General features: G+C 45.8%; 9 protein-coding genes across 19 annotated transcripts; 3 read left to right on the top strand and 6 right to left on the bottom strand.

Moving 5' to 3' along the window:
- Positions 1-1,841: 1,841 nt before the first annotated feature.
- AURKAIP1 (aurora kinase A interacting protein 1) lies at positions 1,842-3,422 on the bottom strand. 3 transcript variants are annotated; one of them, XM_080921834.1, is made up of 5 exons: positions 3,162-3,422; positions 2,738-2,934; positions 2,448-2,552; positions 2,116-2,287; positions 1,842-2,019 (listed from the first exon to the last, which is right to left on the bottom strand). In XM_080921834.1, the coding sequence occupies exons 2-5, from the start codon at positions 2,902-2,904 to the stop codon at positions 1,918-1,920; spliced, it is 546 nt and encodes a 181-aa protein (XP_080777960.1). In that variant the 5' UTR covers positions 2,905-2,934; positions 3,162-3,422; the 3' UTR covers positions 1,842-1,917. The 3 variants fall into 3 exon arrangements, with proteins under 3 accessions (XP_080777960.1, XP_080777959.1, XP_080777958.1); XM_080921833.1 differs by having other exon boundaries at positions 2,116-2,552; positions 2,738-2,825; positions 3,162-3,418; XM_080921832.1 differs by having other exon boundaries at positions 2,116-2,552; positions 2,738-2,825; positions 3,091-3,415.
- Positions 3,423-9,151: 5,729 nt separating this feature from the next.
- Positions 9,152-21,036, bottom strand: CCNL2 (cyclin L2). Of its 6 annotated transcripts, none has more exons than XM_080921482.1 (11): positions 20,740-21,036; positions 20,264-20,338; positions 19,942-20,051; positions 17,478-17,598; positions 15,217-15,281; positions 12,775-12,874; positions 12,324-12,428; positions 12,097-12,238; positions 11,510-11,621; positions 11,336-11,428; positions 9,152-10,160 (listed from the first exon to the last, which is right to left on the bottom strand). In XM_080921482.1, the coding sequence occupies exons 1-11, from the start codon at positions 21,019-21,021 to the stop codon at positions 9,806-9,808; spliced, it is 1,560 nt and encodes a 519-aa protein (XP_080777608.1). In that variant the 5' UTR covers positions 21,022-21,036; the 3' UTR covers positions 9,152-9,805. The 6 variants fall into 6 exon arrangements, 5 of the variants coding, with proteins under 5 accessions (XP_080777608.1, XP_080777609.1, XP_080777610.1 ...); XM_080921483.1 differs by having other exon boundaries at positions 11,510-11,618; XM_080921485.1 differs by lacking the exons at positions 9,152-10,160; positions 11,336-11,428; positions 11,510-11,621 and having other exon boundaries at positions 12,103-12,238; positions 12,316-12,428.
- A 3,393-nt stretch (positions 21,037-24,429) lies between these two features.
- On the bottom strand, positions 24,430-29,489 carry MRPL20 (mitochondrial ribosomal protein L20). Its single transcript, XM_080920760.1, has 4 exons — positions 29,360-29,489; positions 29,164-29,274; positions 26,318-26,395; positions 24,430-24,783 (listed from the first exon to the last, which is right to left on the bottom strand). Exons 1-4 carry the CDS (start codon positions 29,444-29,446, stop codon positions 24,610-24,612), a joined length of 450 nt encoding a protein of 149 aa, XP_080776886.1. The 5' UTR covers positions 29,447-29,489; the 3' UTR covers positions 24,430-24,609.
- Positions 29,490-38,727: 9,238 nt separating this feature from the next.
- Positions 38,728-40,549, bottom strand: ANKRD65 (ankyrin repeat domain 65; the record flags this gene model as incomplete). The annotated part of the gene is made up of 3 exons (XM_080922192.1): positions 38,728-39,102; positions 39,741-40,275; positions 40,365-40,549. 3 exons carry the CDS (start codon positions 40,547-40,549, stop codon positions 38,728-38,730), a joined length of 1,095 nt encoding a protein of 364 aa, XP_080778318.1.
- A 4,846-nt stretch (positions 40,550-45,395) lies between these two features.
- Positions 45,396-46,725, top strand: TMEM278 (transmembrane protein 278; the record flags this gene model as incomplete). Its single annotated transcript, XM_080921847.1, has 2 exons — positions 45,396-45,656; positions 46,468-46,725. The coding sequence occupies 2 exons, from the start codon at positions 45,396-45,398 to the stop codon at positions 46,723-46,725; spliced, it is 519 nt and encodes a 172-aa protein (XP_080777973.1).
- Positions 46,726-56,170: 9,445 nt separating this feature from the next.
- Positions 56,171-68,823, top strand: VWA1 (von Willebrand factor A domain containing 1). Of its 3 annotated transcripts, XM_080921897.1 has the most exons (6): positions 56,202-56,309; positions 56,886-56,969; positions 57,451-58,008; positions 59,650-59,928; positions 60,009-60,167; positions 68,694-68,823. In XM_080921897.1, the coding sequence occupies exons 1-6, from the start codon at positions 56,237-56,239 to the stop codon at positions 68,762-68,764; spliced, it is 1,224 nt and encodes a 407-aa protein (XP_080778023.1). In that variant the 5' UTR covers positions 56,202-56,236; the 3' UTR covers positions 68,765-68,823. The 3 variants fall into 3 exon arrangements, with proteins under 3 accessions (XP_080778022.1, XP_080778023.1, XP_080778021.1); XM_080921895.1 differs by lacking the exon at positions 68,694-68,823 and having other exon boundaries at positions 60,009-61,923; XM_080921896.1 differs by lacking the exons at positions 56,886-56,969; positions 68,694-68,823 and having other exon boundaries at positions 56,171-56,309; positions 60,009-61,923.
- A 1,804-nt stretch (positions 68,824-70,627) lies between these two features.
- Positions 70,628-90,729, top strand: LOC308424052 (ATPase family AAA domain-containing protein 3A). Of its 2 annotated transcripts, none has more exons than XR_013975120.1 (16): positions 70,628-70,907; positions 75,248-75,324; positions 76,312-76,413; positions 76,733-76,792; positions 77,665-77,734; positions 78,414-78,579; positions 78,829-78,898; positions 80,438-80,593; positions 81,110-81,166; positions 81,443-81,568; positions 81,786-81,910; positions 82,543-82,594; positions 83,007-83,077; positions 84,468-84,582; positions 85,801-85,909; positions 90,031-90,167. XR_013975120.1 is itself a non-coding variant. In XM_080920920.1 (16 exons), the coding sequence occupies exons 1-16, from the start codon at positions 70,706-70,708 to the stop codon at positions 90,193-90,195; spliced, it is 1,776 nt and encodes a 591-aa protein (XP_080777046.1). In that variant the 5' UTR covers positions 70,628-70,705; the 3' UTR covers positions 90,196-90,729. The 2 variants fall into 2 exon arrangements, 1 of the variants encoding a protein (XP_080777046.1); XM_080920920.1 differs by having other exon boundaries at positions 84,468-84,635; positions 90,031-90,729.
- Positions 90,730-91,393: 664 nt separating this feature from the next.
- On the bottom strand, positions 91,394-96,580 carry TMEM240 (transmembrane protein 240; the record flags this gene model as incomplete). The annotated part of the gene is made up of 4 exons (XM_080921840.1): positions 96,300-96,580; positions 95,922-96,028; positions 91,616-91,824; positions 91,394-91,542 (listed from the first exon to the last, which is right to left on the bottom strand). Exons 1-4 carry the CDS (start codon positions 96,354-96,356, stop codon positions 91,394-91,396), a joined length of 522 nt encoding a protein of 173 aa, XP_080777966.1. The 5' UTR covers positions 96,357-96,580.
- Positions 96,581-97,627: 1,047 nt separating this feature from the next.
- Positions 97,628-124,608, bottom strand: SSU72 (SSU72 homolog, RNA polymerase II CTD phosphatase). Its single transcript, XM_080921805.1, has 5 exons — positions 124,133-124,608; positions 111,836-111,979; positions 98,621-98,760; positions 98,075-98,193; positions 97,628-97,921 (listed from the first exon to the last, which is right to left on the bottom strand). Exons 1-5 carry the CDS (start codon positions 124,210-124,212, stop codon positions 97,820-97,822), a joined length of 585 nt encoding a protein of 194 aa, XP_080777931.1. The 5' UTR covers positions 124,213-124,608; the 3' UTR covers positions 97,628-97,819.
- Positions 124,609-125,133: the final 525 nt, after the last annotated feature.

Here is a 125,133-nt window from a genome sequence, read left to right as displayed (position 1 = left end):
TCAGGACTGATTCTATGCATAGGATTGTGTGGTAGTTGTGTGTTCCTGTCTTGAGGGAATCCAGCAACATCTGTTGTCTCTGATCCCCATTCTAACAACTAAAAATGTCTCTAGAAGATCCAGGCCATGTTAAGAACCACTGCCCACAGGCAGACAGGATGGTGCATGGCTTTAATCCTAAAACTTGGGAGGCAGAAGTATGATGACCTGAGTTTGAAGACAGCCTAGTCTACATAGTTCCAGGACAGCCAGACTACATAGAGACCGTTTCAAAAAACAAAATGACAAAACCAAAAATCGCCCATTATTCTTTAGGAACTATGTAGTGAAGTAGCCCAGAGCCTCTTATTTTCCAGCTGGCACCCTGGGTGGAAGCCAAGCATCGTAGCTGAACCACATGGGCCTGGCCTTTCAGACCACTTTATCATCAGTATTCACGCTGAAGCCCACCTCCTGGAACTGTTCACAGTGAGCCCAGAGCACTCTCTTCTAAGATCTGGAAGCTTAGCTCCAGACAGGAAAATCAAAACCCCATTTTTCCTCTGAAAGGAAGTGTGGGGTGAGCCATAGGGCAGCTCCTGGGCAGGGCTAGAAGGAAATACCAGGAGCAGCTGTGGACAGCCAAAAGTGCCAGCAGAATGCAGGGAGCTGTACTGTTAGACTTGGCCAGAACTGAATCAGAGAAAGCATGCTCCACTTTAACAAGGCTCAATCTTTGAGGCCCTGGCCCTAGGACCCCTGTTCCACTCACTACAGGAGGCCCAGGCTCAGAGAGAGAGCCACAGCTGGGGAGCCCTGAACGGAGCTTTCAGGCAGCTGCTCTGGTCTTCTGCCAGGGCTGCTGCCCCCTTATGGCCACTAGTAAAAACACAACTACATCAGAGGGTTTTAGTGCTCCATCCAATCAGCTTCCATTTTTCAGCAGAGCAAGGAAGAGGGGGTGGGAGGGAACGAAAGAGTGAGCGCCAGAGTACTGATTTACATTCATTGGTCAGCGGCCCAGTTGGATCCCAGGAGACATCTGGTTATCAATATCATCTAGTCTAGCCTAGAGCTGTTAATTCAGGTGCCTTCGGAGAAAAGGGTACATGAGGGCCCATATGGCCTAACAGATGCACTGTTCAGTTTCCCAAACTTATACCTATCTCCCTCATAGCTTGGTGTACAAGGCCAGGGTCCTTCCAGGCCCTCAACTATTCAGAGTGTACCTTCATGAGGGTCTCTACCTCAAGCTAAGACTCTAAAACAGCATCTTCCTTGGTAAGCCGTCAATGCTGAACTTACCAAAACATATCATCCAGGTAATCTTCCAGAGTAGTGCTCCCCACCCACACTGAGGACCCCAGAACACACAGCTGGCTGAGAAGCTAAGAGGAGGCTGGAATGTCTGGGAAAACTGATGCACCTGTGCTGATGATACTGTCTCTGTGGCAAGGTGAGACCATTCCAGACAACAGGGCAACTTAAAGGGCTCATTAACTACAGAGGACCAAGTGCTGTCTTTTGAGACATCTGAGCTTCCCTTTTCTGCTTCCCTCCTGAGTCCTCACAAATCACCTCTCACCTCACCACCCCCCCAGCCCAGGTACCCCTCAGTTCCAGGGCTCCCATGCCTCTCTACTGTCAGGATTCACACTGAAGCACACCTCCTTGGAGCTGTTCACAGGAGACCAGAGCACACACATCTCTAAAGGAGGCTATCATTTCAGAAGGCAGATTAATCAGGATGCAGGTCAAAGACCATTAGGCACCTTTGGGCCCTGGGTTACGATGACAGAAGGTCTGTTTTTACTTGAAAGAGATCTCACACCAAGCCAAAGAAATTCTAGGCCAGCCTAAAATAACTGAGTCCTTCCAATGTTTATTATAATGGGTCAGCAGCAGCAGTGAGAGGGTCAGAGAGACGGGAACCCCGACTTATTTGTTCTTCATGTAGATCTTTGGGGTCTGCCAGCTCTCAGGAGCTTCCTTCAGGCCTGCCTTCAGCCAGATGCGTTTCAAGTCTTTCTCAAACTTGATCTGCAAGGGCAGAGAAGACAACCAATTTGTTATTCTGAGCAAAGCCAAACACTCTTAATCATTGTCAATCTAGGTCAAAAGAGAGCCCATATTCACCTGCTTTCTTTTCAGACGTCCTTCCCGGACTTTACGACGTAAAAACCGTGTCCTCTTGATCAGTTTACGGTACTTGTGGTGGTTCATCTTCCGCCTTCGGATCTTCAGCACATTTTTGCACTGCATTGGAGTAGCATCCCTGACTCCCTGCTTGGCTTCCTCCTCCCCCTGGCTAGGTGGACATTTGTAGAATTGGGAGGGAGCCAAAGTCCTTGGGACCTCATCATTCAGTCTGGGCAATAGGTACTGAACAGTCAGCCAGCTCTCTAGAGGACTGATGGCCATCTTCCTGGGGACCAGGAACTCCTCAAGCTCTAACTGGGCCCTCTTACCAGGGAGGGAGGCAGCTTGACTTGGGCTTGCAGGCTGCAAACTGCAAAGGGGTCGAAAAGCAAGGCTGCCAATCATCCCGGAGCCAGGCCAGGAACGACTGAAACCTGGGGAAACAACACAGTTGCTACTAGTGAGATCACACCAGATCAGAACACCACAATACCCAGGCGAGGGCAACACCTAACCCAAACGGGAAGACCTGAATGTTATTCTTCGGTCTGAAGTTGCTGGGCTGCTATGATTCCCATACCCAACCTAGGTGTGGATTCCGCGTCCAAGGGTCTCTTACCTGCCCAGGGAACGACAGTCCTGACCAGCTGTGAAGTCAAGCGCGCCAGGAACATGGTGAGCTGTTGGTCGGGCCGCAGTGCTCAAAGCTAGAATACAGGTACCGGTTGAGGTCACGCAGCGGTGGTGGGCAGTGTTCTCAGCCGTCGCCGACTGGCCAGGCCGCATACTTCACATATCCCATCACCCTGGGTCCCCCTGACCAGCAATGAGGAGAAATCTTCAAAAGCCGTTCTTACTTAAACCCTGTCCCTACTTATCTCCACCACCGTGATCCCTGTAAGCCACCCACCCACCGTTTCTGCTCAGGCACCAAAACCCACAGCGTAGGACAATGTCGACGCTCGCACGCACCAAACAGACGCAGGTTAACTGAGCCCCGCCGCCTCTCATTTTTTAAGCCCTCAATCTTCCGAGCGGCCTACCGAATCCCGGATGTTAGGACTGATCATTTCTCCTCTGCCCTTGACCACTTCCGGTCGCTGATCCTACCCAGCGCCCTCTGGCGCCCGATTCTGTGCTAACAGGTTCCTTGAGTGCCTGCAAGCGATCGCCTTCGGTTAGAGGGAACGCTCCCTCAGCCGCTGTTCCCGGATAAAAAAACAACCAAACCCTACATGCATCCACAATCCCGGATAGTTCTCTCTGCGTACACGTGGCCTTTAACAGTATTTTTTTCTTCGTTGTTTCGTCTCTCCCAAGCCTATTAGCTTCCGGGTACCTCCGGAAGTGACGTATGGAGCTCCTCCTGTTAGGACAGCAGGTCGTTTAAAAAGTAGCCTCGTGTTGGTGGTAGAGCGGGGCGCTCAGCTTCTGGAGGCCTTAAAACTCCGTCCTGTTCCTGCTCCGCCCCTTTCACCTCACAACCACTTCTCCCCGCTAATCTCAAGTGAAAGAGGTCCTAAATTCTTTAGTGAAACATGGGGAAAGATTTAAAATCCTCATGAATTAAGTTTTATACAAAAACTTAAAAGCAGCTTCTTCAGAATAAGGGTGCTGCTTCCCTTGGCAAGAGCCTAGCAATCCACACTGCACCTCTGTGTGAACCAGAAAGTCCTGCTGGATCTGATGGACAAGGGTGTCAGCTTTAGGTTAAGTGCAAGACTATACAGTTCTCCTTCATTTGAGGAACAACGTATGCCTTGCATCAGGGATTTCTGGGGATTCTTAGCAGAAAGTGGCCAAGTGTCTCATTCCCAGGCATTAGCCTAGCTAAAAGTTACATAAGCCAGAAAGAGGGCAGAAATTGCAGGCTCAAGTCCCAGTTCTGTAACAGGTCACAGAGTGATGTTGCATGTACCCTACCTTCCAGAGGTGATGCCGGAGTTATTTATGTCTTTTCTAATGGTGTTTCGAGAGGGAAGGCACAATGTGCACATGCATATGCCACAGCACACATGTAGAGGTCGGAGAACAACTCTGTGGAGTGGGTTCTCTTCTTAATTCACCTTTAAGTGAATTCCAGGAATCTGATTCAAGTTGTCAGGTTTATGTGGAAAGCATTTAACCCACTGAGCCATCCATTGCACTGGCCTATAAAGGAAGGTTCATGAACATTAGTCTCTTCAGTTCATGGATTCTCACTCTGGGTTTAGCCTCAAAAGGCAAATGGTGCCCTCTAGATTCCAGCCCTCACCTTGGTGCTCACAGTACTCAACACCGCCAGCTTTTATTTAATGTTTCTCTTTATGGACTTTTATCTAGTTAAATAAAAAATGGAAGAGCTAACTAAAAGTCCAAGGAGATGAATAAATCCATCAGAGGTGGTCATGTTCATAACAAACCAGTTAAGGACAGTGCTTTGTAGAGTCAGGAACCAATAAGAGAAAGGGTAAGTGGAAACTCTGTTTTGCAAACATCAACCAGTGCATCTTCCTTAAACAATCCCAAGATCTAGTTTCTGTTCTTCCAGGAGGTGAGTAAAACCAACCTTGTTAAGGTCCCCATACTTTGCTGAGAGGTGGTAGCTCACTTTAATCTCAGCACTTGGGAGGCAGATGGATCTCTTTTGAGTTTGAGGCCAGACCTACACAGAGAAACCTTCTCAAAATGAAACAAAAGATCCCTGTTTATCTCAACAGGCTCCATCCAGCCCAAATCAGAAGATGCCCAGCCAGGGCAGAGTAGCTGCTTGGCCAAGGTGGCAATAAAACATGGGTGACACTGGGACGTTGTACTGCTATTGTAAGTGAACCTTGCCAAGGCAGATCTGGAACTGCAAAGATCAACCCTTCATAAAAACCAGAGGTTAAAAAGCACCGAAGGAGCTGAAGAGAGGCTCAGTGGTTTAAGAGTGCTTCTTATTCTTAGGATTTTAATTTGTTCCCAATCAGAAAGCACAAGGTGATCTCTAAGTCCTAGATTAGCCTGGTCTACATAGTAAAACTCTGTCTAAAAGAAAAAAGATGACTGGTAGGTTTGGGGGAGAGGGTGTGTATGTGTTTTCTCCTTTATAAAGGTAAATTTAAAAGTGTGACTGGCCAAAGGCAGCCCCACACTGGGGCCTGCCTGTTGCAGCCTAAGCTGAGGAGCCCTAGTATTGGGCCACAGAAGTCAAATACTGACTGGTTTATACTTACCTGCCTTATTAATAAGCCTGAGCATGGAGGGCTCCAGCCAGCACGTCTTATCTTAACACAACAGTTTGCTGTGTAGCTTGTTGAACATTATCCATTTTATTTTTAATTTTTTGTTTTTAAATTTACTAGATCTAGTCATTGTATTTGTTTTGCCTCTGTATGTATGTACACCAAGTTCATGACTGGTGTCAACGGAGGCCTGAAAAGGGCACTGGATGCCCTGGAACAAGAGTTGTGAGCCTTATAGTATGGGTCGGTCCTAGGAACTAAAGGCTTGGATCCTCTGGAAGAGACACTAAGCCTTCTCTCCAGCCTTTATCATTTTGCATTATAGTAAGGTTATTTTTTTAGGTAACCCAGTCTCAAATTTACTATATAGCTCAGGATAATCCTACACTAGCCTGTGCCTCCAGTGCTAGAATTATAGCCATGCACCACCATACCTGGCTTATGCAGTGTGGCGGGTCAAGCTCAGGGCTTTGTACAAGTTAAGGAAGCATGCAACTACAGTTGAAAATGTAATAAAGCCATTGTACCTGACATAAACTGAGTGATGACATACCTAGACTCTGAAGTAATCTTTTATAAATAATTAGTGATTGTTATATGAGATTTATGCATTTGCTTTTCCTATAAGAGATTCATTCATGACTTTTTGCATGACTTCAGTAGCAAGATATTTCTGGCAAACCAGGAAGTCTTGTAATGGTTGATAATTGCTTAGGTAATGTTGCTCCTTCAGACAACTCCCAGATCTGATCAAAGGATCTGGCATTCACTGACTTGCTAAAGATACCTTTTGTGTAACAATCAATAAAAAACACTTCTGCAGAGGCTGTGGGCCTAGCTGCTTCAAGACTTCATTACATCTTTCTCTTTTCTCTTTAATTATCCCATGTGAAACAGTTTACCAGCATTTGGTGTTCAATGTGTGTGGTTTGAAGAAAAGAGGGATCAGAATACTCCAGAACTGGGGGTAAATAAAACACATTCATAGGTAAGTGAGACTCCAGAATTTGGTAAAAACATGAAGGACTTCCCATCTCAGGAGTGGCATTATGTGCCGTTGCTAAAAAGCTTGTTAAAAGGAAGTGGAGTAAAGTGAAAAACAGCTTGTGGAGCTTATAGTATTAATCAAGTGGCATTGCTATTGGTTTCAATCAACTCATATTCAATTAAAATTGACAGCGTGGAAACAAGTATTGTGAGCTTTGAGGTGAGATCATCAAAGAGAAGCTACCTGAATATTTGCTCTTCCTATAAATTAATTTCCAATGCTTTGGACCAACTACAGAGTCAGGAGTCCGAGAAGGTTCTATTAGTGTGGAACAGGGAAATAAGGAGAACATTCTGGGCAGGAATTGTCAGTCAGCAGAGAATGTCTAGATAAGCCCATCACCAAGCTGGGCTGGCCCACCTGGTTAAGGACATGAAGGTCAAGTCTTGGAGGAGATCTACCTGTTCTCCCTGCCCATTAAGGAGTCCGAGGCTATTGACTTTTTCCTTGGTGGGTCTCTAAAGGTTGAGGTTCTGAAAATAATGCCAGTGCAGAAGCAGATTCGGGATGGGCAGCAGACCAGGTTCAACGCTTTCATATATCGGGGACTACAATGGTCACGCTGGTCTTGGTGTTAAGTGCTCCAAGGAGATTGCCACTGCCATCCGAGGGGCCATCATCCTGGCCAAGCTTTCCATCGTCCCTGTGAGGAGAGGCTACTCAGGGAACAAGATTGGCAAGCCCCACACTGTCCCATGCAAGGTGACAGGCCTCTGTGGCTCTGTGCTGGTGTGTTTCCTTCCTGCCTCCAGAGGCACTGGCATTGTCTCTGCCCCTCGATCAGAAGTGCCCAAGAAGCTCCTGATGATGGTTGGTATAGATGACTGCTACACTTTAGCCAGAGGCTGCACTGCCACCCTGGGCAACTTTGCCAAGGCCACCTCTGATGCCATCTCCAAGACCTACAGCTACCCGACTCCTGACCTCTGGAAAGAAACTGTGTTCACCAAGTCTCCTTATCAGGAATTCACTGATCATCTTGTAAAAACCCACACCAGAGTCTCTGTGCAGGTTCCAGCTGTGGCTACCACATAAGGGTTTTTTTATAAAAGACAACAAAATAAATGAACTAAGTCTGTTAAAATAATAATAATAATAATAATAATAATAATAATAATGTGGCTGATAAGGTGATAGCTCATAGAAATGAACTCTCAAAGCCTAGGTGCACCGTCACTCAGGGTTAGGGAGTTTATGCCAGGTACAGTGGAAAATTCCTAGTACTTTCAACTAAGATACATTCCTCAACCACACTTTTTATATATTTGAGACAGGGTCTCTCTATGTACTAGCCTGGAACTCACTATAGAGACCAAGTTGGCCTCAAACTGCCTTAGTCTCCTGAGTGCTGGGATTAAAGGCTTGTCTCCACCACAGTTAGCATTCTTCTTTTGAAATTAAATTTAATAGTTAAGGGAAATATTCTAACACAGAAAATATTGTTCATGTGGTCTGTTGGTTTTTTTTTTCTTTTTTACTATTTTCTATGTTGTAAAAATTACTGGAGCACTACTCATGAAGAAAAGGCTTTATAGTGCCTCCAGCATCAAATACAAGTGACCAGTGAACAACACTGTCACTGTGCCTCAACTACAGTGTTTTCAATGCAGACAAGACCCTCTATATGGACAAGGCAAAACATCCAGTGGCTTCTGTACCCTATGCTACATAGATCCCTGTAGAGCAGTGGTTTGTAACCTTCTTAAAGTTGTAACCTTTAATATAGTTCCTCAAATAGTGGTGACCAACCATAAAATTATGTTCATTGCTATTTCATAATTTTAATTTTGCAGTTTTTTCAAAAAAATGTATTTAATGTATGTAAGTACACTGTTACTGTCTTCAGACACACAAGAGGGCATCTGATCACATTCCAGATGGTGTGAGCCATCATGTGGTTGCTGGGTATTGAACTCAGGACCTCTGGAAAAGCTCAACAGTGCTCTTAACTGTTGAGCCATCTCTCCAGTCCAGGAATATCTTTGTTGTATGTAGAATACCTCTTCATGTGCTGGTTATAGGTCTCTTAAGTCCAGCCTTTGGTATGATTATGTGCTAGGAAGGACTTGCTTGAGATTTAAATTAAATCAATTTTTTTTATTGCACTTATTGTGTTTATGGGGTGGGCACATGTGTGCCAACACATGCGGGGAGGTCAGAGAACCATTTGGGGAGTCAGTTCTCTCCCTCTACCTTATAGGATCCGGGAATTAAACTTAGGTCATCAGATTGACAGTATTACTTTACCTACTAATCCATCTTAGCAACTCTCACTTAAGGCCCATACTTGTCTTTACATGTTGGTCTGAGGAAGTAACCCCTGGCAAAAGAACCAGTCACTTTTGACAGGAAATATCCATTCAAAGAATAGGCTTACCCAATTCACTCATTCTACTGTCCACAGGGGTTCAGATCCTAGTTCTGAACCCAGAAGTCCTATTCTTGGCCATCTCTGTGCCTAAACAAAACTGAATTGTTATAATAATAAAGCCACGACCCTTAGGTTGGAGCCCTTCAGCTGCGCTTTGATAACATATCTTCCCTCCTTTCATCTCTAAGGAGGACAGATGGTTTCAGGATGGCAGAACTCAATACAAAATCCAACACTTTAATGAGAGAGGGAGCAAGGACCAGGGAATACACACAGTTCACACAGCCCTAGAGTAGCTTAGCTGGCAGTGCACAGTGGCACATAAACACTCCCACCAGGCCTGAGTCTCACAGCCAAGTCCCAGGCATTCACACAAGAAAACAATGAGAAATGACAGCCCACAAAGTCTTACATAACAAATGTCCTGAGAATTGTTTATTCAACCACGTAAAATTTCTCTCGAGCTGGTGGCCTGCACTCAGCATTGCACAGATAAAAATATATGACTTTCAACACAGACCTAAATACCTTCACATTTTAAAAAATCTCAATTTTCTATACAAGTGTTAAGCTAACAGAATCAAAATTCTGAGTTCTCATATATAGCTTTCACTTGTATTAAACATGTTTATTTACAACGTGACTAGAGAACAAGGGGGCTATTAAGGCCATTTTCTCATTGTGAACCACTGCAAAATATGTACACAAGTACAACCTAATATAGGCAAAGATTTGAAAAATCATCTTTCTTGGCTTAACGTAATTGAGTATCAGTGTAGGAGTGAAGAGACAGCTTGTCAATAGCACCAAACCACGCCAGTGCAGACGTGTGCCTTTGCTGTTCCATCCAGCTACCTGAAGGTCTGCAGTTGAGGTGGACCATTAACTGGGACAGATGTGCAGCACTCCCCAGGCCAGCCTGAAGGGAACCTTCCCCACTGTCAAATTCACCTCAAGGTCCAATCAAAAACACTTAAAAAAAAACACATCATGCTAGAAGGCCACTGAAGCCAAGGTGTGCCCAACAGGGAGGGACCAAGGGCAGCCACCAGGGAACCTATCTCACCTCCGATGCCTGCTGTGTCCGGGGTGGTCCCTCTCATATCGATGGCCTGTGCGCTCATATGACCTTGAGCGCTCCCGTCTTTGATCTCTATAGTAATGACTTTTCTTCTTGTATTTTCCAGAATTGTCTGTCCGCTCTCGTGACCGGCTCCGGGAACGAGAGGAGCTCCGGCTACGAGACTTGTGTGGCTTCTGAGTGAGGTACTTGCAGTCCTTGGATTTCCGGGAGCCCCTCGCTTCTGAGCCTTTGTAGGGAGCGCCACGGTGTACCTGCCTTGGAGGAGAGTCACTGCGGCTCCGAGAACGACTCTGTGACTTGGACCCACCTGAGGTAGAGCCACTATCACTTTTCCTGTGCAGAGGAAAACATCCTTGTGACCAAAACAATGGCCACCTGTCCTAGCCAAGCCCTAACAAAGCAGAGGAGCTGGCAAAGAGCCCCCTTTTCAAAAGATATGCATGTACACACACACACACACACACACACACACACACACACACTCACTCACTCACTCACTCACTCACTCACTCACTCACTCACTCACTCACTCACTCACTCAGTCCTGGAATCCATTCTGCAGACCAGGCTGGCCTCTAACTCAAGAGACCTGACTGCCTCTGCTTCCTAAGTACTGGGAGTAAATGTGTGTGCCACTACCACGGGACAGCAAAGAGACTTGTAAGTTCAAAGAATGAAGAACCATATCAGGTTAAGACCCACCATCCCCTCCTCCGTATGGTAGTGCACACCTTTAATCCAAGTATATGGGAGACAGAGGGAGGAGGATCTCTGAGTTTGAAGCCAGTCTGCTCTTCAGAATGAGTTCAAGGAAAGCCAGGACTAAAATACAAAAGAGAAACCCCATCGAGAGAGAGAGAGAGAGAGAGAGAGAGAGAGAGAGAGGGAGGGAGGGAGGGAGGGAGGGAGGGAGGGAGGGAGGGAGGGAGAGAGAGAGAGAAAAGAGAAGACTAGAGAAGAGAAGAGAAGAGAAGAGAAGAGAAAGAGAAGAGAAGGCGCAATGGTTAGGAGCACTGACTGCTCTTCTAGAGGTCCTGAGTTTAATTCCCAGCAACCACATGGTGGCTCACAACGATCTGTAATATGATCAGATTCCCTCTTCTGGTGTGTCTGAAGACAGCTACAGCATACTCATAATAAATAAATAAATATTTTTTAAAAAGGAAAAAAAAAAGCATAAAATTCAAAACCTAGGTCTATAGAGATAGCTCAGTGGTTAAGAGCACTGACTTTTAAGTCCTGTTCCAGGGAATCTGACACCTTTCCAAACATACATACAGGTAAAACACCAATGCACATAAAATAAAAATAAATTATTAAAACAGAGAAATAAAGGATTCTAGGCCAGGCTGGACTACAGAGGGAGTTCCAGGAAAGTCAGGGCTACAGAGAAACCCTGTCTCTCAAAACAAACAAACAGGAGCCAATGTTTCCACTATCTCAAGAAATATCTATACCCCACAGAAAACATCAGGTTAGGGTCTTATGGGTAAGTGGCAGACACACACCTTCTCTTTGGAGAAGCAGACCGTGACGGGGACCTTGAGCAGCTCTGCTCACGACTCCTGCTTTGACTTCGATTCTCCTGCTCCTTTAGCAAGCTGCAAACAGGAGTAGGGTAGTTACAAACCTGAGCATCTTCAGCTTACAATGTTCTATCCAGGCAACAATGATAATCTTACCCATTTACAGGGCTGTCACCCTTGGCTTTCTTTGGGCCTTCCATTTTCCTTTTGACATTCTTTACAGCGAGTGGGGAAGACTTGCTTCCTTTACCTTCTTTGGGTGACTCTACTGAATCAAGTAAGAAATTAGAAACCATAATCAGAAACTTCTTCAATACAAAATACACTAGTAGCCTAAGACAAGACCCTAGGACAAGAATGAAAAGTCACGAGACTCAGACAGGTCTTTTGTTCAGACCAATATTTCTCAAAGCCCAAGAATCATATTATGTGTTCTAAAAATATAATCATAGTGTCTGAGTTTAAAAACTTAAATCAATTGACAAATCAACTTGGTAAATATGATTTTTTAAAAAATCAGCATTTTAGAATGGCTTTTCATGTTAATATAAAAACAAAACCTTTAAGGCTTCCCTGATTTATTTTAAGAATTACCAACTGATTGCTAGAGATTCTAGTACCAATATACTACTGAAGTAAGCTTCAGGCTCAAATCCAAGAAAGTTGAGGCACACACTCCCAAACCAAAGTCAGGAGGCCACAAACTGCTATCCCTTTGTGGGGAATAAACTCTGGATACTCACCCAGCTTGGGAGCAGGTGAGAACCCTGCAGCACTGTCTGGACCTGGCGCATTCCCTGGGAGCAGACCCTTTGCTCGTGCCTTTGCTTCTTCGATGGCATGCTTCCTCTTTTCCACTTCACTTTCCAGATGTGTCAAATCAACCTGAAAAGCCAGAATCATCCATTCAGAACCAGATGCTTGTGGCCAAACACAAGTACATAACAAACATAAAAACATACAGAGGAACCTTTTTCCGTGTATAAAGCTGCAAGATTTTAAAGCAAATTTCTTGAATTTCTTCTTCAGTTGCTCCAAACAAAAGAAACCAATGTGGACGATTGGGTAGAGGGATCTGTGAACACAAAATATTATCATGTTACTTTCCTTAAAATCTTCAGGTGTAGTGGTGCACACCTTTTATTCTCAGCACTCAGAAAGCAGAAGCAGGTGGATCTTTCTGAGTCTGAGGATAGCCAGAGCTACTGTCCTCATAATAGAGACCTCCTCTCAAAAAACCACCACCACCTAAACACTTCAAGGCCAATAAGATTCTTAGGGCAACATCTGAAAATGGCCTGCCAGTTACAAAGAAACTCTGTTGCAAATGAACCTAGTTTGAAAAATATATATTAACATTTCCTACAGGATGGAAAAATGTCTAGAATCTAGACTAAAAACCTAGGCAGCCACATACTTACCTCCAGTGTCCGGGCAGCAAGGTAGATACAAGCACAAGCAATGCTTTCAGGCTGAAACCGCACAAAGACATCTGTTCGAAGGCTGTCATTCATGTAGTTCCTGAAACCAAAACCAGGAAGCCTATAATGCCACGGGCAACTATGCCACCACCTGTCATCAAAGGTTATTGCTAAGGGATCTACACTAGGACTGTGCTGGGTACTCTGGGAATCCCCACAGGTAACGGGACATTCTGAATACAGGAAAGAAATAAATCACTGGGGGGAAAAAAGCTGGCTGAATGTCAGACAATATTGCTATGAACGAGAACCAACTTTAACTTTACTTTTCCTTCTCTATGACCTGCTATCATGCAAAGCACAATGCTTAGAAAGAAAATGCTACTTAGTAGTTAGAATGTAGTTGATTAAAGAAATCTAAATGTTCAAAATCCATAGTGCAGAGAAACATGCAAACTCAAATGAGAAGGCTGAGCATGAAGCCTCCCAACTGTAAGACAAGCTGTCCTCCTGTGTTCCTTTTCTTCAGGCAGCATTTGTGGCCCGGTCCTTCTCCAGGTGACTGAGCCGCAGCTCCAGGGATGGAGTCCACTTGGAAAAGGGAAAGGCCCTTGGGTGCAGTTCAGAAGCATGGGCACATCATGCAGAGTAGGTCAACACCCAAGGGAATCCTCTTCTCAGGCTTATCAAAGAACGAAACTGTCCCATTTCAATAAGGAGTCTTAAAATGAACATTCATAAAAATCAGACAAAAGCAACAAAACACTAAAAGTGGCATCAAACTAAGTACACTTAAAAATGCTATAATACTTTAGATGATATATAAGTACAAAACTTGACATTTTTAGAAAAGTTAAAGGTCATTTAAAATCGACTATATCTTTAATATTTTCTTCATATATTTAAATTTTATAGGCTAAAACCAAAGGGTATACTAGCTTTATCAACAATGCAAAAACAGTTCATTAGACAACATGTCATGAGGTTATATATACTGCCCAACAATATCCAACGTTACAGCATACCCTAATTATAAGCAATGCCACATATGAGAGATTTAACTGCTCCCACCCAGTATCTCTACCTTAAAACCTTAGATAAGGTAACATACAAACCCACTCTGATATTATTAACAATAAATTCTACAGATGCCTATAAGAGGCAGCTGGCCCAGGAAGCAACACCTCTACATTTAGAAGGGAAGCCAGAATAGAAGAGGCACTACCCATCTCCCAGGAGCCATTCTGTAGCTAAACAGCTTTAACATTCACAGATAGAACCATCAATAACTGTACAACTAGTAAGGAAATTTTTGTATTCAAATATATTAATTAACTTTGTTCTAAAAACAAGTGAAAGCCTTCAAAGGTATATTTAAACTTAATGCTACATTTGAAATAAATTACAATATTTTAACTTAAAGATGCACACCTTTACTGGAAAGAGTCCCACTTAAGTTGCTGAAAAGAGCAACTTTAGGGCTTGGGAGAAATGATGATAAGATCCAGGAAAGGCCTGAATTTCCACCATGCCAATTTTGTCACCTTCCTTCTTATAGCTTTCTATATAATGTTTCTTAAAGAAAGGTATTGCATCTTTATTGCACAGGTACAGCAGTTTTAAAAGAACAGAAGTCAAGTCAAGACAGTTATCAATTCTAATTGATACAATTACCAAGCATGACAGGATTAACAAGAAGCACAATCGTCAGAGAACCACAAGCAGCAGTCGGCCATGACTATACTATTGGGTACGCATACCACCAGTCTAGAGCCAGCCTTCGGTGGAGAGCCTGCACTGGATTGGCTGAAGACGGCCGCTGTCCCTGCACCAAAGCGCTTGGACAGCAGAGGAGAAGTCTTAGTCACTTACCCTCAGAGGCTACCCTTTGATTGAAAGAGTACAGAAAAGAAAAGTCAAAACAGGTTCTCTATAAAGCATGTCATAGCACCAGACAGTTCAGTCAGCAATATGTCCCCACAGACTTAACTCTGTGGGGAAAATATACCCCAATACCAAATTGTTACTTCAGGCTTCATTCTAGCATATGCCTGCTAAAACCAACCCAGGACTGCAGCAAATCCCCATCTTCCCTTCCCTCAGAGGATACATTCTCTGGAAAATAATATCACTGATTCTGTGGTTTGAACTATCTATAACATTTACATGCCCAGCTGACAAATCCCAGAGGGAAGCCCACTGACTACTTTCTCAGGGTGGGACAGTTGGAAATATAGGGGCAGGGGTAGGCCACCTACCGTTAAGCCTGTCCCTGTCAATTTGGGGGAGGATGATAAGTAATTATAGGGCAGATCACTAGGCACTGGGACAATTCCAGCCCATAACCACGTCATGGGATGACAACCCACTGCACAAGTGCCTTAAATAATACATTCCTCAACTGCCCTTGCTGGTCTCATGAAACAAGGAAAATCAACTCACCATGCAGTCTGGACCAGGTGTTGATTACGCTCACATTCTAACACCTGAAGGTACATAACGATTATCTGGAAGATATGGGTCAGGCAGTTATTACCAAAAACTTCAGGAGCAAGGAACTCAGATTTTGGTGTCCATGCAGTTCAAAAGAACCTCAAGCTATATACCCCAGAGAGTTCCTGGTGACATCCGGCAGACGGTTCAACTTTTCTGATGTACTTGCTACATGCTTTTACAGTTGGGCAGAGTGCAAATATGAAAACCATGCCGTACCCCATAGTATTGAAGGCCTTGTTTCCCATGTGGCTCATTTTCATTCTCGTTGACAACACCTTTTCCACCAATGAGATTAGCCTGCCCTATACATCCCTGTACCCCAATAGTCAAATTGTACAAAATATGAAAATAACATTAAACAAATTAAGAAAAGCACATAAAATATTTAGCAGACAATTTAGAAGAATTTAATGCCAGAAACTCAAATATGCAAGAAAAGATGGCAAGGCTACATAAGTAAACATGAGCATTTGTTGGTGTTCGTCTGTTGATGTAGGTAGGATCTTACTGGCTGGCCTAGATCTCAAAATGGAGACCAGGTTGGTTTCAAACTCCGATCTGCTTTCCTTTTATCTCCAAAGTGCTAGGATTAAAGGTGTGTACCACCTCACCTACTTTCAAAGTTTTTAGTTTAGCTAACTAAACTAGGTGAGATACCCATGAAATGGCACAATAAACTCATTTCTACTCAGCATGTGCTTGGACCTTTTTGGTTTATTTTAAAATAAAGGATTCAGAATTCCTTTATTAAACATATTAAAGTAATAGTTAAGAGTTGGGATAAGTTCTTATGGGCTCAGTTAATAAAGTGCTTGCCTCATAATCCCCATAATTCACATTAAAATGCTGGGTGTGGTAAGTTACACTGTTTTTATTTGGTTTCCGAGACATGGTTTGTCTATGTACCAAAGCCCTGGCTGTCCTAGACTTGCTTTGTAGACAAGGTTGGCCTCAAACTCACAGAGATCCACCCGCTTCTGCTTTCCAAGTGTTGGGATTAAAGCTGAGTGTATTAACACCCAGCCGCAGCTGTTTTTTTAAAAAGAATATATTTATTCTTATATGCCAGTGCAAAGATGTCAGATTCCCTGGCACCGGAGCTGTGAACAGTTGTGAGCTGATATATGGGTGTTGGGAATTGAATTCTGATCCTCTGAAAGAGCTGAGCCATCCCTCCAGCCCCCAGTACTTGGGAAGTAGGGGGACTCACAGCTAGTCTCACCTAATTGTTGAGGTCCAGGAAGAGAACATCTGTCTCAGGAGGAAATATTCCTAGCAATTTTCCTATGGACTCCAAAATGTACTTGCACACACATGCACCTAAGATTTTTACTGTTAAGAAAAATGTGCATGGAGCTATAGATGAGTGACAGCTCTTCCAGAGGTACTGAGTTTAATTCCCAGCAACACCACATGATGGCTCAAAACCATGGGATCTGATTCCCTCTTTTGATGTGCATAAAGAGTATTCATATACATAAAATAAATAAACAAATATATCTTTAAAAAAAGATATAATGTAGGCTTAAAAACAATTATTTTTTTCAATCATTATCTTATGTACATGATGTTATTCTGTTAAGCCAGAGTGTAAACGTGAAGTTCAGACAACTTTATGGAACTGGGTGTTTCTTTCCTTACACCTTTACACATGTTCCAAAGACAGAATTCTGATCAACAGGCTTGCATACTGCTCTGTTTTTATCTATACTTGTTTGGTTTTGTTGTTGTTGTTTTGAGACAAAGTTCTACTACCTATCCTTTTGGCCCTGGAGCTCACTATGTAGTTCAAGCTGGCCTTAACTCAAAGATCTACCTGCCTCAGCTTCCCAAGTGCTATGATTAAAGCTGTATGCCATACATGTATGCTGAACCCTGTTTAGTTTTGAGATAAGGCCTCATGTAGGGAAGGCTGGCCTCCTACTTGAAACATACCTGAAAACTTCCAAGTCAGGCAAGAAAAATAATGAGTTAAACTTCAAACTTTACCACTGCTTTTGAAAGCTGAAATCTAAAAGACAGTTTTATATTACTGAAAGTAACAGATTATAAAAGGTTGATAAAGAGGACTAATTTCAAGTTCTAGACATAAATAAGAAAACCAAATGAGGGGACCATTCAATACTTTTCAAGGCCTTCACTCCTGCACACAGTAAAAGTCAGCTTAAGTGTGATTTAGGTGGCTGCAGGTGCCATGCCAAACCCACCTTGTGAGGATGCTTCACATGGACACAAAAGCCCAATTCCTTGAGAACCCTTCTCTCTGCCTTTATAATCTGGTTCTTTAGATTAACATACTCTTGATCCAGCACCAGAGGCACAGGTTTCCTGCAGAAAAGAAAAAGCATGTTCTGTACCAAGACTGATCAAAGAAAATCTTTTACATTCCACAACTATTTTCAAATGATAAACACCACAGTAACAGAAAGCTACAAATAACACTTCCTTTAACAAACTTTCAGAGAAGTCCTCAAACCTCATACAGTTTTAACCATTATACACCAATCTGCCCCCCCTCCCCCCATTGACTTTACATATAAACAATACTCTAGCATATCAACACACCTCTTGAATATGGTGGATGGTCTGAGGATCTCTGCACAGCGCTATCTAACATCATGTCAGAACTCAGGACAGAAAAAATCAACCGTGTCATGAATTTCTGAGTAAACTACAGAACTAACACAGCACAATAAAGTCCTTCCTTAGTGTACACTGGTGCTGGTTCCATGACAACATTCACCTAATACACTAACACAAGTTCCTTATACAAAGGTGGTGGAATATCTCCATACCCTCTTCACACTTAATATCATACTTGGATACTTTATAATACCTAGTACTGAAAATATTGTTTAAGGAACAGTGACAAGAAAGTCTAAACATGTTCAATACAAAAATTATTCCAGCCCTCATTCCCCCATCTCCACACCACCTCACCTTAGTATTTTCAAGAGAAAGCTGCAGATATGGAGGATAGACTACACAGAGAGAGATTTGGCCAGGTTTAAAGGGCCTCTGTGAGCTGGGCATGGTAGTACATTCCCCTAATCCCACCATTCTGGGGCCAGAGACAAGACCATATGTATGAATGAGAGCAACCTGGTCTACATTAAAGCTCAAGGTCAGCTAAGGCTTCATAGTTAAGACTGTTGCAAAACAAAACAAAAACCAAAAGGCTGGGGGCTGGAGAGATGACTCAGTGGTTAAGACTGACTGCTCTTCTAGAGGTCCTGAGTTCAAATCACAGCAACCACATGGTGGCTCACAACCACCTGTAATGAGATCTGATGCCCTCTTCTGGTGTGTCTGAAGACAGCTACAGTGCACTTACATTAAATAAACAAACAAATAAATCTTAAAAAAACAAACAAACAAACCAAAGGGCTTCTGTGAAAGAGAAGAAAGTCTGGGGTAAGGACTAGGAGCACTGGTCTACTATTAGGAATATTCATTTTGTGTGGATGCTTTCCTTTTAAATGTTATATGGGGGACTGCTGTAGTCGGTTGCCTCCTTCTACTTCTACAATGTGGGACTTTAGTATCAAATTCAGGTGCTCAGGCTTGGCAACAGGCACCTTTACCCAGTAGTTCATCAACCCAGTGTGTTTTGTTCTTTAAAATTTGTGTAACACTTGCTTGGTATGTGGGTTGTACCTGCGGAGGTCAGAGGACAACTTGTGGGAGGCAATTCTCCTCCTACTATGTTGATCCCAGAACTAACTTCAGGTTGTCAGGCTTGGTGACAAGTCCATGTATATGTGTGTGTGGTGTGTGTGTTAATTTTTTTTAGGTGAAGAGGTCATATGTACTCCAAGCTGGCTTCAAGTGCATTATGTGACTAAGGATGAGCACCTGACCCTTCTATCTCTACCTCTCATCACCAGGGTTATAAGCTCACATCTCCATCTCCACTTCTGGCTTGCTCTAAGGGTGGGTTGTTTTTGTTTAGTTTGTTGTTGGCTTGCTAGACAGGATTTCTCCATGTAACCCAGGCTATTTTGCAACTAGCTCTGTAGATCAGGCTGACCTCAAACCCAGAGATCCTCATATCTCTGCCTCCTAAGTGCTGACATTAAAGGCCTGTGCCCCCATGCCTAACTCTCCATGGATGTTTTAAAAAGCAATGTTTGGAGATAAGCATAGTAAAAAGCAATCAATGTTTGGAGACAAACATGTTAGTTCACACATGTAAGGAAGTTTGAGATGGGATTGAAAAGAGGTTAAGACAAGCCTCACCTATATTTCAGGCTAGTTACCACTACACAGCAAGACCAGATATCAAAAAAGACAGTTGTCTAGGAATACTTCTGTTACAAATGGTTTCTGGCAAGGAAAGGCTAGGAATATTGGTCAATATATTACAATGCTAGCACAATTCCCTTAACTAATAATGGCTAGTTCAGACACTAGCATCACTGAGGGTAAGAACCAGGGGTCTGGTGCTCAGAGATTCTCAGTAGAACCATGGAACAAACAGAACAATAGGGTAGTGAGCTGATGTGGTCATACAGGAATTGTTCCAGCAGGGAACAGCCAGCTATCCTGCTTACTGTACTCCCCTGCCAACTGCCCTCAGTCAGCATCTGGGGCACTTGCCAACAAGCTACTGTAAATTCACAGTTTGGTATAACAATGACAGACATTATGACAGCTCTGGAAAGTACTCACTTCTTCTCTCGAAGATGTCGAAGGCGATGGAATACATTGATGACATCTCTGATTCGTCTCGGAGCCTCTTCTATTTTGGAAGCCAGGTGAACACAAGCCATGGACACATGCTGAAATGTATATAGGGACACGAGTGTTTTTCCCCAACCTGAGAACCTTCCAAGACATTAAAACTATTAGAAACAACCAGAATGTACAGAGACAGGCCTCTAGGGAAAGAGCTGTCTAGACTTGGCAGGACAATTCATTTGACTCAGTACTGGGCAGAACAAGCCATGTTTCCTCCCAATTCATTTCTCTGATAAAACAGAAAGAAGCCTACCTCCATGGAATGTTTCACGAAGGACTTAGTGTAAAAGAACCGCTGGAACAACACCTGTCCTGTAGCCATGGCCACCTAGGAACAGAGAAGGTTCCATCACGTTTGAACACAGGACTCAAGCTTGTCCCAGCTGAAATGTCTTGTGTGATTTCCCCCAGGACAAATACCCATGACAACTTCCATTTCCCCAAAGGATTTGTGTCTCGCGAGGCTTTCTTGGGGGTATATGGGCCTTTCTCTCGAGTGGGGTGGGGGAGGGGATGGCGAGCGCGGGCACTGCTCCAAGACGATCAGCGGTCAGGTTTGAAGCACAGGTTCAGGCGGGTTATTTCAAGGCTGCAGAGAGGTACAGGCTTCGACCTCAGTCAGAGTCTAGGTCTGGTTAGTTCCGGGACGTGGGCCAAGACGACAACAAAGGGCCACTACTCGGCCGGCCGGCGAACGGCTACTTACAAAGCTCGCGACCGAGCACTTACCTGCGGCAGGCGGAGCAGGATGCCGGCTGCCTGGATGAGCTCGCAGCCCACTACGCGGAGTCCAGTCTCTGTATCGATGTCGAGACCGCTCGACATGGATGGCGTGAAGCGGAGCTTGTCGTCGGGCAGCAAGCAGTTTTCCAAGGTGATGAGCACGCCCGAGTATAGCCTGTCACCGATCAGCACCCCCTGAGACCCTGGGGCTGCTCCCCCCGAGCCGGAAGAGCAGGACGCCAACGCAGGAGCCATCAACCCCGAAGCCCCGGCCGCCGCCGCCGCCATTTTGTGCCGCCGACTCTTTTCGGGCCCTTCCCGTCAGGGCGGCTGCTGGAGACGATCATGGCCGCCCCGCCCCACCCCCTTCCATTGGTTAAACGTCACCGCTGTCTCGACGCCGTTGGCCGTACGACCAGTCCTTCAGTATCGCGTCAGGCACTGACGCCGGAAGTAGCCACGGGTGGGGCTGCTCGTTACCCACTCCGCTCCGCGGCCTGGCCCGAACCGGAAGTGGTCAGTCCAGAAAGCCCGGAGATTACAGTACTCCAGCCTCGAAAACTGGGGTTCTAGAAGCGAGTCTTTACGTGGGGGGTTGGGACAGAACAACTTTTTTCTCCACACTCCCATGTGCACATTACACCGCGATTTTTAGTTCAGGGTCTTTAGTTCGCAACCCTCTCTTCTGTCCTCTGGCTCTAATACAGCTGTGGGGTGGATCTGCCAGCATTAAAGGTGCAGATGAAAGCCGGGTGACCAGCCCTTGGGAGGCAGAGCTCTGTGAGTTCAAGATCAGCCTTCTGTCTACATCTTGAGTCCCAAGACAGCCATGTCTGTTACACTGAGAAACCCTTTGCAAAAACAAACACACAACAAAGTGCAGATGAAGGGCCTGGAGATATGATGGCTCAGCAGTTAAGAGCACTGGCTGCTCTTCCAGAGGTACTGAGTTCCAGTAACAACATCATGTCTTGCAACCATCTAAAAGCGAATCTGATATCCTGTCTCTTCTGTCATGTAGGCACAAATGCAAACAGAACACTCATATACATAATCTTTTTTAAAGGGGACCTTAACAATCTACTGCAGCGAATATAGGTCAAAAATGTGGGGGATCTTGAAAATCGATGTGATAAGGCTTGTAGTAAACTCTACAGACAGTATTAATATTCCTGACTCCATTCCTGACCCGCCTAGTTTCACCCAAAACAGTGCTGCTACTACAGCTTAGATGTGGTTATTACCTGTCACTGCTCAGTTATCCCAGCTTTTAAAAAGATTTCGGCCAGGTTCTGTGAGAGGGAAAATTTAGATCTGATGTAGGTATTTTGAGCTGCCAATAAGACTGCCAAAAGTCAGCATTCCAAAGACTAGTTGTAGTGGGTTGATTTGACCCCACTCCCAAGCAGATCCAACAATAAATAATCTGGTCCTGTAAAGGCCACACTGTTGTATCCATCCATCCATCTGTTCCACCCCTAGGCTGCAGCTCTAAAGTAGGCACAACTGTCACTGCCTGGTCTGTTTGCCCATTCCCTATGCTGAAGCTGGCCAAAGAATTGGAAAAGATTGTTGGCTCTAGTCACTCAACCCAGACTCTGGTACTAGAGAATCCATCAGGAAGATACTCAATCGAGTATCTCTTCTTTATTGTGTCAACTGGAAAACAAAGCTCACTGATGGGGCCACATGGATCTGTATCTTCTACAATCTGTTCAATAACCATTGGCTAATGAATAATATGTATTGAGCACTCTGGCAAAGTGCTGAACATATTATAAACAAGACACAAATACCTACTGCAGTGACCTTTTGGCTGATGAGCCTTGTAAGAATCTTCAATAAATAAAAGCCAAACTTAAGCTTGCCTACAGTGGTGATAGAGGACAGACCCGAATGATCTTTAGGAACTGAGAATGTAACTGAGTTGCCAGCTTCTGGAGTATGCATGAAGCCCTACGTTTAATACCCCGAATCCCAAACTAGAAACTAGACATGGTGGGTACATACCTATAATCTCAGCACTTGAGAGAGAGGCAGGAAATCAGGAATTCAGAATCACTCTTGTGGTACATGAAATTTTCAACAATACAAATTATAGGAGGCAAATGAGGACTTGATTTAGCATGTACTGTGCTAGAAGTGTGCACTGAGCTCTAGGGAAGAGCTCAGAATGATTCAAAAGTGACTGGTGGCCTAAGATGAGGGATGGTTTCAGGAGGGAGGCAGTCTGATATACAAAGTGAGTTCCAGAACAGCCATGGCTACTTAAAAACTCAGGATACTGTGGGGTTTTTTTTGTTTTTTGTTTTTTAAAGGCTAATAACATAACTTCAGGATGTCCCCGAATCTAACGAGATTTATTAAATACCCAAGCATGTCATGTTATCAGTTGTAAGGACTATTGAGAGAATCTCACACAAGCCAAGGTGCTTGGAAAGACACTCTCCAACCCATTGGGCTGCCTGTAAGCAGTGCAGTGCACTCCAGTTTTCATGAGCTATCTATCCCTCATGCTTTGGTGTGCTTTTGAGTCATTACTTCTCCCTTAATTTTATCCTTTAAGTTTATCAAGTAACCCTAATAAACTCACTGGTACACCAAGTGGACTTTAGTAGTTTCTTTAGTTAGTCAATGGTTCCCTCTCTGAGGTGAGAGTACCCTTTTGTTCACATCTCAGAAATATTGGTCTAGCTAGAAGACTGGAATCAAGGAAAGGGGTTATTGTCAGGGTCTGCTGGGTTTTGTTTCCAGGAAATGGCTTTGGTGAGAGTTACTAGGATGAGGTCAAAAGTAGACCAATCTTTGGGAAGTAAGCAGTGGACACAAAAATGAAGGTAAGAGAATACACTATGGAATTTGACAGAGGCATGGAAATTAGGTGTTTAAGAGATGGCAGTCGGGGGCTGGAGAGACGGCTCAGTGGCTAAGAGCACTGACTGCTCTTCTAGAGGTCCTGAGTTCAATTCCCAGCAACCACATGGTGGCTCACAACCATCTGTAATGAGATCTGGTGCCCTCTTCTGACATGCAGATATATATGTAGAACACTGTATGTAATTAATAAATAAATTTAAAAAAAAAAAAAAGAGAGAGATGGCAGTCATTGGGTGAAGCAGGACCCCAAGAGGACAAGGGATAGACCGAACCTGAATGAATTATATACTATAGGAGGAGGAAAGAGTCTACATCATACAGAATCATCAAGGGCTGTTGAGGTGCTGCTGCTAACAAGATTGAAAAGACCTAGCTACATGATATAAATTTGGAAGTGCCCACCCCCAACTCCATCTGAAGCTGACACATCCTTTCAAACTGAGACCAAGAGCACTGAGTTCCTAAAAATGAGACATATTCCTAATTTGAACCCAACTGGTAGCATGGAAAGAGAAGGAAAGCAGCTAGGGGCAACATGTGGGTCCATGCCACACACAAGAAAAAGAGGTTAATGTCGATCATGTTTACAGTAAGCCCTGAGAGTACTTAAGGCAGACCAGACAAAGTGGGAAAGGGTATCCTTTCAAATCCTGATCTAGGACCCTTGCTTTAAAGGGAAAGCAGCATGTAGAACTGAATCCTGCTACTACCATTCAGCCTTTCCCATAACAGGCAGCCAATGATGGCAAATCTATGTGCAGGACAGAAGCTGTATATTCCTAAAGGTGGATTACTTGATGCCAGGAAATAACTCACAAATTCAACACACAAAGGCTTTATTTGTACAATCTTTACAGGACAGTTTGGGGCTGTGTAACTGAGTAAAAACCTGTCATCTCAGGCCTGTAACTAAAATGTAAATAAATACAAATCAGACTTACTGGTGACAATCCTTTTGGTCCTATCTTGTTTATAACAGTTTCTATAGCACGGCAGCCTTCAGTGGTACTGTACCACTCTGGAAAAGATACCTTCAGGCTCCTTTCCATCCCCCAAAGCTGCGGCAAATCCTTCCTGTTGCCTCCTCTTAGCCAAAGCAGCCAAAGATTTAAATGTCTTTGGTTCATAGATGGCCAGGTCCGAAAGTACTTTCCTGTTGAGCTCCACCTGGCACTGGAAAGACAAAGAACCACAGCCTATAATTAGCATCAGAAACCACTTGAGAAAACTCATGTGTGGTGGCACATGCCTTTATTTCCAGCACCAAAAAACAACAACAAACCAAAAAAAGAACTGCTTCAATAGACTGCAGGAGATACCATATTAGAACAGACAGGAGGATGCAGCCACAAGACCAGTACTGAGTCTAGAGTAGCCAACACTCTACTAGTTTGAAACACTTGGGAACTGTGGGAAAGGCACAGCAGGAACATCTCACATAGAGAACATAGCAGGATACTGCAGGATAGATGTGAGAACAAGGAAGGGAACCGCTAGAGACTGCAACATAAGAGAGCTGGCTGAGGCCCAGATCCTATGGTTAGGGTCAGTAGCTGTCTGGCACTAAAACTTCTGGCCTGGGCTAACTCTGTACTTTGGAGATAAATAAACTCATTAAGCTGTGATTCCTATCAAGTAGGACTACAGGGTTGGCAGACACAGGTGATTTCAAGGTGAGACTCTTGGCCCAGAAGAGAGGCTAGAAGCCTGGGAGCGTAACTGAGTGGTAGAAGTCATAAGGCCTTGGGTTTCAGCCCTAGCAATGATGATAAAAGTAACAGGTGATTTCAGAAGGCAAGAAAAAAGGTGGGGATGGACTGCATATATTAAATACTGTTTTCAGACACTGAGTGGATTCTACAGTGTGACCTGTGATTAATTGACTCTCCCTCCTCAGCCCTCTCCCCCTCCCCTCCCCTCTCTATTTTCCCCCCGAAGTCTATTATGTAGCTCTGGTTGTCCTGAAACTTACTACCTAAACTATGTTGGCCTCAAACACATAGATCCAGCTGTCTCTGTCTCCCAGGTGTTTGGAATAAAAGTATGCACCATCACACCCCAAGAACTGTAACTTTAAATCTACTTTCTGAACTTCAGGCCCACATAAGTAAAATGGAGGATATATCACTTGAGGTCACCAAGAGGAACCTTATAAAGCACTAGAACGATGTCTGTGATGAGGCAGAAGTAGAATGCCTACCACTGGACTCTTTTAAAAGAAAAAACATGGGCAGCTAGAGAGACTACTCAGCAGCTAAGAGCACTTATTCCTCTTCCAGAGGACTTACTTAGTTTACTCCCAGGACCTACATGCAGTTTACAACTATCTGTAACTTAGGGACCCAATGCCTTGTTCTGACATCCAAGGATACCAGGCACAGAGGTAGTACACACACATATATACAGGCAAAAACAAAACAACAAAACCCGTCAAGTTCTAAAATCAAAATCAGTTTTCTACCTTTTTTCTTTCATACAGAAACAGCCATGTTGGCATCCATGTATGATATACTCCGCTCACAGTATGCTAAACTACACAGGGCAAGTTGAAAGTAGGTAGGTTGCCAGAACTTCATCCAGACAACAAATAGTTTAGGCTACAGCCCTAGCAGCACTAATATTTACCCATGGACTACTACCAACCTGGCTCATGTCTGATGGCATGATTCCTTTACATGTTCAACTCCTTGGTAAGGCCTCAACTTACCTTAATCAAGTTGAGAATGAATGCTGGGTACTGTAAGCCATGTTCTTGGGAAGCAGCTGTAATTCGATTAATCCAGAGCTAAAATTAAAACATTGAAATGTTTAATACTGACTTTCTTCTTTCTTACTTTGTTTCTCTCTCTCTTTTTTTGTGTGTGTGTGTGTGTGTGTGTGTGTGTGTTGTTGTTGTTGTTGAAACTATGCATCTCTGACTGTTCAGGAACTCACTATGTAAACCAGGCTGGCCTCTAACTCACAAAAATCTGCCTGCCTCTACCTCTCTTTACTCTGCTGAGAGTAAAGGTTTGTACCACTACACCTGACTCCAGGATGACTTGATATTGATTTCTGAATGTTGTGTCTGTATCTTGTTTATAGCAAAGGTTCTGACTGAACTAAAAGTACTCTTAAGTAGAAAAGATAAAATGTTTCTTCTCAAGGAAAACAGGCTTTTAGAAAAACAACAGCAAAGGTTGATATATTTAATAAAGACAAGCTCCACTGTGACTCACAAGCATGCAGCACTCTAGAAGTTACAGCCAGCACAGGTGACATATTGAGACACTGTCTCAAAAAAGCAAAGCATGCAGCCAGTCTTGGTGGTACAATCCTCTAATCCCAGCACTAAGGAGGCAGAGGTAGGCAGATCTCTGTGAGTTAGAGGCCGACCTGGTATACATAGCAAGTTCCAGGATAGTCAGAGATACACAGTAAGACTCTGTCTCAATGACACAACATAAAACAAACACAAAAAGTAAAACAAAGAGTTCCTTTATAAATGACAAGCAAGCTAGGGTGACACTGCATGCCTGAAATTCCAGCACTTAGGAAGAAGGAGTAACATCTCAAGTTTAAGGCAAGCCTGGTCTATCCAGTGAGTTTCAGGGTAGATGAGATTCCATCTCAGAAGGAAGGAAGGAAGGAAGAAAAGAAAGAAAGAGGGGAAGAAAGGAAGGAAGGAAGGAAGGAAGGAAGGAAGGAAGAAGACAGGCAAGGGATAGGCCTGGTAAGGTAGAGCTGTAACTCCAGTCCCCAGTATACTGAGGCATGACCACAAGCCTGGGCAATAGCATGAGTTCAAGTCGAGCCTCAGAACTTAAAGTTCTGTGATATCTGATTCCCCTAAAGCTTGGAGGCCACCCTAGCATGTTCAGGTACCAATTAAGAGTCCTCATCTCAAAACAAACAAACAAAAAACAACCAAAAACAACTGATGGCTGAGGAATTACTCAAGTTGACCACTATACACCACACATGCACATAAAAATAGCTGGGGATATAGCTCCAAAATTCACAAGCTACAGAGATGGTTCCTGTTACTGTGCAATCCTGATGATCTGAGTGTGCTCAATACCTGGAACACAAAAGGCTGGATGCAGTAACATACATCTGCGATCCTAGCACTCCTATGGTTGAGCCAGAACTTCATGGACCAGGTAACTTAGAGTACATAGTATAGCAGGAACAGCAAGGCAGATTCTGCTTCAATAAGGTCGAAGGCAAAAACAAACTCATGAAAATTACCCTCTAGCCTCCACATTTGAGCATATGCAGGAATACATGCACATACAGAGAATCCATGCCTATCATGTTCAAAGCCCTAGGTCCAATCCTCAGTACTTACTACCTTCTCCTCAGTCAAAATAGACAAGGAAGTCAGCCACTGCAAACTACTTGTATGTGCCAATAAAACAAAGATTGAGATTCTGTGGCAGACGTAGGAACATAGCCAACTCAACTCTATGAAGGGAAGAGGGTTCTTAGAAGATCTGGTTTGATTGAATTAGTAGTGCTGGCACTACTGACAAACACATTAACATCTGTCTGGAAAGGCACAGACAAATCTACAAGGATGAATCAAAGTGATTCTTGCCAGAAGATGAGCAATTGTGAATTTCTTCAGTGTAACCAGTATGTGCCTGTTCTTACACATTGGATATTGCTTTTTTTTTCCCTGGGTGGGGGGAGCTCTTTTTCAGCATTCTTTACAAAGGTGCAGTACTCCCTAAAGTTCCTGCATTAGACTCCCTGGAAGTTTTGTTAACTCAAATTGTTGGGATCTCCTTCTAGAGCCTGATTCAGCAGGTTCAGAGTACATCCTTTAAAGTGTGCATTTGTTAAAGAAAAAATCTCAGGGTGACAAGGATTGATCCAGGGCCTCATCAGTGGCAACAAACGCTCACTTCCCACGAATGGACAAGTGTTCATAATATGACAGCACACTTTGGGCCTGAGCAAATCACCAGGTCCTGGGGCAGCATCACTCTACACCAAAGACCTGTACAGGTGAGAACAGAACACCCAAAACAGCACTGGCCACATGCAAACACACCATCATGCAGTACCCACATTCAGATTAGGGAGTCCTGTACTTTTTAAAATTTGTATATATTTGTATATGTCCTGTGAGAGTATGTGTGAGTAGGTGCACGTGGAGACCAAAATTAGTCTGATCCCTTGAAGCTAAAGGTATAGGCAGTCTTGAGTTAATATACAAGACCAGCACGTCCTCTTATCTGCTGAGCCTCTAGGGAACACTTTCTGACTGTCAAGGTCAGAAATGACATTTCTTATGGCCCTGTTGACTTAGCTCATAAGTACTTACAAGAACTATGTATGACCCAGGCCCCAAGTACAGCTTTCACAAAAGACAGAAAAACACTTCACACAGCTTCTGTCCAAAGATGTAAAGGGAATTCCCAAGGGATGAAAGCCAATGTCCTGTGGATACAGAAGGCCAAATTCCGGAGGCACGAAGGGCTGAGCTCCTTGAAAGAAACAGCCTAGCTCTAGGGAGATGAAGGACAAACTGGGGGTAGGGGTCGGGCTGCCAGGGGCGACGCTTACAGTCCTTAGGTTCCGCTTCTTAAGTCTTCGGGACTTTGTACACTTAACGAAGGCTCTGGTCACCGCCCTGACTGCCAGCCGGTAGCAGCGATTCTTCCTTCCCCTAAAATGCTGGAAGAAAAAGGAAAAAGGGTGTCCGGATGACAGCGCCGCACTTCACCCGTGCCCCTCCTGGGACACCGACACGCGCACTCACCCGAGCGTATTTCAGCACCTCCTGAACTCGCCAATAGCGGTCAGTGAGGCGGTTCCGCAGCCAGAGCCGCGTCGTGAGGAAAACCATGATGGGCTCCCGAATGCCTAGGGGCTGCCATAAGCGCTTCCGGGTCAACGGTCAGAAAGGCCAGCCCTCCAAGGTGTGTACCAGCACTGTCTTCCGGGACGCCTTTAGACTCGCTCTCTGAGTTCCGTTGTGCCAGACGGTCTGCTCGTGGGTGAATGGTTAGAGCTGATATCGTAACTGGAGAGGCCAAGCTTGCAAGGATAATGATGAAATTGATAGGTAAGTCCGGGAAGGAAATCAGACTTACAGAAAAGGCCAAAGAACCTTCAGTGGTCCGCTCTTGTGTGGGCTATCAATTGACTCTAAATGAAAGTAACAAAATCGGGCTGGAGAGATAGCTCAGAGGTTAAGAGTACTAACTGCTCTTCCAGAGGTCCTGAGTTCAAATCCTAGCAACCACATGGTGCCTCACAACCATCTGTAATGGGTTCTGGTGCCATCTTCTGGTGTGTCTGAAGACAGCTACAGTGTGCATAAAATAGATAAATAATTATTTAAAAAAAAGAAAGTAACAAAATAATTTAAACCCATTTTAAAGACAGGTAGTCCGAGTCACAGGGTCAAATGAACAAAAGATATCTATTGTCCTGAAGATGTGTCCTGGGGATGAAGCACAATCTCCCGCAGATACAAAAGGCCAAACTCCGGGGAATGGAGGGTTGAGTTCCTGGAATTATGGGAGATCCAAGCTCTACAGAGATGAAGACCAAGCTGACAGCCAGAGTCACAACTCTTTAAAATGGCAGAATTTAGCTTATTCGTCAGCTTTACTCAGAGTAAAGTTCTGACTAAGAAGTTGGCTACCAAGCCAAATGGTGGTGACATTGATCCAAACACTCAGGAGGCATAGGGAAATGGATCTCTCAAGTTAGAGGTCAGCCTGGTCTACAGAAGGAGTTTCAGAATAGCCAGGGTTACGCAGACAAACCCTATCTTAAAACACCCAAACAAAACCAAAGCTTTTTACAGAAGCTTCAGAGAAAGCTCAGCAATTGAGAACACTGTTCACAACTACAGTTCTAAATGATTTGACACCTTCTGGCCTCCTCAGTCACCTTGCACATTAGGTGCACAGATAGGTATGCAATCAAAACAACCATGTACATGGAACGAAAAAAGAAATCTCTTGACATGGTGGTAAGAGCCTTTAAACTTAGTACATGGGAAGCATGATTATCTCTGTGAATTGTAGGCCAGCCTGGTCTACATAGTTCTAGGAGAGTCAAAGCTACATAGAAGTATAATGCTTCAAAAAAACATTTTGAAAAAAAAGTAGGCAGGTGGTGCCTACTTTAATCTCAGCATTTGGAGGACAGAAGTAGGAAAACTGTCTAAAAAGGCTAAAACAAACAACAAAAAATGAATATATTTATTTATTTATTTATTTATTTATTGGTGTTGGGGGACTTATGGAGGTCAAAGGGTGAAAAAAAAATTCTTAAGTGTTGCACAAAGGGAAAGTAATTTGGCAAGATGATGTTGTTTTGCAGTAAGGATGCACTAGAACCTGAACCTAGCCAGTGAAAACATTTGCCAAAATGGTCTCTTTTCTCCCTAATGTAGGTGGTGGTTGCATTTCCTGCCATTGGTGGGAGGTTGGCTTCACAATTTGACAACAGCAAGATTGGTTATTCCACCCAAAAGAGAGAGAGAGGTCCAGGAATATAGACTCTTGTATGAGACAACTTCCCAGAGAGAGTTGGTTCTTTACTACCATGTGGGTCCCAGGAAACAAATTCAGGTCCTCAGGTTCTTAACCTGTGAAGTCATCTCTCCAGCCCTTAATTCATGCATTCATTTTCTCTCTCTCTCTCTCTCCCTCTGTACACACACACACACACACACACACACACACACAACAAATGGTAAGCAAGCCACAGCAGGCATGTAGAGATCAGAGGACAATTTGTTGGAGGTTCTCCCTCACCAAGTGGATTCTGGGGTTTACATAAGTTGTCAGACTTGATACCAAGTACCTTTACCTAGTAAACCAGCTCACTGGTTCCTAAAATAAATATCTGAGGGCTGAAGAGAAGACTCTGGTTAAAAGCACTAGTTGTCAATGTGAAGGACTCCTGTTACCAACACCCACAATGTCAGCTTACAACCATCTGTAACTTCAGTTCTAAGATCTTCAACACACTCTCCCAACCTCCTGGATAGTGGGCATACATGTGATGTACATACATACATATATGTAGACAAAATACAAAGTAAATGAAATAATTTAAAAAATGATGATAGGGATGGTGGTACACACCTTTAATCCCTGCTCTTTGGAGGCATAGACACTCATCTGAGTTAGAGGCCATCTTGATCTACAATCAAGATGTAGGAAAGATAGGGCTACATAAAATGAGCTTCTCTCAAAAAAAAAAAAATGAATGGATAAAAATAAATGTCTGGGACTAGAGAGATGGCTCAGTGGTTAAGAGCACTGACTGCTCTTTCAGAGGTCCTGAGTTCAATTCCCAGCAACCACATTGTGGCTCACAACGATCTGTAATAGGATCTGATGCCCTCTTCTGGTGTATCTGAAGACAGCTACAGTGTACTCATGTATATAAAATAAATATTTAAAAAAATAAAATAAATGTCTGGTCATGTTGATATGTTTTGTATGATCAGTGATATGTTCTGTAGAGCATGGTATGGTGTGGGAAAGGGTACCTCATCAGGCCCATACTGAGGCATCCCTCCCCCCTGAGGAACCAGTCATATGATGGGTTTAGTATAAAATGACATTTATTTGGGGGCATAGGAAAAGGGGTTGAGATGGGAGTATAGACAGAGAGAGGACAGAAAGAAGAGAGAGGAAGAAGAGAAGAAGCTGGCGGGAACACATGGAGCAAGAAGGGAGGTTGGAGGAAAATGCAAAAAGGGTCAGGGAGAGGAAAGGGTCAGAGAGAGCAAAGAGAAGCCAAACACTCCCTTTTATAGCAAGCCAGGCCTACCTAGACGGTAGGACAGAAGGAATAATGGCATACTAATGAGGCAAGTGGATCTTTCAGTTCATGGTTAGCCTGTTCTACAAAGAGAGTTCTTGGACAGCCAGGACTACACAGAGAAACCCTGTCTCAAAAACAAACAAACAAACAAAAACAAAGTCTGAGCCAGTTGTAGTGGAATGTGCCTTTAATTTCAGCATTCAGAGGCACATAAATACCTGTGAGTTCTAGGCCAGCATGGTCTACAGTGTGATACGGGACATCCAGGACACAGAGAAACCCCATCTAAAAAACAACAAAGTAAAACAAATGTTTGCCAAGTCCCAGTATTGATAATGGGGAAGTAGATAGGAATCTTCACCTCCAATTAACAGCTGTTCCTAAAAGAAAACTTAGTTTTCCGGGGGAATCTTACACAGTATACAAACCACATCTTAGGGCAGGCCCCACACCCATATGGCCAATAGAAAATAAATTCAAAGGTATTTAGGGAGATTTATTGTCTCATATTGTTTTGGGGGGGCATTTTTTAACTTTACTGGTTTTTTTCTTATATATTATTGATGATAGGCTATTCCTTCACAGGTGAAACAAGCCAATTCAAGCCAGATTAGAGCATATTAAAGGCAGGTTTATTGGGAAGCTACTCTCAGGCGAGTTCACTGGCCGGAAGAATTAAGGGAGAAGAGGAGTGATCAAAATGTATGAATTATATCGGGAGGAGCCTCTGGCAGAAGGGCAGTCCAGCCCCTGGGCTGGAAAGTTTGAAGGTTGGGGACAGGGTATGCCAGGTAGGGACTGAGGGATGCTTGGGGAGAACCTGGAGGCCAGGTCTGCTTTGATATGTAAAATATGCACCTGAGTCGCCTATCCCAGGCCTGAAATCAAACAATATGGTTTCTAATTTTGAGGGTTTTAAAAATATTTATTTATTTAATGCACATAAGTACACTGTAGCTGTCTTCAGACACACCAGAAGAGGGCATCAGATCCCATTACAGATGGCTGTGAGCCACCGTGTGGTTGCTGGGAATTGAGCTCATAACCATCCATAAATCCAGATCCAAGGATTCAACACCCTCTTCTAGTCTCCAGGGAACCCAAACATAAAATACCTTTTTAAAAAAATTAATTTTACTGAGAATTCTAATAATTCTAATAATTCTAGAATACTAATAATTAATATTAGTGAGAATTCTGGAATTTTGTGTATTTGTGGGCTTTTCTACCTGCACCCAAGCTCTCCAAAATAATGACTCTAGGACAGTTATACATATAAATAAATGCCCAGGCCAATAGCTTTGGCTCCTTTCTGCTGACTCCCGTTTAACTAATTTAAGTTGTGCCACGTGGCTACTTATGTGACCATCTTCCTAAGAGTTCAGGGTGAATTCTCTCCATTCCTGACTCTATCCCAGAATCCTGTCTCTGTACTAGAACTTTGGCCTCCCTAGTTCCTGCCTAAGCTGATAGGACAACAGCATTATACTGACAGGTGATGCTTCCATACATAGCACACCAGTTTCTCTACATAATTTTGGTTTCTTTAAAAACACAGAAATATTATATGAATTTTGTTTAATCCCAGGTGTGGGGTTAAGGGGCTACTTTAGACTGTCTGCAGCAGCTGACTATGATTTGCCTTGTGCTCTAGCAGAGGCCTGGTTTTGCCCACTTCAGGTAATTTCTGCGATTGTGTGACATTTGGAATGCTGGGAACTTTTCAGAGGGTGTATAAATTTGAGGGCCTCTAGAGGCAGGGCTGGTGGTGGTTGCTGGTTGTTCAGGGAGGTTGGTTGTGGTTTGCTAGAAGTCATGCACAAATAAGAAACAAGAAAAAAAATAGATTCCAGGATCTCTCTCTCCTCTCTCACCATCCTTCTTTCTCTCCTATTTAGTGATGGGGGATAAACCAGGGGGGAGATAAAGGGTGGAAAAAAGAAGAACCCACAAAGAAGCAAAGGTCAGTTACACTTTATGGAGCTGGGCAGTGGTAGTGTCTGCCTTTAATCCCAGGGCTTGGGAAGCAGAAGCAAGTGGATCTCTGAGTTTCAGACCAGCCTGGTCTACAGGATGAGTTCCAGAATAGCTAAGGCTATCTTGAAAAAAACAAAACCAAAAGGGGGGACTTTGTTGCAAATATGTTTCTGTTAAGATTTGCTCATTAACAGGGAGAGATGAATCTGTTGTCAAGAGTACTTTCTGTTCTTCCAGAGGATCTAGGTTCAATTTCCAGCCCCCACCTGCCTGACTGGTCACAACTGTATAGCTCTAGGGGACTCAATGCTGCCTTCTGACCTTAGTGGTCCCTGACAGTTTCCCCAGACCTGCCCAGGTACATGAGCTCAGGTGCAGCTGCTGGCAGCCCTCCCACCTGAGGACAAAGCAGCGAAGGAGGGCGGGACGGGTTCAAGCCGGACCTTGCGGCGGGTAGTGGGGGCGTGGGGGGAGCTGTGAGGCCGCTGGCACTTCTGTGCCCTCCAGCGTCTTGGGGGTTCCTGGGCTGGTGCAGAAGTCAACTTCCGTAGGAACTTCTTTTCAACGTATTTGTCCTTGATCCATGCCTCTTTGTCCTGTACAGACATACATGCATGCAGGCAAAATACCCATACACATAAAATAGTAAAAATAAAAATAATTTTGTTAAAAAACAAAGATCTGCTCACTAAGAGTGGGAGCAATCGGTTGCTGTTCCCATAACAAAATGAGACAGCCCCAACTCAGAACTGCCCACTAGGCCCATTCCCATATCAAAACCTTAACAAGACAGTTTGAAGGGACAGGACTGGATAAGGGCCACCATTAAGTCCTGGTTTTCTTATCCAGAAGAGGATAATTCTGTTAGGCAGGAAGGATGACCTACTTAACAATTGTCTGGGAAAAGAAGCCTGGTCTGTCTAGACATAACTATGATGATAGTTTTATATTATAAATCTCTCCACTTGTCCAAACAACCAAACCTTGGAACTTCTGTTGCTGCAAAACATGTTTAATTTTAAGCAGAAAGAATCACTTGGAGCCATGAAACTATATAAGCTGGCTGGACTTATGCATTACCCGGAAAAGTTGCACACTATTATTAAAACGTTTTTCTTATTATCTCTAAGTGCTAGCGTAGTTTTTCACTGGGAAGGCATCTGAATTCTGAAACACCCAGAATCATTTAAAATTTTTTTCTCTAATGAAAAAGAGTCATGGTGGGAAAAGGTTAAGTATATTTGACCTTGTCTAGGGTTTATATACAACTTTTGCCTGATGTCTTCATAGCTTTTCTTTCTGTTTTCAGGAGTCAGTCCAGTTTCATTCACTGCTTTTGATGCTTGTTTGATCTCTCTCTCTCTCTCTCTCTCTCTCTCTCTCCCTCTCTCTCTTCCCCTCCCGTGTGTGTGTGTGTGTGTGATTTTGTCTTGATGTCTTTCTTTTTTTTTTTAAAGATTTATTTATTTTATGCATGTTAGTACACTGTTTCTGTCTTCAGACACACCAGAAGAGGGCATCAGATCTTATTACAGATGGTTGTGAGCCACCATGTGGTTGCTGGGATTTGAACTCAGGTCCTCTGGAAGAGCAGTCAGTGCTCTTAACCACTGAGCCATCTCTCCAGCCCTTGATGTCTTTCATTAACATGGGATTCATAAAGATTTCAGACCACAATTGTAGTCTTCAATCTGAGTTTATTTATTCCCTCATGCTTAGAGGGGGGGAGGGTGGTTTTGGTTTTTTTTTAGACAAGAGTATACAGTTTTGACCTAGTAGCACAGAAATTATATTGTGTCCTCAGTATTTGGCAATAAAATCTGTGAATTCAGTCAATTGTATCAACACCTGTCATGTTAGTCCTTACCTCCTGATTAAGACACCATTAAAGTATAGCACATAACACCCTCAGAAGAGAAAAGGAAACGGGGGTCTTTGTTAGAACATCACAAACACAGTAGTTCTGAAGCCAAGATAGCCCAAGAACAAGGTGTTGTGTTGGGTGGAAGTGAGCAGTTTCCATGACCTTATTAGCTGTGGTGAAAAAATTATATATATAATACACACACACACACACACATACACACACACACACCATATATATATATATATATATGAGTACACTATAGCTGTTTTCAGACACACCAGAAGAGAATGCCAGATCTCGTTACAGATGGTTGTGAGCCACCATGTATGTGGCTGCTGAGATTTGAACTCAGGACCTCTGGAAGAGCAGTCAGTGCTTTTAACCACTGAGCCATCTCTCCAGCCCGGAAGATGCTATCTTGAACAAAATGTTTAAGCAACACTTACAATGGCCTTGGCATTTTGAGATGATGTAAATGTTCTGTCCCTCATCAAATTCATGCCCATTAATTTGAATATTCATTGGTGATTTTCTGACTTCACCATCCCTTCCACATTGACTTGGCAAAGAAAAGAGCTGATGTAGCTGAAGACAGCTATAGTGTACTTAGATATAATAAATAAATAAATCTTAAAAAAATAAGTTCCCTGTAGTAATGACTCTAATAACTGAATATAAAATTAAAATATTTATTTGTATTACATGTCCCATCTGTAAAAAATTAAGTTTTTCCTGCTCCTGACCACTTAACTCCCAGAAATAACTACTCTGAGACAAATTATTCATATATAATTAAATATATATTTATAAATATGTATGTATATTAAATGCCTAGGCCACAAGCATTGGCTTGTTCTCTGGCTTGCTCTTAACTTATTATCTCTTTTATTCTAACCTTGGTTCAACTATGTGGTTAGTTTCCTCTCTTTATCTTTTTTTAAAAGATTTATTATTTTATGTCTATGAGACCGTAGCTGTCTTCACACACGAGAAGGGGGCATCAGATCCCATTACAGATGGTTGTGAGCCATCATGTAGTTGTTGGGATTTGAACTCAGGACCTCTAGAAGAGCAGTCAGTGCTCTTAACCACTGAGCCATCTCTTCAGCCCTCTCTTTATCTTCTTACATCTGTCTCCTCAGCATTCCGGGGTGAATCTCCCCCTTGCCTCTTAGGATCCTCTCTCTCCATGCCTAATGTCCCACCTTCTATTTTCTACCTCAGCTCATTGGCCATAAGCTTTTTTATTGACAGGTGATGCTTTTAAGAGATTTTCTCTACCAAGCTAGTAGACTACTAAGTTAATCCCAAAATGTTTCTATTATTCATAGGTTGTTGGTTCCTACACAGAGTCGGGCAAGGAATGGCTATTCAGGGGCTATCACTAGCTTGAGATAAAGTAATCTAGACCAGCAATATTCCAATGTCTCTACATCATTGCAGTTCAGTCAGTCAGACTTTGCAGGTTCACACAGCTTCTTTTTAGGAGTTCTTGTTGACGTTTGCATGCTCAGCAAGCATCTTACCAACTGAGCCACGTTTATAGACTGGACTGGACTGAAACTATGAGCCAGAAGTCATTTCTTTCAAATATCTTGTCACAGAGATAAGAAAAGAAACTAATATGAGAGACAAATATAAACAGAACATATCCACATACAGCAAGGGTAAGGGGGAGCCCCCACAGTGAACAGATGGAGGTGGAACCATGAGGTGTTAGTCAAATCTGTTGCCACCAGTGTGTCGAGGAGGCTGAGCTGAGAAGTTATACTCCTCAGGACAGAAATCAAGCCACCACTGACACCTTCTCTTTCTGAGAAGGGGTGGTCTCTCCACAGAAGGAGGAGTCAGGAGTCTTCTTGTCCTTTATGGCCAGAAAAGCTTGACCTCACACAAGGAAGCTCATTGATGGTGGGGGCTGTGGCTCTCGGGGAACCAGCAGTTTGACTGTACAACCAACAACAACCATGAACTTACTCCAGGAATTCAGAGACTAATGGGATGGGGCTTTAATAATGGGTTCTGGCTAACACCCAAAGACAACACCCCTAGACAGAAATTCTTTGTAGCTTATGCGGATTTTGAGCTATAATATTTCATGTACACTGTCGTCTGTAAATCGCATTTAGGTTCCAGCACCAACTTACATTTTAAGCATTTAAACATGTTTCTACAGAGCCGGAAACTGGGAGGGTGACCATTTTGAATAAATGGGAGATTTACACAGCAAAAAAATATTGTCTCAGTTATTTTGAAATAAGCCAGGCTTTAACCAGGTTTATCTTACCTGCCTGAGAGAATTATAATCCTTTTGATAGGAGGATATAATATAATGGGTAGCAGTCTGGATAGACAAATCTTAATATAAGATATTCTCTATAACCAAACTCTTAATTTTGTTAGAAGTACAGCTCTATGTTTCTTATTTTTCTGTGGTTCCTAAGAAGATTGGTTAGTACAGCAAACTAGGCAGTCCTGGGGCAGACACCCTATGGGAGCTGGGCCACTTCACCCCATCGTGTCCTCAAGGTAGAGTTGGCTCCTCTGCTCAGCAAAAGCTCCATAGTGGTGCTGTGGCCACACTCCACAGCAAGGTGCAGAGGGGTCTTGTGGAGCCAGCCAGCAGCATTGACTTCTGCACCCCAGTCCAGGAGATGGCTGACAACTTCTACATGGCCTCCACGAGCAGCGTAGTGCAGAGGTGTGAGGCCCAGAGAGTCTCGAGCATCTACTTCAATGCCCTTAGTCACCAGCAGCTGTATAACAGGTAGGTATCCACCAGTGGCAGCCCTGTGAAGTGCAGAGCGGTTGTTCCTGTCCCTGATATTTGGGTCTGCCCCATGGCCCAGAAGCACCTCAATGTCCTGGGAAAGAAAAGGAAGAAGAGAGAAAGAGCCTATTACCTTGGTCCAGAGGGGTGAGGATCTGGGACTGGTGTCTACCTGACCCAATCCCTACAGCCTGTTTGTCTTTTAGGAATGAATGGGATGGACTGTAAAGGAGCCCCTGATTCTTAGATCAAATTCAGCACCGTGCAAAGGCTGCTGTCTATCCTCTGGTGCCCTCTGGGCCCCACTAATCTTGAGCTTCAGCTGAATGTTTTACGTAGATGTTTGTTGCCTGGCATGGTAACCCATACCTTAAATCCCAGTAATCAGGAGGCAGAAGCTGGAGAATCTATGGGAGTTCAGGAGCAATTTAGTTGGTATAGAGAGCTTCAAGCCAGCCAAGGTTACATAGAAAGAGGGTGTCTCAGAAAAATCTATCCATCTGTCTGTCTATCTATCTATCTATCTATCTATCTATCTATCTATCTACCCATCCAGGTATGGAAGACCTCCCCAGGTACCATCCAGTTGGGAGGTTATATAATGAGGGCCCAGCTAGGCTCAGCTCCCAACCCCTCTACTCCTGTTCTCCTCCCCAAGAGCTTATGGAAGTTAGTGTAGGGGATGAGGCCCTTTGGCTTCTGGCAATCATTCCAGATGAAGGCTGGACCTACTTGGTAGTGGCCTAAGCCAGCTGCCAGACCAAGTGCAGTGGCTCCTGTACTGTCCAGGGTGTCCACCTTTGCCCCCAGTGTCAGGAGAAGCCGCAACGCTGACGCACTTCCAGCTACTGCCGATACCAGCAGAGCGCCGTCCAGGTCTACGTTGCCTCCAGCAGTCAACAGCTCCAGCACCGGCAGTTGCCCACAAGCCGCTGCCCAGTGTATGGCAGTCCAACCTCTTATGTCTTTCACATCAGGGCCTGAACCTGGAGCCGCCTTAAGGCATGTAACCAGTAGCGTGCGGCCCAGAGCAGCTGCCTCGTGCAGGGGCGTGAGGCCTGTTTGAGAGCTCGCAGCTGCTGAGGCCCCACGTCGAAGCAATAGTTCTGCCAAGTTCGAGTGCCCATGCCAGGCAGCCTCGTGCAGTGGTGTGCGCCCTGTGTGGTCAACTGCACCTGCCAGGGCCCCACGCTGCAACAGTAGACGAACCAGTGGTGTGTGCCCTCGCATCACAGCCAGATGGAGTGGAGTCCTACCTGTATGATCCCTGTGGAGTACAAAAGAAGTCATAATGCTGCCCAGACGTTCAACCCCAGCCAGAGAAAGAGTCTAGAGCTAATTAGTCGTGAAGCTCACCTCTCCTCCACACTGGCACCTTGCCTCAGCAGCTGCATCACCAGGCTGGGAGCACCCCACCACACTGCCTGGAGCAGAGTACTCCAGCCCTGAGATATAAGAGGTCCCTCTGTCTTGTCTGCTGGGGCCTCCTCCCAGACCAGCTTCATCCACTGTAGTTCTTGCTCCAGCCTGTTGGAATCCATCTGGAGGAGAGCAGGGACCTGCATCCACCCTAAGGCCCCTTTTGCACCATGTGGAGGCCACCAGACACTGTTTACTTAGTAATCTGAAGGGAGTCTCTGCCTGCTAGGTAGCAGCCCTAGCCTGGGCACCTTGCTCCCTTGCTGACTACTAAAGCTCTTGGCCACACTCCCAGGAAGAAAGGCCAGGACAGGTTGGGAAGGACAAGTAGGAACATGCCCTGGATGACAGCCCTTCCTTCCTCCCTTCCTCCAAGTAACACAAACGTTAATATGTTCTGACTTGCCTCCAGGTACCTTGAGACCTTCCTGCCCTCACTCCAACCTGGGGGTGGAACCACCTCTCTTCCTGGTTTCAGATAGGGCTGGTGAGGGGATGCAGTAAGGTTCTATCCTTCTTTCTAATAAAATACTTTGAAAAAGGAAAATGTTCACCACAGACATATGAACAGTGGGGTTGGAAACTCCTGGAGAACAGGTTAAGACAGGCAAGTGCAGGCCATGAGAGGGAAGAGATGTCTGGGTGGGAAAGGGCAGAAGCAAGCAAGGGTATTTCCGAAAGAGGAGCTGTTAAGTACCTATGTCTAGAGGTAGAAAGGGGGCCGTTAGGAACAAGGCATTCATGTGGACACTTGACTCTAGGCCTGGGACAGAAAGGGCAGGGTTGCCCATTTGACCAGATTCTAGATGTAGGAAGCAGGGCCTTGACAGCTGATCCCAATGGCTAGGTCCTGTAGTTCTCTGGAGAAGACTGTTCAAAAATGGGTAACATAACATTTAGATGTCCATTTTAGCTCCAGCTATCCAAAGGATGAAATGACTCAAGAGACTTATTTGGACTCTCTCCATCCTGCGAACAGCAGCTCTTCCAAGTGGTACAAGGAAGAGGCTCCAAACAAATGTGTGAAGAGCTCCCGCCCATCTCTGAAGCCCTGCCCAATGAATTTCACCAGTCCATTTAGATGCCACTTCCCAGGGGCTTAGAGCCTAACGGCCAAACTGAAGCAATCTTTGCCTCTGGCCCTGATGTTTTCATCTTAGCACTCAGCATAAGTCTGTCCATTAATTTGTTTTGTTAGCTCAGCTTTGTTATTACTTGCCTTTAATCCCAGCACCTGGGAACAAATATTATTTATTTTATTCATTTGTGTGTGGTATGGAGTTGTGTGCTCAGTGGAGGTCTGGTGAAAACTTGCAGAAGTCAGTTTTCTCTTACCAGATTATAAACAAGCTTGCCTGCAAACACCCCTACCTTTTGGACCATCTTACTGGTCAAAATCTGTTTGTTTTAAATGTCTGTCTTTCTTTTCTAAGGTAGATGCTCCTTTTTTTAAAAATCTTTATTTTAAAAAACAAAGATAAAAGAAAAAATTTTAAACATTTTTGCATAAATGTATACAAATACAATTGTGTCAGTGCTTGGCTTTTTTTTTTTTCTTTTTTTTTAAGGTAGATGCTCCTTAAAAGCATGTTTCATAGGCTAGTCAACAAGAAGCAAAGATCTGGACCAACATAAACATTCATAGTGGGGTATGCAGTGACAATTTTTGTTTCTTTAAAAAATATAGAAATATAAGATTATTGTTTTAGGCTGGAGAGATGACTCTGGTTAAGAGCACTGACTGCTCTTCCAGAGGTCCTGAGTTCAAATCCCAGCAACCACATGGTGGCTCACAACCATCTGTAATGAGATCTGATGCCCTCTTCTGATGTGTCTGAAGACAGCTACAGTGTACTCATATATAATAAATAAATAAATCTTTAATATATATATGTATATATATATATAATTTTATTTTAACCCCAGGTGTGAGATATGGGGCTGCTTCCACAGCAGCCAATTGTGATTTGCCTCCTGCTCTAATGGGTTTGATTTTGCCAGTTGCAATTGTATGACATTTGGAATTCAGGGGACTTTTCAGAGAGTATATAAATGACAGGTAGGGCCCTGAGAGGTGTTGTTGTTGGTTGTTGGTGGGTTGTTGTTTGTTAAGTAGTTGTTTGCAAAGAGAAAAAAACAAGAAGAAATTCGATATCCTGATGGTGAAGATCAAACTTGCCCCAACGAACTGGACAGCCCTAATCAGCAGAAAGTAGTCTAATGGTAGTGTTTGCTCCCTTTCTCCTCTGTCCTTCTTTCTCTTTTGTCTAATGTTATGGAGTTGAAAGGACAGGAATAGAATGGAGATGTGTAGAAGAAAAAAAAAAAAACACAAAGTAGTCAAAGTCTGACTACAGGGATAAGCTGAGGCTTCAGTTCTCAATACCCTCATTCCAAACAAGATGATATAGGGGTGACTCAAGCACCCTGAAGCTTTCAGCCACTTTCATGAGGCAGTTTCATGGGGGTGGGGAGATGGGAGGATGGATTACATAGGATCCAGGGAGACCGTAATTCTGTTTACGCCAGGTTCCCTTGGCTCTCTACAGGATCCCTATCTTCCTAGAACTTCTGTGGCCTCTTCCATCAGCTGCAGCCTTCCTTGGTGAAGCCATGCCAAGCTATTACGAGAGCAGCACAGTTCGAAAGCATATACAGCCCTTCTTTGAGAGGCCTAAAACAATTCCTAGAACAATTCTGTAGTTTAAATGTGTTTTCCCAAAGTTCACGTTCAAAACTTCTTCTCTTTCCTTTTCTTTTTTTAAATTAATTAATTCATTTTTAATCACTTTGAATCTGAAAAACATATTTGCTATAAATATTTGTTGATGATATTGGCAGGTGGGGCCTTTGAGAGCTAAGGTTAATTCAGGTTATAAAAGTGGGTCCCTAGCATTTATGACTTACACATTCACAGATAGACATAAATGTGTGTGTGTGTATGTGCACTTCAAAGTAAGTACCCTCAGAGCCAAAAGTGCATCAGATCCCCTGGAGCTGGAGCCACCTATTATAAGTACTAGGAATCAAACCAAGCATATAGGTGCTCTTACAGAGGATCTGAGTTCAATTCCCAGTACCCACAACTGGGTATCTCAGAATCACTTGTAACTTCAGCCCCCAGGGGATCTGACTGCCATTCCTCCTACTACTTCCTTTTCTTCTTTTTTTTTTTTCCTTCTTTTTTAAAAAAAGATAGAGTTCCAGTTTGTATCTCACTTAGTTAGCCTAGAATTTACTGTGTAAACTAACGTGGAATTTGTAAATATCTACCTGCCTCTGCCACCCAAGTGCTGGATAAAATGTGTGTACTATCACACCCAGCTCTGACTCCTACTTCTGGCCTCTAAGGACACTGGTGCTTCTGTGCACATACCCACGTATAGAAACACATGCACACATAGTCAAAATTAAAATGTCAGGGGCTACAGAAATGGCTCAGCAGTTAGAAACACTTGTTGCTCTTACAGAGGACTATGGTTAGATTCCTAGCACCCACATGGTGTCTTACAACTGGTACTAATAATTTTGGAGTTTTGGTTTTCTTGAAAAACACAGAAATATAAGATGGTGTTTTCATTTCGATTCTAGGTGTGGGAATATGGTGCTGCTTTGGACAGCAGGTGATTATCAATTGCCTTGTGCTCTAGCAGGGGTGTGATTTTTGCCAGCTGCAGATAATTCCTGTGATTGTGTCATGACTTTTCAGAGAGTATATAAATATTAGGGGGCTGGAGAAATGGCTCAGTAGTTAAGAGCACTGACTGCTCTTCCAGAGGTCCTGAGTTCAAATCCCAGCAACCACATGGTGGCTCACAACCATCTGTAATGGGATCTGATGCCCTCTTCAGGTGTGTCTGAAGACAGCAACAGTGTACTCACATACATGAAATAAATAAACAAATCTTTAAAATAAGAAAATAAATATTAGGGCCCTGAGAATGGTTGGTTGTTGGTTGGTTGCTTATGGTCGTGGTTTGTTATGGAGGTCCTCCAACAACTAGAGCAGGGGCTTACCCTACCTCTGTTGTCTGCCTGTATAAATCCTGTCCTGTTCCCCTAACTGGACAGTCTCAAGGGAGAGGATGTGCTATGTATATATATACACTTATACACACACGTGTGCGCGCACATACACACATATATTACAAAAGTGTGTGCTTAGTAAGGAGAGAGATCATTTATAACACTTAGGAAACTTTGGGATGTATTTATTTCATTTCATGGGTATGAACATTCTGCCCAAATGTATGTATATGCACTACATGCATGCCTAGCACCTATAGAGACCAGAAGAGGGCAGGAGTTTTCAGTGGACTATATGCTCCCATCATCTGAAAAGCTTGCTGTATACTTCAATGATGGGTTGGATTTAGGACAGAGTAATCACAACAGCTGTTAATTATGTATCCACTTTCTGCCAGGTACTACCCTAAGCACTAACTGTACAACCCTGCCATCCTGTGAACCACTCTGCAACATGAAGTCACCTGGTGTCAGATCAGGGGACGTGCAGGGGGGTAGGGCTGGGAAATGAGTTTGCCCCTAAATGACAGCTATTGATAGGACTTCTGTCATAGCCAAGATCTGTGAAATAAAGCCATTGTTTGGGAGAACTGGAAGCTGGGAAAGGGTAGGCTGAGAAGAAGGAGGGCCCCAGTGCTCAGATGGGAAGAGCTCTCTCTGTAAGACCTGACAGGAGCACATAGGAGCTGCCTGCCTTTGCCTGGCAAAGAGGCCCAACAAGGTAGTGGGGGAAACTGTGGCAGAAGTGTAGCCCTGGAGACCAGTATTCAGTGCTAGACTAAACTGACAAGAGTCTACTGTCTGATGCCTGGGACCTAGGTGTGAACTGAATCTGGGGAGGGTAAAAGGATCTCTAGTCTGGGCCTGGGGTCATCGGAGGCTAGTTCTGCTGCCTACCACTGTGATCTTGGGGGAAACACCCTTCAAGTCCAACGGCAGGACATGAGTGAGCAGGAAAGGGAGACAGAAGAGGATGACGGTGTTACCTCAGACACAGCACCCATGCTACCCCGAAGGACTACTGATTACCACATCTCAGTCCTGGCACCTATCCTGGCCACCCAAGGCCTCAGGACCCTGATGCTGTCTTGCCAGACCCTAGGTGGATTCCTGCTTCATCTGCTGCTACCTGGGACAGTCTTCCTACTGGTGTTGCTGCCAGCAGCTGCCGTTGTCTACCTGGGATTCCTGTGCCACTCAAGGGTGAGCAGTATCCATTGGTTAATCGGTGGGGAATGAGAGTTCTGTGGAGGTTCAAGTCCTTGGGGTTGAAGGTGAATCTACCCCCCTTCTAGTCCTGCCCCTTTGTAATCAGAGACTTGTGCATCCTCCTCTTCTGCCATCACCCCTACCAGCTGCAGACAAAGAAAGGCTCTTTGTTACTCAGGGAACATCTCTCTTGCTTCTTCCCCAGGCCTCTTAGCTTTGTACCAGGAGGCACCAAGGCCTGGTCAGTGAGGTTGCTATGGAGATAGGAAAATAAATTCTCGGATTCACCTGTCCTCAGTGCCTCTCTGCTACTCATACACACACACACACACACACACACACACACACACACACACACACACACAGCCCTTCCCAGAACCCTCTTTACCTTGGCTACGCTTCCCCCATCTATGGCTTGATCTATACATAGATGGTCTTATGGAGAGAAAGAATGCTAGCCGGCGACAGTACAGATGAGGCTCAATATCAGCTATCCACACAGGTAAGGGCCGTGGAAGGAAGCTCATATGGGGACAGGAAAACTGGATTGGGAGAGCCAGCAAGGTTCTCTGCCCTTTCCTTAAGGAATCCCCTAACACGCACCCAAGCACTCACTGCCAACTCTCTTGGTTCAGATCTCACATTTCTGTCTAGGCTCCACTTCCAGGCCTTCCAGCCCTACCCTTTTCTTTCTGAACTCTGCCCTGAACTCTAGGCTCAGTTAGGTTCTCCAGACCTCGGGCCCAGGTCCTCCGTCACTACTGCAGTGCTTCCCTGTCCGACCGCACGCTTCCACTGTCCACAGGTTCATCCAGCCCCGAGTCCACGGTGCCGAGCGCTGCTCTCAGACCGCGGCTCAGCGGCGCTCATTGTGTTCGGATTCCTCTCTCTACCGCCGCTTCTGGTGCTCGCCTCTGCCATCCGCTCCCTCCTAGTCCGGCGACTACGCCCGGTACTACCTACCCCCGCGAGGACCCCCGACACTTGCCGCCCGCCCAGGAGCAGCGAAGATCTGGCGGACGGCCGCCCAGATGAGGAGAAACAACTTTGTGCTTGGGTATGATGCCTCAGAGGTCTCTCCATGTTGAGAGCCTCCCAGTTCTCTTCCCTTGACCCCCAGAAAGTGGATGACTCCTTGGGGCTCTGAGCGCAGTGCTCGAAGTCGCCAGGAGATGGCAACCGGGTCCCTCAGAAGAGAGAGAAAAGGTGTCGAAGAAAAGCGTTTGTCCTCCATCCCCTCCTGTGGTCAGCAACCAGCTTTGCAGCTATCTATGTGCCCCCCTCTCCTAAACCATGCATAATTCTAAAAGCTCCAGGGTAGCCAGTAGCTGCCAGAGTTCATGGCTCATCTTGTGGAGTCAGCTGAGTCCTCCAAGGTCAGCTATGACCTTGTCCAGGACAAAGATCAGTTGGGTCCATGGTCAAACTATTACCAGATTGGGTTTGAGAAAGGATCTGGGATCAGTGATTCAGTTCAGGGTCAGTGTGTTGCTGTTGTTAATATATAATTTATTTTTATTTTCTGGGCATTGATGTTTTGCCTGTATGTGTGTCTATTTGAGGGAGTCACAAGCCCTGGGACTGGAATTACAGACAGGTGTGAGCTGCAATGTGTGTTCTGGGAATTGAAACTGGGTCCTTGGAAGAGCAGCCAGTGATCTTCTAGAGGACCCAGAAGCCGTATCTCCAACCCCCAGTACTCAGATTGCATTTGGGGTTAGGTACCAATGTGTTTCCAGAACTCTGACCAGGGTTCTTTCTTTTGAGATAAGCAGCAGAGTAAGAGCTCATTTTACAGTATCACTAGTTTGGGCTAGAGAGATGGCTCAGCAGTTGAGTACTGACTGCCCTGCAAAGGTCCTGAGTTCAAATCCCAGCAACCACATGGTGGCTCACAGCCATCTGTAATGAGATCTGATGCCCTCTTCTGGTATGTCTGAAGACAGCTCCAGTGTGTGTGTGTGTGTGTGTGTGTGTGTGTGTGTTTAATAAATCTTTAAAAAAGAAAGAAGAGAAAAAATTTAAAAACAATGTAAAAAATTATAAGATTTATCTTTGTATTTGGCATGCTGCAGTTTTACTAACATGCTCCTATGTATGCATAAATTATCACCTTCCTTCCTCTCCGTCTCCTATCTCCTTTTCCCTGGCCTCATACATACTAGAACTAGAATATCTCATTCATTTTCTTAGAATATCTTATTTATTTTGATTCTTGGTGTCCTAGGATAGACTTAGGCAAGCATTCTACCACTGAGTTATATCCTTAGCTGTGGATATATTTTTAAAATTTAAATTATTTAAAAAATTTATTGTGTTTGAATTTTATTTGTAGACCAGGCTATCCTTGAACTCAGGGAATCTGGCAGACTCTGCCTCCCAAGTATTAGGATTAAAGGTGTGTGCTACCATCCTAGGCTAAGCCTTGAGCGTTTTAAAGCAGGAAATCTACCAATTCTACCACTAAATGAGCCCTGGCAATTTATAATGCCAATCCGTATCTGTGGTGATTGTAAGGAGCTATGCCCTGGTTACGTTTTTGTGACAAATTGATACAGGCCAGAGTCTTTTTAGAAAAGGGAATTTCAGTTGAAAAAAATGCCACTAAATTGACCTGTGGGCCATTTTCTTGATTAATAATTGATGTGGAGAGCCAAGATCACCTTGAAGGGTGCCACCCTAGGCATGTAGTTCTAAGTTGTATAAAAAAGCAGGCTGAGCAAGCTATGAGGAGCAATCCTGTAAGCAGCATTCTTTTATGGCCTCTACTTCAGTTCCTGCCTCCAGTTATTGTCCTGAGTTCCTGCCTTGACTTCTTTTAGTGATAGTGTGTGATCTGGGAAATGTAAGATGAAATAAACCTGTCATAATGTATGACTGTCTGTCTGTTTATTTTCAAGTCAGAGTTTCTCTGTATAGTCTTTGCTGTGCTGGAACTCACTCTGTAGACCAGGCTGACCTTGAACTCACAGAGATCTACCTGCCTCTGCCTCCCACATGCTAGGATTAAAGGCAGCATGTACCACTGCTTGGTTGGTCCTGGTCTTTTCTTATTTGCTATTTTTTTTAATAATTTATTTTATTTTATGTGCATTGGTGATTTTACCTGAATTCATGTCTGTATGGAATTTCAGACAGTTGTGAGCTGCCATGTGGGTGGTGGGAATTGAACCCTGGTCCTCTGGAAGAGCAGCCAGCTTTAACCACTGAGCAATCTCTCCAGCCCTTTGATGTTGTATCACAGCAATAGAAACCTAAGACAGGAACAAACTTTATTGGTTTCATTCAGAGACCAAAAACCAACCAAACAAAAGAAAACCCACCAAAACACCCAGTCAGCTTAGGTACCCTTTAAGGTACTCGTTTCCTGGCCCTCAATACAGGGTACTCACTCTTTCCCCTCTCTGCATCCCAGAATGTCTCTCTGTCCTGTGCTCAGAAAACTCTTTATTTCCCTATCTGTTCCCTTCAATATGCTGGTGGCTTCTTATTGTTTGTGTTATTACTTTTTTTTTCTAAGACAAAGTTTTGGGACTGGAGGGATGGCTCAGTGGTTAGAGCACTGACTGCTCTTCCAGAGGTCCTGAGTTCAATTCCCAGCAACCACATGGTGGCTCACAACCATCTGTAATGACATCTGATGCCCTCTTCTGGTGTGTCTGATGACAACTACAGTATATGTGTATATATATGTATGTATGTATAATTAAATATATATGTATGTATATATAAATTAAATCCTTTTAAAAAATGATCATTATAATTTACCTGCAATCTATTTGTACCAGACTTGTTTTTCACTTTAACTTTTATGAATCTAACCAGTCTGCTCTAGAACTCATGATTCCCCTGCCTCACGTACTGGAATTATAGGTGTATGCCACCATGCCCAGGCCTTTTTTTTTTTTTTTTTTTTTTTTTTTAAGGATCTAGCACACTGTTTTGCTAATGTGCCTCAGCCAGGGTCAAAGGTCAGCCTAGACCAGGATTGAGTTAATTTTATAGCCTCAAGTATAGCCCACTGTGTGGCTGAATCAGGACTATTGGGTGCCTTGTGTGTCTTGGGGTTTTCCAGCCTTCATCTGTGTCCAGCTTTGATTTCTTTCCTGATCAGACAGAATGACGGAGGCAGCTGGTCGCCAAGCTGCCCAGGAGTGCTTCCTCCGGAATGAGGCCGCCTTCCTTCTGCTGGAGCTGGTCTGGCCAACCCCAGAAGTTGAAGAAGACTCTCCTGGGAAGCTCTTGGCTGAGGATTGAATCTGCCTGGCCTCACAGTCATCAAAACAACAGCTGGGCCTGGTGGGGGTGGGGAGGTGACTATAGAGATCAACTCCTAAGCTTAAGTGGCTGCAGGCTGGGTGAGGAACTCTGTCATAGCAGCAGCCTCAGACATTCCATTTCCGAAAGGTGTTTCCCAGCTTCCCAAGCCCATCTTGAGTCTTGGGTGTCCTCCAGGTGGCCCTGGGGATGTCCAAGGGAGGGCAGTGAAATGACCTACTTTAGCCCAATCATCCAGATTTTCTTTTTCTTCCTTTCCTCTTTCCTTCTTTCTTCCTTTATTTCTGGGCATCTTTTCAAAGGAACACTGTGTGCAGAGTGTTGTGGTTTATATCTGTAATCTCAGCACTGGGGAGGCGGAGGCAGGAGAATTGCTATGAGTTTGAGGTCAGCCTGGGCTACAAAATAAGACTGTCACAAGACAAAACACCACTGTGCTGTGGAGGGAGCTGGGTACAGCAGGGTACAGCTTGATGTTTGTGTGAAGCAGACATGACCACTCACAGATCACACATACAAAGGGAACGTGTGGAGGATGTATGTGGGGGGGGTCTGAGGAAGGGTTTAGGGTCTGCATTTAGCCATAAAGGAGAGAGATATAGCCGGTAGGGCAGAGTCTGAGTGCTGAGGAGACAAGCTAGCTCGCTACACAACCAGACACAGGTCTGGGGTCACTGTCTCTCTTTGGCCCTCTCCAGATATCCAAAAGGAACCTTTCATTTCCACCACCATTGGACAGGTCCCAAAAGGGGAGTTTAGGACTGAAGGAAAGAGTGGGGCTGGGCCTTCCGTCACAGTGCTCCCTTCCCATCCCTGAGGTAGTCACTGGCCTGCATAGCTTGCTATCTCCTGCCTTGGCAATACTGTGTCTGGACCCTACAAGTGCCCATCCCCAGCTCTTGCCTAGTATGAGCTCATGACAGAAACACTGTCCTTTAGAACTAGAGTCCTCATGTCTAGACTCTAGCCTGAGAGTTCAGAGCACCCTAATTCTTCTAAGGACCTCCATCTCCTATCTCCTCACCATCTCCTCAGAGCTGCAGATTTAGGCTTCAAGGTAGGCCAGCCAAGACCTCCACTTAGGGGATGCAGGCTTCGTTCCCAGAAACTCAGGGCCTGCCTTATATAAAGGAACTTGACTGGTGTTGGCATGTACGTAAGGCTGTGTGCTGTTGGTTCTCCTCTTATGCTTGGAGTCAGAACATTATCATAGGTGAAGAGACTGGCTCAGTGAGATTCCCATTTACATAAACCACAAAGTATTTGCAGGCATGTCCGCAGACGGCGCCTGTCAGGAGAGGCGTTGGGTTTTGCCAGCCTTGTCCATCCAGCTTCAAGTCTGGGCTTAAGCTCTAGCCTTGCTTCTTCCCCAGGCATGTGGGTTGGGCCCCTGAGAAAGGCAGGAACTGAGCCAGGGTTGGGTGATGGTGGTAGTGGTGCTGAGTAGGAAGAACTGGTGCTGTCCCTGAGAGCAGAGCCCATATGGGGTGCAGGTATCATGCCAGGCTGAGGAGGATCTGGGAGACTGGGGGGAGGTGGGATCATGGCCCCTGCAGGTGGAGGAGCAGAGATTGGAGCTGGAGGGATCTTTGTTGAAATTCAGTCGTTGTTTTTTCAGTCAGGACCTGGACCTGCTCTTCCGTCCATTTCTGGCAATAGTCTTTCACATTCTCTTTGTGTTTCTGACCACTGTAGTATGTCTTCCTCACAGATGGAGAATCATGGGTAAGATATCACAGTAATCACAATAAAACTTAGGCATATTGCTCCATAGGCCATTCATTGGCCAACACCTCCCTCTCCCGCCAGGAACTGACACACACAGGCTATGCTAACTCTGGCATAGGATGCACTTATTTATTTTATATGAGTACACTGTAGCTATTTTCAGACACACCAGAAGAGGGCATCTGATTCCATTACAGATGGTTGTGAGCCACCATGTGGCTGCTGAGAATTGAACTCAGGACCTCTGGAAGAGCAGTCAGTGCTTTTAACTGCCGAGCCATCTCTCCAGCTCCCAGATCACCTCTTATGGAACCATTCCAGCCAGGATTGAATGCTGGGCATCCCGTGTCAGGATGGAGCATTACTGAGTCTTAACACATTTGGAGTTTGTAGTCTATCTCTGATGGCTGCTTTCCTAGAAGCATTGAGTCAGCCATTTTGCCTCACCTCAACTTCTTCCAAGACTCTCCTAATACTCAAAATCCCATCAGCTTCCTGTGATCTGAAAGCTACAGAGCCTGGTTTGCTGCCTCTGTCCCATCCCAAGCATCCTGCTATACATATGCACTCTTACCAACAGCCCTTTGGGTCTTGGCACTGCTGTTGTATTTGCTTTCAAAGCTTTTCCTTCTCGGAACTCCTACCACAGGGTTCCTACTTACACAGATGCCCTGGTCTTACACAGTTAAGTGTCTTTTAGGGAAATTAGTAGCCCTGTATATTGGTTACTTTTATATAGCTGTGACCACCATAGGATAACAGATAGGAACAATGTGGCACAGAGTCCAGATCAGCCTGGTCTACAGAGTGAGTTCCAGGACTGCCACGGCTACACACACACACACACATACACACACACACACACACACACACACACACACACACACACACATTTGCTTTAGCTCAAGGTCTCACAGTGTTCCAGTTCGCTGTGGTGGGGAAGGTGTGGTAACAGCAACTCAGACCCGTAACAATGGAATTCTCAAAGACTTGTTCCTAGTGTTATTCCTCCAGTTAGGCACAACCCCCTACAAGTTCACAGACTCCTACAGCTTCATGGACTCCCCAGAATACTGCTAGCTAGGGGATGAGTGTTGAAAGCATGAGTCAGGGCTGGAGAGGTGGCTCAGCAGTTAAGAGCACTGACTGCTCTTCCAGAGGTCCTGAGTTCAAATCCCAACAACTACATGGTCGTTTACAACCATAATAGATCTGATACCCTCTTCTGTTGTGTCTGGAGACAGCTATACTACTCACACACACACATTAAATAAATAAATCCTTAAAAAAACAAAGAAACCATGAGTCTGGGGGACCATTTTTGATTCAAGTCGTAACACCCTGCATCTTTGCTAGCATGGAGCTTTCTTGCTCAGTCCTTATCTGGCGGTACTGTGAGGACAGGCCTTGGCCTAGTGCCTGCATCTTCTGTGATAGACTGGGTAAATAAAGGGAGGCTTGCGTTCATCCCAGGCTCAGGTTGTTCACCAAGCCATTTTTGTCTTCCTTGCCCCTCTGGCTGAAAAAAAAGTGGGTTTGGGTCAGTTCTGGACCCTGAGGATGAAAAGGGACCCTAGATCTCCAGACCTAGTTCTCAGGCTCTGGCACCTGCCTCACAGCAGCGGGGAGGCAGAGCCCTGCTGCTCTGGGTTGCTGGGAGATCTGTGAGATAGGAGTAGAGCCCTCTAAAAGCTACCCCCAACACTTCCTGTTTTTGTGTTCTGGTGCCTGCTTGGATTTTCATGTGTGATATAAACAACAGGACAAACTGGAAGGTGGCAGTATACACCTTTAATCTTAGCACTCAGGAAGCAGAGCCAGGCGGATCTCTGTGATTTCGGGGTCAGTCTAGTCTATAGAATGAGTTCCAGGACAGCCAGCACTACGGGGGGGGGGGGGGGGATTAAAGAGAAAGATAAAAGAAAAGGACCAAAGAAAAATGACATTTTATGGACATTTCAGCCTGGTGGAAGTGGGAGAAATTTCCCTATTGGCAACCATCCTAGTTAGCTTTAACTTGATAGAGCCCAGTGTTATCTGAAAGGAAGTCTCAACTGAGGGATGCTCAGATCAGGCTGGTCCATGGGCTTGTCTGTGGGGGTTGCTTTGTGTGTAATTGATGCAGGAGGAACCAGCCTACTGTGGACTGTTCCATTGCCTCAGCAAGTGGTCCTGGGCTGTATAAGAAAGCTAGCTAAGGATGAGTCAATGGCCAAGCCAGCAGTATTCCTCCATGAAAACAACACCAAAACCAGTGTGACAAACAGCAGCTCACAGTTAGGGTGGAGGGGCAGGGGCAGGGCAGGCAGCTGTCCTCAGCTGAGGCCAAGGGTCAGGTCATAGGTCCCAGGAGCTGCCCTTTTCCCTAGGGTTGAACATGACCACAGCCATCTGTAGACAAAAGGCCTTTCTTCTCTGCAGAAGCCTGACTGTGGGAGGAAAGGAACATTCCCTTGGTCCTTGGCTGGAAGCAGGGCACTCCGCTAAGAACATCGTCTCTGGGTTTCAGGAAACCCCCTCCACCTACCTGCAGACAGACAGGGCGGGCCAACTCCTCCAGGAAGTGAGGCACAGGGGCCTCCCTGTCCTGAGCTAAAGCTATGGGGGCAGGATAGATTTAGCAAAGAGGGCAGTCCTTCTTCTTGGGTTCCTAGATTGACAGAAACAATCAAAGGCAGTCCCTGGAGGCTAAGGACTGAGGGGTCAAGGTCACCCTGGCCTGGCACATCTTTACCTGTGACAACATTTCTGCCCTTTCCCCTCCCATGAGCCTGTCTTCAAAGGCATCTGGACTATTGTGTCTGTGCTTCCTTTAGTGTCTGCCTCAAGCCCAGACCTGACCCTGACCATTGCACCCCTGGCAAGTCCCTTACCCATTATGATGTCTGTGTGTCTTTCAAGGATGGGGAACATTGCAAGACAAAGGGGTAATATTTTTTCTGGTGGCTGAGCAGGGGGTATGGATGACGGGAAGGGTGTCCCAAGGAATTTGGCAGCAGAAGCAACTTGGCCTGAGCCCAAGTCAGGCAGGTAGCCCAGCTTGGATAGGGCTTGGTGGAGGCTGGGTCTCTTGTGCCTTCTCCATCTGATGGTGAGGCCAAAGGAAGGAGAGAGCTACTTCCCTGAGTCACAGCCAAGAAGACCTGATCATTTTTTCCAGAAGGGTTGGAAACAGGGCAGGCTGAGGTATGACTGTAGGTTTAAGGGCTATGAGCCTCTCTCTCCTTACTCTAAGACCCAGCTCCCTGGCAGAGCAAGCCTGAAATAAAAGGATTCTTCTGTATACCCCAAGTCCTCTGCTTGTTCACAATGCAACAATGTATCTGGAGCTGGAGGTTGTTGGTGCCCCTTGGGTGGCACAGTCTTTGAGGGAGTCACACACACTGTTCTCTTCCTCAAGAATGAGGCAGAAGCATCAAGAACTTTGTGGTCCGTCCAGAGGCCTGAGGTCTGTGGAGTGAAGCCAACATCCATTGCCAAGATTCCCGGCAAGGGGGTGGGGGACGGCAGCAGGACATAGCTCTTGCTTGTTCCTGCAGCAAGCGTCTCAGGCTCAGGCGTACTGCTTCCTTTTTTAGGCAAAGCCAAGCTCAGGCACAGTCCTCAAGGCCCCACAGTGTCTCACCTGCCAGAAATGGAGGAAGTAAAACCATTGAGTCCCATCCGTCCTCCCTGCTGAGCATCCTCTTGCTGAGAGTGGGAAGGGAGGAAACATCCTGCCAGACAACATCCCCTCCCATGTGTGCCTCCACCCCAAATACCATAATTATTTACAGGAAAGCATCTTAAGAGAGCAGCCGTCTGTGCAGCCCTCCTGAGGAGCTCAGTATCCTCTGAACAACACTTTAGACAGCTTCCTTTGCTCTGGACTTGGCACTGACTACAGGACCCAGCTTTAGATGGCCAGTGGGTCCCTGGTCCTGCTGGGGTCTGACCTGGGTGTAGCCCTGTGCTACATTTGGGTGGTATAGAGAACAGCTATAGGTTCTGACTCCCTGACTTTTCCTTCAGTCTTTTCCTCTAAGAATTCAGGTGAGAGTTCTGGCAAGGTGGGGGCTTTTCATTTTGTAAAAAAAACTTCTTATATGCTTCTGCCCCCTCTGGGTCCTTGTTGAGAAAAGGTTGCTTCTTTGTACAGCTTCACTTCCAAGGTTCTATTGTCTAGTAAGGCTCTCCTGTCTTCAGGAGCTTTGCAGATCAGGAACTGCGGGGGCGGGGTGTGTGTGACGGGAGACTCTAAGGGGTAGGGAGAGAGGAGAGAGGTGGAGAATATGGACAACACATTATCTCATCCTGCAAAATAGAGATGGAAATGTTTGTCAGCACACCTATGTGCCTTTGTGGCTGCTGCGTGTCACCGCAAGTCTGGGACCGCAATGGCATGCATCACCGTGCAGTCTCTGCAGACTGGCCTTTGAGCGCGCGACTGAGTGCATGCGCCTCCCTCCCAAGCAGGGCGTGGCCGCGAGTGGGTGTGGCCTCTCAGAGGTGGGTGGGGCCTGGCTCACGGTAGGAGGGCAAGTTAGCTGCCAGCTGTGGTCGGTCAAGAGCCCGCCACTCCAGGCGCGATGCTGTTCTGGACTGCGCTCAGCATGGCTCTGAGTCTAGGGCTGGCACTGGCGCGGAGCAGCAAAGAGCGCGGTAAGTGTGGTTAAACTGGGATTCCAATTCCTCACAGCCCATCGGCTGCTGCCCACGCGGGTCATGAACTGTCTAGGTGCAGCCGAGGGACGAATGGGTGGGAAGGCTAGGGGAGGCTGGGAGCGGGAGGGGCAGACGCCAGCACCTCGGCCACCTGCGGTGGGCACTCCCGGGCATTCTTGGTGACTCAACTGAGCTAGAGCTGGACTTGGAGCGCCAAGGCTACGGTCTCCTGCGTCCCGCCCCGCCCCGCCCCGCCCCGCCCCGCCCCTCAGGCCTGGATTGAGGAGAAAGATGTTTGAGAGGCCTCCCTGACTCAGTTTCCTTACCTCTGAAAGGTTCCTCAGTAGAAAGGAGGTAAGGCTATTGGAATGGCCCCACCATGAGGGGGAAGCCCCAAAGCCAGGACTAGATCCAGGCACCTTGAAAGCTGCTGCCTATTTGAGACTTAGTGATGAAAGGTCTCACCATCAGCCGGCTGGACAGGAAGAAAAGGGGATAAAAAGAGAGGCTCACTAGACAATGATTGGGTCCTCAGGCTGCTGCGGGTGGGTATATCTTGCTTTCTTGGTACAGATGAAGCAGGGGACGGGGGCCTAAGGAGGAGAAGGGTGATGTCATCTGTAATCAGTCAGAACTCCAGCCTGGCCAGCAGGAAGGGTCAGTGTATGGTCTTCCCTATCTCTTCACTTTTGCTCTCCCATTCTCTCCTGTTGTTCCATGGGCTCAGGACCTTTGCTTCCCCTGGAAGATGAGTTACCTAGCTTAACTTCATCCTGGAGGTGGTCCTTCTGAAAATCGGGTGTAAAGGGAGCAATGCTTAGGTCCTTCCTGAAGGCTATACAGAATGCTTTACCTGCATGCAGTGTGTATTGAGGACAGGGGTCAGCATTTCCCTACAGAAGGAACATGAGGACAGCCCAGGATGCCGTGGGTACACGGGCATGTACAGTTGGGAACCAGAGGAGAGTGTGAGCCTTTTGTTGGCTTATAGCCCCATTCTGAGGATTCTCTACCAGTATCTTTGGGCAAAGGCAAGCATGTGCTTAAGGAAAGTTCAGGCCTTTGGGGGTGGTTCTGCCCTGGGCATGGGGTTGTCTGGCAGGGCTACCTGGGCTGAACCCCATGTCTTTTCCTCTAGGTCCCGCAGTATCAGCCCCCCAGGGGGATCTGTTGTTCCTGCTGGACAGCTCAGCCAGCGTGTCACACTATGAGTTCTCAAGAGTTCGGGAATTTGTGGGGCAGCTGGTGGCTACGATGCCTTTCGGACCTGGGGCTCTGCGTGCTAGTCTGGTGCATGTGGGCAGTCGGCCTCACACAGAATTTACTTTCGACCAGTATGGTTCAGGCCAGGATATACAGGATGCCATACGTGCTGCACCCCAACAAATGGGTGACACCAACACAGGCCTGGCACTGGCTTATGCCAAAGAACAATTGTTTGCTGAGGAAGCAGGTGCCCGGCTAGGAGTTCCCAAGGTACTGGTGTGGGTGACAGATGGGGGCTCCAGCGACCCCGTGGGCCCCCCTATGCAGGAGCTCAAGGACCTGGGTGTCACCATCTTCATTGTCAGCACTGGCCGAGGCAACCTGTTGGAGTTGTCGGCCGCTGCCTCAGCTCCTGCTGAGAAGCACCTGCACTTTGTGGATGTGGATGACCTGCCTATCATTGGCCCAGAGCTTCGGGGCTCCATTGCTGGTAGGTGGGAAGAGGCGGGGCCTGTAAATCCCTAGCTGGCAGCTTGCTGGGGGGCAGGGATCTGGGTTGAGACCAGGGTGAACCCGTGAGCCTGGTGCCTTTCAGTGTGCAACAGTGAGGAGGTGGTTCACATGTTCTCTGCACACCATCCAGAGACGTACTCCTTTGGGGTGCCCCCATGTACCCTGACACCTGGGCTATAGAGAGACTGGCAGGTCTGAGTAACTACTTTAAGATGGAACTCCCAGGCATGGGAACTCCCAGGCTAATGGACTGAGGGCTACTTTGGGTGAGTCAGGGGTTCCTGGAGGGACTAAGTACAGAGGAAAAGAGAGGTCCAGGGCTCCCCAGGGGTTTCTGCCTATGGCATCATGTGCCTTTGTGTCTACACAGGGACCAAATGGCGTGTCAGGCCCACCATTTCTGGTGAAATGACCAAATAGGTCAGGGATTATCTCCTACAGAGCTTGGGCCCTACCTGTTCTATTCAAGGGAGCCACAATCAGGGAAGGGTTTGAGGTGGTTTTCACTCTGGTGGAGTCTGCTGGGGAAGCCAGAACAAGGAAGACCCACTGCAGCACCTGCTTTCTTCTGGACCTCCAATGCCAGTCCCACAAGGAGAAGGAAGGGGCTGGAGACTAAGGACCTGGTGTTTGGTTTAGCCTGTGGAGGGCACTGAAGAATGCAATCACTCCAGGGCAGCATTCTTACCAAGTCTCTTGGTACAGGTTAATCATCTACACTAAAGAGGAAGGTGTGGGACTATGGATTGGAAAGGGGTGAAAGGTCAGCCTCAAGACATCTCCTGGTAGACCCTGGGCCAATAGGTCCAGATGAACCTGGGGGGGGGTGCAGAAGGAGAAAAGGGTATCATCAGAGATAAACACTAGGGTGGAGACATCTGTAACTAAGGTCAGAATCATCTGACTGGCAGGCTGGGCAGAAAAGTGAATGTCCAGCTGATGGAACTTAGCACCCAGCATCAGCAAGAAAGTCAAGATCTGGACAGCCTACTCAGACTCATCTGCATGTTGATCAGATGGCTGGCTGATCATGTGTTGGTTGTCATTGCATTTGTTCCGGAGTCCCCCTCCCACTCTCAGATAGGAAGGTCCCACACTCTCATGACTCTTAGGTCCAGCTGCTTCTGGGTCCTGTCACATTTCTACTGCTCCAGGGGCCATTGACATGTAGTCTCCTATCCTGGCTGCAGCTTCTGGTCTGTTTCTCACCTCCACAACTGTTCAGAATATGTCAATCTCACAACAAATTTTGTACTGGCCACATAGTCTTGGAGGACTGGTCCTCTGTTCTTAGGTAATACTGTGAACTTTGAGGCACCTTCATCCAGGTTGTTTGGGTGAGGAGTAGCCACTATATCTTATAGGTCTGGGTTTGGTGTGAAGTAGGCAGGAAAGTCTATGATGGGGCCCAGAGTTGGGAACTGTACTCCTCTGTCCTTCCACCAGCCCAGTTAGCATCTACTGGTGATGAACGCCTACCTGGCTCCTGCCTCTCCTTGGCAGAAGGCCTCACCTATTTTATTGGGGCTCCAATCTTTGGATCCTCTCCAGACCAGTGAGAGCCCTGTTCGAAGAAGGCCACTTTTGTTTCCTGACCCCAGCATTACATCACCCTTAGATTCGATGCAGCCACAACAGCTTCATGCCTCAGAGGTTCTATCCAACGGCTTCCGCCTGTCCTGGCCGCCCCTGCTGACAGCGGACTCTGGTTACTACGTGCTGGAGTTGGTGCCCAGCGGCAAACCCGTAACCACAAGACGCCAACAGCTGCCCGGGAATGCTACCAGCTGGACCTGGACCGACCTCGACCCGGACACAGATTATGAAGTATCGCTGCAGCCCGAGTCCAACGTGCGCCTCCTTAGGCCCCAGCATGTGCGAGTACGCACACTGCAAGGTGAGGCAGGGGTACCTCATGGAAGGGCGGGGTGGCATGAGAAGGACACCACTCCACTCAATCACCCTCTTCTTTTGCAGAAGAGGCCGGGCCAGAACGTATTATCATCTCTCATACTAGGCCACGCAGCATCCGCGTAAGTTGGGCCCCCGCGCTTGGTCCAGACTCCACTCTCGGATACCACGTACAGCTCGGACCTCTGCAGGGCGGCTCCCTAGAAACCCTGGAAGTGCCAGCAGGTCAGAACAGCACTACTATACAGGGCCTGACGCCCTGCACCACGTACCTGGTGACTGTGACTGCCGCCTTCCGCTCGGGCCGCCAGAGGGCGCTGTCGGCCAAGGCCTGTACGGCGTCTGGCGAGCGGACCCGTGTCCCGCAGACCACGAGGCTGGAGGCGGGGCCGCGGGAACCCTGAACTCAACTGCCTGCCTCGTCCACCCGAGGGGCCCTCTTCCCTAGCTCAGTGAGAGAGGCACCGCTGCTCGTGGTTTTTCTTGTGGATGGAGTGGGGTTGGGAGATGGGGGGCCGGTCCTGCCTTTGACCCGTGTAATTTCTCCGGTCGTTTCCGCACTGGTCATCACCGACCTTGCCTGACTCCCGGGAAACCCTGGTAGCCTCACGCGCAATGGCAATCCTCTCCGGTTGCCGGTGGAGTTGAGTACACAGTGGTCTTTGGGCAACATTTGGCGAGGGGATGGACAGTGTTTGAGGTCAGGTTGAGGAACTAAGACCCAGGAGAAGCATTCAGGAGAGGAGGCCACCTAGTTTCTACCTGTGCCAAAGGTTGGGCCCTCTGGTGGCAAGGACTACACACGGCTTGGAGGAGGTATCCATGACCATTCAGGTCCTGCCTGTGCCTAGAAAGTGGGTAGGAGAAAGGGAGGAGATACTCGTGTAGGCAGGGTTCCCAAAGATTTCCTTAGGGAAAGGAAAGATAGGAAGGGATACTGGGGGGGCTGATTGATGATGTTACCAACTAGTTTTTATCAAGATTTTCTGCCAGCCGGGAGGCCAGGGTCTTTCAGGGTCACTGACTGCCTTCCTGCCCAGGACCTTGCACTGGGCCCGGCTATCAGTGTCAGGGATGCAGTCTTCACAGGAATGGGATGAGACCTTGGCATTTAGTACCTTGGGAATAGGAGAGCCATGCTATGACAGACTCAAAGGGAGCCTCCTGCTTTATTGTGGGGAGCAAGGTGCCATGCAGGTGGGCTACCTCTTGTCATCACTACTACCCTGGGACATCTGACAGATACCCATGTGTGGTCAGGAACAGGCTTCCTCTAAAGTCCCTATGTAAGCAGAGCCTCTCCTCCCAGAATTATATACCCTAACCCAAGCTTACCTTAACTCCCTTCTTTACTAATGACCCAGACTCTAACAATACAGTAAGCCAGACATAAACTGTGCCTGCGGTCTAATTAAAATGCTTTATTTTTCGTCAAAACTCTCCCCAACCGTGTACTCTTGTGGGCAGTATGAAAGGTTGGGCATACAGGGTTTGTTATGTCCAGGGAGGAAGGGAGGCAGGTCTGCAACATCTATACACTGATCATTCAGCCTTCTGTCCCTCCATGTTCCCTGCCATCTATGTACTAGGGCCTCACTTCTGCAGCCTGGGATCCAATGTTTACAGTAGGTCAAGTTGCTGCTACTACAACTCAGGACAGGAAGCTCTGCAGGGGTTTCCCCACCACAGTTGTGCTCTACTGCAGACTGCTTAGCCCTCTGCTTACATGCTCTCCTTACACTACTTTGGCTACTAGTGAGATCCAGGAGCGAAGTATGGAAAGAGGTGGGGATAGACTTTGGGTCTGATCTGAACAGAGGTGGCTTTTCCTGAGAACTTGCCTATACCAGCTCCCAAGAGCTCCCTAGGGCTCATCCTGGACAGCCAAAGGAGCACTGGCCATGCACGGAACATGTGCATTTGTGGGAGGTGGCTGTTTTTGTGATGATGGTTTGAGATACAAGGCCCTAGCCTGCTGATGGAGTAGAGTCCACTGGGGTATGTGTGTTTGGGAGGGGTGTCCTCTCTCCATGTTTCCTTGTCAGGGCAGGAAGCCTATGTGTGTACCTATAGGTTTTATGTCCACACCCTTACCTGTTGATCAATAGTTGGCTATGGAGCTCAGATTTTCTGTGACCTCAGTTACCAGTCCAGAGTCTGAGGCTATCTTGTATCCAGGATAGATTCAGGTTTGGCATATTGGTCCCACATTCCCCTAAAATACATAAGTTCCTCTAAGCAATTTGTGTTTTCCAATTCTGTTTGCTCCGATGACTATAGTCAAGGTCTACTGGCCACTGGAGAAGAGCCACACTGAGTCTCTGGACCTGAGTATCGGAGGGTTGTTATTAGTGCTTATGATAGTTTGTTAATAGCTAAAACTCATGAGAATCTGAGAGACCTACTATCCTGAGAAAGCAGGATGGGCAGAAGAGATATAGCTGATGGCCGGTGTCCACTTCCACACAAACCCTTGTGCAAGCTCATCTTGATCTAACACCAGGTGGTAGAGGTGAAAGCCTGAGCTCCTACCGAGACAACACAGAATGCTTCTACTACGGTCCTCCTCATCTCAGAGGAAGCCCTCATGGCCCCAGGCACAGCCCTTTTCTTTTTTCTTTTTTATTTGATATTTCACATATTTACATTTCAAATGCTATCTCCTTTCCCCCTCCCCTATATCCCCTCCCCCTTACCTCTATGAAGATGCTCCCACTCCCACCTCATCGCCCTGGCATTCCTTTATACTGTGAAAATGAGCCTTCACAGGACCAAGAGCTTCTCCTCTTATTGATGCCAGACAATGCCATCCTCTAATACATATGTACTGGAGCCATGAGTTCCTCCATGTGTACTCATTGGTTGGTGTTTTAGTCCCTTGGAGCTCGGGGGAGTGGTTGGTTGATACTGTTGTTCTTCCTATGGGGTTACAAACTCCATTTGCTCCTTCATTCCTTTCTCTAGCTTCTACATGAGGGTCCCTATGCTCAGTCTGATGGTTAGCTGCAAGCATCCTCATGTGTATCAGTATGGTTCTGGCAAAGCCTCTCAGGAGATATCTACATCAGGCTCCTGTCAGCAAGCACTTCTTAGCATCAGCAATAGTGACTGGGTTTGGTGGCTGCATATGGGATAGATCCCTATGTAGGGCAGTCTCCCCCAGGCACTTCTTAAATCTCTAAATTTAGTATACATTTCATTTTGTGTGTGTGTGGCAGAAGGGGAGGGGCTGGCAGGTTTGAGACAGGGTTACTTTGGGTAGCCCTGGCTGTCCTGAACTCACTTTGTAGACCAGTCTGATCTTGAACTCAGAGATTCACCTGTTGTCTCTGCCTCTTGAGGGCTGGGATCAAATCAAAGTCATGCACCACTTCCCAGCAATCTCTGAATTTATGTGCATTTCGGATTAGTGCAGGCCTTAAGGAAATCTACAGGAAACAGGGTTTAAACTTCATTTGCCAGACATGTGTGACAAGCATCTTTATTTGATGAGCCATCTTGCCAGCTTCAGGAAGCAATTTAGTGGGATGGGATTTCCTGTGAGTAGTTTGCCACACAAATGCCTCCTGCCCCCGTGCTTCCTCTGGTCCCCACCCTATTCTCTCAGTGTCTAAGGTGATGAGCAGTGGCAGATGCCATCCAAGGCTTAACATACATGCCAAGAATGGCCATTCTGCTTCTCAATATGTAACAAAATACCAGAAAGGGCTGGCTATTCTGTGGTTGCTCCTGGTTGAGATCCATGCAAAATGTGAAGCATCCAGGAAGCTAGTGAGACAGGACAGAGAACACCCTGGATACTGTGAGGAGGAGACCTCAAAAGGGGGCTGCTGCAGGTGCTGGCTCCCATGTCCTCGTGACCATGCAGAGGGTGGTAGTGATGAAGGTCTCTGTTCTCTAGCTTCTGACATTCTTGAGATGAAGCTGTTTATGAGAAGCCAGGTGGTGGGGCAGTCTGTAGTCTAGGTTCAGGAGTGGCTGGGCAGTCAGGTACTGCCACCTTGGAACTGGTCAGTCTATAGTAACAGTAATAAAGGCTGTTAAACCCCCAGAATTGTAGCCCTGAAGGTAGCCTTCTGCTGGGGAAGATAGGACAGGACAGGAACCCCAAAGTTCAGATGCAATAATAGCTGTGTCTTTCCTGCTGGCTTTCTTTCTGGGATGAGGTGACCTTTCATTGTGTGTGTGGGTGGGTGGGGGAGTTCTGCCTGGTGGTGATGTACGCCTTTAATCCTAGCACTTGGGAGGCAGAGGCAGACAGATCTCTGGCTTTGAGGCCAGCCTGGTCTACAGAGCAAGTTCCAGGACAGCAGGGGCTATATAGAGAAGCCCTGTCTCAAAACAAAGGAAGGGGAGCCGGAGACATGGCTCAGAGCACTGGATATTCTTCCAGAAGACCTAGATTCAACTCCAAGCACCCACATGGTAGCTCACAGTTGTGTCTAATTCCAGTTCCAGGGGATCCAACAGACACATACGTAGTGCACATAAAGTAAAAGCAAATCATCTAAAAGAGAGAAATATTTCATTAAAAACAAAGGCCCACAGGGAGAAAATTCTTTTTTTTTGGGGGGGGGGGAGGACAAATACTAAAATTGGAATAATATGGAGAAGATTAGCATGACACACAAATTCGTGAAGCATTCCCTATTTTTAAAATTTAAAAAAAAATGAAGGGGCTAGAGAGACGGCTCAGAGCTCAGAGCTGGTTAAGAGCATCAAAGTATAGTTCTGAGCACTGACACTGGGCAGCTCACAATCACCTGTAATGCCAGCTCCAGTAGAATCCAAAGTCTCTGTCCTCTTTGGGCACCTGCATTCATCTGTACCTACCCACGTAAAGATATATACACATATACATAATTAGAAATAAAACAAATCTGGGGCTGGAGAGATGGCTCAGTGGTTAAGAGTACTGACTGTTTTTCCAGAGGTCCCGAGTTCAATTCCCAGCAATGACACGGTGGCTCACAACCATCTGTAAGGGGACCCAATGCCCTCTTCTGTTGTGTCTAAAGGACAGCAGACAGCTACAGTGTACTCATATAAATAAAATAAGTCTTACAAAAAAACATTCTTCAAGAAAAGGAAGAAAAAGCCAAGCAATGTCATCTCTTCTCTAGGAGGACAGTGTGGTGAGATAGGGGACCAGAAAAACCCCAAGCCGCCGCATACAGGGTGGGCCCCTATATGGGCAGCCAAGGGCAACATGAGAGTTCTTTAGGGCATGGACTACTTTGATTCCTGCAGGCTGCCAGAGGAGCAGCTTACCTGCAAGGATCTAGTGTCCTGTGTCTACCAGGTGGGATGGGGGGGCATGGATGTCCTGGTGACTGAGAACAATGTGATGAAGATTGCAGACTTTGGCCTGACCAGAGATATGTACAACCTGAATTACTACAAGAAGAGAACAAATGGCTAGTTACCTATGAAGTGGACGGCACCAGAGGCCCTTTTTTGACTGAGTCTACATCTTTTTGACTGAGTGATGTATGGTCCTTTGGTGTCTTCCTCTGGGACATCTTTATACTGGGGGGCTCACTGTATCCTAACATCCCAGTGGAAGAGCTTTTCAAGCTGTTGAAAGAGGTCCACCACATGGACAAGCCAGCCAACTGCACACATGACCTGTACACAACCATATGGGAATGTTGACATGCAGTGCCTTCCCAGAGGCCCACCTTCAAGCAGCTGGTAAAGGATTTAGACTGCATCCTCGATATGACATCAACTGACAAGTACTTGGACCTCTTGGTGCCATTTGAACAGTACTCACCAGGTAGCCAGGAACATTCCTAGCTCCAGCTCGTCCAGGGATAACTCTGTATTCACCCATGACCTGCTACCCCCAGGCCCACCCAGTAATGGGGGGACCTCAGACGTGAAGGGCCAACAGTCCCACAGACCAAGCCCCAGCCAATGTTTATGCGGACCCTAGCCTGCCCTGCTACTGCTGGTGTGCCGTGGACCCTAGCCAGCCCAGTGCAATAGGCCAGCAATAGACAAGGCTTCCTGTGTGTTTATCCTTGGCTCCTGGGAGCAGGGTCCTTAGGAACATGCACTGCTGTATAGGGATCTCCTAACTGGCAAGAGCCAGAACACCAAATAAGAATGTAAGAGGCCCACCCTGTGCAACCCTGAGGATCTGGCTCCCTGATTCCTCACTGCTACCTTACAGGAACCATTGTAGAAAGGGATAGACTCCATGTCCAGAGTTGGCCTTGGCCTTTTTGGTACCCAAAGCTGAGCCTTCAGGGAGGCTCTGCTTTTTTGTGGTAAGCCTCTCTTCTATGTGGCACCTTGCGACTGGGGGTGAGTCATAGTGACACCTCCAGGCTGCCTGCTTCCTGTCCCTTAGAGACAAATTATGAATACCTGAAGCAGGTGGTCTATAACTTCTATCAGAAAGGTTTATTCCAGAGGAAAATATACATTTATATAAATAGATGTTGTGTATCACACACACACACACACACACACACACACATACATGTATATATAAAGGCAAAGCTGAGGCTCAAGGGAGCAAGATACTCCATGGGGCTTACTAGTAAAATGGCAAGGGCAGGCAGAGAAGTGAGGGGCTTTTCTGGCACTGGAGTTTGTTTGTACCTAGACCTGTATATTTATTTGTAAAGCTATTTATCAACCCTCAAACTCCAGCCCCTAGTCCCAGGATACTGCAGAAATTTTAAGTTGTAACTTACTAACAGCTGAAGAGGTTTATGCTGAATTAGGGAGTTGCTGAGAATGTGTGTCTGGCCTCCACCAAGGCTGGATGTGACTCTTTGGAGCTTGAGTGACTCTCCCAGTTAGAGGTGGCTCCAGTGAACATTTTATGTTTCCTTTGGCCTCTTTTGTAGGAAATTAGATTTATATAAAAACTTTCTTTAAATTTTTAAAAATTTCAAGGTGAACTGGTATTTTTTAAAAGACTATTTATTTTATGTATGTGAGTACACCATCGCTATCCTCAGACTCATTAGAAGAAGGCATCAGATTCCATTACAGATGGTTGTGATGGAATTCCATGTGGGAATTGAACTCAGGACCTCTGGAAGAGCAGTCAGTGCTCTTAACTGCTGAATCATCTCTCCATCTCGAACTGGTATTTTTCATACAGATTATTCTAATCACTATGTATTCCAGGCAGGAGCCTGTGCACAGGGAGGGGCTGGCCCTGCAAGAAGGTTCAGATGTTAATAGATATGTCACAAGTTTATCTATCTATAATTTATTGAGTTTTTGCAAGTTGTTCTGCTGTATGCATTCCTGTGCAGTGATTCTAGACTTTTATATCCTAGACTGCTACCTTTCAAAGCTTGGGAGAGAGAGGTAAATACAATTTTGTAACTTTTTGTACTATTAATGTGCCATAGGCTTCTGTGGCTGTTCTTGCCTGTCAGCCATAAGGGTAAGGACAGTGGCTCAGGGTGACTTTCTTGGGGGCCTAGCATATAGTTCCTCAGCCCCTACTGGCAGATGTGGTTTTGCTAACACAGGCAACTTAATTTCTAAAAAATAAAAAGATAACTTTTTCTGAAAACAACAACGAAAAACAACAGAAAAAGCCAAATGTCCCAGCTTTCAGGTGGGACAAGGTGTTGTGGGAGCTGTGAAGTCTCTGGGCAGAAATAGGACAAAAATAATCACCAACTTCCTAGCACAAATGTCAGTTAGCTCACTGCAATTAAATATGGTCTTGCAAACAGATAGCTTTTTAAAGAAGGAGCTGTCAGGTGTAGAGAGAATCTCTTTGTGTACTGTGTGGACACATAACCTGTCAATAAAAAGCTGAGGGCCTTTTAGCTTAGGCAGGAAATAGAAGGTGCTAGGAGGTCTGGGAGGAAGAGAAGAACTCTGGGATAGAGTCAGGTGTAGGAGGAGATTCCACTGGCAGGAACTCTGAGCAGACAGAAGCATCAAACCGAGGAGAGGTCACCAGCCATGTGGCACACATAGAATACAATGTTATAAACTATTCTGGAAATGAGCCAAAGATTATGTCCTAAAGATTTCTTCATAAATAATTAAGTCTCAGAGACATTCTACATTCTATATCGGACTGTAAAGTATAGAGTCCACTGCTCAGAGGAAGAGGCTATAATTCTGCCCTCTTCATGGTAATCAATCAACCTCCCTGCTCTCAGACACAGGGTCTTGCCAATCCACCCAGACTTGTCTCACTTTCTTTTTCTCTCTTTTCTTTTTTTCAATACAAAGTCTTGCCTATATTGTTCAGGCTTAATCTAACTTCTAGGTTCAAGCGATCCTCCTACTTGCATCAGCTGAATACTCTTAAAAATATGCTTAATTTTCATTGTGGTCATGTCCTGTATGGGTTTGTACATGTACCTGTGAGTTGAGAAGCTTCAGAAAGGAGTTATAGACAGCAGGGAGAAGCCTGATGTTGTTTCTGGTAATCAAATTCAAACCCCTAGAGGAGCAGCTAAGCTTCTAAGCCAGCCCCACACTTTAAAAAAACAATGAAAAATAGTCAAGATTCAGAATTTTATAAAAGTTATGAACTTACCAAATGCACCAAAAGGCTGAAAGGTGTGTGGCTTTAAAAGCTCTGACCCAGCTTTCTAACCCATCTAAACTCAAAGGGGACTGCTATGAGAGATGTGGTTTGTTCATTAAAAACCAAAAAACCATGTGTGGTTATTGCTAGGAAACTCATTTGGTTCTGTTGGGGAACAGGTATCCCAGAATAATCTTAAGACTTATTTTTTTTTTTTTTTTTTTTAGGACTTAAATTTAAGACAAATGGTGGTGGCTTACACTTTAATCCCAGTAGTTGGGATGCAGCAGACTTCTGAGTTCCAGGACAGTCTGATCTGCAGTTTAACTTCCAGGAGAACCAGAGCTTAAAGAAACCTTGTATCAAAAAAACACAAGATGTTTAGACGGTTATGGAAACAGGCAGGCATGCTTATAGAACTAGCTGTCCAAGACTTTGCTAATCTTTGTTGTAATGGGAAAGGCCCAGTTGAGAACTTCTCTTGGCATTCCTCTTAGTCCCTCCTACAGAGACTGAGGCCCTGCTGTCTCAGTGAGGTTGTGTCACTGCTGCTTGATTCCTGTTCGCTATTCTGACTCTACCCACCAGTGGACTGTTGGTGTGTCCTTGAAGTGTCTGCAAGTGGATTGAGCTGTTGCTATTAATTTGTGAACTGAACTATGGATTTCCAGACAACATAGATGGGAGTTGTTCCAAAGAACCATTTCTAAACAGGTCCACTTTCCCCATATCCTTTTTCTCCCCACTACCTTTGGTGGATGGTGGGCTATAAGGGAGGTAACAGCATTGAAGAACCATCTTTAAAAATAAGATTTTTAAAAATTGAAGTTTTATAAAAAACAAATAATAATGATAAAAAAACCCTTAAACTTATTTTTCAGTCATTTAAAATTGCCTTTTGTTTAGTGTTAAAAATCATTCCATACAATTCTGTGAACTCAACAAATAATAATGATAAAAAAAAAAAAAACCCTTACACTTCTTTTTTAGTCATTTAAAATTGCCTTTTGTCCAGTGTTAAAAATCAGTTCATACAATTCTTTGAACTCAACCAGTTTTATGAAAGATGCTTGGGCCCAAGACGCTGACTTTGGTGAATATGGGTTCCCTAGTGACAACTGCCCCTGTCCATGCTTGATTCTTCTTGCCCAAAGGTTAGGTCAGCCAGCCCCTAGGTCCAGAGCAGACACCTGAATCAGCAGGTTCCCAAGGATTACTCCCTGGCTAATGACCACAAGCTTTAGAGCACCAGCCCTCTACTCTAAGTAGCTTCTCAGTGTAGTGTACCCTCTGCAGGCTCTGGGAGTCTGCTTGGCTTTCTGGCTAGTACTGCAAAGCAGCATGCAAATGGCCGCGGTGGGTTGCCAAAACACCAAAGAAGAGGCTCAAGATACCACCTGAGCAATAGTAGCAGAAGCCTGTAGGACTGCTTGTCAACTGCGTCTAGGTCTCTGACCTAAGTATCTCCCTTATGCTTATTCACGCTTGACTGTAAGAGCCAATGGCCTGGAGATGCTCAAAGCAGCCACAGATGTACGTGAATCCGTTCCGAGAAAGCGTGGGGTTACAGCAGGGGTGGGTGGGCGGACTCGGGGCGCCGGGGCCTCGGGGCCACCTCTTCTCTCAGCCTTCGGGTTGGCCGCCTCACCCCTGCTACCCAGCCCTTGGATGCATGACCTGAGGCATTTCGAGACCGTTAGAGGTTAGCTCCCGGAGCCCCACCATCTCCTTCAGGTGTTCCCTTCCTCTCCTACTCTCTGAGTGGAACTCACAGAAGAAGCGTTCCGACCCTCCGGGGTGTGGGTCCAGTGTCTCTGATCTTCCCCGGCCTCTGTGGCTGGGGCGTCTCCATAAATGCCTATAGCAACAGATACAGAACGACCCCGGACCCATAGCAATAATAGCACCATTGCTAAAAGAAGAGGAGTTTTCTAGAACGAAGGCACACCCATCGCGAAAACTTTGTTCCTATTTGCCTGGTCTAGGGGCTCTGTCCAGTTCCGCCTCCTTGGAAAGCTGCGCACAACGCGCCACCCACACCAATGGCGTCCCTGCTTCAGCGACCAATCCAGCGGTTGAGAGTCCCTTGGCCCTCCTAAGTTTCCGTCGTCAAGAAGGAAGGGGTGTGTGTCGCGCCTGCGCAGTCAGTCGCGCCAGCGGCCGGCGCGTGGTGACTGCTAGTAGCTCGGCGAGTCACGCTCGAGTACGGTCCACCGAGGACTCGCGGAGCCTCCAGACCATGTCGTGGCTCTTCGGCATCAAGGGCCCCAAGGGCGAAGGCACAGGGCCTCCGCTGCCCTTGCCGCCCGCTCAACCTGGGGCGGAAGGTGGCGGCGACCGTGGTGCGGGAGACCGGCCATCGCCCAAGGACAAATGGAGCAACTTCGACCCGACGGGCCTGGAGCGTGCGGCCAAAGCGGCGCGCGAGTTGGAGCACTCGCGTGAGTGCGCGGGCTGGGCTTGGCGGGCCGAGGCCCTGGGAAATGGGAGGTTTCTCTGAGACACTAGCTGCTTTTGCGACTTTGGTCCTCTTGACATCTTAGCAGCACAGTGGTCGTCTGTAGCCGTATACCTTTCAGGTGACCTGGACGGCCGCTATGGAACATTTGGTCATAGCGGTCATGCATTTGGGGAGACCCAGATTCTGCCACCCCTCTTGCACTTGCAGCTGTCAACATGTAGGACGTAGGAGAGACCCTTTGCCAGTGTTGGCCTTAGCTACTTCTGGGCTCTCTTGCTGCCTCCACGTGGTGCAGGCCAAAAGTCATAGCCAGATCAGGCGATCAGTGTTGTAGTTAATAGTAATCTCCTCCACTTAATAAGAGGAGCATTTCGAAAGGCGTTTGGTTTTAGCAAAAAGATAGTAGATTTTTGTCTTTATTATTGGATGATAGCATTCCACCACGGAACATGAGGCGAAGGTGTCTGTAAAAGTTGATCCTCTCAGAGACAGGTTTTAGTATTGACTGGATCCCCAAAGCCCAGGACTTTCCCAACAAATGTCCTTTTTGCTTTGATGTTGACAGTTTGTGCCAAAATGTAATATAAGATGGATTTGTGTTTATTTTGTTTTGTTTGCTTGTTTTTATAAAGACATTGTAGTCCTGGTTGAGACTCATGTAGACCAGGCTGTCAGAGAAATCAAAGAGATCCACCTGCCACCGCCTCCTGAGTGTTGGGATTAAAGGCATGTGACACTATGCCTAGTTGAAATCGTTTTAACAGCCTGAAGTAGGGGGCTGGAGAGATAACTCAGTGTCTAGGAACACTTGTCGCAATTATAGTGGACCTGTGTTCAATTCTGAGCACCTCTATGGCAGCTCAAAACCTATAACCCCAGTTCCAGGGGATCTGAGGGCCTCTTCTTTTTTTATTTGGAAGATAATTTTGTAATTATATTTATGTACAGAAAACTTAGTGTACATTTAACCCAGTTTAGTGGCGAGTTCTTTAGCCTTTGCCTTTTCCAGCTTGGCAATGTGAGCCACAAACTTAGGACCCAGAACGTTGCCACTGTGTTGCCTCCCCAGTGGCAGTGAATCTCTTCATATCTGTCATTATAATTGGTCCTAATAGCTTCCACCAGCTTATCCAGAGCACCTTTGTCTTCTGAGTTAACCTGTGTGAAGACCACAGTGGTGCATGTCTTCCTGTGGATCAGGCGCCCCAGCCTTGCCTTTCCCTTGATGATGCAGTCGAAAGACCCCTATCTTTCGACACAGAGTAGGCAGGAAAACCACCAGCTCACTGAGGTCTACACCATGGGCAATCATCACCAGCTGAGTGAGCCTTCTTGTTCTCCACCAAGGTGGTGACTATATTGACTCCTGCTCGGAGGACAGGTGGTCTTAGTTCGGATGTCCCCTTTGCCAGCAGCTTTCTTCTCAGCACGGGCCAGTAGCCTTTGCTTCTTCTATTGCTTTGTCTCTGGCCTGTACTTGTGGGCAAGCTTAAGCAGCTAGGTAGCTGTTCGTCTGTCCAGGGCCTGGGTGAACTGCTTAATGTCACGAGGTACTTCAAGCCGCTTATAGAGTAATGGCTTTTTGCCTCTGCAGCCTGATGTAGCGTGGCCATTTGACAACGTGTGTTAATTCTCTTTTGGGCTGGATATACTGCTCAATGCCAAAGTTCTTGGGCCTTTTCTCAAGCAAAAGATTGACCACCTTTTTTGGCCTCCTGCTTGACGATGGTGGGGGCCGGAGCCACCTTGTTCCCCTTGGCCTTTTTTCCTTTGGGCATCTTGCTTGGCTGGAAGAAAGAGAAAGCCCAAGGGCCTCTTCTTGAGGGTACCAGGCATGTGCATATGTATATATGTAGGCACGACTCAAATACATAAAAAATGTTTAAAAAGCCTGAAATGTAGAAGGTGTTGAATAAATACTGACTGAAGGATGTTGTCATTCCCAATTTGTGTTTGAGCATGGATTCTGTTTTTTAAAAGATCCTAAAGGGAAGTCATAATTTAAATAGGTAGAATACGCAGAGCCTCTGAGAGAGAGATGGTCTGATACTTGGTGAGTCAATTCTCTGCTCTTGTGGGGCAAAAAAAAAAAGTCTTGATCTGGGAGTGGTGGCTGATGCCTTTAATTCAACACTTGGCAGAGGCAGACAGATCTCTTGAGTCTGAAGCTGGACTGATCTATACAGTGAGTTCCAGGCTAGTCACAGTACGTTGTGAGATCCTGTCAAATCTTGGCAGTGGTTTCTGAGCCCCCACTGACTTAACTCCAGATATGGGAACAGAATCACCTGTCTCTTGAGGCCCAGCAGAGGTAATGATTTTGTAAATAATCTTATGTTTGCTAGTTAATTTCAGTGGTTGGGTTGAAATGAGAAAAGTGACTGGTTTTCAAGGTATTTCCAGTGTTAGAAGACTTGACATATGATCCAGTGTCCTCTTACACTATTATGTAGGGACAGCTCTTGTTAACTCCTGGGCTGAGGAAATCACTCTCTAGACACACCTAGAATTCCAGAGTTGAATCTTGGCTATTAGTCCCAGGAACACAGGCTGATATCCAGACTGTGTGAAGCAGTAGTTCCAACTCAGTGCTACATCCTGACTACTACTGCATGTAAATTGCTCTCCAGGTGCCCGAACTGGCAGCCCTGGAGCTCCTGTCCAGAACATTCCCTGTCTGGGTTTGTTGCCCTGGCCTCTACGTTGCTTTAACAGAGCTCCTCTCTGGGCCAGTAGCAACTTTCATGGGTTCTGCATGTTCCCATCAGTGCCCTTTTCTTGTAGGGCAGTCTCAGATGGGCATTAAACCTGTGCTGAAGTTTACCTGTTCTGACTCATTTCACAAGAAAATGGACTCGGAGAAGTTAGCTCAGCTTGCCAAAGCCACATGAAGAATAAACAGAAGCCCTTTCCTGTCAGAAGACAGTGTGTCAAAGGCCATTGCCATGGTCTGCTCAACACTTGGCTTCAAAGCTTACTATCTGGTGTAGGGATGTCCTACACCAATACAGTATAGGGTGCCCTGCTGCTGTCTCTACTCCAGTGTGAGTTCTTTTGTCTTTTGTCCTGGTCACTGAAGATCAGAGAGTCTAGGAAGAGATTGGCATGGAAGGTCCTTCCCAAACTCTAACACTATTGCCCTTTGGTAGAATTCATGCCAAATTGCATGTTCTGTCTAAATTGACCCAAATGTCAAGGCATCACCATGGTTCACTAAACCTGTGAAATGTTCATACCATGCTGCCTCCCATCTTAGGCCATCTTCCTTCCCAATACTCATATCACTAACAGTTGTAAAGCTCTGGCTGATGACATGATTGTTACATTCGAAAGTTAACATGAAGAAATTGCAGCTGACTTTGAAGACTTCAGAAATATAAGAAAAGTCATGGGAATAGAATGTAAGAGTTTTAAAAGAAAAAAGCAAGACAGGGGCATAGCTGTTGTATTAAGTATGGGTTTCCTTGGTCATCTTTACTCCCACTTTTTTTCTGTGGTAGGAAGTTTCTATAATAAGGTATTAGTAATGGAAAACCTTCATGGAAATTAGAAGACCTGATGCTTAGGCCTCTTTAGATGTACTAGAAGTAAATTTCTTCCCACTAGATATTGACAAATATCAGTGCCCCCTGATACATAAAACGTAGAAGATGTTTATAATGTAGGTGCATTGTCTGATATCAGATCCTTACTCATCCTCTTGCCTGCATGTTTTTTTACATCATGAATCGTTACAGATATAGACACCGGCTAGAGCTCTGCTTCCCTAATTGAAAAATGCCTGGCATGTTATTGTTCCACAACCCTATACTGGATGAGTGTGTGGTGGGCTTTGTGATGGAGCTTTTGGCAATGTGATGACCCCGGGGATGGGACCTTGAGCTCTTACCAAGCTCTTACATGTTCCCGCCATCCCCAGAGTTTCATGGCTACTGGGCTATCCTCAAACTCACTGTGCAGCTGAGGATGATTTGGGCTCCTGATCTGTTAACTTCCAACTTCCAAATACGAGGATCACAGGCATGCATTGTGTTGATTGTGTATGGTGCTAGGGATCCAGCCTAGGGCTTTTGCATGCTGGGCAAGCAACTCTGACAACTAAGCTGCATGCCCAGACTCACCAGGCTCTCTGCTGGAGATGGGGCAGCAGCTTTGAAAGGAGTGGTTATTGTGAGTCTGGACAGGGGTAGGCACTTGAATGATCCAAGTGTTGTAGTTTCTCATAAAGCCCCTTGGCATGAGTGAGAGGTTCCATGTTTAGTCACACAGATATGTCCATTGGCAGCATACTAATACCCGCTCTCCTGCTCCCCTCTACAGGCCATGCCAAGGAAGCACTGAGTCTTGCACAGATGCAGGAGCAGACACTGCAGCTGGAACAACAGTCTAAGCTCAAGGTGAACTGTGGGCTAGTGCCATGAGGGTGTGGGAGGACCAGCACTGTGGATGTGTCCTCCATTCTGTGAAGGAATTGGGGGACGTAAGGGCTGGAAGCTGAGCATATATGGCTATGATCCTGTAGTAGAGAGGTGTCTGAGAGGGCAGCTCTAGGTGAGGATTGTCTGCACTTAAAGGCAAGGAAGGGGTCATTCTTGAATTTTTTGGGCTTTTGTTTTGAGATGGGGTTTTTCTTCCTTCCTTCCTTCCTTTCTTTCTTTTCTTTTCTTTTTTTTTTTTTTTTTAAGGCAGGATTTCTCTGTATACCCCTGGCTATCCTGGTTTCACTCTAGATCAGGCTAGTCTCGAAATCAGCTGTCTGCTCTACCTCCAGAGTACTGGGAATATATGTATCCCATGCTCTATGATGCCCCTGGCTCAGAGTTTTTCTATGTATCCCAAGATGGACTCAAACTCTTCCTTCTATCTCAGCCTCTCAAATGCTAGGAGTGCAGGTATGCACCACCATGCCTGATTTTTTTTTTTTTTTTTTTTTTTTAATTTCTCTGTGCTCAGAAGAACCCTAGAAGCTGGATGAGGTCATATACTCCTTTAATCCCAGTACTTGGGAGACAGGCAGGTGGATCTTTTTGAGTTCCAGGACAGCCCAGTTATAGAGGAAGTTCTAGGTCAGCCAGGGCTGCTTAGAAACCCTATGTTGAAAAACAAAAACCAGAAAGAACATTTGATGCCAGGGTTTTCAGTGAGCACAGAACAGGCTCCATCCTTAGTCCTTGTCTATTGTATGTCATGGTTGTAGCATCCTGATCTCTCTGGGGCTAGTCTTGCCCACCTGCCTAGGGCTGTGAGCCTTCTGCCTTACCCCAGTCTGTTGTATAGACCAGTTGGCACGCCCTTGGATGCTACCATTTTGTAATCTACAGCATGATGGAATGGGATGTATAGGGTGTGAGTCTTACTTACACAGGTCCTCTTGTGTTATATAGGAGTACGAAGCTGCTGTGGAGCAACTGAAGAGTGAACAGATCCGTGTGCAAGCTGAGGAAAGAAGGAAAACCCTGAGTGAAGAGACACGGCAGCACCAGGCTGTAGGTTGCACAGGCAGGAGTTGGGGTGGGGCAGTGGGATGTCCCTGTGTATCTTTTAGTCACTGACTAGCCAAGGGTTTACTAAGTAGTAGTTGTACTGAGACTTAGACCATTATCGTAAAAATAAACAATAAACAACAACCTGAACCCATGGACTCCTTGGTACAGAGCCATTCTGTATCTGCATATTTGCAGAAGGTGGCAGCTCATCTGTAGCTTACCTCAGCAGCCACTCCAGGGTAGGTCTGGATCATGTTTTCTGATTCTTCCAGTGGCTTCTCCAGCCACAGTGAGTCTTTACTTCTGTCTTCTTCCCTAGAGGGCCCAGTACCAGGATAAGCTAGCTCGACAACGTTATGAGGACCAGCTGAAACAACAGGTAAGCAAGGCATACCTCTGAGAGGCAGGCAGTGTTCTTGGAGTAATATAGAAGACTATGCGGCCAAGTTTTAGACAAGAATACAAGTGTTACTGGGTGGATTTTCTCAGACATAGGCCCTGGCATGTTTATCCTCATGGCCTGTTGCATAGTAAATGTGCTCAGACATGCACCTAAGAGCAGAGATATGCTGTACATGTAGACATGTGTATAGACACATCCAAGCATATATATATAAGCCCTTGCACATAACTTCTTGTGATGCTCCCACAATAGAAGTGGGTTGTGGGTTTTTTTTTTTTTTTTTTTTTTTTTTTTTTTTGTTGTTGTTGTTGTTGTCGTTGTTGTTTTAAATAGTTACACTTGAGGGTTCTTGCTAGATGGGCACCTGTCTAACAAGGTCAGTGAATGATGGAGGACAGGGACCCTGGGCTATCCAAAACCTAGGTAGGCCTCCTTTCATCCCTACTGACTCCCTGCTAAAGGAGCTCAGCCACCTCAGGCTTCTGTTCCTGTTTTGTTTCCTGGGGCATTATAACTGTCAATCTTCGGAGGCAGAGATCAGAATTCTGTAAGAGCCATAGAGTAGAGCTGCAGGCCCTGGGGGTTTTGGAGCCATAAGGGTGAGCTGCTATAAAGGCTGCTTCTGCCTCAGCAGGTGGGGCAGCTCTGAAGCCAGTCCCTTAATGTGTGCATGTCCTGGGTCTACATCAGATGTGTCTGCATTGGAGTGTACCAGCTAGAGCCCCAAGAAAGTTGGGGTTCCTCAGGTGGGCAGAAGCATTCCTGGCTCAGAGCAGCTGCAGCCTGTTGCCTTGTTTTTGTTGTCTTTCTGATTTTCAAAAGCTTTTAACTTTAATGTGACTTCTCAGCAACTTCTGAATGAAGAGAATTTAAGGAAACAAGAGGAATCTGTGCAGAAGCAGGAGGCCATACGGCGAGGTAGGGTGTCACCAAGGATGGGTGGCTTTGTTGGGCATTTTAGTCCTTAAGAAGTGCCTCTACAGAGACTCACTGAGATCTCTACTAAGGACTGCGTTTACAGCACGTGCTTTGACACCAGACATGGTGGATGCCTTGGTTTCACAGAGTTAACTCTGGCCCTTGAATAGGAAGGTACAGAAGTAATTGATTTGAAAGGAACATTGCCCATGTTTAGCTACTGTGGTAGAACATTACTCATCATCAGGCCACCCTGCCACTTTACACATATGTGTTCCAGCAGGGAGTCAGTCTGTCAGGAAAGGTTTGAGGCAACTTGTTGGTGTCACTGTGTAATGACAGTTGGCTCATTGCTTGACGTTTGGTTCCCACTGTTGACAAATAGGTACACATTGAATCTCGTGACATGGTTAGATGTCAATATCAGTAGGTTTCTGTCCTTATTATCCACATTTTTGTCTGTTTTTAAATTAATACGCCATCTGAAAGGTGGTCCAGGCCATTTCAGGGGTCCACCATCTGCCAGAAGGGCTGGCTGTGAAGTATGGGTTGTTCACTGTGACACTGTGCTGTCCCTGGTCCATGCAGTGTCTAGGTCTATGTGTGCAGGTCAGCAGTGTGGGCAAAGGCAAGCACAATATGGGCTGAAGACCACTGTCTTTGCTTTTTTGTGGGACAGCCACTGTGGAGCATGAGATGGAGCTGCGGCATAAGAACGAGATGTTGCGGGTGGAAGCTGAGGCCCGAGCACGGGCCAAGGCTGACCGAGAGAATGCAGACATCATCCGGGAACAGATTCGACTCAAGGCTGCTGAGCACCGCCAGACCATCTTGGAGTCTATCAGGTAAGGGTGCAGCGAAAACTTAGTGCCTGCTGTCCCTGTGGTTCCCAGCTCAAGCTAGTGAGTTACTGACAGTCATTGAAGGGCCTCTATCCTTCTTCATCCTGCAGCTCTGGGTCTGCTCTTTAACACCCCAACCTTGGTAGACTTGTCTTTTGAGAATGACCTGAGAGACTTAAAAGGCTTTTTTAGTTTCCTTTTGACCTTGTCCAGTATCACTTCTAGGAAGTCATGTGACTTTTCCTCATGCAGGACAGCTGGCACCTTGTTTGGTGAAGGATTTCGTGCCTTTGTGACAGATTGGGACAAAGTGACAGCCACGGTGTGTACTACCATATACCCCTAGGGGTGAGACAGTGGGCAGCTCTAGGACAGTCTCCAGGGGCTTCCCTTTTACCTGCTGGCTGTGGGGAAACCTGGTGTTTTGCAGATATGCTCATCACTGGTGTGCCAACGTAGGTACATGAACTGTAACAACTGTCTTTAAGAATTATAGTGAGACATGAGAGTATCTGGGATTAGGGGTATTTAGACAATTCAGTCTTAGTCCATCTCACATTGCTCTAATAAGGTACCCAAAGCTGGCTCAGCTTACAAAACAAAGTTTATTTGGTGTTGGAAAGTCTGAATAGTGCCACCTAATGACTTCTAGGCCCCACTCTCGAAGGTTTTGCAAACTGCAGCATTGCGTGAGACCAAGTACTCAGCATATAAATTTTAGAGGGACAAGTCAAGTCTAGTCATGGCAGTAGCAGTAGCAACCTATCTTGAGCTTCAAACTTCGAATCCAGGCACCAGTGTAGGAGACTGCTAGAGCTCACTTTCCAGTGTCCTTGGAAGAAAATAGTGATAACTTTTTATTTTATGTTATGTAGATTGGTGTGAGGGTCTCAGGTTACTTAGAATTGGAATTATAAACGGTTGTGAGCTGCCGTATGGGTGCAGGGAACTAAACCCAGGTCCTTGGGGAGAACAGACAGTGCTCTTAACCACTGAGCCATCTCTCAAACCTTGGGATAACTTTTTTTCTGCTATTTTTTTTTTCTTCACTCCTTTCTTTTTTTCTTTTTTTGAGACAAGCTTCCTCAGTTATAGCTCTGATTTATGTAGGACTGGCTGTTCTGGAACTTACTATGTAAACCAGGCTGTCCTCAAACTCACAGAGGGCTGGGATTAAAGGTGTTTGCCATCATGCCTGGCCTCCTGGCATTTTTGGTAGTGTAAGCCCAGCCAACTCCACAACTCCATGAGGTAGGAGGTGGTCTGCAGTGTGGGAGATTGGCTCTGACATCTACAGCTGCTTCAGGGAGTCACTGAGGACATCATGCTGGGTGCAGAGGTTGAGCCACTGAGACAGATTGCTGAAGGCACATTGTTTTTCATTATCAACACCTCAGAGTCCTGAGGAGGGAACCTGAGGTCTTAGGGGTGCTAAGCAAGAACTTACCAGTAAACCACAATCTAGCCTGGAATATGTCAGTCTTTATGGAACTTTTAACATGCTAATACATTGACTTTTAAAGGAATTTATGGTTTGTTTTCTAAGAATGAAGTGTAAGTTTTTCGGTGGTTAAGAGAACAGTGGAAGCTTAAGACCCTTAGTGAGTATCTAGCCCTGTACAGGCAGCCACATTCCGTCTTACTCCCTCTGCTTTTGAGGATTCATGTTTTAAGACACAAAGAGAAGTGTTGTGAGTACGGTGTGCCAATGATAAAGCAAGTGCACTGGCTGTGTTGTGGGGTCAGTCATCCATCCAACCAGGGTCCAGTATAGGTGACCATGGGGTCCTTAGCTATTCTTGGGAAGCAGGATTAACTTTGGGGCAGAGGTGCAGTGTAGATGTTGCTTTTTCTGTCCCAGGTGGCTGGATTGACACTATTAGCTGTTGGAGTCTATTCTGCTAAGAACGCTACTTCTGTTGCTGGTCGGTATATAGAGGCCCGATTGGGAAAGCCATCCCTGGTGAGAGAGACCTCCCGTATCTCAGTGCTGGAGGCATTGAGGCATCCTATCCAGGTATGGTCACAGGAAGGGTTTACAGTTCCATATCCTTACCAAGTTTCTTCCCATATCACAAACAAAGTGGTGTGCATTTTCTCTGTGGTTGATTTCCCTCTCATGCTGGCATGGGTGTTTTCTCACAACTATGTTATACCACTGGGGCCTGTTAATCAGTGTTATCTGATTCTGTGACTGCCCCTGGGTATGCTTTAGCTCTTCATGACCTGAGCTCAGAGTCTGTCCAGCCATAGGAGGTGTGAGTATAGCGTGGCATCTAGCTATCTTCCCCAGGCTCAGCTGCTCTCTGCTCTCTGACAGGCTTTTTCTCTGGCTTCAGCTGGGTCTCTTCAGATAACAACAGCACAGGTGGTTGGAAAGAAAAATCTATAGTAAAGAGCTCATCAATCACCCAAGCCTCACAACAGACACTGTTTTTTCAGCCTTGACACTGGGGTACTAGTCTTGGACTCTGTGGGGCGGTTCTTCATGGCATCTCTGTGTCTTACCAACTGTGGTGGTGTCCCCTACCAGGTCAGCAGGCGACTGGTCAGCAAACCCCAGGATGCATTGGAGGGCGTCATCCTCAGTGTAAGTTGCTGTGGCAGCTATGATTTGGGAAGTTCTGTGGGCCCCAGGGAAGAGACAGCAGAGTTGAGCTGTTGTGTTTATATGATCTTTGTGCTTGTGGCTTTGAGATCCTGAAGTACATGTTACTTTCAACCAAACCTATGTTCAGATACCCCATAGGCCAGTCTGGTATCCACAAGGAGTAGGCTGCACTAGAATACCTGTGGTCCTTCCACTCCCTAAGACTGTTTGTAGGCTGGGAGACCAGGTTTCCCAAACCTCATCTTGCTCTGGCAGCCTAGCCTGGAGGCACGGGTCCGAGATATTGCCATCGCAACAAGAAACACCAAGAAGAACAAAAGCCTGTATAGGAATGTCCTGATGTATGGGCCGCCAGGGACTGGCAAGACACTATTTGCTAAGGTAAAAATTCCTGGCTGTGAAGGTGGGACTGGGTTCTGTTGGGCATCTCACCTTGGGGCTGCTTTTGTCACTGGTTCTCAGAGCACTGCAGTGTATTCAGGAGCCACTAGCTCAGATGGTGGGGGATTGTCTATGCTAGGTAGGTTGACTGGTAGAGCTGTAGGGTTGGGACTCTGGAGGGAACATCTGCTCTGTTTCCCCACCCCTCTCTGCCCAGAAACTCGCACTGCATTCAGGCATGGACTACGCCATCATGACAGGCGGGGACGTGGCCCCCATGGGGCGGGAGGGTGTGACTGCCATGCACAAGGTCTTCGACTGGGCAAGCACCAGCCGACGAGGGTGAGCATATAACCCCATGTACATAGGTTTCTGCTCCTAGGGACCCCCACCTGGCACCTAGCTAAGGCCCTGATGTCTCCCTACTTAAAGTTGTGTGGGAGTCCATGGGTAGCCTCTTCTGAAGACAGCTAGGGGTGGGTGCTTATGCTAAATGGTCCATCAGAGAAAATGTCATGCTGAAGGTAAACAGAAGGCTTCCAGTATAAGGGTGCTGCCAATCAGATAGAATTACTGCCAGGAGTGAAGAGCTAGCTCAAATGGGGAAGGGAATGGCCCTAGGCCTCCTTGACTGTGTTGGACCCTCTGAGAGTTGAATGAGAATGTCACTCCAACCCATGCAGTAAACATGGCCAGAGGTCCCTGGTACTGCTACTATGCCTTGGTATTTCCTTTCCTTTGGTCTTCAACATTTCACCCTAGATAACCACTTATTTTTCTGATGCTGAACGGGCATCTCAGCTCTTACTCTGACCAGTGTTGAGTGAGACCTGTGGGTAGGAGAAGCATATACCATCAGAGCTGCAGTTGGGCTTTTAGTGTCAGGATCCTGGAGGCTGTGAGCTCTGGTACCTTCCTGATGTTGGCTTGTGGTATTCAAGCATCCCTTTGACTGACCACTCTCTGGTTCACAGCCTCCTGCTCTTTGTGGATGAAGCAGATGCCTTCCTCAGGAAGCGAGCGACTGTGAGTGTTCTGGAACCCTGTCTTGTCTGTCTTTGGGAATTGGTCAGAGCTGGGTGCTCTGAGCCAATCTAGCAGAGGACCAGCCTAGAGGTCACTATGCTCTGGAGCACAGAAAGGCCAGGCCTTCTGTACAAGCTGAGGCTACTGTTCAGCTGCTCTTCCTTCTAAGTTTGAGGAAGTTTGGGAGATGCATAAGATAAAATAATAATGAGTCCCCCTAACTAACCACACCTGCCCTTTGCAGTGATTCTGAATCAGTAGGAATCCAACGTTTGGCTGTCAGATCAGGCTTGTGTTCCTAACCCCTGCTTTTCCCTCTCATCAGTGTCTCCTATGTCACTTTAACTTCGCCATGTACAAACTGCTCCTCAGGCTGGAGAGTGATGTGATACTGAATATTTTCTTTCTATAGGAAAAGATAAGTGAAGATCTCAGGGCTACTCTGAATGCATTCCTACACAGGACAGGCCAGCATAGTAGTAAGTAAGTGCAATACTGCCCCTAGCTTCTCGTGCAGAGTATTTTTGGGCATTGTTAATTCTTGGTCCTCATAAGGGAGCTAAGGCATAACTGACGTACCATCATGAATAGTACATAGTGTGTGGGTTGGCAACTCTCTGGGTTGTCTTCATGTTTCTACCTAAGAAGGGCTCTTTTTTTTTTTTTTTAAGATTTATTTATTTTATGTATGTAAGTACACAGTTGACCTCTTCAGACACACCAGAAGAGGGCATCAGATTCCATCACAAATGGTTATAAGCCACCATGTGGTTACTAGGAATTGAACTCGGGACCTCTAGAAGAATAGTCATTGTGTTTAACCACTGAGCCATCTTTGCAGCTCTTAAAGGCCAGTTTCAAAAAGTCAATATGAGACATGAGAAAGTCTGCTGGGTTAGTCCCTGTCAATGTGGCCACCCAGTTTGAAGATCACCTCATGCTTTGACATCCAGCTGTCCACATGCAGCTGAATATGTCTTTTTTTTTTTTTTTTTTAAGAATTAATTCATTTATTTTATGTATATGAGTACACTGTAGCTGTCTTCAGACGCACCAGAAGAGGGCATCGGATCCTATGACAGATGGTTGTGAGCCACCATGTGGTTGCTGGGATTTGAACTCAGAACCTCTGGTAGAGCAGACAGTTCTCTTAACCACTGAGCCATCTCTCCAGCCCCAGCTGAATATGTCTAAAGACTGCTTTCAGGGCACTAACACCTAGGCCTGAGCCCAGAATGCATTTGCACTTCCTGGGAGCTGATCCCAAGTGTCATGTGTTGAAAGGATGGAGCCTTCCTTGGTCTTTATCTGTGATATTGGGACTGGGGTAGCATCAAGGCCTTGAAAGATATCCCAGTAAGAGCTGTCTCCCAGGGTTTTGTCCAAAAGCCACTGGCAGGGTCAGTGCCTATGGTCAGACAAGCTTCTCATCCAAATCCCCTAATTCTCTTCTTAGCTTACTAGGGTAGGACCCAGCCATTTAGTATGGCCATTTTATCACAAACACCCTCTTACTCACTATGGTCATGGCCTGACCCAGGGCCCTTGGAAAAAAGTGATTTGAGGGCAACAACAGAACCTGAGGACACCAGGCAACCTTGATCATGGTTGTACTGATAGCCTGATGGACCTGGGGTTTCCTGAGTTAAAAAGCTGTCAGGGGCAACAGGTACATCTCAGTGACTGAACATTTGCCCATCATTCTTGAATCTCTGGATTCAAACCCCCATCTCTCAAAAACAAAACAAAAAACTTGTCAGGGAAGGGAAGTTGCATCCACTTATCAGATCTACCTGAGGAGGCCTAAGAGACCCTACTGCCCCTGAGTGACTTGTGATTGGACAAACCCTCAGCATGCACTTTGTGGCTGCAGGTTCATGCTGGTCCTGGCCAGTAACCAGCCTGAGCAGTTTGATTGGGCCATCAATGACCGCATTGACGAGATGGTCTGCTTTGCCCTGCCACAGCGGGAGGAGCGAGAGCGCCTGGTGAGAATGTATTTTGACAAGTTTGTCCTTAAGCCGGCCACAGAAGGAAAGCAGTAAGTGTCCAGCCCCGTGGGCTTCCCCTTCCTGACCTGGAACCTGTCTGAACGCTTCGTTTCCCTGGGGTTTAGGCCATCTGTGTGGGGTCACATTCTGTATATGTGCCCTGGCAAAGGTGTTTCAGTCTTGGGGACCCTCAGCCCTTCCTCTTTATGGGAGAACAGTTGCAAGCCTGCCCCAACAGCCCATTCTCACACTTTTAAGTGCCTGAGTCACTGAATGCTGGCCATCAGGAGAATGTGGTACCCACCACATTTGCTCTGAGCCTATTGTACTAGGTTTGGAAGTTGCAGTTACCACTCTCAGCTATTGACTAAGTGTAACATGGCTTTCTCCTGTCTAGTTGCATATCTGCCCTGCCATTCCTCAAAGCTGCTCTGCAGCCATGTGGGGACAGGGAGAAGCCATGCTCTAATGGTACAGGCCATCACTGCTGTGTCTAGTATACTTCCCATACCTCCCATCAGCAAAGGCTGCTCTGCTTTCAGCCATCTCCTGGGGCCCAGGCTCCATGGCATTCAGACTTCACGTCCTGACCTGAATCCCTCCTGCTGCCTGTTGCCTTTTACTGCTGTGAAGAAAACATGGCTCGGCCCTGGTCCTGCTGTTTCCTGTGGGCCCATCCTCCAGCCCAGCTGGTCAAATCTCCTGCCTCCTGCTAGCCTCATATCCCCAGCCTCAGCTTAGGCATGCAACCTCTATTTATGTTTCATGTATTTCGGCGGCTTTTGGTCAGATGTTATTGCTGGAAATTTGAATTGCAGGGCCCTTTACTTAACTGTTCTGTTCCTTACCTAGAAATCTACCTGTCATTGGCTGAGCATTTAACTATGCCTGCTCTTTGGGAGCTGAATATGTAGTTGTAGGCTGGGTCTAATAAGTGGGAATGAAGGCAGATTGGGAGAGTATAGCTCCATCTGCCAACCCTGCCTGGCTCCAACCTGGCATTTCCTGCAGGTCAGGAAGGAAGGCTAAGGATATCTGGCAGAGTTTACCTCATCCAACTATGACTTCACAAAGGAGCCCACTCCCTAATAATATCCACTTCAGGTGGAAGTGTCTGATAGAATGTGATCTTGGGCAGCTTTGCTCGCCAATCTCCCCATCCTCCTTTGTGTAGAGCCATGGCAGCTCAGACCCACTTGGGAACTTTTCCTCCAGACGCTTGAAGGTGGCCCAGTTTGACTACGGAAAGAAATGCTCAGAGGTCGCCCAGCTGACGGAGGGAATGTCAGGCCGGGAGATTGCTCAGCTTGCTGTAGCATGGCAGGTGAGTTAAGATTGTAGAACTCAACCCACTCTGAATTATTGTCCTAATCTCCTCATAGTGAGTATGTTCTCAGAATTTGTGCCAACTTCACCATGTCCTTGTAGCCAACTTTTGTAACCAAATAACAGTCTAGTCACTTAAACTTGGCAGTGCTTTTCTAGATGTGCACGGGACAGTCCTATTTAGGTTTGGATTTTGTAGCCACTAGGTACACTAGGGACATATAAGCTAGCTTAGCTGCCTCAGCATACATCTCAGATGCAGCACCCTGTTGTGGTCAGGAGCTCTGCCCTGTCCTTGTTCAGGGTCTGTTCCCACACTGACAGTCATTTTCCCACGTTCTGGAGGCTGAAGTGTAGAGGTTGAGGCCAACGTGGTAAGACCTTGCAGAAGGCTCTTTTTGGCTAATAGAAGTCAAGGTTTTGCTGGGATTTCATATGATAGACAGCATCTTTGAGCCTTTTTGTCTTGTGCATGAATTCCAAGGAACCAGGGATTTTTTCTGTGCCTTCATTTCAGTGAAGTTACTTTCTTGGAAAGATGATCTCTAAATATATACTTATGAGGATGTTAGACCTTTGGCATGTTAAATATTATGGGGCAGTACACTGAGCTCATCCTAGTAGATTACCTGGCTCACAAAGCTTTCACCAGGGTATCTCACCACTCTTGCTTTAGTGTATTGTCAGAGTAGCAACAGATCAAATAAGGTTTTACAAGGGAGAGCTGGACATGCTCCCTGAGGGTCCTGGTAGTTGATCAAAGTGACTAAAGTTCATCTAGGCTGTTCTCTGGAGAGGAACAGGAAATACAGGAGGACTACCCAAGGTACTGCCTAGGTCCTGCCAGCCATGGAATAACACAGACCTGGATGTAGTTGTTTTTACCCTAATCCCCATAGATTCCTGAGTACTTGCATATCACACAGACCCTTCCTTGCTCTGGAGCCTCTGTCTTCCATGCATCTCACGATAACAAAAGTTCTGCCTTTGCAATCATCCCTTCTAGGGACTCACTGTGTGTGTGTCATACACACACACCTTAAACATAGAATATTGGCTTAACCACTTTGTTTTTGGTTTTTTTTGAGACAGAGTCCCTCTGGGTAGTTCTGGCTATCCTAGAGCTCTCTATAACAGATTGTCCTTAAAGGTGTTTATCACCATACCTGTTTGTTTGTTTTATGTGGGGTGTTTTTGTTTGCATATATGTCTGCATACCATGTGAGAGTCTGGTGCCTGCAGAAGTCAAGAAAGGATGTCAGAGCCCCTGGAATTGGAGTTATAGATGAGGTTGTGGGCCACCGTGTAGATGCAGGGACTTGACCCTGGGTCCCCTAGAAGAGCACCCAATGCTCTTAACACTACCCTCTTTCGGGCTTGAAGTGGAGTTTTAGTTTTGAATTAAAGGGGATCTTGTCCTTACATAATGTTGATATTAACCTATTACCAGATATGTGATTTACAAATATTTTCTCCCATTGGATAGGTTGTCTTTTTATTCTGTTGGTAATATTCTCTTTTTGGTTGTTGTTGTGGAACTTGCTGTGTAGACCAGGTCAGCTACACATTCATAGAGAACCATCTGCCTCTGTTTTGTGTACAAAACTTACATTTTGATAGAGTCTGATTTATCTGTTTTTTTTTTTTTTCTTTTTGTTGTCTATCATGTCATGTTTAAGAAACCATTACCAAGCAGAGTATGTTGGCACACCTGTGATCCCCAGTATGGAAGCCAAGCCAGTAGGATTGCAAGTTCAAGATCAGCCTGGGCAACAGTGATCTTAGCATTTAAAATTGAAGTGAAGGATGGGGATGTAGTGGTGATAGGAGTGTCAACCTACTATGTGCATTCCTGGGCTTGATCTCCTGTATCACAAAAAAATGAGAAATACTAAAGTGGTTTGATGCTGTGTCCTTGGGGGTGGGGTGCAGGTGCTTTTGTTTGTTGAGACATGAACTCACTTTAGCCCAAGCTGGCCTTGAATTCTCTTAAAATTCTCCTGCCTCAGTCCCCCAAGTATTGAGATTACAGATATGTTCCACCAGGCTGGGCTTAGGATTTGTTGTTGATGTTTGAGACAGGTCTCACTGACTGGGCTGGCCCACAACTCTCAGAACTTATGCATTAGGTTCTGACTGAGACTTTGGAACCCTGCTTATCAGGACTGCTGGTCTATAAGTTTCAATGCTGTCTTCATCTGGCTTTGATGTCAGGGTAGTGCTGATAGTATGGGGAATAATAGTGTGTCTCTCCCTTCCTTTCCCCTTCATTGTTGAAGGTTTAAGGAAGATCAAGACTATTTCTTGAAATATTTTAAGATTTTTTTTATTGTATGTGTATGTGTAATATATTGTATGTATTTTATGTGTATTCATGAGTGCCTACATATGCTTATGTGCACTATATATGCATGCCTGGTGTCTATGAAGGCTACATGCAGACATGAGGCTGGGAATGGTGGCACACACCTTTAGATCCAGCAGGGGCAGAAGCAGGCAGATCTGTGTGAGTCTGCAGTCAGCCTCACTGCAAGTTCCATCTACGTATCAAGTTCCAAACCAGCCAGTTATATAGAGATCCTGTCTTAAAAATACAAGAGTACATTGATTGCCCTGGAGTTACAGGTGGTTGTAAGCCACCCAGTGTTGGTGCTGGGGACTAAACCTGGGTCTTTGCATGAACACTAAGTGCTGTTAACTACTGAGCTCCTGTTTACTCATTTTTGAGCTGGGGTCTTACTATGTTGCTTAGCTTGGCTTTGAACTTCACAGTCAAGCAATCCTACCTCAGCTTCATTGAGAAGCTGGTACTACAGACTAACCACTACACCTAGTTAAATTTAAAAATTTGAGTAGTTTTAGATTTACAGAAAGTTGTAAGATAGAGCAGAAATGCTCATCTCTGGCAGGTTCTGAGTGTTGCTGTGTTTCACACCATTACTTATCTCTACCTTGGCTTGCTTGTAACTCAGGGTTCAGCCCAGGTTCCCCACAGCATGAGCCCTGATGTTTGTCTTGTGTATTCCACCTAACCTGAGTTCCTAGGCTAGCTGGTGGGTAAGCTCTCCTCTGCTAGGCCTTTGGCAAAGTATAGCTACTTAGAGAGAGCTGCCACCCTACCATCCAGCCAGGGCTCCAATATAGCTACCCACCTTGTTTTTGGTCTTGGGTGAGCTCAAGCAGGGAGAGAGTATCCATGACTCCAATACCTCTCAAAGGTGGTCTGGTTCTAGGGTTAAGACTTCCTCCCCAATGAATCACAGTAGGATAGTGGACCCTAAGTACTCTGTTTCTGGTTATCCTGCTTATCCAGATGAGACAGAATACCATTATGGTCACCTCTTTCCAGGTGACAGTGTCTTAGCCATACTGTTATATGTAACTCTGTGTCCTGTTCCTTTACAGTGTGTCTTAGTGCCCTGGGTGGAAAATCCTCTTCCTGGAGTGTTCCCTTCATTACATTCAGACTTCTCCATACCTTGTGCTGATGCCTTTCTAAACATGCTCTGCTTCAAGCAGAAAATCAGCAGGAGTGTGGTCTCAACCCCCTGTGAGCCCTGTCCCTTTATAGCATTTAAAGAGTACAACTTGACCAGTTCAAACTCCTTCTGCTGGTCCTGGAGTGCCATCCTCGGGGAGGATAAAGAAGTGAGAGGGGTCATTGTCATCCAGTGGGAATAGACATGAAAAGAAGTGTCCAGAGAGGAGAACCTCACACTAACATCACGCACCCTGAGGATAGGGGCCAAAGCCTCTGTTCAGGAGGCCTGTAGAGTATGCATTGCATAATCTGGCCTGAGTAGTTGCTGTGTGACCTGGTGTATGCCTGAGATGGGAGATGGAGCCAGAATAACTTAGGGGCTTTTGAGGGTTTTGCATTTTGTGTCCTGCTCAGAGGGAGTTACTTTTCTGTATACAGAGGGTGGGGGGAGCTCTGTTCAGGCTTTTTTTTTTTTTTAAGGAAGTTATTGAGAAATTTATCAGCAGTAGCACTGGACTATGGGTCCACTAGTACACTTAGGTGTGCTCACTGTGCTAGTGCCTAAGGTGGCCTCTGGGTCTAGATCGAGGGCCTCCTTGTGTAAGCAACTCACCTCTCTGCACCATCTTTTTTACCAGGCCATGGCATATTCGTCTGAGGATGGAGTCCTCACGGAGGCTATGATGGATGCCCGTGTGCAAGATGCTGTTCAGCAGCACCAGCAGAAGATGCAGTGGCTTAAAGTAGAGAGACCCGATTCTGAGGCCGGCAAGCCACCACATCCTTCACTCCTCAGCAGCTGAGCTGGACCCGGACACCTTGTACACCTGACTGGGGACAGCCAGTCTCTATGACCACACTTACTGCTTCTTCCTTTCCTGTCTTCTTTGACCTCTATAAGAGGTCAACATTGCCCCAAATGCCTCTGCCTAGTCGTGGGATGCTGGAGGTGTCAGCTTCTCTGCCTCCCACACCTGCTAGTCTCTGTCTTTCTGATGCTGGCAGAGGGAGGCATACTGCCTTCCTGTACCTGAGCACACTGGTGAGCCAAGTCTACAAGCCCAGAGCAGAGAATACAGAGTGCTGTACCACAAGCCAGTGGCTATGCCAGCAGGACTGGGCCTACAGGGACCAGGCTAAAGGCACAGAAGGCCCTCTGCTTCCTGGACATTACTCCTACACATCTGTGCCAAGAATCGGCCCAGTCCTTACTTGGTAGAGTGGATCTGGTGCTAGACAGCCCTTGGCTGGGGCCAGCCAAGAATCAGAGAGCTATGGCCTTCCCTTGACTGGATCTGGGCCTTTTAAATCCAGAATCTAATAAAACTGTGACTGATTTGCTGTTTTTGTCTGTTGGCTGAGGTGGGGGGTCTAGATGAAGGGGCCTTTGATAGCCCTGGGGTTAGAGATGACGGAAGAAGCACAGGCTGGAGCTTTCTGGAGAATTTACTGGCCAGGCATGGTGGGCTTCACAGTGAGGGCTGGGACACCTGGGGCCACCACATCCTTATTGCTGCTCGGGCCCGCCCCTCCAGTCCCACCCTCCAGTCGCACACGCCCCATGCACATGCTCCCGTGTGCAGATGGGCGTAGGCCCTGACACATCCCTCCCCTCCAGACGGACGGATGGACAACAGGTGCTCAAGAAACAGTGCTTTCACTGAGATGTGGCCTTAGGCTAGTGAGGACCAGGCCAAGCCTCTCCCCGCTATGGACCCACCACCCCTGGCCCCAGCACCTCTAAGAGCCTGCCTTTGTGTCCTGCTCACTGTGGAGACCAGGCTGCTGTCCCTGAAGCCCAGAGGCCATCCCCACCCCAGCCCCCACCCAACCCCCTTTATAAAAAGAAGAGACAGCACCTTCCACTGGATTTGCCTGCTGGCCACAGCCCAGCTGGCCACAGCCCAGCATACCCTGGGCCTGAGGCCGCAGTCCCGTCTTGCCAGCTGGGCGTCCACGAGGTCCTTTTACATGTGCACAGCAGCCCCGAGTCCTGGGCACTCACAGGTGCCGTGGGCTGGGGTGGCCGTTGTGGTAGAGCTTCTGCTTCACGTGCACCATGTTCCCTGTAGGCTCCTCGAAGGGCCTGTGTGGCCGCCGGCCCAGCTCCCGCAGACTGCACAGCTTGGGCAGCCAGGTCCACGAGCCATCTGCAGAGGGACAGGGCAGTCAGGTGGCCGGGCTGGGCCAGAAGTGGTGCCCGCAGCAGCGCGAGGCACTCACCATAGCGCCGACCAGCCCTCCAGGCGCGCACGGCACAGTGCAGGACACCATCCATCCACACCAGGAACCAGCTGATGCAGAAGCCTAGCAGCAGGCCCAGCATAAGGTCGATCTCCTGCTTGGTCACATTGTCTGTCACAAAGTAGTTCTCAGAGGCGTCCACCACCGACTGGTCCCCGTCGTATGGGATCACGTAGTGGATGTGGTGCCTGGGGGCGGCAGGGTGGGCTGGCACCTCTCCTGCCAACCCTGGCCCAGCCTTCCCCAGGTCCGTGCTGGGCTGGCTAGGGGACCCAAAGTGGATGGCTCCATTCCTATGGGCCACCCTGGGACGGTCTCTGAAGCAATCCCTGTGTGCTGGGTTGGGAGGGGAAACAGCACCCCCAGGCCCAGATCAGGTCACCTGATGGAACTGCAGGGAATGGTGAAGACAGTAGCCCTGGAGATCAGGAGTGAGGTTCAAGGAGGGTAGGGATGGTTGGGATGAATGTCCACCCAGTATGCCATCCTTCCAAAGGTCCCTGTAGCAGGTTTCACATTCACCTACTTACTGGCCCTGAGGGGCTGCCAAGATCTTAGCACAGCCAAATGAGTAAGGCCCACCAGGCATGCTCCTTGGCCTCCACGTAATGCTCTCAAGAGGCCAGGAACAAGACCAGTGATTGTTCTTGTTCCCCTGCCACACTCATTGCCTCTGGCTTTCAATATCTACCTCACACTCGTTCTGCTGGAGGTTTGAGGGATCTTTCCCCTCATGCATGTACCCCACAGATCACACATCTATCATACACTTGGTGTTCTCATAATACTTTTCCCCAGCTATTAAGGTCTAAGCTAGACAGGTTTTAGAGCCCTCTCCTAGGTGTAAGACCACTATGGCCTGGTCTATGTGCCTCTTTGCTACCCTGTCCTTGCTGGCTTATTGGAACTGCCCATTGCTTTCATGCCTAGATCATCACCCTTGCTTACACTAGAGTTCCCACATGTTTCCCACTGGCTGCTCATTCCCCCTTTCAGAGCTGTTTGAACACCACTTCCAGGAAGTCCTTCTATCCTGTTCCAGGAGAAGTGAACCACCTGATAGTCCACTCCACAAAATCAGGAGTCTGGATGTCGGGGTCTACTGGTCTGGATACCAAGGTTGCCACAGGACCACATTCTTAGCATCCCTCATCTTCCTAACAGTTGCAGGAGCTGACTGGGCTTCTGCTGAGCCTGCCTTTCTTGGCCCACCCACTTCCAGAGCCACTAGTGGGTGGGCCTCTCCACTGCCCACCATGTCTGCTAGGAGCTCCAGCTGCCTGTGAATCTCCACGTGGGATCTACAGACACCTCAAATGTATGCTGAAAATAGCTTCTTGCTTCCTAAACTTGCACCCCTTCCTCCTCTCCGCAAGAGGCTGGTACCTGTGTCTGCCTGTAGCAGACCCACAGCCATTCCCCAGTGAAAAACTCTTCCTCCCTTGTGCCCATTTCTGCTTATGTCTCTGGGCCCAATAAGGGACACATGGGTGCTTCTTCACAGTGGGTTGGCATTTTTAAACCTGAACCTAGGTAAGCAGGGATAGGGAGGGACGGGAGTAAGACTCCTCAGATCCCCTCTGATCTTCTTGGGAATGCCCAGGGGCTAACTACATGGTCTACAGTTTGGCCAATCCCAGTGGGCAAAATTTAGGCTGCTAGCTCTCAGTTGTTACTGGAACTACCATGACTGACACCTAGCAGCCATCACTTGCTCTTAAGCAGCCACTGTTACCATGATGGATGGATGCTATTGATCCTGGCACAGAAAGTATTGCTGACCAGGGGGAGGTAGTGTTTCCACACCATCAGGGATTGACACAGGCTCCGGTGGGACTAGGTAGGTCAGCCTGGACCCATGTCCTTCTGCTGGACTGTCCCCAACATACAGCTGTTCCAGAAAACAGAAACAAGCCACCAAGGAAGCCAGAAGGATCCTAGGTAACCTACAAGTAGGGCAATGTGAGGTCCCAGCCACTCTGTGGCCTCAGGAATCCAGGGGTTAGAGGCTATGACCTGTACCCTTACAATTAACTTGGGTATCTACAATTCTTCCTCCCCTGGCCTGGCTCCTCCTAACTGTATCAGGCCCCTGAGGGCCAGGGCTCAGGTCTTCTGAATGAAAGCTAGATGTGTTGTGTACAAAATGAATGTCTTTGATGTGTTCTACCTTCATGACACATGCTTGCCATGTGTCCATTTGAGATCCAATGTGTATCGTGTATACACGCTGTCCGCATGCACAGGACATAGCATGTATACTGTGGACATGGGCCCCACAAGCCCCACACCCATGCACTGTGCACACTTTGGGTATGAGTATGGTGCGTTACACATAGATGCACATTCACTCAGCTTTGAACCAGCCACCCTTTCTGTGGGATGCTGTCATGTGCACGGATCTGTGTGTACACACAAATGCTGCCTGCTGTTGTGCTTTGTTCAGAACATTAGTTTACATACATGTCTTCTGTCTAAAAATCTGCAAATAGCCATGTACAAGGCAGACACATGTGTACAATTACTCTACAAGTGTGTACACATAGGCAAACTGTCAACACCACATGTGCACATGTGTACAGAAACCCCATTTGCAAATTAATCTGCAGTCACTGCACCCACACTGAGATGTTCTGACATTCTCCCTGAGCACACTGAACTGTATATTGTTTTATATACATGTACTTGACATACACATATATGTAATCAATATACAAAAGTGCTTTGTACAACGAATTTACATACCCTGTATGTAGAGTTGTGTACAAAGCACATACATGTAGAGAGACACACGCAGAAACACTGTCCATATGATGTGACTCTCCACATTTTTGCACACGCAAGCCTTACTTCAGGTTCCACTCTACAGGTGTCTGTTTACATGGGTTCACAAGTTCTTGGGATGCTACATGGGATACACGTGTATAAACTGTGTAAACATACTCTAAGAACGTACCCTCTGTCCTCTGGTAAATATTCAGTGTGCTGTCGTGGACAGCGCTGCACCAACCACCACGTTACAATAGCCATGTATGTAGTATCTATTCCCGATGTTCATGAGCCCACTGACTGGGTCCAGTATGTACATACTATCTTGGGAAGGCTTCGGAACTCACCTACAGACATAGCCTGGGAACAGCAGAGCTAACTCATGTCTTTTCTGAGCCCTCTGATGTATCAGATAGACAGACGGTGTGCACCAAGCTGGAGCACAGGGCTCTGGAATGTGTGACCACACAGCAAATTTTCCTACCATGTCCAATGCATGTGAGGGTCATGTACGTCCCCTTTCTACTTGCTGTAACGCACATGATCTGCAGCACACTTGCCTGTACCCACAGCCATATATGCACTTACAAGATATGCAACTGTCCTGACATACCTTACACCCATGTGTGTAGGGACACCTCTGGAGCTGAAACACAGGGTGGGGTAAGGAACCAAGGTTCTTGGATTCTAGCCCCATTCTTTCCTAGTTGTGTAACCTTGGAAAGTCTACTCTGTAAAGCCTCCATCCACTTCCCCCTAGTCTGACCAGTAGGGACAACGGTTATCGTATGAGGGCATCTCTGGAATGAGTGCATGCGGATGTTCGAGTGCGCTGTGTACGCACATGTATATGCACAGACAGTACACACATGCGCGGCTCATGAGAAGATGTTTATTTCATACATGGACATACAAACATGCAAGGCCAGAAGACTTCATCACTACACATGCACAGAAGGGGAGGTCCCTGAAGGGTGTGGTGGGTCTCATTGTGACCTTGAGCAAACCCCAGCCTACTTCAACTCCTCCTCTGAACAATAATCAGTTGTGGCAGGTGTTCCTCAAGGTAGGCCCTTCCTATCTTGACCTCCTGCACTTGCCTACCATGGACACAGTAGGCCCAGGAGGAAGACTTGGGTCATAGACAAGACTACTGTTCCAGGCTTAACCAGCTTCCTGGCTTCCACTGTGGACACTATTCAAGGATGCTGCTCTCGGGCCTCTGGGCCCTGGACCAGGAGGCTCCTTGGCCCATAATGCCACCGCCAGGAAGCCGTTTCTCTATAAAGGAACTGGAGGAAGGAGTTCCTAACAGACTCAGTCATGCTTCCTTTCCCAGGGAGGCAGCTGGCTGACCTAGGGTTGGCCACCCCTCCCCCAGCACCTGGCGGGCAGAAGCGGCCCCCATCTTTCAGCCAGGCTCTGCGGCCCAGCCTGTTCCAGGCTCACCGGCCAAGTGGGGCCCGCTGCACAAGTGTGATCACGCGTGTCGTGCCTAGAGCCGGGGCGCACTCACCGGCCACAGTTGCAGTGGCAGACGCGGTCCTCGCCCCGCAGGTGCGGGAGGATGTAGTTATGGAATCGGTCCAGCAGCGCGTTCATGTCCATCAAGCACGCGATGGCCTGGAAGAGCCCATGACCGGTCAGGTCGAGGAGTGGGCCGGGCCGAAAGGGGTACCAAAGGGGAGCATTGGGCTGCAGGGGCGGATGGGTGCGTGGGGAAACGCAGGGCAACCGGAGCGAGGGCAACGCAAGGTAGCAGCGAGGGCAGCGCAGGGCAAGCGGCGGAGGGCAGCGCAGGCCGCACGGGCCGGTAAACAAGGAAGCGAGGTGGGGTAGGCGCGCGCGCGGGCGGCGAAAGCAGGGGGTGCGCGCGGGAAGCCCCTCCGCTCACCATCACGATCGACGCCCCCAGAATCATGAAGATCATGGTGTTCGCACTCATGGACATCGGGCGGGGCCGGGCCGGGCCGGAGCGCCGCCCCCCGGCCCCGGTGCCCCTCCCGGCCCCGGCCCGATGCTGAGCCCGCGCCGCCTCCGCAGAGGTCAGCGCTCGCGCGCCCGGCCGCCGCGGACCCCGGGGGCAGGCGCGGGCACAAGCAGCAGAGATGTGGGGGTTGCTGTGGGGTCGCTCGCCCGTCGCCCGTTGCTGGCAGCCCTCCGCTCCGCCCTCTGGTGCTCCCTGCGCCCGGCTCCCTGCGGTCCGCGCGGCGGCCCCCTCCCTCCTCCCTCTTCCCTCCTCCAGGATTCTCCCTCCCTCCTTTTCTTCTTCACTATCTCCTCCCTCCTCCTCCTGCCTCCGCCTCCGGGGAGGGACTTCACCGCCCCGCGCCAGCCTCCAGGGGCGAGGTTCTCCACTCCTATGCCTGTGACGCAGGCCGAGACCCCTCCCCTCCGGCCTTGGCTCCACGTTCTGCCCCATCTCATCAGTCTTGGCTCTGGTCTCCTCGCCCAGTGCCGCGCTAGACTAGGCCTTGGCCTGGACCTGGTGGTCGTTTCTGCTCTACTTCTCCAAGGCCCCTCCTCCTGGTTCTCCTGGTTCCAAAGAGGGACAGGAAGTGTCAGCACCCAGCCTCCTCCAGCAAGAAAGTGCCATCAGAGGAGGGGCCTGCAAAGTCAGATGAGCCAGGGACTATGACTACATGACCAGAGAGGTAGGAGGGCAAGAGGGTAGGCGATTGTGGGAAAGACTAGCTGACTTCTGGGAAGGAAGGGAAGCTGGGACAGTTAGTTGCCTGAAGCCAGTAGCTCAATGTCTATGACAGTCATACTGGGAACAAAATTGAGTCCCAAGCCCTTGTGCTGGCCCCAGAGCTGACAACGTAAGAACCAACCCTGGCCTGTGTGACAAAAGCAGGAAGAGGAGAGTTGACCTCCAGCCCTCCACCCCCAAATCTAGACCCCACAGTGTCCAGTGGTTTCAGTTGGAGTTCAGTTGTATCAGATTACACCGGCCTTGGGCTGTTAAGGCACAAGGTACTGACCCTATCTCTCAGAAGGGTGGTCTCAGGTATGTCACAGGGCTGGGCTCAAGGGCCCTGGGTAGCCTCTTCCTTTGCAGGGGTCAGGCCAGGAACTCAGGACAAATAGCAGTACCTATTTCATGGCAATTCCAAGGTTTTTCCCCCTCAATAAGACAGACTCTTGCTTTATTTAGGTTTCTGTACAATCCAGCAGTGAAAAAAAAAAAAAGGGGTAGATGGGCCAACAACAGACACTTGCTGTAGGTGTAGAGTAAGCCATCTTTATTTCTTTTGGTTAAAAACAATAGATTTGAACCTGGCATTTCTGTGTAACGTCTCATTCCATATGTACAGTACATCGGTGATGTACACCCAGCAGTATAAACACACTGAAAAAGTGGTTCAACAAAGGTGGCTGTGCAGGCCAGGCCGTGCACCAAGCCTGGGTGGCTCAGTAGAAGCAGACAGTATGCAGAAAGGCCCGGCCACTCTTCTCCTCGAACTCCTGCAGCAGCTCATCAATTTCATTCTCCATATCCTCAGTGTGCTGGATCTGGGAAAAGCACAGCCTTGAGTGAACCCCAGGCATTGTGACACGCCTTCCCTGCCCCTACCCTCCACTCTATCTTCTCTGCAGCCCCAACAGGACTCAGTTGCAGCTACTTCCTTTGGTAGGCACTGCCCAGACCCAGGTGCTCAGACTCACACACTGGCAGAGCTCGCAGATAAGGAATGCTCCCAGCGTGGCCTCTTCATGGTTGTCCTGGATGTCCACATTGACCACATGCACTGGCTGGCAGGTCTCCTGTTCTCTGGAGTTCAGATCTGATTGGTAAAAAGAGATACAAACATTACCAGACACCAGGTGGCAGATGTGTCCCAAGTCCAGTTATTAACCATACCTGAACTCTGCAGATATAACCTGAGGATTGAACACCCAAGGCCCACAACAAAGGCTAAGAAACCTATGTAAGCAGTGTACTCGACTCAGGCCATCCTATGCCAGCCAGTACTGGCACCGACAGTGTATTGTATAAAATGCCAGGCCTAAAATAGGAAAAGCAAGCACTGAAGGCCACAAGGCTTAAGTTTTGCTGGACATCAGTCTGTGCTTACTCCTCCACATGTCCATACAGGTCAGAGGATGTGGGGTGCCCTCTGTCTCCATCACTGTTGCCCAGGGCAACCATAAGTCTACCAGCCTAGAGTTGGTGGCATAGCCTAAACAGCAGGTCAGGCTCTGTGCACTCACCTTCTACAACCTGGTCATAGACTCTCTCTTCACAAGTGAGGATCAGGTCAAACAGGTCCTTGCAGTTCTGGAACCTTTCTGGACGGGGCTTGATCCTTTTATTTCTGTCCAACATATGTAAAATTCCATTTTGTGTATAGCTGAACACCAAAGTCAAGGAGTTTTGGATAAAAGATAGCTTACTAACTTAGACCTGCCTGTCAATGGCCTCTCAGGGCTCCAAGTTGGCCTTTGTCAACAGGGGCATTATGCTCTAGGCCTGAATACAAGCAGGGTCGCCACTACCCTACAACAGGAAGCACAGAGAAGGTGCTGACTTCTTAGAGATATCATAACTTCCATGATAACCCGAACTCACAGAATGGCTCCAGATAGCCTTGCCATTCAGACTGGACAGAAAGTAAAGGCATGGCACAGACTTCCTTCTCAGGATAGAATAGGCTAAAACAGATGCTTGTTGCTAAGTGTCCAGAGCAGCACAGAGCAGACCTTAAGACTGTGGGTGGTCCAGGGACTACCTGAGCACAGGCACCCAAATGGGGATAGGGTGGCCCAACTTTGAAAGCCCTGGCAATGGCTCTCCTGGCTTTTGCCAGGGCTGATGGACCCAAGCATACAGGTACCATCTGGAATACCCCTTTGGGCTCACCAGGCAGTCTCCCTGCTTTCAGCTGAAACAGAACTTGTCCCTTCTGGACCATCAGCAGGACTTTTTCAGACCTTTTTGTTGCTGGGGTTTAAGAAATATAGCGGAAGCCTGGTAGCATATACCTTTTATCCCAGCACTTAGGAGGCAGATACCAAGTTCAAGGCCAGTCTGGTCTACAGAGTGAGTTCCAGGACAACTGGGAATATACAGAGAAATTGTCTCCAAAAACCAAAAAAAAAAAAAAAAAAAAATTCAATGGATTCTTTTTTCTTCAGATTTTCTTCTTGATATAGCTTAGCTGGATTGGGGCTTTGTCTATGCTGTAGGACTCCAGTTTGAGAGTAAAACAAATAAGCATAGATAAGAGATACTTTAGTGCTATGAGCAAAATCAAAGCTGTGGTTAATATGACAGAGGAGGCTATTCAGAGTCAGTTTGTCATATGTGGTCTGGGATTTATGCCATCAGGTTACTAGAATTGGACACAGGTGTCTTTTCCCACTGAGCCATCTTACCAACATGTCAACTTATTTAAATAAGTTCATAGTGTCTTTCAGAAGGCATTTAGGTGGCCAATCTAAACAGTTTAACTGGAAGATACCTGACCAAGAGCTGCTATGTAGTTCCATTCCCTGTATCATCCCTGTTTCTGGGGCTAGTCCTTGGAGCATCTTCCTTTCCTGTCTCCTTGCTGCCTACAAGAAGTGCTGCATCCAGACTTATAGAGTCCTTCAGAGGTACTGGAGGAAAGAATGAGTTTATGACCAAACCCGGTGCTCATGTAACTTCTGGGAAAGAGGACAGGGAGTAATAGGTCTTTCCTGGGGCAGGGATCCAATCAAGATCCTGGTACTCAGAATTAGTACTGACTCCAAGGACAAGCTGGAGACAGTGAGGACAGAGTCACATGGATAGAGCTAGGGATGGTGGGGAAAGCCACTTTGCATTCCCCACTACCGAATCAGATCCAACGTGCTCCAAGAACTGTAGTCACAGGCTGGCCCTGCCTGGAAAAGCTGTTTTGTCCACCACATACATGCACTTCTTGCCTAGATAGAGACTACTTTTCACTGTGAAGAGCTAGCTGGGAAATAATCATGCCCGCACCTAAACTCGACACTTTCGGGGTGGTGGGGGTTAGGGATGGGGTTCAAGACAGGGTTTTTCTGTGTAGCTCTAGCTATCATGGAACTAGCTCTGCAGACCAAACTGACCTCAAAGGAAGAGACCCACCTGCATCTGCCTTCCAAGTGCTGCCACTGCCCAGAGAACTTGACACTTCTAACAACCAGCCTAAAAGCTCAGAGGTCAGGCTTGGCTACGTTGGCGGTCATAGGAAGCAGAGCCCACTTTCCCAGGATCCCCTTTCTTTGTTGCCATGTTTTTGTCAACTTCATTGAACAGTCAATTAGCTGGACAATTTCTGAGTCCTGAGCTTAAGCAGGGCTTGGGCTGATGGTCATTTTGCCAAGCCCTAGGCTTCCCAGCAAAGCTTTCTAGGAGCCAGAGATGCAGGTGTCAAGTTGGTTATGCCTTCTGGTTCCAATTAGCCAGCCACTGGAGTGATTCCTAAAAGCTGAGGGGTGTGCTATGGCCAGTTGCTGGCTTTCTCCTGAATGAGGAGCCACTCCCACTGACCTTGGAATCCCATACTTGTATCTGCTGGCCTTCTGAGGAGCTTTCCCTGGAGACTGAGCGAGGGGAACAGGCTCATTCAGGGTTCACACTGAGGACCCCCAAAAGACCTGGAACGTTGTTTCATAGCAGAAGCACAAATCAAAATCATTTAAAAACATCTGAATTCACCATCAAACAATTCAAGTTGCTTTCCTTGTATACAATTTCTTAATGCCACATGATATGGATGGTTAGAGAAAAGGGAACACTGGATCTGGGATTCCTGGCAGACATCTGTAATCCTAGCACAGAGGTAAAGGGAGGAGGGGTCAAAGTCAGCTACACAAATCTGAGGGAAGTCTGGGCTTTGTCAAACATTGCCTCAAAGTAGAGAAAGGGACTGGAGAGATGGATGAGCAGCTAAGAATGCCTCCTACCATCCCAGGGCTTCAGCTCCCAACACTCCCAACAGAAGATTTAACACCAACTTCAAGAGATTATGATGCCCTTTCCTGGTCTTTTCAGGCATTCACATCCTTACAAAATGAAATCTTAACTATAATATGGCGTGGTGGATTATGCTTGTTAACCTTGCACTTAGAAAGCTGAGGCAGAGGGATTGTCATTGTCCAAAGGCAGCCTGGGCTACATAGTGAATTCTAATCCAGGTAGGTTTAGAGTGAGACCAGGTCCCAAAAGACAAAACAGAGATAATGGGACAATCATAAGAGACTCTCTTTAGTCTCCACACGCACAGAACTTGCTGACGTACTGTCAAGTCCTGGGCTACTGTAGGTTATGAAGCTGAGGAGGGCTGGCACCTTACTGGGCCTGCTTCTAGAATCATGCAGCACCTTCCTCTTGGTATTACTTATTCATCCTCATATGATTTGAGGTTTGATGGGTGTTGTCCTAATCCTGCATTTACCAGTTAAGCAATTCCCCAAAGGGAAGCTACTTCCACAGCTGACTTCATGGACAAGCATGGGCTCTTCACATAGTAGTCCCAGCTGTCCTATTAAGTGGGAGCAGAATCAGGCATCCTCAGCTACCCACAAAAAGATGTTTTTGTTTTCCCTAGAGCTCAAGGCTTTTGACAGAACACCCTATATAGAAAGGCCAGACCAGTGAGACCCACAGGCAGGCTCTCAGTATCAAGGTCAGCAGAGGAAGAGACCAGCCACCAGATGGAGCCTCAGCAGTAGAAATGGTTTCAGAAATGTCTGCCACCCAAGGCAGGGGTGAGCAGCTTTCTAGAGAAAGGAAAAATGTGCATGGGGCAGGAACTGCTTACAAGCCAGCCACTTGCTGATCTGTGGCTCACCACTGCAAACAGCACTGTTACCCTGCCTTCTTGGCTATTTTCAGAGTGCCTATATCTGTTGTGAGAAGGTACACAGGTCATCAGCACCCCACAACTACAGGGCCTCTCAACTGCCTCTCACCAAGCTACTTCCAGGCTGAGCTTCCTGGGTTGAGCCAGGCCTTGGTTCCTGATATGGATATATCTTCACATAAACCTCTCAAGCATAGATTTCACCCATCCTGCTGTTTAGAAACTAGCCAAGGGGCCAGCACAAGTCAAGCCTCATCTCCCCAGAAACATAACCAACCAATTTAAGATAAGCCTGACTCACAACACCACGGCAATGTTTCCTGAGACAGGACCTGGGTAGAAACAGAATTCTGAGTGGCTCTCAACCTTGGTGCCTTCTGTGCTGTTCTGACCCCCCAAGTCAGAGTATCCTGTCAGTCATAGAGAAGCATTTAGGAAATGGTGCTGTGCAGACGGGCAGTTATAGGACTCCCAGTTCCTCAGAGAAGTAGAAGGCAGGCACTGGATGGGGCGCCAAGTTCTCTTCAATCCACTCTCAAATCTGACATGGTGGCACACACCTTTCATCTCAGCACTTAGGAGGCAGAGGCAGGTCAATCTCTCTAAGTTCAAAACCAGCTTGGTTTGCACACTGAGTTCCAGGCTAGTTAGGGCAACAAAGCAAGACCCTGTCTCAAAACCAAACCGCTACCATCAAGACTAATAAGCTTGAAATGAATGATTGAAATCATGGTTTGATTAACAGCCAGCCACGCAAGCTTGAACAGGCCGACTCATCTCAGAGCACTCACTAAACATTAACAAAGTCTTCAGGGTTTGCTGTCCATAGCATTAAGAGCCCATGACTGTAGCTGAAAAATGTACCATTTACCACCACCATCCTTTAAACTCAAGGTTTTTAATTTTTTTCTGGCTTAGCTACAAACACGTGCATCATTAGGCCGGAACACTTGAGGTGGTGCCTCAGGTGCTGCCGCTTGTTTGGTCTCTGATAAGATCTCATCACTGGCCAGAAACTCATCAGTAGGCCAAGCTGGCTGGCCAGCAAGTCCTAGGGATTCACCTGTCTTTGTCCTCAGCACAGGCATACAAGTACATCTTGCTCAGCTTCTATTACCTGGGTTCTGGGTACTGAACCCAGGTCTTCACATATTTTACTGATGGCACCATCCCTGCTCACCACCTTCTGAAACAGCATCTTGCTGTGTAAACCACAGTGACCTCCAATGCCACATCTTCTTGCCTCAGCCTCCCAAGTGGTTAAGTTGCATGTGGGCACTATCATACTCAACAACAAACACAAAATTTATGGTCTATGTCTGCAGGTTTCTGCCATGCTGGCTGTTTGATTTACTTGCCTTCCCAGACTGGGCCAGAGAAACTGCAACTACCTTTTCCTTTCTTAGGATGATTTAATTAATCAACTAATTAATTAGATTTTCTTTTTTGTTTTCTTCCTTCATTTCTTTTTTGAGACAGGTTTTATTTTTTCTGTGTAGTCCTAGCACTTGGTTTGTAGACGAGGCTAGTCTCAAATGCAAGAGATACACCTGCCTCCGCTTCCAGAGTGCTGGGATTAAAGGGTGGGCACCACTACTGCACAACTAAGAGATGGCTATTCACTATCTGTGAGTACCTTAAAAAATGTTTATGTACTGTGTCAAATGTGTGCGTGCACTGGTGCACGTGCCACAGTGCACATCTGACAGTCAGAGGACATCTTTTACGAGTCAGCTTTTTCCTTCCAGGGTATAGGGGATTGAACACAGTTGTCTTTTCCTGCTAAGGTGTCTGTCTCGCCCCTGTGACTATATATATTTTTTTGTTTTGGTTTTGTTCGGTTTTTCGAGACAGGGTTTTTTCTGTTTCAGTGGCTGTCCTGGAACTAGCTCTGTGCCTGTACTTCCTTAGTTGGGATTAAAGGTGTGTACTACTATCACCTGGCCTGTGACTATATTTTAACAAACCTTCTAGGACAATGGTTTTCAACCTTTCTAATACCGAGGCAACCCTTTAATACAGTTTTTCATGTTGTGATAAACCTCAATCATAGAATTATTTTGTTGCTACTTCATAACTGTAACTTTGCTATTGCTATGAATCATAATTCGGATATGCATGCAACTCCCCAAAGGGCTACAACCCACAAGTTGAAAACCACTGTTCTAGGGCTTACATGTCTACACCATCAAACTTGTTAGGCCATATTAAACTCATGAACCATAAACAGTAAAAATGGAAGAACTTGTTGCCACGAGAACAAGGCTCACTATTGTGTCCTGCTGTAAGGGGAGCTAATCAAGTCATTTAATGGAGACTCTGGCATAGCAATTTCAGGCTAGTTAAATGCCCATATCCCCAAGGATTACTAAAGCACCCAGGTTCAATATCTCACACATAGCATCCCATAAGCAATGTTTGGTTTGCTTGAATACATCCTGCATTCTACTTACTGCATTGAACATTTCCTATGCTTGGTTTTCTCTACAGTCTACCTTCTGTGTTGAGTCCCTAAAGTCAGAAATGCATGGTGAACTGTGCATTACAAGGTCTCCAAGCACAACTGGGCTATCAAATGGAAAGAAGGCACTGAGAATCTTTGATGAGCACAAGAGCAGAAATAAATGTGGTTCTCTGTAACCACATTTATTTCTGGTGAGACTTACTTCAGTGGACAAGTCTGAATTCAGGTATATCAAGGGTACACAAAGAGCATGGGGCCTCCTCTATCTCCAGCAAGCCTGCTTTTCATACCTGACCACAGAGAACCTATCAAGGCCCAGCTTGAGTTTTTGTTTGTTTGTTTAGTTTTTTTGCCAATGACTTAGCATTTTTACTTCTTTGAGGGTAATTATAAGCCTAGGGTATAAGAAGTCAGGACAGGGTATGGCTAAATGCACCTATCCCACCACACACAGAGGCTGAGCTTCTCCGCAATTCTCAGTATACCTACATTCTTCAGGATTGCACCCAGAGACTTACATTCCCAGGATGGGATACTGCTTGACCCTTCTTGAAATAGGGGTTAAGGAGAGACCTTCTCTGGGCTTTCAGGATAAGCCCAGGAAACCCAGGGAAGGTTCTTATTTCAAAGGATGACCTCGTAGATGATGAGGTCACTGGCTAGTAGGAGCTTCGTACTTACTGGTACAGGCAGGGGAATGTCCAAAGGAGAAAACCTTGGAGTATCATATCCAGACATTTGTTTGACCACCATCTTGGCCAATCAGCTTAGATAATCCTAATTATTAAGAAGCAGATAAGAAACCTGCAGGCACAACAGCTACATGTCAGACCTGTTCTAGAACATATAGGAAATACAGCTAATATTTCTGCAAAATTGGATGAGCTATTTCTTTGGGAACTGGTGCCTAGCTTAGGAACACATTTGACAACATACACAGTTTTTGAAACATTTTAAAAAGTATAGCTAGGGGGAAGCAGGAGAGATGGGTCAGTAGTTAAGAGCACTGACTGATCTCCCATGTCCTGAGTTTAAATCCCAGGAACCACATGGTGGTTCACAATTACACTGGGATCTAATGCCCTCTACTAGCACTCAGGTGTACATGCACAGAGCGTCGTATTCATAGGTACATCTTATGCCAGGTGGGGATGGCACACACCTTTAATTCCAGCACTTGGGAGGCAGAGGCATGTAAACCTCTGAGTTTGAGACCAAGCTTGGTCCAGAGTGCATCCCAGGACAGCTAAAGGCACACACAGAAGCCGTCTCATACATACATACATAAATCTGAAATAAAAATAAAGAATAGAGCTACTAACTAGATGAAAATAAAGCAATTAGTTAAAGTAATTGTCAGGCTAGGCTGGCACCACAAGCTACCGAAGGGAGCAAGGCTGTGACATGTGACAACAGCATGGTTAGAGGGAAACCAGGACTACTTGTATCTACACAACAGGGCACACTCCCAGGAGGAAGAAATATGGTGACTGCCTGTGATTCCTATCTTAAACTCAACAAAATCAAGATAAACCTAAGCTTCACTTGAAAGTAGAGATTAGTAAAACCTCATCAAAGAACAAGTTTCCAGAAAAACCTCACTGGTTTAGGCTAGCCAATCAGTTATGATGGCTACAGAGAAAGAAGGACATTCTCTCGGCCTGTGTTCATCAGTAGTCTTCAAGGAGGGGACTGTGTTATAGTCAGATTTGCATCATAATCAAATGTCTGAGAGAAAAAATATCAGTTTGGCAAAGATACCTGACTTATAGTTTGAGATGTTCAATCCTGAGGAGGGTTTTCCAAGGTAGGGTGGTTTACATTATGCAGCAGAGAAAGCGAGTGCAGGAAGGGCCCAGCATAAGATAGAATCCCAATGGGCTGCTCTTAAGACTTGACTCTCAGCACCCACAGGGCGGCTCCAGTAACCCATTAACTCCAGTTCCAGAAGACTTGGTGTGTTCTAAACCCCCTCAGGCACCGGTGCACATGTGCTGCACAGACGTAGGTTCCAGCAAAACACTTATACGTGGAAGATAAAAAATATTAACTTTCGGCTAGAGAGATGGCTCTGTGGTTAAGAGCACCATCTGTTCTTCCAGAGATCCTGAATTCAATTCCCAGCAATCATATGATGGCTCACAACCACCTATACTGGGATCTGGTGCCCTCTTCTGGTATGGAGGTGTACATGCAGACAAATGACTCAAATCTTTTACTTTGGCATGAATGCTGTACATTCGTGTACTCAGACATACCCAGAGCTAAGTTTTTACTAATCTCCTAAATATGTCTCATCCAATCAATTTGACAAGATTAACCATCAGAAGGCCAATTCTGGTAATTTTCTACCTCAGAAACCACTTTACAAGGAAAGAAAAATGTACAGTAATAAAAGACTGAGGTTGAACACTAAATAAAACGGACAGCTAAAATATATTCTAAACTCAAAAGGTGATCACAAGATCCCAAAGATAAGTCCAAAAAGCATGCCAGGGAGAACAGACTTACAGGTCCACTTTGCAAGATATATGCAAGTTTCAGAAAAAGTGATAACTACTCTCTATAGTGTCTTATGAACAGTTCATGGCCTCCACATCAGCAATGGGGAGCAGAGCAGGAGAAAGAGCAGGGCGTACCTCCCACTGACCATTCCTTATAAACAAAAATCAATCCCTATCGCCAAAGTTGTTCCAGGTGCATCTGACACTGATAAACAGGACTAATAGGCTTTTCTTAATGAAAATTAAAAAACAAACAAACAAACAAAAAAAAAAAACCAAAACGCAAAACTGTCTAAATGAAGATTTAACCGTCTGGTCTTAAACTCAACCTGAGCCTCCCAAGCACTGGAAAAACAGATATGGATCCTACAACCACCGTTCTCTTTCATTTTTAAGAGAAGGAATAATCTGTTACCCAGGCAGACCCTGCACTGGCAGGCTCCTTCTGGTCATCCTCCTGCCTCATCGCAGAGATGCTCAGATGGTGGTACATAACCACCACATCCTGTTTCAAAGACATTTATATTTGTCTCTAGTAACCAGGTGAACTTAGAATTCCTATCACTGATCTAGATGTGTGTGTATGTGTTTCTTCTTTAACTCATACATTTGCTGCCCGAGTGCTAGGACTTCAGGTGGCTGCTACTATGCTTAGTTTATGTTTTAATTCACTTCGACACACAAATACATGAACCGCTCTGTATTTTTCTGCCTGCCTGTGGATCCTGTTCCCCTAACTGGGCCACCTTGTCTGGCCTCACTGGGAGAGGATGCACCTAGTCCAGCGCGACTTGATATGCCTGGGAGTTGTGGAAGTAATTCCCAGAGGTGGTCTCCCCCTTCTCAGAGGAGAAAGGGATAGGGTACTGGGAGAATGGGGGATCAATATTGAGAATATAAAATGAATAGATAAAATTTTTTAAAAAAGAATGTCAGAGGTGGTCTAGGGCCACTGAGCCCCCAATTCTTATTAAGTATCTCCCCCCTTGAAACCATAAACAAAATGTTTTTATCTTTGAGTTATAACTTAAAATATTCTTCTAGCTTTCTACTATAAAACTATGGGTATTATATAAGGGGTGCTTACTATTGACTAAGGAACATTATCAGGGTTATTTCCTTTCCCAGTTCCCTGTAATGGTCTGCCCTGGAACAAATGGGTTTCCCATATAGTGATCATCCCCACCTCTATTCCTAACCCTTCACTTAATCCCAACAATGCCCTTATCTAACTCGGCTTGATGCCATTGTCTAGTGAATGCCCGAAAAGAGACGTTTTGGACAATACTGAAAACACAGAAAAATACTAAGTATATTGTTATGCCTCATTCTGGCCCCATCTAGACCAAGATACTTCCTACACCAAGTAAATAAGCAATAAGTTTCCTGAGGGCCAACCAAGAGATGACCTGCCTATAGGGATCTCAAGAGGCAAATACTGAGGATTTATCACCAAGCTACCAACGTGGCCACCAGCTCCCCTACCTGCCACCCTTGTCCCCAACACATTAAGGGCCCACAGATATAGTTCTGTATAGTCTTCACTGACCCTGAAACCATCACCCTGTAAAAAAAAAAAAAATACCACTCCTCGATGCTGGCCTCCACTCCTAGAGCTACCTAAACTTGGTACATGTAAAACATACTAAGAGCTACCCTGTCCAGAAACAGGGAAGTCTGTTGGTTTCAATACTAAATTTTAATTTATAATAAAGGAATTATGAACATGTGCATCACTGCATGTTTATTTCTGTCAAAAACATAACAGTATCAAAAATAAATAGTACTAACTGAAGAAATTTCAAAGGCAGATAAGAGTTAGGCATGATAATGCATGCCTTTAATCCTAACAGAGGGCAGCCTGTCATAGCAAGTTCTGGGACAAGCAGAACTACATAAAAGACCCTATCTTGAAAACAAGTTTTCAAGGCTAGTCTGGTCTATGGAGTGAGTCACAGGACAGCAATGCTACTTGAGGGAAACAAAACAAAACAAAAAACCCTCAACTCTTTCCAAGAGCCAAGGAAAACACCAAGCCCACAAAATCAGTGTCTGAGATTTTATGGTAATACGTCCCTGTGACTCTAAGGGAAAGGAGTATACCATATTTACCAAAAAGGCTCCAGAAAGAAGCGGTTGTTCTTTCTGGATATGCCCCCCTCCTACCACACACACAAGAGCTCTTTAGGAAAGGATGTGACCATAATACCCTGCTCCACCCAGGGCAGGAACTCAGAGGTACACTTCAACTTCCAAATTTAGGCAGCTGGCCTTCTGAGTGGAGTGAAATGTTAGAAGTACTCTCATATCACAGGGTAGGCTCCCAGGGTCACTGTGGTACAGGCCATTAAGCACTCTACAACCTCAAATACTCCCAATTGTATCTAAAAAAGCAAGTGTGGGACTAACAGGAAATACCTGTTTCTGACCCAATGTCCCTATCTTTCAACTGCAGCCTGCTAAGGGAGGTCTGGGACACAGGGTGGGGGTGGCAAAGACATAGTGACCATAAGGATTTATGTTTTGTTAGAAGGCATTTGGGATCCTTCAAGCTACCTAATTGTTGTTTGTACCTATATAAACATTTTTAGTTTATTATAGTCTTCTTTCTTCTTGAGAAAGTCTCAAGATTGTCCCACTATAGCTTCCTAAATGCAACCTGTGGCATAAAACCCAGAGCATTTCTGAGACAAGGCTCTCAGTTACCCAGGTTGGCTATGACTCTGGAATCAAGTGACCTTCTTGTCTCAGCTTCTAGAGTAGCTAGGACTCTACACTAGCTTCAAGTTTAGTTTATATTAAAAGGAGTAAAATATATGAATATTAAAAGAAAAGCCCACAAGAGAGGCAATATGGAGACAATACTGTCTGTACTTGCAGATTCCTGGGAAGTCATGGCAGGAGGGCAACATGTTTATGGCCTACCCAGGTTAGAGTTTGTTCAAGGCCAGCTTGGGCAACTTAGTAAAACACTGCCTGAAAATGTAAGAAGTGAATAGATAGATAAGGATGAAGACAGGAAACAGGTAAGATGCAGTGGCCCACACCTTTACCCCAGCGCCCAGGAGGTGGAGGCAGACACAGGTGGATCTCTAGTTGGAGGCCAGTTTTGTCTATACAGACTGTTACAAGCTAGCCAGGGATACATGGTGGGAACATGTCTCTAAAAAAGGCCAGTTTGTATCCAGGGACGACTCAGTGGAGAAGTGCTAGGCTAGAAGAGCAAGGACAAAACCAGAGGTCTCATCTCTAAAACTACAAAGGGAAAAATAAATTGTTTGCGGCACACATTTGGCCTCTATTCTGAGCACTAAGCTATCTCTAGAATATAAAGTATACCTAGAATTTTTATTTAGCAGTGCTCTGGATCAAGCTTGGTCCTCATGCACATGCTAAGCTTATAAGCATTGTAAATATCCGGTGAGTATGGGAGTTACTATAAAATTCCCTGCTCAAAAACTTGAAGCACTGATCAGCTTAACCATTATACAATATGTGGTATGGAAAACTGATCTTAAAATACCCTTTCCTTTCCCCATGAGAGTCTAGTACAAAATACAGACTGTTCTACTTCTTAAAGTTCTCTCAGAATACTAAGGTTTTTCCATGCTTCTGTTTGGTAAATGCAGCAACTTTTTGTGACAGGGTCTTGTTCTATAACCCAAGCTATCCTCAAACTATGTAGCTCAGGCTGGCATCAAACTTGCAGCAATCTCCCTGCCTCAGCCCCCCAAAGGCTGAGATTACAGGCATGCCACTAACCCAGCTAATAACCCACCTAACTTATCTCCAGGAGCTACCTAAATGTAAAACAGGCTCACCAATGGTGTGGTATGCATATACCTCTGTAGAGGAAATAGCTAGGTGGCCTACAGTGTGAAGTAGTTTCTCTCCTCCTCTATGCACAACTATTCAGCAACAGAGCAGGGCCTTCTGAGTATCACACATGAAATAGGCTTCACAGCTGTGTCTGCATCTAGACCATGGTTCTCAACCTTCCTGATGCTGCCACCCTTTAATAAGGTTCCTCATGTTGTGGTGACTTCCAACCAAAAATTATTCTCTTGCTACTTTATTACTGTAATTTTGCAACTGTTACAAATCACAATGTAAACATGTTTTCCAAAGGTTTTAGACAAGCCCTGTAAAAGGGCTGTTTGACCCCCAAAGGAGTTCCCAAACCAGGTTAAGAACCACTGCTCTAGACGCTCCAGGGGCAGAAGGAAAGAAACTTGAATTCTCCACTTGACTAGTGTCCCATGTCTTTAATCCCAGCACACAGAGGTAGAGGCAGGAGGATCTCCATTAGTTCAAGGTCAGCCTGGGCTACATAGTAAATCTCAGGCTAGCCAGGGTTACATAGTGAGGCTATCTCAAATTTACCAAAAAAAAAAAAAAAAAAAAAAAAAAAAGGAGGAAGAGGAGAAGAAAGAAAGAAAAAGAAAAAAAGGAAACTGATTTCTTATAAATAAAAAAGGATTGAAGAATTGATGTAGGCACCACAGGCCTATATGCCAGAACACATTTGCTGGTCCTGTTTCACCTAAAATACACCCTACAGGGTGGGGGATCAGAGTGACTACCAGTCACAAATCACACCCACCAGATGACCACTCTGGTTCTCTAAGGGTCAGCCATGGGATACAGTTCTTTGTCTTTCCTGAGGAGATCATTGTACATCTGGTCATATGTGGTTTTGAAGTCATAAACATTGGGCTTGTCAGGTGCTGGTCCTGGGAGCTTCACATGAGTTCCTGTTCCAAAGGAGCGGACACTGAAACCACGTTTGCTGGAAGACACAAAGAAAAAAAAAATCACAGTTGAATTAAAACACAGCTCTCATCCAAAGGACATAAAACAAAAATGAACAGCCTACTGTTCTTTTAATTTTATGAATTTATTAATTAATTAATTTACGTGTCTCTACTTCTATCATGTGGGTTCAAGAGAAAGAACCTGGTAACAAGTGCCTTTATCAGCTGAGCCATCTCACCAGCCCTATTTTAGGTGGGCAAAATGGCTCATTGGGTAAATTTATTTGCAGTGTAACCTTGATGACTTAAATTCAATTTCTGGAATTAACATTGTAAGTTGTCTTCTGGCTTCCAAATGTACAGTGTCCCCACATTCACTGTATGTGCTTCCATATATACTGTACACACAAAATAAAGTTTAAAGATGTTAAGAAATAAAAACAACAAAAAATGAACTTTATTAAAAACATGCTTTAAGTTTTTGCTTTTTACTGCACAACGTAGGTAGGTTTTCATGGCTGTGTGCACATTTGTGCATGTGAAAGCCACACATTGTCATCACTGATAACCACATTCTTAGTTTGTCATAATAAAGTTTACATGCACAAGAAGTTACTTTAGAATAAAACTTGGTTTTATTTTGTTATGGTTGTGGTTTTCTGAGACAGATCTCACCATGTAGTTCTGACTGTACTGGAACTCATTATGTAGACCACTTAGATCCTCTAACTCAGAGATCCACCTGCCTCTACCCCTTAACTGTTGGGAATAAAGGCGTATACCACAAAGTCCAACTGACTTGGGTTCTTTTAAACCTAACAAAAGTGGGATCCTTAAAAAATAAGCAATTTTAAATGCGGGGGTGGGGGGATGGGGACTGAAGAGAACTGGCTCCTTTTTCAAAGGTCTGGAGTTCAATTCCTACATGGTGGCTCACAACCATATATAATGGGATCTGGTGCTCTCTTCTTGTATGTAGCCATATATACAGATAAAACACTCATTTACTTTATGTGTATGGGTGGTTTGCCTGCATGTATGTCTATGTACCACCTGTGGGCTTGGTGACCTAAGAGCATTGGATCCCCTGGAACTGAAGTTGCAGATCACTGTACACTGTCACGAGGATGGTGGAATCTGAAGCTCTGAATTCAAGTCCTCTGTAAAATCAGCAAATGCTCCTAACCACTGAGCAATCCATCCAGCTCTCAAAATGCAACTCATAGCTGTCCTCTTCCCCCCATCACTTTTTGGCTTTCTGAGTCAGGATTTCACTATGTAGCCTTGAAACTCTTGTAGACAAGGCTGACGTTGAACTCACAGAAATCTAACAGCCTCTGATTCCTTAATGTTAGATTAAAGGCTAGTATCACCATGCCTAGCTCAATGGTTATGATTCTAAAAAACATCATGATAAAGCTTTTCTGTATTTTTTTGCTGTTGTTTTGAGACAGGGTCTCAGTACATAGCCCAAGCTGACCTGGAATTCACTACATTCATCTGGCTAGCCTTGAAGTCACACCACTATACATAGTTCTATTTTTATTGTTGTTCGTTTAATTGTAACTCAGTACATGTGGGATTATCTAAAACATCTTTGACTGTCACAACTGGGTAAGCATGCTGCTCAACATACTGTTAAGTGCAGAACAGCTGCTTGCTTAGATTCACCCGTCCCAAATGCTAAAAGAGCTCCACAAAAGCAGCACGATTTATAACCAACAGAAGGGACAACAACACCAACCTAACATTAAGAAAGAAACACTGGGGGCTGGAGAGATGGCTCAGTGGTTAAGAGCACTGACTGCTATTCTAGAGGTCCTGAGTTCAAATCCCAGCAACTACATTGTGGCTCACAACCACCTGTAATGAGATCTGATGCCCTCTTCTGGTGTCTGAAAACAGTTACAGTGTCTTCATATAAATAAAAATAATAAATCTTAAAAACTGAAAGCTCATAGGTCTGTCTCTGAGTCATTTCTTACGGAGTCAGGAACAAATAGGAAAGGACCAATCAGATTAGTTTTCTGCTATATCCCAAGGATGTCACATGGTAGCATGCTTACAGGCATGAAGTAAATGACTGGTAGACTGTGGACAGACAGCAGCACAATGACATGAACTAGGAAAGACAGACTTCTTATTATAGTTAGACACACAATGAGTTCACACTACATGAGCACCTATACCTGCAACCCAGCACTTCCAGAAACTCATTCAGACATAAAAAAGGGTAGGGGGCACACAAAAGAAATTCAAAGTGACCACAAAAGCCAACAAACCACATGGTTATAAGTCTATGCAGAATCCTTTGAAGGTCTTTATCATTATTTCCAATAACAGCAGCATAGCAGTCTGACTAAAGGAGAGCTGGTACCAGGCAACACAGTCCTATATCAGTACACACTTCACTTACAGAGTTCGAAAAGGCAAGCATATAAAAAAATAATTCTAGCTAGGCACTGTGATGCACACCTTTAATCCCAGCCCTTGGGAGGCAGACAGGCAGATAGATATCAGAACAGAGAAACCTTGTCTCAAGAAAATTACATATACTTTCATATATAAGTTATATATATGGTTATGTTTTTTGGTTATTCTAATATATATTTATATCTATATATATATATCTATATCTATCTATCTATCTATCTATCTATCTATCTATCTGTCTATCTATCTATCTATATCCTGGAGCTAGGACACCTCAGCTGAGGCCACTGAGGTTGATAAAAAGCTAAGTTCCCAAATTTCTAGAATGTCCGAGCTGTAGAACCCAGGCCCTCCTGTGACATAAGGAACACAGCCTGAAGCTGAGAGTCATCATCAAACCCACACACACCCCAGCTATGAAACCTGAAACAAAGTTTTCAATGTTCCAACAAATAATGAGTTTTCAGGAAAGCAACAAAGCCAGCTGTTGTTTATAACTGCAAAGGAGACACTACCTAACTGGGGACATGTGACAGGAAACCTAAACACAATGCCTTCCTGAGAGGGTCAAAGCAGAGGTCCCCCTGACTCTAAATTTGAAACAATCTGCTTACCAGCTTGGACAATATACAATAAAAGAACTATTTTTTAAGGAAACACGAACAAGAATGAGGTGTGGTGGCCAAGGTCCAATGCTGCAGCCCTTAGTTCCATAGTTCACACGCCCAAATTATAGGGCTTCACACCTCCATGGCCATGCTCTGCATGAGTGCTGGGATTAAGGGTTACAAGACAAAGACTTGCCTCTTCAAGCCAATGAGGGTTAGGGGCTGAAGAGATGGCTTTGCAGTTAAGAATATTTGTTCTTACAGAGAACCCAGGTTCAATTCTTAGCATTCATGTGGTGGCTCATAGCCACTGACAACTCCAGTTTAAGGGGATCTGATGCCTTCCCCTCACCTTCTTTTTAAAATTAGACTTATTTTATGTAGATAAGTGTTTTGCTTATGTATGTATGTATTTATGTATGTATATGTATGTTCATATGCAACCTGGAACTAGAATTATGAGCAGCTATGTGGATGCTAAGTCAAACCTGAGTCTTCAATAATAGTAAGCGCTCTTAGTAACAAAGCTACCTCTCAAGCACACCATGCCTTCCTCTGACCTCCATGAGCACTATGCACACATAAGGTACACATACATATGTGAAAGTAAAAGCACAAATACACATGAAAACACAAATCTAAAAAAGTTAGAACATGTAATGAATGACAAGTAAGATTTACATTATAAAACAACATAAACTCATATAGGCATGGTGGTGCAGGCCTCTGATCCCAGCACTCTACAGGCAGAGTTTGAAGCCAGCCTGATCTACATAGCAAATCACAAAACAACCATTACTACATAGAGAAACCCTGTCTCAAAAAACACAAAAGGTATATTTGTATGCACGCGCGCACACAAACAAACACACACACACACACACACACACACACACACACACACACACACACACACACACCACAAACTTGTAATAGGAAGATCACATTACAAAAATGACTGGTAGCAATGCCCAGGCAGAAGGAAGATCATCTCTGAAAAGAACAAGCCTTTAAAGGTCCTACATGTTACATAAACTGCACAACAAAGCATTGTAACAGAAACTGAGAATTGTACAAACTTGAAAATGTCTGCAATGAGTTCTGTGTCTGAAGTGACAAAATGTCATTGTGTCATTAGCTTTTAATTATAAAGCTCTTCAATATGGATCAGTACTAGTTTTTCTCTGAATCCTGGCACATCCTCAGGCATGAATGAGGTGAAAGATCTCAAGTTTTACATCCAAATCTACTTGTGACCAAGTATGAATAAACTGGGTATTCAAAAAATCACCTTAGGACTAGAGAGATGGCTGGGCAGTCAAGAGCACTGACTGCTCTTCCAGAGGTCCTGAGTTCAATTCCCAGCAACCACATGGTGGCTCACAGCCATTTGTACAGGGGATCTGATGCCCTCTTCTGGTGTTTCTGAACAGTCCAGTGTGTTAATATACATAAAATAAATAAATCTCTTAAAATTATTTTTAAAGATTTTTAAATTATATATATATATATATATATATATATACATATATATATATATATATATATATATATATATGAATGTACTGTAGCTATCTTCAGACACAGCTGAAAAGGGCACTGGATCCCATTACAGATGGTTGTGAGCCACCATGTGGTTGCTGGGAATTGAACTCAGGACCTCTGGAAGAGCAGTCAGTGCTCTTGACTGCCCAGCCATCTCTCCAGCCCCATAAATAAATCTTTTAACAACAAAAATTAACCAAATTGAGTCAAACCAAGAAAGAGCTGAGACCACTTGTCCCAAAAAGTTCCTCCCTCCAATGCCTAGATCTACACTAAAGGGATTACCAGAATATTTTAACAATGGGAAAAGCAAAAAGCTGGATACATAGGCTCATTCTTTTTGGTTATTTCCCTGAAGTGTGTTACAGAGCCTTTGGCACAAGCCTGAGCTCAGGATTTTGATCCTAGCCTAGGAAACCCAATGGAACAAGTAAGGTAAGAGATAGAGGCACTTCAAATGCACATAACATCCTCATTCTACAGACCAAGCAGGTCTTCAAGAGCACTGGAGAGGGCATGACAGACATGGCCACAATCCCCAGGTTGTAAAGCTGATGTAGAGTTTTCCACAGGGAACATTCTCCACTTTAATCTGTCTACATTCTTACAAGTAAACCATCCCCCAAACAACCTGACCTAGTCTTGACAGGACTGTAAGCCCAAGAGCTGCCTGCATAGTCAGCCGTCACATTAGAAAGTGCCTCCCTTCCCCCACCTTTCTGAACTATTACTTTTAAGCATCCTAATTAAAAATAAACTGCAATGCAGTTTGATCCCCCCCCCATCAAAAGCTGTTCCCAGGTGGCAAAAAGGCTAATTAGCAACAGAAGCCCTGCTTTCTCTGAAGCTTCTGAAACTGGCATAACAGCCCATCTTGTATGGTGACAATCTGCTTCTTACATAAAGGCAGTGAATGCTATAAAAATACTTCTGACAACCAACAGCTTTGCCTGAAGGGCAACTATTCTGTCTAAAAATAAATGTCTTTCACACCTATCAAAAATCTATTAGTGAATTCGTTGTAGAAAATGCTACATTAAGGAAAACAAAATTGTTTCACTGTTGTATCAAAGATGGAAAGTAAAATGGTAAAATGTATGCCAAAAAAATGTCTAAACTGCTAGCACAGGTTCTGGTACCTTCCTCTCCCCTCCCCCTTAATGTCCTGTGGTCATAAATGAGATTTTAAATTATAATTTAGGTCTGGACAGATTGCTCAGTGGTTAAGAGCACTGACTGTCTTCCAGAGGTCCTGAGTTCAATCCCCAGCAATCACACAGTAGCTCACAACCACCTGTAATGGGATCTGATGCCCTCTTCTGACACACAGGTATAAGGTGCACATGCTGATATAGTACTCATACACATAAATCTAAAAAAAAAAAAAAAAGAAAAACAAAAAACAAAAAAACACAGGAAATACTACAATCCTGTCATTTTTTAAAAGTCTTATTTATTTTATTTACATGAGTACACTGTAGCTGTCTTCAGACACACCAGAAGAGGGCATCATATCCCATTACAGGTGGTTGTGAGCCATCCTGTGGTTGCTGTGAATTGAACTCAGAACTTCTGGAAGAGCAGTCAGTGCTCTTAACCGCTGAGCCGTCTCTCCAGCCCTGTCATCTTTACTAAAGACTAGCTAGGCCTTTCATCCTGACTTGTATGTTGTTGACATATCAATCTTCCAATGCTTTCAAGGCTGATGAGACGTTACAGTATGGTTATGAATGTTCACCAAAAAGGCCCTGGGAGCCTGGTGTGATGGTATTCCTTTGTTCCCAGAAGAGGTAGGTAGATTTCTGAATTCAAAGTAAGCCTGGCAAGTTGCAGGACAGTCAGGCTATAGAGAAACCCTGTCTTGAAAAAACAAAAAGAATTCCAATCTAATCAGTGGGTTAACATGAGGGATTCATAATTTGATGACATGAGAGAAACAAGAGGCAGGGCCTACCTCCACAAGGCCCTTCTTCCATGGAATGACTTTTAGCCCAAATCTTTTCTCTTAAGATGTTTTTCTTAGTAACTTATCACAGAAACAAAATATTAACTAATACAGAAAGTAAAGCTCTTTGGAAATATCTTGATAAAAGTTATGCCATCACTAGAAAAATTTTAAAGTATAGGCTCCACCAATTTTCTTACCTACCAAGAAAGGTTGAAGCTGGGCAGAGATGGTATACTCCCTTAATTCCAGCACCCAGGAGGCAGAGGGAGGCAAATCTCTGTTCATTAGAGGCTAGCCTGGTCTACAAAGCTAGGTCCAGGGCAGGGCTACACAAAAAAATCCTGTCTCAAAAAACACAAACAGGAAAAAGGTTGAGACGACAAATCTTAAATATGGACAGTAACTTTTTTGCTGTGTTGACTTGTAGCCGAGTGGCCTAGAAATAGCTGTGTAGCTCAAGATGACACCAAACTCCCAAAACTCTACCTACCTTCTCTCTAGTGCTGGGATTAAAGTCACATGCCACTGTGCTAGGTATATGACATCGTAAATACATGTATTATATTCACTACTTATTTAGCATGTGTACAGGTGAGAGAACAGCTTGTAGGAGCTGGCCCTCGAATCCCACCATGCGGGTCCAAACTCAAACTCGAGTGTCAGGCTAGCAGCTAAGCAGTTCTCCTCCTGAGCCATCTGGGCCGCTTGGGCAATGACTTTTAGTGGTTAAAGCTGTACTGAGTTTGATATACCAAAATTTGTCTCACATTCACAGCCAAACAAAAGTCCGTTTTCTTTAGCAACTCCTTGGTCTTCATTCTACTTTCTGTAGGAATAAAACAAGAACTAGAATATAGTCCCTTACAAACCTGTGAAGGGAACATGTTCTCATGGAAGCATGCTATTAAGACATATAGCCCCCTGCCCCCAAAGGCCCAGATGGCACTCAAACTCCCAACCACCTACAGCATGGGGCAGTTGTAAGTATGTGTCATCACATCCAGCAGGTTCTTATACAGGACTCCACGCTGGTTTGAAATTGTAATGCTTACACTTTAGCCTCTGCAGCACTGGACTAATAGGTATTTTGGCTCCAAGTCTTCATGTTCCTAAACAATTTCCAGTTCATTTTCTTTTAGTATACCTATATTACTGTATTTACTTCCTTATAGTATACCTATAACCAAAAAACCACACAGCCAAGACAAGCTTACCCCACCTCCATGTAAAGGACTATGAATAACATAGCCTAAAAACAGAACAATCCAAAGTGGCCTATGCTCAAACCTCATGTCAGTTACAAGTTACTGGACAGCATAACTCTGGGGGCCCTAAGACTCATTTGCTGTCTGTTTCAGTGTGGCTTAGGACATGTGGTCACTATGATACTGGTGTTCAAGAGACTCCCACAAATCAAGGACTTATGGAAACACAGTCAACTCTTCTAATTCCCTGGATTCTTCTTAGGCTCCTATTTCTCCCATGGGAACTACATGCCCAGAGTGTAGACACACACACACAGACACACACAGAAAGAGAGAAATAACACTGATACATATAAAATTAAAAACAAAACAAAAAAGTTTGTTGGGGGGGAGAATTAAAAACAAAAACACAAAAAAACAGTTTGTTGGTGGCACATGCCTATAATCCCAGCACTCAGGAGGCAGAGGCTGGCCTCCTGTGAGTTTGAGGCCAGCCTGGTCTAGAGCAAGTTCTAGGACAGCCAGGATCACACAGAGAAACCCTATCCTGGAAAACAAAACGAAAAGAAAAATATCTTTAAATAAACCAAACAAATAACTGGCATAGTGGTGTCTGGCTAATAGCATGGGAATGTGGAGACAACAGTAACTGGGACTGTGCTACTTGCCAGCATGGCTAATTGGTAAGCTCCAGACACACTTGAGACTTTGTCTTAAAATATGATGGAGAGCATCAAAAGGTTGACTGACACCAACCTTTGGCCTCCACACACCCATATTACAGGCACACACAGGCAAGATGAACTGAAATGGCTTTAAGAAAGCACCCTTGTATAGGCACTCACCAGACCCTCTCCTACTCTGGATTTACACATACTCAGCCAGGCCTCACACTACCTAGCTATCTCTGTCTCTTTTAGATGGGGTCCCATGTAGCCCAGGCTGGCCTGAACTCTCAACTCTCTATATAATAACTACAACAAACTTCTTGTTTTATTGCTACCTCCTAAGTAGTGGGATTATAGACATGTGTCATCACATTATTTTTAGTGGGGTGCTGAGAATCAAATCAAGGGCTTTGTGCACAACAAACAAGCATGCTGCTGAGCCACACCTTCCCCTAGCCTCCTCCTCCTCCTCCTTTGTTTTTGAAGAGTTAGGACTGAACCCATAACCTCGGGTGTACTAGGCTACTAGTTTACCTTTGAGCTATATTTCCAGGCAATTTGGGGTTTTTAATAATTAAAAACACAGCTTCCATGGGCCAATCATAGTGGCATACATGTATTTAATCTCAACACATATCTAAAAAGAAAGAGCTGGAGAAATGGATCAACAATTAATAACAATGGTTGTACTTCCAGAGGGCCCAAATTCTACTATCGCCAACATGGTGGTTTATAACCACCCATATAACTCCACTTTGGGGGAACTCAATGCTTTCTTCTGGCCTCTGAGGATATAGGCATACAAGTAGTGCATAAACAGGGAAGCAGAAAAAAATTTTTTTCATTACAGGGAATGCAGCCTGATGGCTCAGACTGCAATGAAACTATGGGGTCTGGTTAACAATAAAATTACAGGGCTCAGTGGTTAAGAGTACTGACTGCTCTTCCAGAGGTCCTGAGTTCAAATCCCAGCAACCACATGGTGGCTCACAACCATCTCTAATGAGATCTGATGCCCTCTTCTGCTGTGTTTGAAGACAGCTACAGTGTACTTATAATAAATCAATCTAAAAAAAAAAAAAACAATAAAATTACAGGTTGCTTTCTGCCTTAGCAACCTATACATAAAAAACAGAAAACTTCAGCAGGCAACATCCTAGTTGAGGCCTAGCCTGTTTTGTTCTTGAAACAGGATTTCTCTGTATAACAGCCATGGCTGTCCTGTAACTTGCTCTAGTCAAGGCTAGCCTTAAACTCAGAGATCCACTTGCCTCTGCCTACAAGTACTGGATCAAAGGTGTGCTCCACTACTGTCTGTTGTCCTCTTCAAGTATACTTAATACTTATATATTTGGGGGCTTGAAAAAGAAAGATTCTTTCTTGAGATTGACAGGCAACAGGAACTGTATAAAAATGCACTATTCTGGAAAGAACACTTGAAATCTGTAAGCATGTAAAACATGCTCACAATTTAGTCCAGTGATGTTATTTCTAGGAATTTATGCTAAAAGAGTAACCAAAACCTGTGCAAAGATATTTACACAGCACAAGGAAGTTGTCACTTAAATTAGCTTCACTTGATATCTACTAATGGGAGAACAGTGACAAAAATCAATGACTGCAGAGAATCTCTGAATACTGATAACTTCACTCTTGTTTTTTTTTTTTAGATTTTTTTTTTATATGAGTTCACTGTAGCTGTCATCTGACATCAGAGGAGGGCATCAGATCTCATTACAGATGGTTGTGAGCCACCACCATCAGGTTGCTGGGATTTGAACTCAGGACCTCTGGAAGAGCAGTCAATGCTCTTAACCTCTGAGCCATCTCTCCAGCCCTTCTCCCTTGTTTATTAAACAGGAATGAATATTTTTAAATCCAACGTGTAAATATGGAAGAGGGGGAAAAAAAGAGCAGAGCACAGTGGATTACATTCACAACCCTAGCATTTGGGAGGCTGAGGCAGAAATGCCAAACCTTCAAGTTCAATCTGAGCCTGAGCTGCAGTGTGAGATGAGGCCAAAAGGGGGGTGGGGTGGGGGAGAAGTGCTGAAAGACTGGTTAGTATAGAAAAGTGGCAGAACTTGCCACATGAACATGAGTTTGATTCCTAAGACTCAGGAGAGAACCTGTCTCAAAGGAGGTAGACTGAATTACTGAGGATGACACAAACCAAAGTTCTGTCTCTAGGCACAAATGTAAAAATACCTAAAGCTAAAAGTCCACAAAATCACAACAAGAGCAGGTTGTAGAGTGCTTTTTAAACATGCTAGGTGTATGTGTATATGGATAACTCACAGAGGCAGGGTATCACATCCTTGTGATCTTAGCACACTAAGGCAAAATGAATTGTAGTTCAAGGATACAATCTGAAACAGAATACCCACCCCCCTTTTTTTTTTGAAATAGTGTCTTATAGTCCATGTTAGCTTTATACTTTGTAGCCCATACTGCTTAAATTCAAAGCATGCCACCATCTACAAAACTAACATAACTGCAAATTAAAGACTATGGTCTATGACAGCAGTTTTCAATGACCCCTTTGGGGGTCAAACCACCCCTTCACAGAGGTCACCTAAGACCAGCAGAAAACATATAATACATAAAAGTAGCAGAATTACAGTTATAAATTAACAACAAAAATAATTTTATTGTTGAGCGGGCCACTGCAAAATGAGGACTATATTAAATGGTTGTAGCATTAAGAAGGTTGAGAACTACTGGTCTATGTAGTAAACATTAGGAAGAATGAAATTTTAGAATTTGAAATAACAGGCAACTAACACTTTGGACAGCTAAGAAAGCACGAGATAACACTTGGTATGATGGCAATCTCCTATTAGTAATAACAACACAAGGGAGGCAGGTGAAGAGTGAGTTCAAAGCCAGCAGCACACCTTTAATCGCAGCAGCTGGGAAGCAGAGGCAGGTGAATCTCTGAGTTTGAGGCCAACCGGATATACAGAGCGAGTTCCAGGACAGCCAGAACTACACAGAGATCCTGTCTTGAGGAGGGAAAAAAAACCGAAATTGTTAAAAAAAAAAAAAAAATAAGGTTTATAAAAGTTTCAAAAGTTCGCAGTTAGCTCTGGAAGAAAAAGACATTACTACCATTCTATCAAAGTTGACATTTATAAAGCCACATTTTAACTGTAATGCAATGCATGTTTCTCATTTTGTCAAGAGATTTTGAAGATAATATCAAAGAGGAATGTCCTATTAGACACTGGTGAATTCGTGAAGAAATATGGGGTGGTCCCACTGAACCAAATGTATTCGTGTGCTCCAGAAATTACTGACTGTGGGGGTGGGAGGTGTGGTGGCTTGTGCATGAGACTTGTAAACGTACACAGCAACAAACAGCTCCTGACGTTAACAACTCAGATCACTGTGGTTACTTCCAGATTCGTTCCATCTTGATATGATGTGTCGAGAGCTTTCCAGTGAATGTGGCCTGACGACACATACGGGAAAGACAAACGTCAGGCACGGAAGACCTTGGCCTACCCTGTGATATTGCCTCGTTGTGCTGTACCTCGAGGCCGCCAGCTGTCACAAAGTATTCCGGCAGGCCGCGAATAGCACGCCATCTCTAGGATTTACTGGAATGCTTGCTACAGGAGGGTGCCGCGCGCACGAATCCCTCTGAGGGTTCGCCGAGCGTGTAAGCCGGGCGTGGCCCGACTTTCTGCAGCCCAGTCAGTACAGGGTAGGGGTCTGGACAAGAATCTGTGGGAAGAAAAGGAGGGGAGGGGCAAAGGGCAGGTGGAGCTTGCACTACCTGAGGATGTTGTGTGCTTCCATGCTCCGATTCTGGTTACTCGAGCACACCACCGCCACCCGCAGAGGCGATGACGGCATGGCACCGACCGAACTACCCACTGCACTTGCTACGGAGCTCCCACCTAGAAGCCGGCTTCCGCGCGAGGAAGATGGCGGTAACCGGAAATCAGCGACGCGGAAGTGAGGGCGACGTAACGCGTGGGGAGGTCGATGGTGCTTTCCTGGACCCGCACTGCAATCGGCGCGGGAGAGCGACCTGCAAACGCTGAATCAGTTTGAGAGCTCCTAAGGCCTGCGCTGGAGGACCACCTTTGCCGGCACCTGACGTCACAGCTCCTGAGCCCGCAACTGGAGCGGTGTTAGCCGCGCCTGCGTCCAAGACGCCTTAATGTGCTGTCGCTTCTGATGACGCACGGGGCGCAGCGCTTGCGCAATATTGGAAACTTACGGGGGACGGGCATTGGGGGAAGTCTCTGGAGTCCTTTCCGCGGCTTCCCTTGGTATTACTGGGTGGTTTCTCCTTCCGATTTCCTCCAGTTAGTCACTCTGCCAATTTTGTAGATGCACTGTGCTCCGGTACTTACTTTATGCCCTTTCTCGATAACGAGTATCTTCCTCAGGTTCCCTGTACTTCTAGAAGCACGTCACTTCCTTTGGAGAGCCCTTTGCAGTTTAAACATTTAAGTGATAAGAAGGTATGGGTGAGGTAAGGGGCTCTTCCAAGTTTTGCTAATCGGGAAACTCACAGGGGAAAAAAAAATCGCTTCACAGCTGGAGGCCAGCTTAGGTTACGTACTAAGAGCTCGATCTAAAAAAAAAAAAAGCTCCTGCCGGGATTGGTAGTTCACACTTTTCGTTAATCCTAGAACTCGAAAAACAGGCACATTTAGAATCGGCCTGCCTGCCTTGAGACCTGTCCTATTTAGAATGGAATGGTCAAGAAAAAAAAGTGAAGGGGATTAGATGGCTTGTTTGGAGATTCTGAGAACTCCCTTAAAA

Source organism: Micromys minutus (genome assembly GCF_963924665.1).
Source record: "Micromys minutus genome assembly, chromosome: 9".
Classification (NCBI taxonomy): domain Eukaryota; kingdom Metazoa; phylum Chordata; class Mammalia; order Rodentia; family Muridae; genus Micromys; species Micromys minutus.
The sequence above is the reverse complement of the archived record's forward strand: the minus strand, read 5'-3'. Positions and strand labels throughout refer to the sequence as shown.

Coding starts and splice junctions, on each gene's coding strand:
- LOC308424052 (XM_080920920.1), top strand. CDS start 70,706: ATGTCGTGGCTCTTCGGCATCAAGGGCCCCAAGGGCGAAGGCACAGGG. Junction 70,908..75,247: donor GCGCGAGTTGGAGCACTCGC/GTGAGTGCGCGG, acceptor TCCCCTCTACAG/GCCATGCCAAGGAAGCACTG. Junction 83,078..84,467: donor ACAGGCCAGCATAGTAGTAA/GTAAGTGCAATA, acceptor TTGTGGCTGCAG/GTTCATGCTGGTCCTGGCCA.
- SSU72 (XM_080921805.1), bottom strand. CDS start 124,212: ATGCCGTCATCGCCTCTGCGGGTGGCGGTGGTGTGCTCGAGTAACCAG. Junction 98,194..98,620: donor CTATGACCAGGTTGTAGAAG/GTGAGTGCACAG, acceptor TTTACCAATCAG/ATCTGAACTCCAGAGAACAG. Junction 97,922..98,074: donor TCTGCGAGCTCTGCCAGTGT/GTGAGTCTGAGC, acceptor TGCTTTTCCCAG/ATCCAGCACACTGAGGATAT.
- AURKAIP1 (XM_080921833.1), bottom strand. CDS start 2,792: ATGTTCCTGGCGCGCTTGACTTCACAGCTGGTCAGGACTGTCGTTCCC. Junction 2,553..2,737: donor GACTGTCGTTCCCTGGGCAG/GTAAGAGACCCT, acceptor TTGTTTCCCCAG/GTTTCAGTCGTTCCTGGCCT. Junction 2,020..2,115: donor GACGTCTGAAAAGAAAGCAG/GTGAATATGGGC, acceptor CTGCCCTTGCAG/ATCAAGTTTGAGAAAGACTT.
- CCNL2 (XM_080921482.1), bottom strand. CDS start 21,021: ATGGCGGCGGCGGCGGCCGGGGCTTCGGGGTTGATGGCTCCTGCGTTG. Junction 11,622..12,096: donor CTCACCTGCTCCCAAGCTGG/GTGAGTATCCAG, acceptor TACTTGATTCAG/TAGAGTCACCCAAAGAAGGT. Junction 11,429..11,509: donor GGTGACAGCCCTGTAAATGG/GTAAGATTATCA, acceptor TCCTGTTTGCAG/CTTGCTAAAGGAGCAGGAGA.
- MRPL20 (XM_080920760.1), bottom strand. CDS start 29,446: ATGGTTTTCCTCACGACGCGGCTCTGGCTGCGGAACCGCCTCACTGAC. Junction 26,396..29,163: donor AGAAGCGGAACCTAAGGACT/GTAAGCGTCGCC, acceptor TTTTAATTTTAG/CTCTGGATTAATCGAATTAC. Junction 24,784..26,317: donor TCATTCTCAACTTGATTAAG/GTAAGTTGAGGC, acceptor TTGTCTTTCCAG/TGCCAGGTGGAGCTCAACAG.
- VWA1 (XM_080921895.1), top strand. CDS start 56,237: ATGCTGTTCTGGACTGCGCTCAGCATGGCTCTGAGTCTAGGGCTGGCA. Junction 56,970..57,450: donor CAGCCTGGCCAGCAGGAAGG/GTCAGTGTATGG, acceptor CTTTTCCTCTAG/GTCCCGCAGTATCAGCCCCC. Junction 59,929..60,008: donor GCGAGTACGCACACTGCAAG/GTGAGGCAGGGG, acceptor CTTCTTTTGCAG/AAGAGGCCGGGCCAGAACGT.